Raw genomic sequence first — 144,179 nt, 5'->3', positions numbered from 1 at the left:
TATTTTACTTATCGTTTTTTTTCAGATAAGGAAATGAAATGTACTAAATGAAAGTACAAAGTCGATAAAATAAAAGCTTGCACATTTTGTTCCATTAAATATAACACACACTTAGCTGAACATTTATGATGACCTGCACCAAGTGGAAGAAGTTGATATCCTCAAAGATTGCAGTGACTTATTCAGAAATAATTGGTAAAATGTATGATGAGTTTAATAAACTGAAACAGTGGTATGTTATTCTTTGTGCTCTCACTTGTCTTTGATGATTTAGGGATAATCTTACTCATAGTAGTATATGAGCTCTGAAACTCATTTCTTGAAATAATTCATAAATAAAAGAAGTGTTGTTAACATATGGAAAATATTAGAGAGACTGTAAACGTTTCTTCTATGGACTAATGCCCACTTGGCTGCTATGATAAAGAAGCTATGTGGCTACTTAACAAGTAGATTGGCTAGACTGACTCTGGGGAACAATTCTAGCTCTACAAATCTTAAATAGACTATAGGTTAATCATTACCTTTTGAACCATTCCCCAAGTGAAATATTATATTTAGAATATTAGAGCATTTCTGATTTACACATCTGTGTCTTTCCACTTACTGTTGTCCCTGAAACATTTTCTTTCTTTATTCTTCACCCAGATTTTGCATCTTGAAAAGCCAGCACGTGTCATTTCTCAGATAAACCTTTACTAATCTGTTCTTTTTTTTTTTTTACTTCAATGCAAGTCCATACGTCCCCATGCCATCATCTGCGTAGTATATTTATTACACTAACAATTGTGGATCATTAGTCTGTGTCTTCTCATGGACTGTGTAGACATAAGAGTAGGACCTGATATGATCATGTTTTCCCAGTTCCTAGCACAATACTTGCTTTGCTAGATATCCTCACTAAAACAGTAAAGTAAAGCAAAACAGCATGGATTTTACAATTGAAAAACTTTGATTTCAGCCTCAGTTTAGCTCACATCTAGCTAACTTACTTTGGGGAGTCAATCAATCAATCAATCAATCTCTCAGATTTTTAGTTTTCTCAGTTTTTGGATGGTGGTAACAATATTTTTTGTTATACGCTTATTGAGATGTAAATGTGATATTAATGAAAGCTACCTTGTAAGCAGAAAAATCTCATATTAATATCACTATTGCTATTGTCCTACAGAAGTAAAAAGGTATCAGAACTTCTTGATCACATAATACCTGGCAAATGCTGACACCAAATGCCTGTATATTTTTAAAGATTCAAATCCTTCTACAAACATGTTTCCCAACTAAAACTATTTTATGAAACATAAAAGTATTAAGACTCCTTATGAACAATACTGAGGGACTGACTAGGGCATGTTTTGATGTTTGGAGTAGAGGTGTGGCATAAGAGTAGTTAATCTGCAACCAATGTCACTGAAGGGAGAACAGGAGACAGATAAGACATGAGTGTGTAATCTAATTTTATCAGTCTGTGGATGAGTAATTAGAAAATGCTCTTCTATAAACTTGTAAATAAAGGAATTCCTATTCAGAAGTCATAAATATCAATATCATGCTGTCTAAAAGCTAACATTTATAGAAAAAAAACTGGTTTTGATGGCTTCTCTTACTTTAAGTTGTAGATTAGAGCCAACCAGCAACTTTTGGAAGAGATAAATAAATTATGGTGTACAGATTTTCCTTTCCTTTGAAATAAAATTATTTTGTCAGCCTTCATTTATGTGTCAAGAATCCCTGCATAAAAGGCACTGGACAAGTATTCAGATGATCTGAACGGAACTCCCATGTAGAAGGAAAACGATGAAGAATGACATTTATTTTATTTATATAAAAAGCCAAGTCAGGACTGCTGCTTTGGGGTAGGGTGGAGAATTTCATAGCAGACCAACACTTCTAAGGAAACTAGTTAGAAAAATCAGATAAAATATGATTTTTAAAAATTTAATAACAAGTGTCAGAGAACCATAAAATTATGAGGACTACAGAGTAGGATGAAGAAAACTTTTAAACGAAAAGATATGTGGCACTTGGATGGCTCAGTTGGTTGAGCGTCCAGCTCTTGATTTAGGCTCAGGTCATGATCTCAGGGTCCTGAGATGGAGCCCAGTGCATTGGGCTCCAGGCTCAGTGAAGAGTCTGTTTGAGATTCTCTTTCTCCCTCTGCCCCTCCTTCCCCCCACCAAATATATAAATAAATCTTAAAAAATAAAATTAAATAAATAAATAAATAAATAAATAAATAAATAAATAAATAAATAGGTGAAGTCAGCTTTCAGCTCTCCTTGTAAACAGTATCTGATTCTGGGCATGGGCTGAGAGTCTGGGATCCCCCCAGGCTTGCAGTACTTCTGGGGTGCAGAATAAGCAGCAGTGATTGCCACAGTCCTGAAGGGTTTGAGTGACAGGGTCAGAGATGGGAATGTCTCAAACAATTGTCAACTTCTTCCTTAATACATTTCTGGAACCCGAAATCTGCATAGGATGAGAGACTGAAGAACTGAGCCCAAATCTCAGAAGCTGAGTGGAATTATCCACAGCCTCCTGTGACTTAGAAAATAAATACTTACTAGAGACAAGGAACTTAAAAACACGAGATGAAAATGGAAAACTCCCCCAGCAATGGTGAACTGACATAGAGGCAGGGTCCCCAGGTCTTTTTTCCTGGAGGCACTTGCAGATCTGGGAATGGCTACAATCTAAGAGCACCACTGCTGTCGACAGAGAAACCAGCAGAGCTTTTGTCACTTACTCAGAATCGGAGTGATAAAATTGGAAATTTCAGAGACTTTAAACACAGCTGGTCTCCTCCTCAAGACTATTGTCAAACTGTGATGTTGTGTGGGATGGGAAGTTAAAGACCTAGGCTGAAAACTCAAAATCAGAGCAGAAATTCCTGCAGTTTTTTCATTTTTGAAGACACAGAGGCTTGCAATGATCTCAGCTGGGAGCCTTCAAGGGCTATCCTGCACCCTAGGGACCAGTACAAAAAAGTTGAAAGTCTTAACGTAACTGTCACAGAGTGTGGGCATAGAGCGATCCTGATTTGATTAAAGTGATCAGTCTACCAACCACGTGGCAAAAAAGGTGGGGAGCCCTCCTAACCTGAATATATAACAATTCAAAGCACCTACATTTATGTTCCAAACAGGTGTCATTCAGTAAAAAATTACTAGGCATGTAAAGAGAGGTCCTATGTAATCATAAGGCCACACCCTAAAACACAACATAACTAGAAGCTCACCAGCAGGTGTCCAGATATCAGAGTTGGCAGACATATTCTTAAGAATGAATGTGATTAGGATGGCAAGAAAACAGAGGAAAAGAGGAAAAATGGAAAGAATGCAAAATTTTAACATGGAACTGGAATTTATATTACAAGGAAATCAAATGAATGTTATTGAACTAAAATATATAATGTTTGAATCAATGATTTTAACAGCAAATTATCTGTTCACAGGAAGAACAGTCAATAGAAAATATCCAAAACAGAGAGAAAAATGAGTTTATAAAAATAGAATAGAGTAAAAGAGATATACAGGCCATGATCAAAAAGTGTAACATATTTGTAACTGGAATTCAAAAAGGAGAGGAAAGAAAATAGAAATTAGGCATTTTTAAAAGAGATGACAGCTGAACATTTTCCTAAAATGATGAAAGACAATACCCACAGTTTTGGATAGCTCAAAGAAAACCAGATTAATAAACATACATATAGAAATATCTAGGCACATCATGGTCAAATTGCAGAAAACCAAAGAGAAAAAGAAAACTTAAAAGAAGTAGAGAAAAAGAGGCATAGAATCACCTGGCACTTTTCTACAGAACTTGTGGAAGTCAGAAGAAATTCTAATGATATCTTCAAAGTGCTAGCATACAAGTAACTGCTAACATAGAATTATATATCCAGCAAATATATTCTACAAAGATGAAGGTAAAAATAAAGACACATTCAGAATAAAACAGAGTGAATTCATTACCAGCAGTCCTATATTTTAAAAAAAATATGAAAGAGTTCTATAGGAAAAATTATTGATTCCAGTGAAATCATGCAAGTGAATGAAAGAATAAAAATCACTGGAAAGAGCAAATATGCAGATAAATGTGAAGGAATACTGACTTCAGAAAAGACTATCTGTAATGTCTTATGAATTTAAAAATATATGTGGAATTGAAATGTGTGAAGAAATAACCTGAAAGGCATGAGGGATAAATGGAGTTAAAGTGTTGTAAGTTCTACCATTAATGGAAAATGATAAAAGTAATATTTATGCTCTACTGTACTAATTCAGGAATGCCTACTACAGCATATGAAGTAACCACTAAAAGTAATAAATACAGTGAAAAATGAATAAATAGGGTAAAATTGAATAATAAAAATCACATTTGAAAAATAAAAGTATAAAAATGTAAAAAAGAAAAGAAAATGTGTGTCGAATAGAAAACAAAGAGGTCAATATAAGCACAACTAAACAATAATTAAATTAAATATTAAAAAGCATATTTAAATACATAAATCATAAAAATAATGAATGAAATAAGCAACGATATTCTGTGCAAATACTTAGTAAAAGAAAGCTGTTGTGGTTTTGTTACTATCAAACAAAACAGATTTTATGGTAAATATTGTTAAAAAATGGGTACATTTTATATGATAAAGGGGAAAAATCGTCAGAAAGATATAAACATGTTTAATCTGCATGTCTCAATCACATATCTTTCTAACACATAAAGCAAAACAAAAATTAACGTAAGTTAAAAGCAAAATAGACAGAGTACCTGGGTGGTCTGCCTTCAGCTCAGGTTGTGATCCCAGGGTCCTGAGATCGAGTTCCACGTAGCAGGGGAGACTCCCCCACAGGGAGCCTGCTTCTCCCTCTGCCTATGTCTGCCTCTCTCTGTGTATCTCTCATAAATAAATAAATAAAAACTTTTAAAAAATAAATGAAAGCAGAATAAACTAGCAGAATAGTGCTAGATGGAGACATTAGCAAACTTATTTCTATAGTTTATAGAACAATTAGAACCTAGTTAGGATAAAAAAGTTCTGAAAAATCCAATGAATATGCTATTCTGTCTGGTCTATATAGAGTATCCCACCCAATTACAGCAGACATCACATTATTCTCCAGTGCACAGAACGAATTTACTAAAATGATCATATACTGGGTCGTGAAGAAACTTTTAACAGACTTCAAAGAACTAGTATCATTGACAGTACCATGTTTGATCTCTAGTGGAATTAAGCCATAAATAAATTTAAAAGATAATTTGAAAATCTTCAACTTTTGGAAATTCAGGAATGCACTCCCAGGAATGTATGGGTCAAAGAAGAAATTACAACTGAAATTAGAGAGTATCCTGCATTGAATTACAGCAAAGCTACATTTTTTCTTATTTTTCTTTCTTTTTTTCTTTTTTTAAAAGTTTTTGTTTAAATTCTAGTAGTTAATATACAATGCAATTTTGATTTAAGGAGTAGAATGCAGTGATTCATCACTTACATACAATACCCAGTGCTCATCATAACAAGTGCCCTCGTTAATACCTACCACATATCTAGCCCATCTTTCCCACCCCTTCCATCAATCCTCAGTTTCTTCTCTATCTTTAAGAGTCTTATGGTTTGCCTCCCTCCTAGGCCTCAGCTAAAGTAGAACTCAGAAGCGAATATTCAGTTTTATGTGTAGATACTGACAAAGAAAGAAAGAAGGTAGCCAAAAACACCAGCAAAACTAAGTTAAATAAAATGGAATAAAATAATAAACAGTGGACAATAATAAAATATAGAAGAGATTCAATAGAGAGAAGCAACAAAGATGACAGTTGGTTCTTTTAAAAAACTTTCATTGATGGGGCACCTGGCTAGTTCAGTTGGTTAAGTGTCCAACTCATGGTTTCAGCTCAGGTCATGATCTTAGGGTTGTGAGATCAAGCCCCACCTAGGACTCCCCCCTCAACATGGAGTCTGCTTGAAGATTGTCTCCCTGTGTCCCTCCCCCAAAGCATGCATGCATCTCTTGGTCAAATAAATACCCTTAAAAAATTATCACTGATAGGGGGATCCCTGGGTGGCTCAGTGGTTTAGCGCCTACCTTTGACCTGGGGCATGGTCCTGGAGTCCCTGGATCAAATCCCACATTGATCCCTGCATAGAGCCTGCTTCTCCCTTTGTCTATGCCTCTGCCTCTCTCTCTCTCTCTCTCTCTCTGTGTGTCTCATAAATAAATAAAAAAAAACTTTTTAAAAAATTATCACTGATAAAAACCTAGAAAGAGTGATCCACAAAAAGGAAGGAAGAAGGGAAGAAACAAGAAAAGAAGAAAGGAGGATAGAAAGGGAGAGGAAACACAAATTGCCCACAGAAAGAATGAATGTCACTACATATCCTACACATATAAAAGTGACCAGGGAAAAATAAGAATAATTTTTTTGCTGAAAAAAATTGTACAGTTCGGACAAAATAGATCCTTCCTTAAGAAAAAATTTACTTAAGGTGCTTGGGCGGCTCAGTCAATGAAGTGTCTGACTCTTGATTTCAGCTCAAGTCATGATCTCAGGGTTGTGAGATCAAGCCCAACATCATGCTCCTCACTCAGCACAGTCTGCTTGAGATTTTATTCTTTCTCACTCTCTATCTGCCCCACCCCCTGCTCATTCTCCTCTCTGAAATATAAATAAATAAATAAGTAAATAAATAAATAAATAAATAAAATCTTTTTTAAAAAAAAGAAAAGAACTTACACAAACTGAAGCAGACAAAAAAATCTCTAGCATAGCATTTAGTAAAGAAATTAAATCTATTGCTAAATATAACTTACACATACAAAGCAAAAACAACCATAGCAAGAAAACCCCAAAACATAAACTTCACTAACAAATTTTTCCAAATATTTAAGGACAAAAAAAAAATAGCACCAACCTTACAAAATTCTTCCAAGGAATAGAAACAAAGGGAAAACTTTCCAATTCTTTTTATGAGGCCAATGAAATCTTGATCCCAAAACTTGCTAAGCAAAGGGAATTTTGAACAACTCTTTAGTTCAGTAAGTCTAGTAAAATACATATAAAAGATAATACATCTTGGCTAAACTAATATTACTCCAGAAATGAAGGAGTAAGCTAATATTTGAGAATCAATCTTTGTAATTCTCACAGGAGCAAGAAAGTGCGTAGTGAAGAAAGTAGGGAAAAATTGTATTATATTTTTCCTAGATGCAGAAAAATATTTGAGAAAATTCAACACCATTCATAGTAAAAGAAAAAAAAAAGCTCTCAGTAAATTGGAAATAGAAAAAACATTTCTTTATTCTAATAAATATGGATGACTTTCTCATTATATTGAGGTAAAGAAGCCAAACAAAAAATGCACACAGTAATTCTAGTTATATTAAAGTTCAGAACCAAGGGAAAGTAATCTGTGCTGTTTGAAGTCAGAGCAATGCTTACTCTTTGTCTTAGTCTGCTCAGGCTGTCATAACACATACTGTAAATTGGGTGGCTTAAACAACAACAATGTATTCTGTTCTGAAGGCTGGGAGGTCCAAGATCAAGACATCATCAAAGTGTGTCTCATCTGAAGGTTCTTCTCATGGTTTGTATGTGGCCACCATCTCACTGTGTGCTCACATGACCTCTTCTTTATGCATGTATGGGAAGAGAGAGCAAGCTCTCTGGTGTTTCTTCTTCTAAGGACACTAAGTGTGAGAGTCCCAACCCTCACGATCTCATTGAACCCTAATTACATCCCAAGGGCCTATCTCCAAATACCATCACATTGGAAGTTAAGCTTTCAATATGAATTTCAAATATGAATTCAATATGAATTTCAAATATGAATTTTGAGAAGACCCAAACATTCAGTCCAATAACATCATTCTCCTGAAGCAAGTAGTGACTAGGAGTATGCATAAGAGAGCTTCTGGAATGCTGACCAAGTTCTGATTCATGAACTGGCCACTAGTTACATGGAAGGATACACCATAAAACTACATCAGGTTATACACTTAAAATCTGTGCACATTGTGGTGTATATGCTATGTTTAAAAACAACTCACACATTTCTCAGAAAACTCTGTATGATGCCCTTCTTGTATATATTATAACTTCATGACTTCTTGCTTCTTTATAGATATAGGAAATATGCCAAGACAATCTACATCAGTTTTGATCATTTTCCATTCTAAGAAGGTTTGTTTTGCATTTCTGTTATCCAGCCTTGCGAATATGAAAGCCTCATTTGATCATGATTTATGAAAATTCAACACAAGCAATAAATCTATTTACAGATTACAATAAAAGAAAAACAAAAAAGAAGACTTAGTAGGAACTTTCTAAGTAGCTTCCCTGCAAAATATTGCGTCATTCCATTTATGCCCTGAATCCTGACAATGTTGCTCATATTATTATAGGGAAAGGTACTCTGGAGTCAGGCAATCTGAGCTTAAGTTCTGGCACTCCTCTGGTCCTGCTACCCCTGGAAAATTAGAAGTAGCCATTGCTTTCATTTTCCTTTCAGAGAGAAAGCCATGACTAATGTAAAATTGTCCTTGACCAGCTTTTATGAACATATGAGAGAGAGATAGAGGGGAAGCTGTATCTGGGGCTGCTAACCAACTATTTTTTTAAAACTGAACTCCCCATAGCAATGTGTTTGTCACTTTTATTTTCTCATAAAAGCATGAGCCAAAAGGTGAAGATAAAGACTAGGCCTTCATCTATAGAAGCTCTGGCCGTTGGTCTGGGGCTGTAGAAATTTGTCCTATTTTGTAGAGGCTGACTCATGCAATGTCAGAATGTTATTCTGTTTTATATTGTTCCATTTTTCAAACTGTTGTTTATAAGCTTTGTAACAAAGGCTGCTAAATAAATCTTCCTGATTGGAATTAAAACATAATACAAGAGAGGCGATTTTCTTTTTCTTAATGACTGTGGCCCATGAGTTTAAAATAACTTGGCCTATTAATCACTAATCAGATTTTCCAGATTGCCAAGTAAATATTTACCGTGGTATAAATCCTGTATAATTGTGCAGATCCCCATCATCCTTTGGGGAATATAAAATAATAAAACATTTTTAATATCTGCTTTAGTTCATTGCTTTAACTCTTGAATTGTTTATGATGGTCTACTGTGCTCTGTTTACAACTGTCTGAGTTTCTCACTAGTTGCTCAGCTTCTGCCTCAGTATTTGCCCCCATATTGGTCAAACATTTTTAAATGGTCCTAATATGCTTTCTACTGCCTGTGGTTCCTGCTATCTTCCTCCACCCCCAGCTCCAGGTCTACCATTTCAGAATACAGACATGAGGGCATCCCCGGTGGCGCAGTGGTTTAGTGCTGCCTGCAGCCCAGGGCGTGATCCTGGAGACCCTGGATCGAGTCCCATGTCAGGCTTTCTGTATGATGCCTGCTTCTCCCTCTGCCTGTGTCTCTGCATCTCTGCGTCTCTCTCTCTGTGTCTCTATGAATAAATAAATAAAAATCTTTAAAAAAAAAAAGAGAATACAGACATGATCATGTCACTCTTTTAGTTAAAATCCATCCATATTTCTTTGCTGATTTCAGGAGGAAATTCAAAGTCTCGTTTGTAATAGAAGAAACTTCATTGCTTGGCCTTTGACCAGTTACTTAACTGAATGAGTCTGGCAAATCCATTCTAATTTCTGCATCTTCTCTTTCTCCTTTGCAAAACTGGGATAATGTATTTCCTACCATAAAGTCCTGGTGAGGACTAAATGACATAAGGATGAGGGTAGTGGGGTAAGTGGGTGATGGGCATTAAGAGGAGCATGTGATATAATGAGCACTGGATATTATAGAAGACTGATAAATCACTGACTTCTACCTCTAAAAACAATAATACACTATATGTTAATTACTTGAATTTAAATTAAAAAAATAAAGGACCTAAGGTTTGACTTGGTGCCCAGCCTGGAATAAGTGAACAGATCACTGACTTTACTATTATTATTCTTACCTCCTAATTCCAATGTGTGTTTTCTTTAACACACCAAGCAATTAACACAATTCCCTGAGGACACTGACCAGGTGTCCCTCAGATTTAACTCAATCCTGACACTCTCTACCTGGAGATGGCATCAGGTTCCACAGATTAAGGCCTCAGTCCCACGAGGCTGCCCCCCTTCAGATGCCAATCACAAGCCAACTTATTACCTGTGCTTCTGACCAACCGACAATAAATCAAAGGTTTCTATGACTTTCTCTTTTGGTTCAACTAATATGCTAGAATGACTCACAGAACTCACAGGAAATCAGTTTCCTTACTAGATTACCAGTTTATTACCAAGGATATTAAAGGTGATAGCCCGGTGAAAAGTTACATAGGCCTAGGTCTGAGAGGGATAGGAGGGCAGGAGTTCCTGTGGGCCTAGGGTGCATCATACTCAAAACCTTGTCCTTTCAGGTTATTATTGAGCTTTCATTACATAGACATGACTCATTAAATCATTGGCCATTGGTGATTGATTAGGACCCTCTCTCCTCTCCAGAAGTCAGGGAAGGGGGCTAAAAATTCCAACCCTCTAATGACATGGTTGGCTGAGGACAACCAACCCCCATTCTCAGGTGCTTTCCAAACGCAGTCTCACTTAACATAACAAAAGGCAATTTTATCTCTAGCTCTCATGACAGGAAATTCCGAGGGTTCTTAGAAGCTTTGTTCAGGGACAACAGGGACAAAGACAATGTGAGTTTCCTATTATAAACGACAATATCACACCTGGCTAACTCCTTTGAGTTTTATCTGAAGGGATGATCTGCTCCAGGAACATTGTGCAAAGCCTGACTGTACTGCAGGTGTCTTTTATTTGACTTCTTTTGTCTTTTCTGCACCATTCCTGATGGGTCGGCAGTCTTCAATGAAACAAAGCATTAGCTTAGTTTAAAAGTCTGTGAATTTTTTTAAGTGGAATACTAGCATTATTGCCTTCTTTTTTGTGTGTTAGAGAAGTTAATTTTTTGGTTTGAACTCTCTGAATGTTGCATCCTTTACGCGCATAAAATATTTCAAGATGGTTCTCTTCTCCATTGCCTGACAGAGCCCTGCTCCCCTGTTACTCCTCTGGGGAAAAGACATTGACATCCTAAAATGGAGTCATCATTCTGTACAGTTACAAAGAGAGGGGTGAAAGCATGATCAGGTTTTGATTTTAATGGATGGATGTAAGCTGTTCCTCACTGTTGTAGCTGATAAGCTCTTTCCCATAGCTGCCAGGTGAAAATTTGAAATGGCCACAGCCCAGGTTGAGATGCACCTGAAGTTGTCCCTGAGTAATTCAACAATGACAAAATCTTCCATAGGGCCTAGAGCACCTGACATTTTTAAGTCACTGCTGCAAAGAAAGGCAAGTTTAATTACTGCAGATGAAATAAATCAGAAGGATCTCATTGGAAATGCAGGCATGCCAGACAGCCTTAGCTGCCGTCATCTCAGCCATCTGCCAATAAGGGTAATTTGCTTGAGCTTCTGAAGGAAGAGACTGCACAGTCTAAGGGGAAGCAAAAGCTAAAGACAGAGACTCTAAATGCTTGCATACTCTCCACCATTAAGAAAGCAGCTGAGAAAGTGCTGATAAGCTCATGGGGAAACATATTCAGTTATAGTACTTGGGTGTGCATTCTGATCCTCCTCATCTCCCTCACCCTTACAGCTTAGTTTTCAGCCACTGGAAACTTTAATTTTCACAGTGCCTAAATATGTTCATCATACCTTTGCACGAACTGCACAAACTATAGGTGATTGTATCCTCTACTTGGAATGCCCTTCCCCAACTTACTTGTCACCTCTGTAGTCTCTACTGGGCAGGATAAGGTCCTTCTGCTGCATTATATCATAATATATATTGGTCTCCTTACTGAACTATAAAGCAATTTAACACACGTTTACTTTTATTTTCATTCTTATATACCTGTACTTAACCATATCTAAATATTTGTTAGATCCTTGTATCTCTATATTTAGCACAGTGTAGAATGAGAACAAATATCAACAAAAATAACAGACTTTTGGAGTATCTGCCACTGGGGATGATTTTGACCACCTTCCATGCATTTTCTCATTTAATCCTCCCAATATCCAAATGACCTTGATATATTCATCACTGGAATTCTATAGAGAAGGTAAGTAATGCCCAGGAACTTAGGTGGCAAGTGCCATGTCACAGAGTTTGTAGGTGGCAGTGGTAGTTGGTAAACTCAAATCAAATTATTTCAGGACCGTAAAGCTTAACTGTTGAACATTCTGCTTGGCTGACATTAAATTGTGGTGTGTAGCTTGTTATAAAACTATATGGCTATAAATAGCACAATCATAAAAACTTTAATATTCTTTACAACAGTAGTAATCTTACCCCCGGCAATATAGCTGATGGGAATAATTTTATAGAGGAAAGAAGCCATATGATAAATAACAAAAATTCAACTCTGAATTTTTAAGACCTAATTGGCCTTATTGAACAATTCATAAATTGGGCAGCATTCCATCTAGCAAAGAGACAGGAAGTCCAAAGGAGCACAGACAGGGAAGGAGTTTTAAAGGCAGATGAACAAAGAAGGTGCCTGGGTGGCTCAGTTGGTTAAGCATCCAACTCTTGATTTCAGCTCAGGTCATGATCTCAGGGCAATGAGATTGAACCCCACGTGGAGCTCCACATTGGGTATGGAGCTTGCTTAAGATTCTCTTTCTCTCTCTCCTTCTGCTGCTCCCACCTCCCTCTCTTAAAAAAAAAAAAAAGAACAAAGAAGTCATAAATAAAAAGATTGTTTTGTTTTGGATGACAGGTAAAGAGTTCTTTGAGGAGTAAAGAGTTCTATTAGGGGATTACCTCATTTCCTTTAGAGAATGCAAAGGGCCTATGTGGACAGATTACCTTATCGGTGCTGACCAGAAAATTCTAGACTGAATAGTTAAGATTACATTCCAAGGGAAGATTGAAACTTCAATTAGGTTAAGTCTGTGCTCTTAGCACAGTGACTTCATTTTGGCCTTGTTATTTCTTTTTGACACACAATATGCATATATAAGAAAAATCTTGAATGTAAACATTCAAAACAAAGACAAGTAGATAAGGCTTGTGGGGTCAAAATTTATATTTCTTTATCTTAATATTGCTGAACATTGCTTTTTAAAGTTTTCTACAAATTTTTATATATTTATTTAGAAATTTTATTTTGGAAGAAACAGGGGCAAGATGGTGGAAGAGTAGGGTCCCCAAGTCACCTGTCCCCACCAAATTACCTAGATAACCTTCAAATCATCCTGAAAATCTACGAATTTGGCCTGAGATTTAAAGAGAGAACAGCTGGAATGCTACAGTGAGAAGAGTTCGCGCTTCTATCAAGTTAGGAAGACGGGGAAAAAATAAGAAAGAAACAAAAGGCCTCCAAGGGGGAGGGGCCCCGCGAGGAGCCGGGCTGAGGCCGGGGCGAGTGTCCCCAGGACAGGAGAGCCCCGTCCCGGAGAAGCAGGAGCTGCACCAACCTTCCCGGGCGGAAAGGGGCCCGCAGGGAGTTAGAGCAGGACCCAGGAAGGCGGGGATGCCCTCGGGCTTCTTGGGACACTAACAGACACCTGCGCCCCGGGAGAGTGCGCCGAGCTCCCTAAGGGCTGCAGCGCGCACGGCGGGGCCCGGAGCAGCTCGGAGGGGCTCGGGCGGCGGCTCCGCAGAGGGGGCTGCGGGGCGGGAGCGCGAATCCGACAGCGCAGGCCCCGGAGCACAGGGCACCGGGACACAGCCCAGGATCCGGCCTCCCCCGGGACAGGCAGAGGCCGGGAGGGCCCAGGACAGCAAGGACGCTCCGGCCCCGAGCTGAGCAGAACAGCGGGCCCGCCCCGGAGCCTCCAGGCCCTGCAGACCGAGAGCTCTGGAGTTACTGCAGGGGCTGACTCCAGGGCTCCAGAGCTGGCCCCGCAACTGTGGTTGTTCCTCCTGGGGCCTCACGGGGTAAACAACCCCCGCTGAGCCCTGCACCAGGCAGGGGCAGAGCAGCTCCCCCAAGAGCTAACACCTGAAAATCAGCACAACAGGCCCCTCCCCCAGAAGACCAGCTAGACAGACAGGGGAAAAACAAATTATTGACCAAGCAGCACTGGAAAGTTCCAGGGGAAGTCAAGGGACTTACAGCATACAGAATCAGAGGATACTCCTCCTTATTTTTTTTTTTCTTCTTTTTGATTTCTGTTTGCTTCCCCCACCCCCTTTTTTCCCCTTTCTTCTTTTTCTTTTTTTCTTTTCTTTCCTTCTTTCTCTTCTCTCTTTTTCTCCTTTTCCCAATACAACTTGTTTTTGACCATTCTGCACTGAGCAAAATGACTAGAAGGAAAACCTCACCTCAAAAGAAAGAATCAGAAACAGTCCTCTCTCCCACAGAGTTACAAAATTTGGATTATAATTCAGTGTCAGAAAGCCAATTCAGAAGCACTGTTATAAAGCTACTGGTGGCTCTAGAACAAAGCATAAAGGACTCGAGAGACTTTATGACTGCAGAATTTAGATCTAATCAGGCAGAAATTAAAAATCAATTGAATGAGATTCAACCCAAACTAGAGGTCCTAATGACGAGGGTTAACTAGGTGGAAGAATGAGTGGGTGACATAGAAGACAAGTTGATGGCAAAGAGGGAAACTGAAGAAAAAAGAGACACACAATTAAAATACCATGAGGAGGGGATCCCTGGGTGGCGGTGGCGCAGCAGTTTGGCGCCTGCCTTTGGCCCAGGGCGCAATCCTGGAGACCCGGGATCGAGTCCCACGTCAGGCTCCCAGTGCATGGAGCCTGCTTCTCCCTCTGCCTATGTCTCTGCCTCTCTCTCTCTGTGTGTGACTATCATAAATAAATAAAAATTTAAAAGACCATGAGGATAGATTAAGGGAAATAAATGACAGCCTGAGGAAGAAAAAAACCTACGTTTAATTGGGGTTCCAGAGGGTGCCGAAAGGGACAAAGGTCCAGAATATGTATTTGAACAAATCATAGCTGAAAACTTTCCTAATCTGGGAAGGGAAACAGACATTCAGATCCAGGAAATAGAGAGACCCCCCCCACCAAAATCAATAAAAACCATTCAACACCTCGACATTTAATAGTGAAGCTTGCAAATTCCAAAGATAAAGAGAAGATCCTTAAGGCAGCAAGAGACAAGAAATCCCTGACTTTTATGGGGAGGAGTATTAGGGTAACAGCAGAGACCTGGCAGGCCAGAAAGGGCTGGCAGGATATATTTAGGGTCCTAAATGAGAAAAACATGCAACCAAGAATACTTTATCTAGCAAGGCTCTCATTCAGAATGGAAGGAGAGATAAAGAGCTTCCAAGATAGGCAGGAACTGAAAGAATTTGTGACCTCCAAACCAGCTCTGCAAGAAATTTTAAGGGGGACTCTCAAAATTCCCCTTTAAGAAGAAGTCCAATGGAACAATCCACTAAAACAGGAACTGAATAGATACCATGATGACACTAAACTCATATCTTTCAATAGTAACTCTGAATGTGAATGGGTTTAATGACCCCATCAAAAGGCACAGGGTGTCAGACTGGATAAAAAAGCAGGACCCATCTATTTGCTGTCTACAAGAGACTCATTTTAGACAGAAGGACACCTACAACCTGAAAATAAAAGGCTGGAGAACCATTTACCATTCAAATGGTTCTCAAAAGAAAGCAGGGGTAGCCATCCTTATATCAGATAAACTAAAATTTATCCTGAAGACTGTAGTGAGAGATGAAGAGGGACACTATATCATACTTAAAGGATCTATCCAAGAAGAGGACTTAACAATCATCAATATATATGCCCCGAATATGGGAGCTGCCAAATATATCAATCAATTAGTGACCAAAATTAAGACGTACTTAGATAATAATACACTTATACTTGGTGACTTCAATCTAGCGCTTTCTACACTCAATAGGTCTTCTAAGCACAACATCTCCAAAGAAACGAGAGCTTTAAATGATACACTGGACCAGATGGATTTCACAAATATCTACAGAACTTTACATCCAAACTCAGCTGAATACATATTCTTCTCAAGTGCACATGGAACTTTCTCCAGAATAGACCACATACTGGGTCACAAATCAGGTCTGAACCGATACCAAAAGATTGGGATCGTCCCCTGCATATTCTCAGACCATAATGCCTTGAAATTAGAACTAAATCACAATAAGAAGTTTGGAAGGACTGCAAACACCTGCAGATTAAGGACCATCTTGCTAAAAGATGAAAGGGTCAACCAGGAAATTAAGGAAGAATTAAAAAGATTCATGGAAACTAATGAGAATGAAGATACAACCATTCAAAATCTTTGGGATACAGCAAAAGCAGTCCTGAGGGGGAAATACATCGCAATACAAGCATCCATCCAAAAGCTGGAAAGAACTCAAATACAAAAGCTAACCTTACTCCTAAAGGAGCTAGAGAAAAAACAGCAAATAGATCCTACACCCAGCAAAAGAAGAGAGTTAATAAAGATTTGAGCAGAACTCAACGAAATCAAGACCAGAAGAACTGTGGAACAGATCAACAAAACCAGGAGTGGGTTCTTTGAAAGAATTAATAAGATAGATAAACCATTAGCCAGCATTATTAAAAAGAAGAGAGAGAAGACTCAAATTAATAAAATCATGAATGAGAAAGGAGAGATCACTACCAACACCAAGGAAATACAAACGATTTTAAAAACATATTATGAACAGCTCTACGCCAATAAATTAGGCAATCTAGAAGAAATGGACGCATTCCTGGAAAGCCACAAACTACCAAAACTGGAACAGGAAGAAATAGAAAACCTGAACAGGCCAATAACCAGGGAGGAAATTGAAGCAGTCATCAAAAACCTCCCAAGACACAAAGTCCAGGGCCAGATGGCTTCCCAGGGGAATTCTATCCAACGTTTAAAGAAGAAACCATACCTATTCTACTAAAGCTCTTTGGAAAGATAGAAAGAGATGGAGTACTTCCAAACTCGTTCTATGAGGCCAGCATCACCTTAATTCCAAAACCAGACAAAGACCCCACCAAAAAGGAGAATTATAGACCAATATCCCTGATGAACATGGATGCAAAAATTCTCAACAGGATACTAGCCAATAGAATACAACAGTGCATTAAGAAAATTATTCACCATGACCAAATAGAATTTATTCCCGTGACACAAGGCTGGTTCAACACTCGTAAAACAATCAATGTGATTCATCATATCAGCAAGAGAAAAACCAAGAACCATATGATCCTCTCAATAGATGGAGAGAAAGCATTTGACAAAATACAGCATCCATTCCTGATCAAAACTCTTCAGAGTGTTTGGGGATAGAGGGAACATTCCTCAACATCTTAAAAGCCATCTATGAAAAACCCACAGCAAATATAATTCTCAATGGAGAAGCACTGGGAGCCTTTCCCCTAAGATCAGGAACAAGACAGGGATGTCCACTCTCACCACTGCTATTCAACATAGTACTAGAAGTCCTAGCCGCAGCAGTCAGACAACAAAAAGACATAAAAGGCATTCAAATTGGCAAAGAAGAAGTCAAGAAGTCAAACTCTCCCTCTTCGCCGATGACATGATATTCTACATAGAAAACCCAAAAGACTCCACCCCAAGATTGATAGAACTCATACAGCAATTTGAAAATGTGGCAGGATACAAAATAAAAGTCCAGAAGTCAGTGGCATTTCTATACACTATGAGATTGAAGAAAGAGAAATTAAAGAGTCTATCCCATTTACAATTGCACCCAAAAGCATAAGATACCTAGGAATAAACCTAACCAAAGAGGTAAAGGATCTATACCCTAAAAACTATAGAACACTTCTGAAAGAAATTGAGGAAGACACAAAGAGATGGAAAAATATTCCATGCTCATGGATTGGCAGAATTAATATTGTGAAAATGTCAATGTTACCCAGGGCAATTTACACGTTTAATGCAATCCCTATCAAAATAGCAAGGACTTTCTTCAGAGAGTTGGAACAAATTATTTTAAGATTTGCGTGGAATCAGAAAAGACCCTGAATAGGCAGGGGAATTTTAAAAAAAGAAAGCCATAGCTGGGGGCATCACAATGCCAGATTTCAGGTTGTACTACAAAGCTGTGGTTATCAAGACAGTGTGGTACTGGCACAAAAATAGACACATAGATCAATGGAACAGAATAGAGAACCCAGAAGTGGACCCTGAACTTTATGGTCAACTAATATTCAATAAAGGAGGAAAGACTATCCATTGGAAGAAAGACAGTCTCTTCAATAGATGATGCTGGGAAAATTGGACATCCACATGCAGAAGAATGAAACGAGACCACTCTCTTGCACCATACACAAAGATAAACTCAAAATGGATGAAAGATCTAAATGTGAGACAAGATTCCATCAAAATCCTAGAGGAGAACACAGGCAACACTCTTTTTGAACTTGGCCACAGTAACTTCTTGCAAGATACATCCACGAAGGCAAAAGAAACAAAAGCAAAAATGAACTATTGGGACTTCATCAAGATAAGAAGCTTTTGCACAGCAAAGGATACAGTCAACAAAACTAAAAGACAACCTACAGAATGGGAGAAGATATTTGCAAATGACATATCAGATAAAGGGCTAGTTTCCAAGATCTATAAAGAACTTATTAAACTCAACACCAAAGAAACAAACAATCCAATCATGAAATGGGCAAAAGACATGAAGAGAAATCTCACAGAGGAAGACATAGACATGGCCAACACGCACATGAGAAAATGCTCTGCAACACTTGCCATCAGGGAAATACAAATCAAAACCACAATGAGATCCCACCTCACACCAGTGAGAATGGGGAAAATTAACAAGGCAGGAAACCACAAATGTTGGAGAGGATGCGGAGAAAAGAGAACCCTCTTACACTGTTGGTGGGAATGTGAACTGGTGCAGCCACTCTGGAAAACTGTGTGGAGGTTCCTCAAAGAGTTAAAAATAGACCTGCCCTACTACCCAGCAATTGCACTGTTGGGGATTTACCCCAAAGATACAGATGCAATGAAATGCCAGGACACTTGCACCCTGATGTTTCTAGCAGCAATGTCCACAATAGCGAAACTGGAAGGAGCCTCGGTGTCCACCGAAAGATGAATGGATAAAGAAGATGTGGTTTATGTATACAATGGAATATTACTCAGCCATTAGAAATGACAAATACCCACCATTTGCTTCGACGTGGATGGAACTGGAGGGTATTATGCTGAGTGAAGAAAGTCAATAGGAGAAGGACAAACATTATATGGTCTCATTCATTTGGGGAATATAAATAATAGTGAAAGGGAATAGAAGGGAAGGGAGAAGAAATGGGTAGGAAATATCAGAAAGGGAGACAGAACATGAAGACTCCTAACTCTGGGAAACAAACTAGGGGTGGTGGAAGGGGAGGAGGGCGGGGGGTGGGGGTGAATGGGTGACAGGCACTGAGGGGGGCACTTGACGGGATGAGCACTGGGTGTTATTCTGTATGTTGCTAAATTGAACACCAATAAAAAATAAATTTATTATTAAAAAAAAGAAATTTTATTTTGATGTATATTAAATGTTCTACAAGACCAGGCTATATTTGCTACTTACTGAGGAATTTTTCCTTCCTAAATGAACTAAAGCATTTCATCTTCAAATCTGTGATAGGCTAATTGGAATTTTAGCCACAAAACAATATAATCATGATAGTAGCTAGTATTTGTTGTACTCTCAGTTATATACTATTTTAAGCTATTTATATATGTTAAACCAGTTTTCCACCAACCTACTATTATCCTCATCTTACAGATGAGAGACAGAGACACAGAAAGATTAATGAACTTGCCCACTTCAACAGAAATAAAAAGTAGTATGTATAAATCCAAATATCTTGCTCAAAGCTGTACTCTCACTTCCCTGATGGGCCTCTCTGAATTTTACTGGGTTACTCCACAGTTGTATGGGGTCTGTTTCTTAAGTATAATAATTTCGGCATTCAATTTTTACTCTACATATAGTGTAATAGATGTGGAGTCCAGAATTCAAGGTATTCCTCTAACTATATCTTAGACTTCCTTGGTAATCTTTTCCAAGCTTAAGTTTAAGTAACTCTAAAAGCACTCAGCAAGCATTTATTAAAGATTTCTTAATGTTCTCAATAATTGTGTCAGGGATCCCACAAACACCTCTGGTTCAACGATTTGTTAGGATTCACAGGACTCCGAGAACTGTCATACTCACGGCTAAGATTTATTACAAAGTGAATGATACTGATTAAAATAATCAAAGGGAAATAGTACAGAGGGCAGTGCCCAGGAGAAACCAGGAACAAAATTAAGTTGGTTCTCTCAGTCTCAACATAAAATAAAACCAAGATTGATTTAAAAAGTACTGAAAAAACTAAGGATTAAATAGTAGCAAATATTAAGTGACTATTATAATTTCTCAGTGTGCCACTATGGGAGAAGCTCTGCAAAAAAAATGATTGTTATGACCACGGGAAAAAAATAATCACCATTTTAGCAAATAAATGATAAATCAAATGAAAAACCATAAACTGGAGAAATCATTCTCAAATTATATGATAGGGAAAGATTCAATATTCTGGACATATGAAATCTTTTACAGATGAAGAATTTCAATGGTACAGTAAATGTGTTACATGTTGCAAGCTCTTAGAATAGTGTCTGTCTTAGAAATGTGTTATTTGTTGTAAGTTCTTAGAACATATGTTGTAAGCTCTTGGAATGTAGCAGGTGCTACCTTTTATTTTTTAAATAAAGGAATAGTGCACAGAAGTTTTGAGTAAGTAAATTAAATTCAGGGCAGTTGGTAAGAGCATGTGACTGTTGATCTCAGGGTTGTGAGTTCAACTCATATTGGGTAATCATTAGATTACTTTTAAAAAAAGAAAACTTTAAGGATTTCAAATAGAAAATCACTGTGTGAATGTGTTGAATCATCTAATTAATAAAAGCATAAAGTAAAACAGAAAGAACTTTAGCTTTTGTTTCTCAGAGGATCAGTGATTAAAATAATTGCTAATAGTCAACATAGCAATCAATCATCTCAGTTTTCAGGATTCTAAATTAGTACAACTTTTTAGAGAGAAGTTTGTTATATTTATTTATTTACTTATTTATTGTTATATTATTAAATCATATTAGGTCAATTGTACAAAAGTGTTCATCACAGCATTGTCTATAAAGTGCAAAACTGGAAATGAAAAACTAAATACCTCTAAGAGGGTATCAGTTAAATTACAGTACATCCATGCAAAGAACTATTATGCAGTATTTAAAATAATACCGTAAAGGTATTTTGTTGGCATAAAATTGAAAGTAATTATTAGCTATAAAAAGTTCACTAAATATAGATAATATTTTTACATAAAATATCTGTATCATATGTGTTTAGAATATAATTCTAGATATCTATAGACTAAATTTTTACTAATGGATATCTCTTTGTGTCCAGATTAGAGGAAATTATAGTTCCTTTTTATCATGATACACTTATGTATTGTCTGAAAATATTATCATAAAGAATTATTTTGTAACCATAAAATCTATAGGGTTATTTGTGTGTTCAAAATAAACAAAAACTTTCTGCCAGTTTTTCTACCTTCCTTCATGGTACCTAAATGATCAACAAAATTTAAGGAACAAAAATCATCATCAATGCTTTATTCAGAGATATGAGTCATCCATAGTCCATAAAAATTAAGGATCAATAATACAGACTACAAAAAAGGGCTGAGTCTAAAGGAAGACAAGGCTAACTGACATTATTCACTCCTGAGAATATTCTGTTAGCAATCCATAGAGCCCACAGCAGAAACTCACCATCAGTCTCTTACCTGGAGCCATCAAAGCTAGTGGTAAAGGTGGGTCACAGGGTTAACAGTGTACACACTTCTTGCCCTTATTAACTAAGGTAAATCACTTTTGTTTGAAAGCTGGCTGCCATGAGGTCACTTTGTTCATATAGTGTCTATAAATGGAAAGACAAGATAATAGAAGTTTTCTGGGTCACCCACCAAAAAACATGGATAAGACCTTGATATCTCTTATATCTTCCTCAATTTGGAGGAGCAAAAGTTAGTGAATTGAAGGCTTTGCAGAAGTCTGTAACAGTGTCAGTTGACTTCATATCACATCTATAAATACAAAGCACTTAAAAGCAGGTAACTAGAACCCTGCCAGTCATAGTGTGGGCTGTGGGGCAGCAATAAGAGCAGCAGAGCTCATTAGAAATGCGAGATCTCAGACTGTGAGAACTCCACTGAATTATAATCTGCCTTTTAACAAGGTCCTAGTGATTGAGGTGCATGTTAAAGTTTGAGAAACATTGCACAAGAAGTCCCTAAATTAAAGAATAGGAGTTAGGTAGCATCCAGGTAAGCTGAGAGAAGAACCAAGGAGTTCTTACGCACTCTCTATAGACACATCTGAATAGAGCTTTACTCATCTGGGAATAAGCAAACAAAAGCAAATATATATATATCAAAACAAGCACAACAGCAAAGTTGAAAGATTCTGCAATAATTCTGGCCTTTAATGAAAGAATATATTTTTGAGAACAACTGATGATTGAAAACAGGACATATAGCAAAATAAAATAAACGCATCTAAATAAATTCTAAAAAAAAATCTAAGAAATCAAAAAGAACAAATGAAGTTAATTATGAATTAAAATCATCAGATTCATGGTATGCCTGGGTGACTCAGTGGTTTAGCCTCTGCCTTCAGCTCAGGGCATGATCCTGGGGTCCCTGGATAAAGTCCCACATTGGGCTCCCTGCATGGAGCCTGCTTCTCCCTCTGCCTGTGTCTTTTCCTCCATCTCTCTCTCTCCCTCTCTTTCTCTCTCTCAAATAAATAAATAAATAAATAAATAAATAAATTATTTTTAAAAATAGCTCAAAAGCACACCTCAAGTATGTTTTGAAAATACTAATGGCCAGGGCCATTCCTGGATAGTTTAATTCAGTAAATTCCGATGGAACCATGAAATCCAGGTTTGCAACCAAACTCCAAACTGATTACTACCATTGGGTAAGCTTGGGAAACTAATTTAATTGCAAAGAGAAGGACAGCAAGCAACTAATATGTGCAGTAGATCTAAAACCCAAAATAGCAACACAGAGAAGTATAAAAAATAGAAAATAATTTATTCTACTTTTCATAGAAGACAGTTAATATTTTCTTAGTCCTCACACTACTTATTAAAGACATAAATTTCTAGTGTAGTTTTAAAACTTAGAGCTAACCACACATGAAATATAAAAATGGGCACAATAGAAGAACAAAACCAAATAAGAAAACTTAGCTCAAAGAGCAAAGAGGAAAAGCAAATGGAAAAGTAAAAAGGACCAAACATGAGTGATGGTAAAAATTTAATTAAGATCAGTATAGACTGATAACAAAAGCAGAAGTCAGCCCTGCTATCCAGTATGCTTTTCTAAAATAAGGTGAGATAAAATTATTATAAGTACAATGATAGAATATTTTAGACCAATAATGATTTACAAAATACTAAAGCAAAGTATATACAACATCAGTTAGCAGATAAAAGATTCCAGAGCCAAAGCTTTAAATGGAAAAAAGAAGAGTATTTGTAAATTAAGGAAATGACAAACTACCCAAAAAATGAAATATGGATTTTTGAAAAGAGTAATTAACTAGAGTAAACTTTTATAATTTATTTTAAAAAGAGATTGGGAAAAAATCTACAAAGTTATGAATAAAAATGTATATAACTAATAAAACAAAGGAATTTTTTTTTAATTTTTTTTAATTTTTATTTATTTATGATAGTCACACACAGAGAGAGAGAGAGAGGCAGAGACACAGGCAGAGGGAGAAGCAGGCTCCATGCACCGGGAGCCCGATGTGGGATTCGATCCCGGGTCTCCAGGATCGCGCCCTGGGCCAAAGGCAGGCGCCAAACCGCTGCGCCACTCAGGGATCCCCAAAACAAAGGAATTTTTAATAAATAGTCTAATATGTAGACCTCTCTGAAATAAAATAAATTTTATTTCATTTGAAATCTTGAAAGAAGAAATGTCCAATTGTCTCAGATCATTTTGTGACTCCAGCTGGCTTAAGAACAAGTAAAAGATATGGATTGACCATGGATATGGTAGAAATGGAATTTTAAAAATACATCTTAAAAGTGCTATAGTCCCAAGTAATAATTCTCAGTACATTTTTACTTTGCATTTCTAGGAAAATTGAATGTCCATAAGAAAAAAAGGTATGTCAGGTTATAGGAAAAAAGATGAAAAGTCTTATAATTCATTTAATAAAATTTGCATACTTCTAAAACCTATACCTTTTAATGATAAGGAGGGTGGGAAGGAGAGCAATCAAGTGAGAGAGAGAGAGAGAGAAACTTGCTTAAGAATATAGACTCTAAAATTCTAAACTAAATAATAAAAACTGGTTTTTGCACTATTAAAAGGCCAAGGATATATATGAGCATTACCAAAATATAGAAAAAGAAAAAGAAGGGAAGAAAGGAAGGGGCAGAAAATAATCATAAAAAACATGTTTGCCTTCCTTAGGAATCAAAAAATGCATATTAAAATATTTTAGGTTTTTTTTTTTGCCATCATGGCCATGATCATAATCATCATCATTATTAGTGGCAGTGAATACATGGGGAAATAAATATCTATTTACAACCTCAAGTTCTGATAGATTTTCTAAAAGTTTGGGAAGATACCTCTGACTAATTCTAATCAAAAACTTTATTCATAGTAAATCATCAAATATGGTCACAAAGACTTATGTGCAAGAGTATTCATTATATTTTTATTCATGATGGCAAAAATTGGAAACTATTTAATATATAATGCTTAAAGTTTATTTAAATATATGATAGTATATCCAGAATGTGGAATTTTGAGATCCTTCCTAAGGATTTGGTAAAATGATCTTGGTATACCATGAAATGAATAATGGTATATAGTAAGATACTAATGTTTTAAAATATAAACATTTAAAAATATTGTGCCAGGATAGCCACACAATATTGAAAAAGAACACAGTTGGAGGATTGACACTATCCAGCTACAAGATTTACTATAAACCTAGAGAATCAAGACAGTGTGATATTGGCAAAAGAATAAACAAATAGGTCAATGGAGCAAAATAAAGAGCCCAGAAATAGACCCATATAAATATACTCAATCTATTTTGACAAAGGAGCATAGGTAGGACAAAGAATGTTCAGCAAATGATAGCAGAACAACTGTACATCCACCTATAAAAGAATGAATCTAGATATAGAACTTACACTCTTCCCAAAAATTTATTCAGAATAAATGTTAGGGAAGGGGTGTAATAGTCATTCTGTGAGGCAGATAGAGAAGTGCTTAAAGACACAGGTAATAATAATGGCTATAAAAGTGCAAGAAAATTTAACTTAAAATGGAGCACAAATCTAACTGTAAAATGTAAAACTATAAAGTTCCTAGAATATAATATAGGAGAAAACCTAAATGACCTCTTATCTGTGGTTATTTTTTAGGTACAACACCAAAGACACAATCCATATAAGAAATAATAAGCTGGATTTAATTAAAATTAAGAACTTCCACTATGGTAAAGACAATGCCAAAACAATAAGAAAAGTCACAGAGTGGGAAGAAATATTTATAAGAAACACATCTGAAAAAGGACTATTATCCAAAATTTACAAAGAACTATTTAAACAATAAGAAAACAGCTCAATTTAAAAATTGGCCAAAGCTCTCAACAGGCAACTTTCAAAAGAAGATATACAAATGGAAAACAAGCATATGAGAAGATGTTCCACATTATATCTTGTTAGAGAAATGCAGATTAAAACAATAATGAGATACTACTACACATCTATCAGAATAGCCAAAATCTGGAATGCTGACAACACCAAATGCTAGGGAAGATGTGGATCATTAGGAACTCTTATTCACTGCTGATGTGAATGCAAAATGGTAAAGCCATCCTATAAAACAATTTGGTCCTTTCTTGTAAAACTAAACATACTCTACCATATGATCCAGCAATCACACTCCTTGGTTTTTACCCAAGAAATTGAAACTTATATCCACACAAAAACCTACACACGGATGTTCACAGCAGTTTTATTCATAATTGCCAAAACCCGGTGGCAACCAAGATGGTCTTCAGCCGGTAAATGGATAAAGGAACAAACCAGACAATGGAATATTATTCAGTACTAAGAAGAAACTAGGTATCAAGGATAAAAAGATGTGGAGTAACCTTAGATGCATGTTATTAAGTGAAACAAGTAGTCTATAAAGGCTACATACTCTGTGATTCCAACTATATGGCATTCAGGACAAAGTGAAATTGTGTCCATGGTAAAAAGATCAAGTGTTGTCAGGGGTTGGGAGGGAAGAGGAACGAATAGATAAAACACAGATTTTTTTAAGCCAGTGAAAATACTCTGTATGATGGATGCATGCCATTCACCAAAAAGGTATCCAAACCCATAGAATGAAGAACGCCAAGAAGGAACCCATTAGGGGTTATTAGTAAACTATGAATTTTGGGTGGTTATGATGTATCAAGATGGGCTCATCAATTTGAACAAATGTAGCACTCTGTTGTGGAATGTGGATAATAGGGGATGCTATATGTATGTGAGAGTAGGGCTTATAAGGGAAATCTCTCTACCTTTCAATTTTGCTATGAACTTAAACCTGTTCTAAAAAAGAGTTTTAAAAATATTGTGTATATGTGTTCTTATTTTTAAAAATATTGTGTATGTGCTTTTGTGTGTATATATTAGGTAAAGTAGATAGATGGTTAGGTAAATACATTTGCATATTGGAATTGATTTATGATAAATAATAGTCTATTGTATTAGCTGTATTTAAAATTGCAGATTGGGGATTTGAAGCATTTCCTTAACACAGATTTGTATTTTTCCCAATTTGCCCGAAGATCAGCTCATGATTAGGGGAAATAATGACATCTTTAGGTCAGAATAAATACTACGTGAAGTAAGTTTGAGGCTTTCTGAGTTTTGGAATTCTTCCTAAGGATCTAGAAATATCCAATTACATACACTATTTTAAGAAAGAATGTGATTCCATTATTTTGTAGTTCTGTGGATTGTGTTTCTTGTCTTATCAATTCAAGTCACACGCCTCTATAGTTCAGAAGAGGTTGATCAAAGGACTTGCTCTGTGGTCAACAAGGCTTTGGAGTGAGGTGCTGTATGCTCTCATTTTCAAAGAAGTCAGCATCCTTTCTTAACTAATTGTATCTGGTAAGCTCAAAATTTACTGTTGCTATTTTAGCTGTTCCAAGAAAAGCCATTAGAAGGTTTTAGCTAGAGTGTGTCTATGAATATTCATAGATAGTCAGCTTCTGTATTAGAAACCACACCCACATCTCTGCAGTATCTGCAGCATGAATAAGGGTTCTCATAGTGCAACATGAAAACTTGACACCAGGTTGCCTGCAGAATGCACATAAGGTCTGCTTTGCTGTATTGGCTGCTGTATTTTATAGAAAAGCCTTTTTGCTTTACCTTTTTGTATCATGGAAATGTTTTTAAGCGCCTTTTATCTGCTTTGCATGATTCGCCTAATCACAAAACCCTCATAAAATTAAAATTGTCATTTTCTAAAATCAGAGATTGATATGTAGCTTTAAAAAGAGTGCATATACTATTCTTGTACTATTTTGGGATGTACAATGAGGCAACATCTTGCATATATACATAGTAATGAATATAGAAAGGCAGTTAAATATATAGACAAATATGATGGTTCATGCTAAGCATCTCGATAAGGCTATCATTTTGAATTTGATCTATAAATATGGGGGCATATATAAGTGAGTTGATATATGAGTAAATATTAGTGACTTGCCTAAGATCACATAGCCAACTAGCTAAATCCATTAAAAGACATTCCATTCATATGCATCATTTATGTATGTCTATTCCCTGTAACCCAAAGGTCACCTGGAAGCTTCCTGTCTCTGTGGGAAGCAGGGAGCCCTCCATACAATTTTTTTTTTTTGTCAGTTCTTATGGTCCAGTCTCCCATGGCCTCCTCCATCTTGTACATTGTCTTTTAATTGCACTAAGTAAGCAAAGTAGAAATCAATAGATCTTTGAGAACTCACCCCTCCTCCCTCTCACCCCCTGGGGCGCCATGCGCCTGAAATCCACAGGCATAAAGACATCAGTGAACTGTGGATTTAGCTGAAGTTTTCATCTGAGGACAGGAATTTAAAGCTGAGCATAGAACTTCAAATCTCTTTGTGGCATATTTCTCTCCTAATGTTCCTGCCAGGGTGTCTCTGATCTCACTAAGCATCTTGCCTCTCTTTCTTGTTCTCTTTCCCCCTATTTTTCTTTAAAGAATTTCAGTTCTTCTCCTTTCAATTTGCAGAGTAATTCAACAAATTTACATATCCCAAATTTGCTTGTCCAAACCTATCAATGTGTTCTCAACATAAGGCTTTTCTCGTTGACATAATGCACATAAGAATAGTTGGGATTATATAATCTAAAACTTGGTTTAAAAAAATTTTATTGGACACACAATGCTTTTTCTTAAATATTAGTGCATCCAAGGTTACATTTTTGATGCCCCCCCCCCCCCCCCCGCCACGGTGCTCTTCCTATATACCCTTTCCTTCTCCAATGATTTCAAACACCCATTTCTGCTAACCATCTGCAAAATCCTGTCTCAACTTCTCCCTTCTCCTGTATGGCAGACCCACACACAAATCTGCATACCGGAGGTCTAGATATGAAAAGTCCCTCAAGCACTGAAGTTCAACACATTCAAAGTAAATCTCACTATATCCCACAAAACTCCTATTTCTTGTTGTGCTTCTTATATTTGTTAATACCACCACTAGTTTCACAATCACCAGAGCCAGAAATTTTGGAAGCCATTATCCAGTTCCACCTTTTCCTTATAATTGACACTGCATTACTAATGGAAATCTGTCTCCTCTAAAAGCTATAGTTTCCTTTCCAGACCCATTAGCCCACCTTGAGATCTTCATCATTTTTTTTTCCTCAACTCTGGAAACAACTAAATTAATTGACTTGCATTTGGTCTGTTCCAGTTCCAATCCCTACTCGTGCCAGAGGGATTTTTCTTAACTACAAATCTGACTCCCATTCTTCTCCCTTGCTCAAAGGTCAGGCCCAAGTACATGAAGTATTAAATATTAAAGTATAATGTCCTTCACAATCTGGCTCAAGGTGACTACCAGTCTCGCGTATTTCTACTCCCCTCCCGACTGCCAGGATTGGGTCCAGGCTCATGCTATGTTTCTCAGTGAGCCATCACATTTGATGTTTTGTTTCTGTACCTGTTTAAGTGTCATTGCTTTTGCTTTGAAAGATCTTCCCTCATCTTTTTTTTTTTAAACTGTCAAATGTTTACTCTTCCTTCAAGACCAAACCAAAAAATTCTTCCCCTGAGAAGCCCTACTTAACTCCTATTTTTTTCTCTCCTGCTTAGCATTAATTCCATTTCTACCCTTGTGTTTCACAGCATGTTCTTTATCACTTTATGAAAGCATATAGTTGTTTTACACTGTAATTATTAACTTAACACCTTGGTCTCCCTATTAGAGCGGAAACTCCCAAGTCAGGATGGAATCATATTCAAATTGGTTTAATATCTAAACCAGCCTCCAGCTGCCTCCAGCAAGGTCAGTGGATGCATATTGTCAAAATTCAATAATGGTTGATTCTTACTAAACTGTTGATATTTGTAGACAAAGGGACTTCAGATGGGTTTTAAGGGGATTTTTCTATGACAAAAGCTCTCTCCTTGACAAAACTTAGCCAGGTTCCTCTGAACAGGCCCTTGCCTTTTTTTTTTTCCCCACTAGAATTTGTCCTTGAGTTCTGTCCTTGGCCTGCCTACTTGACTTTTAGTAAAAATTCTGCTAAGCCAGTTTAGCAATAAGTTCCCTGTACTTGATATTAAGTCACTCATAGTATCTGATCAAATACCTTATACCCCATGTACAGTGTATAAGCTCTTGGCCTGCCTTCAACAGGAATCTTATTAAGTCAGCTTAGTGGGAATCTGACTGCCTCTCTCTCCTCTTAGTACTTGGTCATCCCCTGACCCCCTCGCTCTGCTCTTTGGCTAGAAGTCCCTATATGTCTCTTTTGTACTCACAATCGAGCCTGATCTCTCTCCCCTATTCCCATAGTCTGGACACCTAATACAAAAGTCCTGAATAAAATCTTCTTCTTCTTCTTCTTTTTTTTTAAGGTTTTATTTACTTATGAGAGAGAGAGAGAGAGAGAGAGAGAGAGAGAGAGGCAGAGACACAGGCAGAGGGAGAAGCAGACTCCATCCAGGGAGCCTGATGTAGGACTCGATCCCGGGTCTCCAGGATCAGGCCCTGGGCTGAGGGTGGCGCTAAACTGCTGAGCCACCCAGGCTGCCCCAAATCTTCTTTTTCTTTAACATATGCTACACCTAAAGTGACACTACCCTCTGCACATAAATGAGGATCTCTGAGAAGTATGTTGATCCTTCCAGACTGTTTTGTTTCTACATAACTGAGCTTAATTAAATATGTTCTTCTCAACCTATGTGATGGTTAACATGTGTCCAGAGAGTAACTTGCTCATATGTCAGAATTTGTGCATATTTAGGATAATAACATTTTAATAATCTCATCAGCACATATGTGTTCACACTTAAACATGTGAAGGACTGGTTTTATAAAGAATACAGAAGAATATGTACATCTAAATGATTATTGACCACTGGGATTCTCTAAATGAGATATAAATGCTAAGAAAATCACCCATGTCCAAGTAATTGTAAGCACTCATTGTATGCTGCTGTTTTCTCTTATTTCCCTAATCAATATAATGTCCTTAGCAGCTGCACTCTTATTCTAATAATTTTGACATTGACTGAATGCCAGAAGTCTCTTCTGGGAACATATAAATTATAATATTTTTAATTAATTTTATTTTTTTATTTTTTATTTTTATTATCTAATTTTATCTTAACATTTTAGAATTATACTTTGGTTTTCTTTATTAAAGAATATTAAAATACTCCATCCCCACTTCAAATCAGATATGAAAACAGCACCTTTCATAGCTACTTTGTTAAATATATTTTTAACACTTACGGCTAGATGCTGAGAATATAGGAGAAAAATTCAGACCAGGTTGTTGTCTTCATGGAGTTTATTTTATACTGCAAGTGAATGACAACAATAAATAAGGAAACATAAAGTCTACCAGATAGTGATAAGAAATATGGGGAAAAATACAGCAATTAAAAGAGATAGGATATAGAAGATGCTATTTCATATGGAATAGTCTGAGAAGGCTTCTCAAAAGGTAATCATAGAGAAAAATATCTGGAGAAACACACACCTACATACATTCAGAGAGAAAGAGAATGAGAGAGACAGAGAGAGAGAATTGGCTGGAGGGAAATCCCACATAGAGAAACCCCCAGTGCAAAGGCGAGGTGGGAGGGCTGAATGTATTCAAACAGCAGAAGGAGGCAATAGTAAGAAAAGAGGTAAGTAGACAGGTGATGGTTGGACAAGCTCATTGTAAAGCCTCTAGCTTTTATTTTCAGTGAGATGGGACCACTGAAGGGTTTGGAGTGGAATGACATCACTGAATTACTCTTTTAAAAGAATCCTCTAGGTTATTGTGTATAGACAATAGATTCTATGAGGGCAAAGGTATGAGCAGGAAGAGTAGTTAAGAGTTTCTTGTTAGGACTTGGGGAAGATGACCGCAATTTCAATTGCAGTTGTACCAAAAGAAGCAGTAACAGAGGGCTGAGGTGTTGATACATATTATGAATGTTGGTCTACAGGATTTGCTGATAGATTTATGACTGAGTGGAAAGAAAAAAGGAAACAAGGATGAGTCCTTGGTGTTTTGTCGGAGCAACACAAATAATGAGGTTACCATTAACTGCGATGGCAGTAGTGATAATTTTGGAAGGTGGGAATTGGGTTGTAAGGATATCAAGAGATCTGCCTTTAAATACACTATGTATAACTAGCACTATCTCCAAGAAAAGAATTTGTTGCATTTTTTCTTTCCAAGATAGCAAGGGCCTTAAAGCTGTAGGTGTGCCTATGGAGTGGGTTGTATGTCTGGATGTTTCGACCTTCTAATGTGAGGTAGGCTGTTTTCATCAAAGCCTAGTGCATTTGGAGAGGGAAGTTACATCTCCCAGTATCATGACAATCTATCTATATTTCACAGAGATAAGAGCAATATTTTAATTAATTAAGCCTCAAGGCAATTTGGCTTGGATAGACTTGCCCAAGGAAAGCCTGTGTCTTTCTCCCTAGCATTAAAGCAGATTGCTCTCTTAGCCTCTGGGCTTCTTCAACATATGGAAGTACCACTTCTAGCCAAGGGGCTTTCTGTGCTTGCTTGTAAAGGGTGCTAATTTTGCCTTAAAAAGAACTCATCAATGTTGTATTTCTTAAAATGACAGGCAACTCTGGAAGTTGAGATGCACATTGACATCTTTCAGAATGCTTGCATGTATGGCATGTAACTAGATGCCCTTGCACGCAAAATTCTATGAAATAGGTTGAACTACCACAATTATCACTGCTGGTTAACAAATCCAAAAGTTAGAAGAAGAAGAAAGAGAAGGAGGAGGAGGAGGAGGAGGAGGAGGAGGAGGAGGAGAAGGAGGAGGAGGAGGAGGAGGAGGAGAAGAAGAAGAAGAAGAAGAAGAAGAAGAAGAAGAAGAAGAAGAAGAAGAAGAAGAAGAAGAAGAACTGAATTCTAGGAGTAGTAAGTAGTAGCACAAAGTTGCAGTTGATTGCACCAGAGCCAGGATGAAGAACTACCTAAACTTCTAGTGCAATATTCTTTACACTGTAGAACACAGACATAGTCACTGAGTATTTAACTCTGTATTTATTCATCTCTTATGTGGCTTTTTTTTTGGAACCAGCAGCAAATCCTGCAGTCTACTTTATATATGAGTGTTACTGGGAAATAAGTCAGAGGAGGCTATTGGCAAGTTGAGGAGGGACCTGCTTTTATTGAGTGATCATAAAATATCTTACATAAGCAACTGGAGACTATCCAGTTCTTTCTGGTTGCAAAGGAACTTGTCCTCCAACTCCTGGAAACAGGAATTTTAGACTCAACCAATGAAGCCCAAGCAAATAGCATTACCTCATCAGAGGAGTGTTTCATTGGCTGTTCACTTTCCAAGTAGCTTCAGAATAGTTTCTGATACTTTAACCCTTGTGTTTATAAATCTGACATAGTACAGTGTTGGAGCTAACTCTTATACTAAAGACATTCTGTGAGATATAAAATATAGTTAAATTAAAGAAGCAAATGCCACTTATTTCCACTCAAAATGTAAAACAATACTAATGGTCAATTTGATTTAAAAAAAGAAATTGTAATTTCGTTTTTGCTGAATCATAATATCTCTATTTGCATGCTAGAAAAATATCAGTCCTTGTAAAAAAAAAGAGCAAAGAGAATCATAAGCTGATGCTCTGCTTATATGTGTTATGGCTTCTGAAATATCCAGTATTTTCCATGGATCTCCTCACCCATTTGTCTTTTTCAAATTGGGAGTTAGTGTTAGATTTAAGTGCTGGAGAGGAGAGTAGAAATATAAGTATGTGGAAGAAAATGATGAACACAGCTAAGGGATTGGAACAGCATTAAAGGGATCTATAGAGGATTCATATAGTTTCTCGTGAGCAGATACTTGTTCTTATTCTTATCTCTTTTCCTAATCTGAGCACTCTTCCTAATCCCATCACTCTTTTAGGCAAAAGTAAAATCTCAATTCTTCTATTTAATGCAGTTCCTGCTAGTCTGACCACACATTTTGACCCCTCACATTTGTTCTTCTGCTCTGTTCCATGACAGTTCTGGACTAGGACCTAGTATATTGTTACCTAACAATTATTTATATTGTCAATTAGATTGTAAATTCTATGAGGTCAAGATTTAGGAGTTACAGTGTTTTACACCTCCCTCAGGTCCTGGAACAATGTATATCTGAAGACTGGTTAATGTGGTGATGATTTGAGTCAGAACTTGAGAGTAAGAATCCAAAATTGACCATATGTCTTAATAGCTAACAGAATGAGGACAGTTCACTCCAGAAAAGAAGACCTGGATCATCTTCTTCTTCATTTTTTTGTTTTGTTGCAGTTCACAGGCCTATTTTCTCAGTCTTAAGGTTGCTGAAGGTGTAATGAGTTTAGAAAAGATCCAGATTTGACACCCAGCTCTGTCACTTTCTGTATTGTAATTTTGGATAAGCTATTTAAATACCATGAGCTTCCTTATCTGTAAAACTGGGAGAAACGGAGTGTAGTTCACAAAACAATTGTAGGGATTAAAGGAAGGTGCATAGATCCACCCACTTTACCATCTACTTTACCATCTTTCCTTTACTCTGGGTGAGATTTATTCATTCTGGATGGTGAGAAAGAAAATTTTGCACTTAACAGGAGCTTTCTGGGATCACCTCCTACTTTACTCATTCTTGCTCAGCTATGAGATGCTGAAGCTCTTAACTTGTGGCTGAACTTTCTTCTAAATCTCTAACCAATCCCTATAATCCCTATTAAGACAGAAAGAAGTACATTGTTGTCATCTGCTTGTGAATTAATGGATTTTAAATGGCAGTTGTTGTCATTGATCTGCTTTACCTCTGACGAACTTTGAGTATCTGAATGTCATGGGACTACAGCCTTCAGCTTTGCCTCTGAAACATAGACCTCTTTTTTCCAAATGGCTGTGTCTTGTCTTCCTGCTTAACAACTCAACTCCATGATGAGCTGGGAGTCTTAACTTCAGGTGTAGTTCACTTTATTAAGACCTTGACATTGTTATTGATGCTACCTTTCTTCTAGACTGAACTGTGCTATCTTCTCAAATTATGGGAACTTACATCATAAACCACAGACCTGGCTGAGATTCTGTGTTATCACTGCTCAGAACTATTTGTCTTGATCTTTTGGGGCATTACATTGGATTTCTGCGCAGCCAGTTAGCAGATAGATCCTTCATGATCAGTTAATTCATCACTTTTCACTTTTCCATCCATTATTCCACCCACTTTCTGAGAAAATTAACTTTATTTCACCTTTGCCTAAGTGCTAGGATGCAGAGTTAAATATACTAGAGTTAGTTCTACTGGTTTTGATCTGACCATGTCTCAGCTTCACTGCATACTGCACTTATCCCAACATGACTCATAGTTGAGACTGAATTATCCTTAAATGCTATCTTATACTGTTTATGGGAAAAGATAGTCAGATGGAAATGAAGAAAACATCGTTAACAGATCCAAATGCATTGAATAATTTGGAAAGTTCCTGAAATCTAATTCACCTCAAAGCAATGTCAAATGGTTTTTTCTAAGTAGAACCACTTACATTATAAACAAAGAGATAAACAAAATAATAGGCTAGAACAGAGAAATCTTTGGTACAGTTAAGTAACATACTGCACTTGCCTAGTGAGAGGCAGACCATTGACCAAAACAAATTTAATGCAGGACTCTATCTTCTATACACAATTGTTCTAGTTTTAATAGATGACTGATTTATTATAGTCTTAATAAAGTTAATGGAAGCAATCAAAATCTTTCCAAGTATTTCTTGCTTTTATTTTAAAAATCAATACCTTGCTTTCCATCAAATTACAATAAAGAATGAAGACAATATGTAGAGTTTACAGAGACTGCCAGGGGTGTCTATTTAAAATGACCTAATACAAGGACAAATACCCTAAAGTCTTGGTGACTCTTCAGTGCTCAACCCACTGGCAGCCAGACTTGTGTTCCCTGAGCCAACTTTAATAAGAGTGATAAATGGAAGATTCTCCTCTCTGGTTAGACTTGAGATTAAGTTATATGCTCTAGCCGACATTTCAGTGGTCCCATGGGGCCTCTTTTCTGCCACGTTGAACTTGGATCTTGTAGGTGGAAGTGAGTCCACACCACAGCCAGAAATTCAGCCTAGCCCATAGGACCTTAATTTGATTTCCATTTTAGAGATTCTCTGCCTGATTCATTGGCTCTCTGCAGAAATGTTTTCCTTTTTTCTTACATCCTACCTAGTCTCCATGTTTAGAATCCTATTGTTCTGTGTAGGTTGTCCATTCATTTATTTTTGTAACAAATATTCATTGAACAACTTCAATGTGCCAGCTAGGTACAGAGCTGGAACAGAGCAGGAATAAGGTGAGATTCCCCCTTCTTTCACGGAGTTTACAGTCTATTGAAGTGATAGATCTTTAATAAGGTGTTATTACTACAAGTGTAGTGATACTAGAAGGATAACTCCTATATCCTCTAGGGACTCGCTCTTGAATTCTGCTCAAAGAGGACATTTTCTAGAATCATAACAATTTACCTGGTTGACTAAAATCATGCAATCAGGGTTTCCTCCCTCTTTAGTCTCTACACACTTTTTCTTCCCTTCCTGAATCTGTTCCTCAACACTGACCACATTGAAACTCATCCGTGAAATCCATCTCCCTATTTCACTGTGCTTGCAGCTTCCTGGACATCTCTCCAGCTGACCTCTGTAGCAAGGTCAGTTACTTGCAAGAGGTCTCTGGTATTTGTCCCTTAAGCTACCATTGTGCTTTATTCTCCCTTAGTCCACATGGCAAAAGTCCCAGGATCCTCCCATCATCAGCCTATTAAGCTACAAAGATCTTCGCAAATATATTTTCACACAAACTTTGACTTGGAACTGATTTTCTCCATGGCTAACCCATGTGGAGGCCTACGATACAGTGCAATGTTTCTTTAAGGAAATGGATTCACCTGAAGTCCCCTACTCTATGACAACCTTCCTGAATGAGATATGCATCATTTTCTCATGCACAAAATGAAAATAATGAGTGTTGATTTGAGGCAAGTGTTGGTAAGTGATTATGTGTGGGAAAATGTTTCTGACTTCAATGCATCAAACACACTTGTCAAATATTTTTGTAGTTGCTTGCTAAGGGATGCCCTAGTGAGATGAAAGAAGTATTATGGTCATCGAGATTGGCTTGCTTATGTCCAAGAGAATAAAATTTGTTCTTCCTTGACTCAAAATTTTCTCTTCTATGAAATGAAGAAATTGAGTTGGATGCCTTTCCAGTATTAACATGGATTCTCTGATACTGTTGTGTTTTGTGGGTGCTTAAGTATTTCAGTATGAAAAAATAATAGACAAATCTACTATCAAATATTTATTATGCAAAGAGCAAGTAGAAAGAAGCACGTTGAGTGCTTGGGACATCCAGTGATTTCACATCTGCTCATGACTACTGAGGGACTTTTTTTCTAATTTGGAAGAGAAGCAGCATATATGGAAAAGTGTAACTGTCAGCACACAGTCAAATATTAAATAAGTGATACTACAGAGGGAGATTAAGGCCTCCAGTTAGGGAATGAGTAAGTCACAGGACTAAAAGGCAAACATGAGGAATATAGTCAATAATATTGTAATACGGTTGTAATGTGACAGAGGATAGCTACACTTGTGGCAAGTGCAGCATAAAGATATAAACTTGTCAAATCACTAAGCCATACACCTGAAACTCACATAATATGGTGTGTCAACTATAATCAAATATAAAAAGGATAAATAAGTAAATAATACTAGAAGTAAAGAATGGGAACAAATTCCCATTCCGAGAATCAGTGCTTTTATCACTTAATCCTCATAATAATTGTGCAGGATTTATTTTTGTATCCCTGTTTCACAAATGTAAGATATGACACTGAAATCACTTCCATAATTCAAGCAAACTAAAGCAGTGTGTAACAAACCACCCTCAAACTACTTTGTAACAGATATATAGGCTTTTCCACTAAGTCAAAGATTTTGGTAGTTCACAAACTATGGGTTCCTTACCACATAATCTACTACCCAGATGGGGAAGATGTGTGGTTACCCTACTTACCATGTTTTATCTAAGCAGTCATTAGAAAAGAAAAGGCTGTGGGAATAAGTTAGAGCAAGATTGAAGGCAAGTGTCCCATTCAACAGCTTGGTGGAAGAACCATCTCTCTGCTCCCCCACCATCTGCAGGTCTTTTTTCAGACCTCCAGCACTTGCATCTAATATTCTTTTGCTGCATATTGTTGATAGCCTCCACTGCTTTTTCTTACACAGACCCAGAAATTCTTTACTTTGAACTTGCAGTAAGTTAATATGGTAGTAATGAATTTGGGCTTACAGAATGGATCCCCAGATGAACCTGTAGTTTTCATATTTACCCTGGTACCTTACTTTTAGATAGCTGCCTTATACTTGTTACTTCAAACACAGGGGTGTTCAGGAGTCACCAACCAGCCCTAGGTTCGAACCTTCACTTCCTCGTTAGTGTGTGATATTTGGCAAGTTCCTTGACTTCTCTTTGCCTGAGTTTGCTCATCAGTAAAGAGGGGATGATGGTAGTGCCTATGGGATAGAACATTGTTTCCAAAAGTGTTAGCTACTTTTGGTATTAGTATCAGATAATTAAAATTATTGTTTCTTTCTACCGAGTATGGGATGGGATAAATAGCTTAATAAGCATGATTTCTGGACACCTGACAAAGAGAATTATTGGTACTGGAGTTGAGGTTATAGGTCTGAAATTCAGGTCATGGAGTGCTCAGTTCATCATGTGCATAAAAACTGGAGCAATGCTGACAGGGGCATTATAAACATCAAAATAAAGCGTTTTATATTCTGAAAAGTACTATATTAAAGCAAATGATTATAAGTTATAACTCAAAAGTGTTTTATTACAAAAGATTTAATAATTACTCTTAATAAAATGTGTATTGGCACTTGACAACATTCAAATATTTTTAAGTATAGCAATACTCACAGTTTTGTATCCCGTAATTTAACAGGTGAATGATTCACAGGATTAGATTAAGATCTTAAAAACAGATCAGTAACTATCAGTTTTCAGTGAGCTAAACTATACCTGAAATTTGCTTATGGGACAAAAGAGTTGTCAGGAGAGCAATCGGATACAATCGGCTCATCATCTCAAGCCTTTGAAGAAAACAGACTGCACCCTCTTAAATATGTGCTCCATATTCCAAAATTGAAATATATCATACCTTACGAAATACAGGAATGAAAGCATTACTAGGATTAAGGCGAGCTCTGTTTAGAAGAGACTTGTGGTGCATTGCAGAGAAATATGAGTAGCAACATTGAATCCAGTTATAGAAGTAGCTTCAGCTCCCATTTGCAACTTCGATCAAGCAGCTGAAGAAACAAAGAGAAGCAGAGTTGGGCAGCTGGCCAGAATCTGAACATCTGGGGCAATTTTTCAGGGAAAAAGTGACAAACCAGGTGAGAGAAAAAGACCTCTATGCTACTTTAAGTTCTAGAAAAATCAGATTAAATGCAGAAGTTCCCAATTGAAAAACCTGTTAAAGCAAACAACCAAAAAATGTAATTTTGTGTAAAATCAGTATTTTTAAAGGACATACTGAGATTAATATCCACTGCTCTTGAAAGACATGTGAGTCTTTTTGATCATCATTCCCAGGGTGTATGTGGGATCTACACGCTTGATGCCATAATGCCATTATCCTGCTTATTATTCCCAACAGGGAGGACAGTACCATTTTCCAGTTGGAGAAATGGATTGGGTTAGCAGCACCAAGCTCACCACTGGCCATTTTCAGGCTTGTTCTTTCTCGCTGGTAAACTCCACCATCATTCAAGTTTGTCAAGCAGAGAAATGTTATAAAATGCTTTTAAACTTAAGTGGTTGAAAGAGCTAATGGTTGCCTAGCAACGGAGCTTCCCGAAGTAAGCAATGCGACACACTGAAGAGGTCTCTAGAGAGGAGAGGAAACCTTGCTTCTAGCTGTAGCTTTCTCACCATATTAAGTGGGAAAAGCATTTCAGCACTAGGGGGAACTCACCTATAAAATGATGTGCTTGAACTAGATGAAAAGCAGAATTCCATTTGCCATTTTACCTGGGATTGGATGAACCATCAAGGTATTATTGTCTTAGCCTCTAAGACATGACACTTGGGTTTAAATCCTGATTTTATCATTGATTGCAACATCTTGGGTTATTCTCCAATTTTAGTATATGTGCTGCTGAAGCGAGCACTTGGGTTTTTCTCAAGCAAATTCCTAACTCACAGGCTTTGATTTAAGACACCACTCTGTCAATAAATGGTTCTTTTGCATAATTTGCTTATGGAGTGAATATTTCCGGAGGAAACAGTATGTCAGGCACTGTCCTTGTGCCAAAGGAGTAAACATGAGTAAATCACAAGCCGCCAGGAGCTTGTTGTCTTGCAGAGGGGGGATGAATTGCACATAAATATCTTTAAACATGGAGACATTCATGAAACTTGAAGTGGTGTTAGAGGTCACCTAGTAGAGTCTTTTATTTGGCTCCCAAAGCTCCCCTGAGACCTAGAAGGCTTTTATTTTAAGATTAGGTTTATACTGCCATGAGTCCTAGAAAATCTTATGTCTTTCCCATATTTTGACAAAAGAGAAAATTGAGCCTCAAATTAAATGACTTGCCCTAAATCACTCAGCTGGTAAGTGGCAAAAGTGGAATTTAAACTCGTTCTTTGGGGGCACCTGGGTAGCTCACCTGGGTTAAGCATCCACCTCAGCTCAGGTCATGAGCCCAGGATTCTGGGATCAAGCCCCACATCAGGGAGCCTGCTTCTCTCTCTCCCTCTGCCTGCCACCTCTCCCTGCTTGTGCGCGCTCTCTCTCTCTGTCAAATAAATAAATAAAATCTTAAAAAAATAATCTCTATGATTACACAGTTAATATTTTTATATAAATTAGGTCCTTGATATAAGCTAAAAATTGATAGATGAATGCAAGAGATATAAGAGTAAAGTGATGGTCTTTGAATGGAAGGAAGAGTTGCATGAGGAAGGAAATAGATATTTCCTACCCATTTCTTCTTGGGTAAGAAATATCTGAAAGGGAGACAGAACATGGAAGATTCCTAACTCTGGGAAATGAACTAGGGGTGGTGGAAGGGGAGGAGGGCGGGGGTTGGGGGTGACTGGGTGGCGGGCACAGAGGGGAGCACTTGACGGGATGAGCACTGGGTGTTATTCTGTATGTTGGCAAGTTGAACACCAATAAAAAATAAATTTATTATTACAAAACAAAAAACAAAACAAAAAAACTTTAAAAAAATAAAAAAATTAAAAAAAGGAAGGAAGGAAATAGAAAAAAAATTGTGGAAGAAGGGGCATTTAAATTGGACACTATAGGACACATAGACTTAGGTCTCTGAAAATGGTATGAAGGACTTCTTGGCAGAAGGGCTATTATGAGCAAAGGAAGCAAAATATGCATAGTGAGACCATACAGTTCAGGGGCTTTGATTTCCCTCAGCAGAAAATTGAGGGAGAGTTTTTTAAGCAAAAGAATGGCATCATTATGTGTATGGTCTTGAAGAAGATTTATGACAGCTATAAAATGCGTTTATAAAGACCAGTTAGGTGGCTGCTGCAATTGTCCAGGAAAAAGCATGAGGGTGTCGAGCAGAATGAGAATGGTCAGGACAGGTAGGAGAGAATGGACTCAAGTGATGGTAGAGACACAGAGCATGATATTGTGGGATGAGGTGAAGAAGTGTTCAAGTGATTGCATTGTATGGGATCTGGTTGACAGGAGGGTGGCAATGTTGGGGCTACAGCTATGGATCCTGGCACCATCTGCCTGTGGGAAAATATTACTAGAATGAAGGTGGATAAGTGGGCAAGGGAATGATCATGTAGTATTTATAAATCTGGAGTCTCCACAAGAAGTAGCAGGGACCTTAATCAAAGGGACCATGTTTTTGTGTTTTAATAAAACCTAGTTGCAATTTGGTATACATTCAGAAAAGTGCGCAGATATTAGGTGTGAAAATGTCTTTCCACAGAATGATTGTAGAACATTATCTACATCCCAAAAGACACTCACGTGTGCCCTGGGTCTTCATCTTCTCCCCAGACATCGCCATTATTCCTTCTTCGTTTTCCCTGATTTGCCCTTTATATAAAGACAACTATCTAATATATGTTCTCTTTTGTTTGGCTTCTTTTACTAAAAATTACGTCTGAAAATTCATCTATAATATTGCATGTAACTGTGAGTCACATTTTTCATTCTTGTGTACTATTCTATTGTATAAATATACCACAATTTATAAATTTATATATACAGTCTGTGGTTCAATGACTTGAAATTAAAAAGACATTCTTGTGCATATCATTCTTCCACATTCTTGACATTCTTATGCCTGTGTTCAGATGCATGTATGCCTGGGCAAAAACCTGGAAGTATTATTTCTGCCTCTTAAAATAAGCATGTACACACACACACACACAGGTTACATCTTTGATGTGCCGCCAAAGAGTTTTGCAGAGTGATTGTACCAATTTACAATCTCACCAGGAATGTATACGAGAGTTCTTCTCTACTCTTCGCCAGCATTTTATTTTTATAAGCCTTTTAATATTAGTCATTCTGGAGAGTAAGGAGTATTTCCTGGTGCCTTCAATTTGTGTTTCTCTAATGAAGAAGAAATGAAGTTGAACACCTTTGTGTATGTTTGTTGTCCTTTGGTCATTTGGTTATCTCTTTTGTGAATACCTGTTTAGCATTCTTGCTAATATTCTATTGAATGATCTCTTTTATACCTATTGATAAATAGGAATCCTTTGTATATTTATGAGGTAAACATTTATAAAGTTTACATTTTGCTTGTATCTTTTATGCTGCATCTTGTATTTTTGACATACTTAATGGTGTGTTTTAATGGCTAGAAATTGCTAATTTTATTTCCATTCACCTATCTTTTCCTTTATGATTAGTAGTTTCATGTGTGTATGTAGAAGACATCCTTTTCTACCTCAACACTATAAAGAGATTCCTGTACATTATTTTTTCTATTTCAAAATTAGGTCTACAAATCACTTACAGTTGATTTCTGTATATTGAGTGAGATAGGGGTGGTTATTCACCCTTTCCCAGGTAGGCATCAAAGAGCTCAGTAGCATTTCATGAGAGACTACCATTTTCTTGCTGCCCTAGCATGTGCCAGTATATGAGAGACTGTGGTTATGAGCTGTTTGTATTACTCTTTCTTTCTAGTCCTCTATATTTAAAGGTTGTCTTAATTACTATAGCTTAATAAAAAACTTAATGTCTAACACCATCTTAATTACTGTAGATTAACAAAATTTTTAATATAGGGAAGGGTAAATTCTCTAATCCTAGTCTTCTGCAAGTTTACCTGGGCCATTTCCAGCACTTCACATTTCCAGGTACAAAATAATTTTTAAAATAAGCTTGCTACTTTACAAACACACACACATTCAAGCATTTTGTATTGCATCAAATCTTTAGATCAGTTTAGAAAGAATGAAGATCCTTAAAATATTGAGTCTTCAAAACCATAAACACGATGTATCTCTTCATTTATCAAACTTTTTATCAGTTCCCTCAAAAATGGTGTATAGTTCTCTGTGTAGAGAGTTTTGCACATTTTGTTAGATGTAGTCTTAATTATGCAATTTTTGGCCGTATGGTTTTATTTTAATTTTCATTTCCCTGTCTATGGCCATACCACCTTGAACATGCCTGATCTCGTCTCATTTCCCAATGGTTATTGTTAATATAATGAGATACAATTTATATTTGCATATTGATGCAGTATCTTGTGGCTTTATTAAATTCACTTAAACTTGTAACAATATGTAGTCTTTATTATTTATTCAACAGTGAAAAGTCACATTATCAATGAAAATTACTGCCTTATCTCCATCTTCATGTTTTTTTTTCCTTTTACAAGCCTTCATGTATCAGCTAGGACATCTGATACAATTCGAATAGAAGTAGGAGTAGGGTGGATCCTTGTCTCATTTCTCATTTCAGAGGCAAAGCTTCATATTTTTAACCATTAAATATAAATTTTGCTGTAGCTGTTTTTAGGTACTTTAAATCAGATTAAGTAAGCATTCTTCTATTACTACTTTACTAAGAATTTTTGTCATAGGTAGATTTTACAACATTCTGTATATATCAAATGGTTGTATAATTTTTCTTCTTTAGTCTGTTAGTATGGTGATTTATATTGATTAAATTTTAATGCTAAACCAACCTTTTCTTTCTGGAATAAACCCAACTTGATTGTGATATATTGTCCTCTTTATACCTGAATTAATTTTATTTGAACCTATTTTGCTTTTGACTTTTTCAACCATATTCTTGATTGTCCTATAATTTCCCATTTGGAAATGTTCTTTTCCTGGTTTTGGCATCAGGGTCATTCTCACTTCATAAAATAAAATGGGGTAAGTCTTCATCTTTCTACTCACTGGAAGAATTAGAGTAGAATTGAAACAGTTAATTACTTAGCTATTTGGTAGAATTCATTGGCTTGGCAGCTGGACAAAGGGCTTACTTTGCAGGAACTTTTACATTTTTATGAAGTATAGCTTTGATATTTTAAGACATAAAATTATTTAAAATTTTCATTTCTTTTTGTATGGGATCATGTCCCCTTAATCTCTTATTCTTCTGTTTTTCAACGCTTGGCATATTGTAGTTGCTCGACTAATATGCACTGAATGAGTAAATGAACAAATGACTTAGAAGTGGATTGAGCATATGAATATATGAGAAAATATCTCCTAGAACCCATATGGTATATGTGCAAACATACATATACAGCTATACCTATGTATATATGTGTGCATGTGTAATTCTAATTTGTGTGTGTGTGTAATTCTAATTTTTAATGAAGCATGGCTACAAGAGGCCCCACTATGGGGCATGATAAAGCATCTTTAGCTTCTCAGTGAGGCAGAAGCAGAGTAAGTAGACATAGGCTGGGTAAGAACTAACAAACCCAAATGTCGTCCTAATCTCTGAGAACATAAATAAACTTTAATGAGATTATCCAACAAGCAACATTAAAATGAGATTATCCACAAACAACATTAATTATTTCTTGATCTGAGCTCTCATTTATACACAAGGGAGTCTGAGTTCATGGATGGTGCAGATATAGAGAACTTCTAGGTAACAGGTATATACATATTCAAACAAAATCAACAGCATATTTGCAGGTGGTCTCTTCAATGCAAATAAAATAGAAACCAAGAAATGAAGTACAGAAAACTGTTCTAGAGTAAATACCAATGTGGCTTCAATTGCAAATCAATTGATTCAGTTGAGCTTCAGCTGCAATTTCCTATGCCACCAGGAACTGGCATGGCAATCTGGAAATAGACACAGAAGCCCAGGTCAAGATCTGAAAACTGATGTTCAAGGTTAGTGCAAAAGTGCTGCTCAGTTGACAAACGGATGTGAATAATTACAGATAGAACAGCCCCTGGGCTTGGTGAAGTAAGACCAATTCTTGACCCTCTCTAAGGAAGGCAATCAGTTTCCTTCTTGACACCTTTGGTTTTATCTAATTTGGTTCAGAGCTGAGTCTTTACATAATAGATCAAGAGCTATAGCAAAACTTGGTGGCTATGGCAGGAATGGGCTCATAATCATGACATTGTAAAGTGTTAACAACCCTATGTGTTCAAGGAGGTCTAATTCTAAGTAGATTACCTGTCTTAGAGACAGAATTAGGAATTTTATTGCCTTCTTCCTTTGGAAACACTTTTCTTTTCTCAGTGGAATGTGAAATTAAGGAGGTTAAACTCTAAGTTATATGTAAGATATGGAATCAGAAATAGTACTTCCCCAGTGGGACTCTAATGAGTGTGCATGAGGAGGAAGTGTCAGCAAATTAATTGCAGTGGGTATACATGGGGAGGAAGTGCCAGCAAATTAACGGCCTCAAAAACAAAGCTTATAATAAACATCTTATGATTAGTGTATTCTGTTCAAAAAGGAAAGCAAACTGTAATATGAATTCAAACAAGGGAATTAGGTAGCATACCCGCCCACTAGTTCTCTTTCACAGTTATGAGAATATGCTTTTCATTTTCAAATTCCTGAGTTAATGAATAATGTGTTATATATATATATATATTTTTTTAAAATGACCTTATTTATTTATTTGAGAGAGAGAGAAAGAGAGAGAGAGAACGAACAAGGGGAGAGGCAGAGGCAGAGGGAGAAGGAGAGGGAGAAGTAGACTCCCTGCTGAGCAGGGAGCCCAACTAGGACCTGGGATAATGACCTGACCTGGAGGTAGATGCTTAACTGACTGAGCCAACCAGATGTCCGTAATGTGTTGTGTCTTATGAAAGAGCCTCCTTAAAAATGCTTTTTGTTTGTATTCTGGGCCATGAGAGCAACTTGGGGGATCTGGGGATGTGTCAAATATTTATTCCTGTTCTTTGATTATTAATCTTTGCCTTCAGTTTTCCCTGCTCTTCACTGGGCATTTCAGTATTCATAAATATATTTATTAAAATATTGTGGAAGAGAATAAAAATAGAGAATCATACAATTTATGAAGCTTTTTTTAATGTCGTAGTATTTGCTGCCATGTACTGATTTTTTCTATGTGCAGACTCTGTCTTAATTGCTCTTTATATTTTAACTCAATTATTACAATAACCCTATGGGGTGGATACTATTATTACATTTACATTTGAGGAAAATGCACAGATACGCGATGGCACCGGATCAAGTTAACATGTAAATGGTGTAGTTAAGGTTCAAACACAGGCTTTCTAGCCCAATCTATGCACTAAACCACCATCTATCCTGCCTCTTAAGGATGTCTGAGCGCTACAGGCAATAAGTAGATCAAATTCTAATTTATTTAATAAACCGAACTTTATTATCTCCTATGACACTGAACTGTGCTCTAGAAGTGGTAAGTACAAGCAAGACAAGCTGTTAGTAGGGTATAGGGATATATATACCACAAATTATACGTATGGAAAGGTACCCAAGTTCAGACTTTGGTTCTAAGATTACTCAGTGAGGAGCAGGTTCCGATTTTTCTAAGCGCTTTAGACTTAGTTGTTTAGACTTTAGTTGTAACCCAATAGATTTTAGCCACTATGTTTTCAGACCTGTTGGTAGAAGTCTTTATACCACTATTCCATTTCTTGTTTTGTTTTTGGCTCCTGATCTAAGTAGACTTTTGCAGTCTATTTCTCTAGCTGGAAAGAGCTTAGAAGGCAGACTCCCACATCCTAGTTCAACCTTATAGCACCTCCGTGTTGCTTAAATATACCAACTTTAAGTATTCAGTTCTGGGAACTAAGAGACTAGAGTCTCTGGAGAATTGGTGTTGCTAACCAGAGGCCCCTACGGTATAAACCAGACTAGCTTCTCTCCGGTGTGTGAATAAATTCACACAGCATAATCAATACAGCCAAAGGAAAAGGATGTGAAAGCAGTCAGTGTGTTGGCTGCTGCATTGTAAGCTCGTGTAACACAGTAACACCGTCTCCTGCTCTCCCACCCCAGTGGCTTTTTATTACCTTAGGAGGCTTAAGGCTGATGGCTATTATGTTGCATAGAATCATTGATATTGGGGCATCTGGGTGGCTCAGTGGTTGAGCATCTGCCTTTGGCTCAAGTCATGCATCAGGGGTCCTGGGATTGAGTCCCAAATCAGGCTCTCCACGTAAGAAGCCTGCTTCTCCCTCTGTCTATGTCTCTGCCTCTCTCTCTCTGTCTCTCATGAATAAATAAAAATAAAACATTTTAAAAAATAATCATTGAGATTACAGTGGCAATAATGAGACTTCCACAAAACACAAACATTTGTTCCTTTGATTCCCAGATCTATATTTGAAACATACTTCAATTTGCTTTTTAGCAGAGAGACCTGATATTTTAGAGATTAGTTCTCAATGGCCTTGGAAATTCTATATCAATTTTATACTTGAAACTGATGGCCTTATGAACCTAGGACATTGGCAAGACCCAGGAAACTTTAAACATAGTAATCCTTCCCTTCCTCTGAGGCCATGCAATGCCAGAGCCATCACTGCTTAGAGCCCCTGAGCTCTGCCTTTTTTTTTTTTAAGCACTGTGACTTGCAAAAAATTGCTCATAAAGATTTTCCTCATCCACCAAGCAATAAAAAAGGAGGCGAAACATTTGGGAAATGCAAAATGCTATATAAATTTAAGCACAGTTCTGTTCGTTCTAAACTCAGAACTATACACATGTGATTACCTTGCGTGAAAGCAAGGAATTGTTTGTTTAATTTAGAAGCAGAGTTAATGCATTCGATGAGTAAACTAGTACAGTGTTAAGAGCATGGATTTGGATTCAGAAGGATCAGAATTCATTTTCAGCTTTGCTATTTACTAAATATAAGATCTGGACAGATTATCTTTCAGAGCTCAGTTTTCTAATCTACATAATAAAGATAATCACACACACACACACACACACACACACACACACACACACACACACACAGATTCACACCCCTCAGGGATTCAGGGATTTGTGAAGGCTGAATGCAATAACATTGGCAAAGTGTCTAGCAGGATTTCCATCGCAGTTTTCCTCAAGTTTTAAACGCTAAATCATTAGAGTGGGGCAGTGCTTAGTATAAGACACAGGCTAACAAGAGGTATATCCCAGCAAAGTTGTCACAAAGGAAGAGGAAACCCTATTAATGTCATTCTTTCTCATCCTAGCCCTCCACTTGGAATAAAAATACATGTGGTCCCAGAGTAGTGCGGAATGACTAGATGGAACTCTTTTTGACACTGCTCCATAATGGACCACTGTAAGTTCATGCATAACGAGAAAATTATATTAGAGAAGATACCAAGCAAACATGGTGCAGTGGAAGCAATGCTGGATAAGCTCCAGGGGCCCAGGGATCTGGTTTCATCTGCTTGCTAGCTAGTACATCACCGAGCCTCTGGGGGTGTCACTTTCCTCCCCGAAAAAAATGAGGGAAATGGCCTGATAACCTTCATAGCCTTGAACCACTCTTTGAATGTGTGAAATGAAGTTCCTTCATGAAAAAGATTTTCTGCAGCTCAGCAAATAGGTCAGCTGCTAAAGAAGAGCTCTGAGCTTTCAGAGTGGGCAAGAAACCTGTCTCTTATCATTTCCTGAATGCGAATTTAGCTTAAGCAGCCCCCAGAGCACTCACATCAGCAAGGCAGGGGGCTCTGTCCCTGAGGAGTAAAGTGCACATGACCCTCTTCCAGATGAGAATGTTCCCCGTAGATTGCAGTATCAAGTTTCTGGCCTTTTTATTAATAGAGTTGTTCTAGACCTTGAGGATTTTTACAACAAAGTCATCTGTATTCAATAGGTATTTCATGTGGGATGTTTTTATGAAATAACCACACATTTTGAACAATCTGTTGGGTATTAAGATATCGCAATACATTTTTGCACTCTCCCAACACCCTGTGAATCCAAATGTATTATTAGCAAATGCCTTCCTTGGCATTTCAGCCTCCTCCACGGTAACGAAGTTCTTCTAGGCAGGGGCCTGTGATTGCTTTTCTCATTATGCGTGGAACATGGCTTGGGCCCTCAGCTGTTTATTCAGTCAATATGATAATGAATCAGTGGTCACAAAGATACTGTGAAATACTGATTTGTGAGTTAAATTAGCGGACATTCAGTTCAATGGCAATCTACTAAGAGATTTAAATTTAGAAAGAAGTCCTACACAGACCCTCTCCAATGCAGGTAAGTAATTTTCACCTCTATGAACGTGAACATCCTTGACAGAATCACAGAGTGGAACAAGGTGAGTCTAAAACTAAGTTCCAGTTCTAAATTCAATGTTTCTCTTTTACATATATATTAGAATTTTTGATAATACCACAGTTGTACTTGGAAACTACACAGATTTAAAGGATACTGAAAACTCTAACATGACTCCCCAGTGCTCAGGTAAATTTCAAGTACCTTACACCTGGCATTCAAATCTTTCACAACATACAATTTATCACTTCAACATGATACATTTTCCATTACTTTCAACATATAATATTCAATATATAAACAATATTAGAGGTCCCAATGCAAGGGTCCATTCCCTACTTTTTAAAAAACACCTTGAGTAGAGGATTGCAACTTTATTTTTCTTTTAGTTATTATTAACACCTTGCATATAGGAGTTGCTAACATATATAAAAATACAAAATGATAAATAACATAAAATCTTATTTTCTTTCAAACATACACAAATGAAGGAAAAGAAAGAAAGAAAGAAAGAAAGAAAGAAGAAAGAAAGAAAGAAAAAGGAAGAAAGAAAGAAAACCACATGAAAGTGTCAGGAAATAAATAAGAAATGGGTCTCCTTTAACTTGACACTTGATTTAGATCAGAGAGAGAGAGAGAGAGAGAGAGAGAGGACTGATTGCAAGCAGGCAGAAACTTAGCTCTGTATCATACTTGTTGAAAATTCTTGGAAGAAAACTCAGATCTATCAGATCTATCATGTTGAGCATATATTCAAACATTCAAACAATATTTCTGCACAGTCATGCCAGGTGAGTAGCATATGAAAGGCACTGATTATTGAAGATGGAGTGGCCTACTTTAAAACCTTCTGCTGTTTGATCCTGAACAAACCACCTAACACCCTTGGGCTTAATAGAACTGTTATTAAATAGGGGAATGCAAAGAATATAGCACAGAGCTTGACCTCTTTTAAATGTTCAAAAGTAGATTAATTTCTTCCCCTCTACTAATTTTATATTTCTATGAGATAAAAAGAAAAAAAGTCATATGCAGACCATTCAGATGACCAAAAAGCTTGAACCACTTTATAACCTGTGATCTGATTAGAGTCTGTGCCAAATGGACTTTGTTTGCAGCCAATTCTGGATATTTTCATCTCTTTGCCCTTTTCTACATTAGCGGTTCTTTTAGACTGCAAATCAAGCGATGTGTTGTAATAGATGGAGCATGAGCCTGAAGAATTATTATGGACTCATTTTTCAAGAAATGGAAATTAAAGGAATTTTCTAGCGTGGCAACTGCATCTGCATGAGTTTCTGGACACTTTGATAGCTTTGCAGTTTCCAAGTGCAGAATTGTGTTAAAGGCCTATTTATCTGTCATGTCTCTTCTGCTGAACAAAGATTTAGGAAAACACCATAACTCTCCATAAGATCCCCTAACTAAAGATTTCATTATTTCCACATGAGTCACCCTGAAAAAATTAGCTTGGCTTCTACTGGTTTCTACATCTTCCTGGAAGTTTATTACGGTTTTTCTTAGGTTAGCATCATCACAGCTCCAAAATCCAGTTAAATTAATTGAAATTGCTAAAACAGAATTTCTCTCATGGTCTAGCCATGTTTAGTTTATAACCCCAATGTTTTCCTATTGCTGGCTACATCTAATTTAACTATTTCTACTTAGTTTTTTAAGTTCTTCCATCCAGTGGCTTCATCTACCCATTCAACCTCATCTTGCTTTGCTCCCAGCACATGACGCCCAGGATCTATTAATATTGCACCTTGTTAACCTTATGTAAATGTTACCTTTCTGTGAAACATACTCTAAGCTCCTTAATGTATCCCCATTTTTTTCCTCTATCAAGGTCAAATTGGTCTCACCTTGTTCATAAAAACTTTTCTGATCAGTCCAACCTTTGTAATTCTGAGTTTCTTACCCTGCCCACACACCTTCCACCTCCTGCAAACACACTCATTTTTGTGATTGGAGCTGAGAATGTTCTGCTTGAATAAATTAGAGCCCTCTAAACCAAGCCTTCTCTTCTTATGTCCCCCAGTCCAGCCACATGTCTTTGTATTCTTTCTTTCTTTCTTTCTTTCTTTCTTTCTTTCTTTCTTTCTTTCTTTCTTTCTTCTTTTCTTCTTTCTTTCTTTCTTTCTTTCTTTCTTTCTTTCTTTCTTTCTTTCTTTTTCTTTCTTCTTTCCTCTCTCTCTCTCTCTCTCCTAGGATTGTAGGGAAATGAGTTTCCTGAGATGTGGTGTAACTGTTTGACTTAATTGGGTACAAACTGACCTGCTTTAGGGTCTGTTGTAGTTGCTTTTGGTAAAGGGGGAGGGGAGGATGAATATTCTCCCTACTTCTGCCAGAAAGGAGCAAGCATGCACCTGAGCAGACAAACGTGTGAGGCTGAAACCACCTCTGTGGTTTGTGGACCTCATGTAAAAAACCTCTTTGAAACCTCCCAGAAGTAACTGGAGGGCATTTTGAGGTGAGGGTAATATCTTCAAGCTTATGGGGAGCATAGAGAGGCTCACTAGTGCTCAAGAACATACCACTACCAGTTACCTGGGTGGCTCAGCATTTGAGCATCTGTCTGCTTTCAGCTGGGGACATGATCCTGGTCCAGGGATCCAGTCCTTCATTGGGCTCCCTGGGGTGAGCCTACCTCTCCCTCTGCCTATCTCTTTATATCTCTCTCTATGTCATAAATAAATAAATAAATAAATAAATAAATAAATAAATAAAATCTTTTAAAAAGATACCAGTACTAGGTGTCAGAGAGCCCAGAAGTCCAATCAGGTGGTGTTTCTGCAGAGCTACAGCCAGGGTGACTTGACTTTCTGCTTCTAATCAAAGTCACAGTACAGAGAGACTTGGGATATTTGGTTTATATAACACTTCCTATTCTGTGCCCTATCATCCATATTTGAATGACATATACTTTTGTATTATTTACTGGTAGATATTTTCACAATCTAAACAGAAGGATAAGAACTATTTTTTCCACATTTGTCATATATATTTATTACTATTTTCAAGGGCTGGGCCCACAGCAGGTCCCAATTATATATTTGCTGATGGCTTAACAGCTTTGAAAGTGAGACTTTGATAAAATCAGCTGATGATAGACAGATAGAGATAGATAGATAGATAGATAGGTAGATAGATAGATAAATAGATAAAAGCAACTGGCTGGTTCTGGCTATCTTAACTACATAAACTTTCTAGTGAATGACACATAAAGATGCAAATGAGTGTCTGTAAATGAGTTGCTGTAAACTGCTTTTTCTGTATCTCTAATCCCAAGTGTTCACATGTACACTTAACAGGGGAAGAAAAGCTATTACATTTTCTACGTCTCGTGTATATTGTGGCTGGTAAGGACAAAGGATGTTAGGATATCACGAACAGGACTTAGTGAGAATGATTTTGGTACTCTCTATGGAAAGTTAATTAAAGAGAACTATCATCCAAAGCTAGAGTCAATGCTTTGCCATATGAATAAATCAGATCAACTACTGTGCTCTACAAATGACTGTACTATGTAGCTCATTGTTATGGCAGGGGAATTGGCTATTCTCATTTAAAATAAAATAATGAGACAGGCAAAACATTTTACACCAACTGGACGTAAAAACCTCCCTATTTAGTCTACTTAGTGTCCTTTCAAGGTTTTTTGCTTGTCTTTTTTTAGCTAGGACTTCTTGCTCATGCTATTCATTACAGAAGCCACACTGAAGTATTTTCATCCTAAGTGCTTCTTCTCCAATAACATGCAGGGTAGAACTCAGAGTAGTTGTCTGCTTAGGAGAAAGTGGACAGTGGAGGTGAAAATGCACAGACCTTACCTTTTGTGTTAGCAGAGAATGAGGATGTGATGCCTCTGTTATGGGAGAAAATTTGTTCTGGTTCTGACTGTTCTAGGACCTCAGACAGTCATTTGCTAAGCTGAGAATGGAGTCGGCAAATCAGGCACCACCCATTTTTCTATCCAAAAACCACATTATTTCCTTTTAAATTACAAAAAGTAATCTCCATTGGTTTTAGCTAGTAAATTATGCAAAATAATAAAGAGGAATTTAATAATCACCTTGCCTCCTTTATTTCCTCTTCCCCACACTAATTAATTTTTTTATTTATTTATTTTAGAGAGAGAGAGGGAGAGACAGAAGGAGAGGGAGAGAGCGAGTCTCCAGCAGATTCCCTGCTGAGCATGGACCCCCCGCTTCCTCCATCCTGCCAATGGGTCTGGATCTTGTGACCCTGAGTTTATGTCCTGAACTGAAATCAGGAGCTAGATGCTCAGCCAACTGAACCACCCAGACTCTCCCATAATAATTAATGTTTAGAGCCTGAAAGGTAGTCTTTCTCGAGGCCCTTCAGGTTCAAACCCCTATATGCGCACACATGGGGTAGTTCACTCTGTGCTCCTAATCTATTTAAAGTTAGTACTTGCAACTTAACATGGGATTTTTTTCTTCACATATCAATCTTAATTCTCAAACTGGATAAGTGCCTTGAGAGCAAGGATGATTTAAAATATTTTCTGTGCTTCCTATCAAATATATTTCTACTTCCCAAACCCACCCACTTAGCACCAAAATGCATCGCTGACCCCATCTTGGCCTTTCCAACCATATTCTGGTTACCATTAGGAATGTTGAAATTTCCATGGTTATCATTGGCTTTATGAAAAACAAACTAAGAAACTAAAACAAAATGTGTATTTCTTCTATTTCTAATACCTTGCCAAAATGCAAATGCCCTGAGGAACAACTTTGTACCTCTACTAACCAAGGGAAAAAATATTAAATACCTAACATACGCACAGGAAAAAAAATTGAGGTGTGAAAAAGGGAAGGATTTTAACCACATGAATGCAGATATTAACATTGTTAGCTTACTGGATTTAAAATTTTTCCTGGGCACTTGGGTGGCTCAGTGGTTGAGTATCTGCCTTTGGCTCAGGTTGTGATTTTGGGATCCTGGGATTGAGTCTCACATCAGGATCCCTTAAGGGAGCCTGCTTCTCCCTCTGCCTATGTCTCTGCCTTTCTCTGTGTGTCTCTCATGAATAAATAAATCTTTTTTAAAAATTAAGAAAAGTAAAATTTTCATCATGATATGGCTATTCCTCTTCTAAAAATTTTTCATCGTGATATGGCTATTCATTCCTCTTCTAAATTCCTCATCGTGTGAGACAATTCCTCACATCTTGTCTTCTATATGCATATATTCTCTGAATCCACTAATAAAAATATTCTTAGTGATAAGAAGAAAATTGCACTGTCATCTTCAAAACACAGATTTTAATCATGACCACATCTAATTAAAATAGCAAATCACTTTTAAAAATCCACGTGTTATTCCTGAAGTCTTGATTAGAAACAATAGTTTCTAATAGTTTCTATATTAACAGTGCTCCTGAAAGGAAAGAGGTAAGCAAGCCCATTACCTAGACGAAGCAAGCCCTCAGTGCTGGACTTCTTAGTTGAAAACGGGTTGCTTGGTCAAGTCAGCGAGGTTTCCAGTGATGCTGTCATACAGTGATGCTGCTTTAGCACAGCAGCAAATCAGGGTTTTATCTTGATCACTTTCAGACTCGTATTCTCATCTATTTCATTGATTTGAGTGGCTCACAGAGTCTGTGCACTGAATTTCAAAATCAGAGAATAAGGGCATGTGGGCATCTCAGTCAGTTAAGCTTCTGACTCTGGGTTTCCTCTCAGGTCATGATTTCAGGCTCATGAGGTGGAGCCCCATAAGGAGCCCAGTGTCAGGCTCTACGCTCAGTGGGGCACCTGCTTGAAGATTTTCTCCTTCTGCCTTTCCTTCCACTTGTGTGCTATCTCTCTCAAATAAGTAAATGTTTGGAGAATAAAGAACTGTTTACATTTGTGTGTGTGTGTGTGTGTGTGTGTGCATGTGTATTTGCTTAGTTTTTGAGTCCTCCCTTCACATGGTCATCTGATGTTCTTTTACATCCAATCCTCTTTGATGGGTGAACTCTCAAATGCCAATGTATGGAGAATTCATATAGGCCTAGTAGTGGAACAAGGGCTCCCATTTCTGGAGTTATTCTAGACCACCTCCTATTCCCCTCATTCCAGGCAATTCTCCCCCAAATAACTGCAGTCTTCAATTCCAGTTGATTTCAAAAGGTAGGCTCTCAGTGCTTCCTCTATCACAGGGTAAAGGACCTGCTTTTCTCATATCTTTTTGGATCAGCCTCAATTTTGTCTCTCAGTTGCAATTTTACATTGTCCTTAGCACCATGTTAGGATGATGAGGGGGCTGTCTTGCTGCTTGGTGAATCAACCCTGGAATGCACTGCTACAGCCTGCCTGTCTGAGCTCTCTGCTAGGGGAAAACCAACTTGAAATAATGGGGAAAAATTACAGTGAAGATCAGAAAAATTGCCTCTCTAGGCATATCAATCAGAAAATAAAGATATTAAATTTTCATCAAAATTGTCTAGGTAACATTCATTTATATGAACCAGAATTCTAATTTCTTGATTAGATCACTGCATCTCATGATGGACGGTTGCATAACTGCATAAATTTTTTTTCATAAAAATATAGTTTCAAATATCAAATAATATTTAAAGATGTCTAATGAAAGACAGGAGCCTCTGCCCCATACTTTCTTATTCTTGGTTTCCATTTGCTATATATTAAACTTTTAATTCTGGAGGTTATTTTCATTCTCAGCTACCTTCATATTTCTAAATAAGTTACACTTCCATTTGTACGTCAGTTTTAGGAATTCTTTTTAAAAATATTTATTTATTTATTTATTTATTTATTTATTTATTTATTTATTTGAGACACACACACAGAGAGAGAGACATAGGCAGAGGGAGAAGCAGGCTCCCTGCAGGAGCCTGATGTGGGACTCAATCCTGGAACTTTAGGATAATGCCCTGGGTTGAAGGCAGATGCTAAACTGCTGAGCCACCCAAGCATCCCAGTTTTAGGAATTCTGCTGTCTTCTGACTAATAGAGGTAATGATTCATGTCTCTTTTACCTGCTTTCTCTCACCGTCTCTGTTTCCTAATCTTTCCAAAAAGTTACAGGACGATTGTTATATTGACCACCACAGTATATGTGAGTCCATTTCTTTCTGTATCCTTCTCCAATCCCCAACCCCGCCATGGAATTAAAATAGCTTCATTTAAAATGTTTGTCTTAAACTCTACAGGACAAGGTTTTTGACCTTGGAACTACTGACATTTTGGTCTTAGAATTCTTTGATGGGGCCGCCTGGATGGTTCAGCAGTTGAGCATCTCTCTGCCTTTGGCCCAGGGCATGATCCTGGAGTCCCAGGATCAAGTCCCACGTCGGGCTCCATGCATGGAGCCTGCTTCTCCCTCTGCCTGTGTCTCTGCCTCTCTCTGTTTCTCATGAATGAATAAATAAAATATTTTAAAAAAAGCATTCTTTTATGGAATTGTGAAGAGCAGGAGGGCTATCCTGTGCATTGTAAGATGGTTAGCTGCATCACTGGCCTCATCCTACTTGATACCAGCAGCACCCCCATCTCATTGCAACAACCAAGAATGTCTTTGGACATTGTCAAATGTCTCATCAAGAAAAAAAAATCACTGCTCCAGAAGAATTAGAAACCACATCTCAAAATGATAAAGATACCTTGTTCTCAACCAGGTCCTCTTTCCTCTTAGAGACATTTCTTCTAGAGCTGTTCGTGATCTTGCTGCAATCTGTCAGCTGCTCCATGGGGCTCCCTAGCACAGCAGTCATCCTGGGACTTCCTTTCACCCACCTCTGGAAATTCCCTTTACTTTTCCACTATGTTGACTTATCTGTTTACTAAATCTTTTGTCTCCTTTACTCCATTATTCTCTAAAATTTTGAAGTACATCCTCTGCTACCTGCCTGGAAGTGAACAACAAGGAAAATTTGGAGAACTTGTGCAAATGTCTATTCTATGTTCATCTTGATCATTCAAGCTTGGCTGAGTTTAGACTTCCAAGTTTGAAAAACATCTTCCCTCAACATGTGAAGAAGATCTTGATCATGTTTTCTTCTAACGTCCTGCACTGCACTGAGAAATATCATGCCTCCTTGATTCTCCCATCATTCTTGATAGCTTTTATTTTTTCTTGGGAGGTTTTGGATTCTTCCCTTTACACCTGAGGATTTGAAACTTCACCCTAACTTCTAAGATGGGGACTTCACATCTGAGCAGTCACATCCTCTAGTTTTGCTCCCCCTCCCATTTTTTTTCCTTCCCATCTCCTTTCTCCCCCTGCTGGGAAATACTTAGCCATAATTTTATGAATAATGTCCCTTGATTCTCTCACCTACTGGAGGACAAGGGCAAGATAGAGGTTACATCTTTTCACTTCCTCCTACATCCTCAAACTATTCTTTCACCACCACCGCCCCCCCCCGCAATCCTATCTCATTATGCTGCATTCTGGGTAATTTCTTTAGAACTGTCATAAAGCTCATGAATCTTCACTTTGGTTATATGCAATATGCTACTGAAACAACCATTGTATTTTTATTTTTAATTACATTATGTATATATTTAAATCTACAGGTTATTTTTGTTTCTTATTTCTATTGTTTCCTGGTCTTTTAACTCTTTAAATACATGTATCTGTTTTAAATTCCGAATCTGTTAATTTCGACATTGATTATATTGGAAATTTCAATCTGCTATATTTTTCTACTGTTTCTTGCTCCTGATCACCTAATTCCAATTCTGTTTTACAGTTTTCTAAAATGTCACATCCCGTTCATTGGACCCTAATTGTGAGATAAAAAATTGAGTTTGCCATTAAAGTGGCTTTTCTGTAGCTGACATCTTTGAATTCACATTTCACATTGTTTCTGGACTCCGAAATTTTCTTTTTTTTAATTTTTTTTTAAATTTTTATTTATTTATGATAGTCACAGAGAGAGAGAGAGGCAGAGAAACAGGCAGAGGGAGAAGCAGGCTCCATGCACCGGGAGCCCGATGTGGGATTCGATCCCGGGTCTCCAGGATCGTGCCCTGGGCCAAAGGCAGGTGCCAAACCACTGCGCCACCCAGGGATCCCTGGACTCTGAAATTTTCCTTTGCTCTCTTATCAATGCAGCGATGAATCAGGAAGGAAAAAAAAGTTTTCCAAAACTATATTTCTTTAGTTTTCTAATGCACCAGATTGGCAGAAGGGGAGTTGCAATTCTATGTCATTCTTTTATATCTAACCAAGAATGAACTTGGAGTCACAGAGGCTAGATTCATCCTCTCACCTGCAGCATCCACTAAAACATAAAGCATAAAATGTATGAAACAACAGTTTTCAAGACACAAGATGTCAAACAATGAAGGATTGTTGAAAAACTAGAAGCAAAAAAGCTGTACTATGTGGTTTCCAAACTTATTGCCTTGAGAATCTTCAGGCTGCACCACAACAGAAGGGGAGCCTGGCAAAGGTGAGGAGATAGAGTGATGGTAGGGCTACTGCATAGCAGAAAGTAACAGAGAGAGCAGGGGTACACAGAAATGGAACTCTGCAGATCTAAAGTTCCCCTAGGGTACCTAACAGGGTCAGCAGGTAAATGACAGGAAACTAGCTAAGGTTGTATTAGCTTGCTGGGCTGCTGTCCAAAATACCACAGACTGAATGACTTGAAAAACAGAAATTTATTTTCTCACAGGTCTGGAGTCTAGAAGCCCAATATTCAGGTGTCATCAGGGTTAGTTTCCTCTGAGCCCTCTCTCTCCTCTTGTAGATGACCACCTCCTCCTGCTCTCTTCACAAGGTCTTCCCTTTGTGCCTCTTTGGGTCCTCATCTCCTCTTTTCCCATTGTATTGGATTAAAAACCATGCTAATGACTTCATTTTCACTAAATTGCTACTTTAGAAGGCTTATCTCTAAATATAGTCAAATTCTACAGCACTGTAGATTAGTGCTTCAATATATGAATTTAGGGGAGGAGTTCAGCCTATAACAGTCCACCTTCTGGCCCCCCCAAATTCAAGTTCTTCTTTCATACAGAACACATTTATTCCATTTCAACAGCCCCAAATGTCTTAACTCATTCCCACATATACTCTAAATTCAAAATTTCATTTAAATATCATCTATATCGGGTGTGGGTGAAGCTCAAGGTATGATTCATCCTGAAACAAAATTCCTCTCCAGCTGTGAATCTTTGTAACCAGATACATTAACTGCTCTCCAAATACAATGGTAGGACAGGCATAAGATAGACGTTCCAACTCTAAAAGGGATAAATTAGAAAAAAAGAAAAGGATGATGGGTTCCAAGCAAGTCTGAAACCTAGCAGAGAAAATTCCATAAGATGTTAAGGTTTAGGAATAATTCTTTTTTGGCTTTGGGCCTTCCTGGTTAGTAGCCCTGCCCACTAAGTGTGGTGGCCCCACTCCTTTGACTCAGGCCTTGGCCTTCTGGCCCTTGGTGAAACGACTGTCCCTGCTGACCTCTGAGCCATCTTCAGGGTCGTTCTTCCCTTCTCTTGAAGAATAACCTATTGGCCCATTCTAGAGAATCCTCTTCAGCATTTCTGAAGGTACAACCCAGGCTTATTCCTGGCTTCTGCTCAGATGGCTGGTTGGATCCATAAGTCATACATCAGTAATCTTTTAGCAAATCATTGTGTAGTCACGTTCTTGGTGTTCTCTCTGGAATATGCTTTCTCAGTTTGCAATATGGGTGGGCTCAGAATTTTCCAAATCTTCAAGTTCTGTTTCCCTTAGGTTTAGTAATTGCTTCTTCAATTTGTCTCTCTCTTCTTGATTTTACTATTAGCAGCAAAGAGAAACTGGATGCATCCTTCAACACTTTGTGTAGGAATATCATCAGCTAAATCACCAAGTTCATCCCTTGCAAATTTTACCTTTCATAAAGCACTAGGACACAATTAGGCCAAGTTCTACAACTTTATAACAAGAATTGCCTTTCATCTAGTTTCCAATCACATGTTCATCATTTTCCTCTGAGACCTCATCAGAAGCCCTGCCTACATTTGTCCTTCTAACAACATCCTGTTGGGTGATGATATGTGTGTCCTTTTTCCACAGCTCTCCTCTTCTTTCTCAGCCTTTACCAGAATCATCTTTAATGGTCATATTTCTGCCAAGAGTCTCTTGAAGGCAATCTATGCCTCTTCTAACATGCACCTCAAGACTCAGCCTCTCCCCATTGTCCAGTTTCAAAACTACTACCACATTTGTAGGTTTTTGTAACAGCAGCATCCCACTTCCTGGCATGAACATCTGTATTACTTTCCTTGAACTGCAATAACGCAACAGAAATGTATTTCTTCCCAATTCTGGAGGCTTGCAGTACAAGATCATTGTGGGGACATGACTCAGCCCATAACACAAGACAAAGAGAATATTACTGGGTACGCTTATGAGGCTGGGAATAGTGCCTACTCCCATTAGCTCCATCAGATACCTTATAATTCACAGAGCATCTGGTACAGTACTTTGTATTGCTCAGGAGTGAGCCATCAGTACCCCAAGGCTAAACACTGCTCTGAGCCTGCATAACAATCTTAAAACCAACACCTAAAAGGATCATATTGTCTCCAAATAATTAACAGCTTTTCAGAACAAAGTTCAAGAGTATGTATGAGAATACAAAAAATATCCAGTACAATAAGGGTGGCATTCACCGTGAGTGGCATCTAATCAACAGTGACTAGGCATTAAAGAAGCAGGAGAATACGACCCTTATGAGTAGGAAACTCAGTGAAAACCAAACCAGAACCAACACAGATTTTTAAAGAACCAGACAAGGTCATTGTAACAGTTACTAAATGTCATATAGCCAAAGATTTAAGTGGAGACATGGAATATACAAAAGGCATTGAATGTTTTCATCGTTTCAAGACAGAGACAAGGATGATTTTGTTGAATAGAAATGGTTTAAAGAATCATTCAAGGAGAATGCCTCTTATCCCTTGAAGGGCTTTTACTGGGGCTCAGAATAAGTTGTGTCTTGAGCTCAGCAGGGAGAGTCACAGAATCTGTGGACTTTGAGGGAGAATTCTGATGCAGCAATGTGTCTCAGGATGGGCGGGGACCAGGTGCTGCATGAGCAGACAGGGGACTCGGTTGTCCTACTGCCAGAATTACTGACATCTTTGTTTTTTCCACTAGTCACCTAACTTTATTGAGTTTTCTTTTCATTACCTAAAAAAAGTGTAGCATTTCTTTTAAATCTAAGCCACTATTCGATGAGCCCAGTTTATTATTCTACCCTGTGCTACTGGTCCTGGATTCTGCTATAGGCAGTCAGCTTCTAGCATAATAAATTGAGTAAATTGAATAGTTTTAAGTAATTTCCTTTTTTAAGATTTATTTATCTATTTAAGAGAGAAAGAGAGAGAGAGAGAGATAAAGAGAAAGCTTGTTAGCAGGGGGAAGGGCAGAGAGAGAGAGAATCCTCAAGCAGACTCCCATTGAGCACAGAGCCTGATGCCGGGGCTTGATCCCAGGACTCTGAGATCATGACCTGAGTTGAAATCAAGAGTCAGATGCTCAACCGACTGAGCCACTCAGGTGTCCTCAAATCACTTAATTTTTTTGGAGTCATTTTTCTCAGTTTGTTCTTATTATCATATTAATTCACTATATGATATATAAGAGTCTATTACAATGCCTCAGACTTAACTCATTATCACCCCCAGGGTAACCTGGTTCTCCTACTTACATTCTTTTTGGGGGCTTCATATACACCTCATCCCTGGTCGCTCACTCAGTTAGAAAGAATCTATATGAAGCCAGCCTCTTCTCTCTTTTTCTACCATCCTTACTGTCTATGAATTTTGGTGTCTTCTAATCTGGATATCCCACTCATTTCTCTTTAATCTACCTATCATAATTATGACTATCTTTGTCCCCCTCAAATACAAGTTTGAGCATGCCCCTCTCATTTAAATCCCTTAAATAATTCCCACTGCCTTTAAGATGAACACAGCATAGTATATCCTAGGGAGCCTACCTTCAACCCGCCCTCATATCATGCATTGCTGTATGCCTTATAATTCTAACTACTCATTACAAATGGATCCATCAAACTCTGGCGTGCATAGACTCGCTGATTCACCCTGGAATGCTAATTCTCTGCTTGGCAAACCTGTATAGTTGTTAAGTTATTGATAAAAAATTGCCTTTCTGAAGGATTCTCCAGTCTACCAAATAGTATAAGCCTCTTTTTTCTTCCCTGGTTGGACGCATCTGCCCCCTCCTCCACCTTCCTCTTTTGTGCTTTCATCATGTTGTTTTAGGATCATCCATTTAGAAGCCTATGTGCTTTCCCATGAAGCTTTCTACATCATATATCTTCATGTACCTAGAACAGTACCTCAAATATAGCAAATGTGCAGTGAGCACATGTTGAGTGATGGAGTACATGAATAATGAAACAAGCAGAGCCTAAAATGTATCAGTTCTTATTTATTAATTATTTTGTTCTTTTTATGCCATTTTTCCTGTCTGAAATCTATAAGGACTATTGGTCTCTGTTACTAGTTTTTGTTTGCTTTTAGAAGAGTCACTGAGGATCCCAGTGAAGAAGATTATAGCCTTATCTGGAAATGATGTTGTGTGGATGTGCCATTTTATCATGTTTCTTTCTGAGTGTTCTCTCACTTGAAAATGCAAGTGAGTGGTATGACACTGGATTGGGCTATGTCTGATTAATAATTTCTGAAGGTGGCATATTAAGTGGCACAGTGTCCAGCTGGTGCTATTTTCAGCATAGAAACCTGTTATACTATGAGGCAGCATGAACAAGATGGAATGAATTGATATATTTCTCTCCTGGATTGGTTGGCAGTGCCTCAACACTGAAGTATCAAATTTGCTCAATGTGCTATTTGGGAGATTGTTTCTTCCTTTCCTCCACCAGCCTAAAGACTACAGTAGAAAATGATATATTAAACTATGTCCTTCTTCAGAGAGAGCATCAAACACATTTCCAAGAAGATCAAATTAATATCCAACTACTTTCCCTGGTGGACTTGAAGAGGCATGTCCCTGAGCCAGATCTTCAGTTTTCTACTTTTTTATTTTTAAGTTTCTCATTCTATGGGTAATGAGCATTAACTTTTACAACCAGAGGTTGATGCTGATAATATGAGAGAAAGGAATAGTTTAAAAGTGGAAAGGGAATGACTTTAAATGCCAGAGGATTTATCTAAAAAGACTTTGTATTTTTCTATCCAGTGAATCCTCTTTTGAGTCCTGTTGGAATGACAGTAGACCTTTGGACATTTTCTTCCCTCTAATCATCACTATGAAAATCTGGAGAAGATAGGAAAATTAAATTGATACCTTGCTCTTTATGATGAAAATCCAGGCCTGCCCACTGCATTTTTGTTGGCCAGCCCCTTTCTAGATCAAAGTTGCCTTTCCTAGACATAAACTACTCAGTCATTCATTCAATGGCCACCTGTGATGTCACTGTCCCACTGGTAGGTGATAGGTCAATTTTGAAACTGGCATGAGTTCCGACTATGGGTTTGGTCTGAGGTTTACGTTCAGATTTCTGCTTTACCATTTACAACTGTATGTCTGGGCACCTCTTCTCCTTAGTTTCCTTGTCTGTAAAATAATACTTTTTCACAGAGCTTTGCAGTGGGCATCAGATGAGAAATATGTAAAGGACCAGCAGGTGCCTAGAGTCTGATGTAGCACAAGACTCTCTCTTTTCCTATGTGTTAAAGGTGATCACATATCTGATGCAGTGTTCATTTTATTAAAGCAAGGAAAAAGCCTTCATCAGAGGGCACTGCCTCTGCATTGATTCTTGCCATCCCTTGATCCACCAGCTGCGGTCCAGAGTCAGTATTTCTGTTGGTTTTCTTCCCCTGCACGCGGACACTGGGGGCAGCAGCAGACAGCTGTCCCAGGCATGCTAAACTGAACTAAAACATTAACCAGGTTGAGAAAGATCTTCTATAACCAGAAACAGTAAAACACAGAAAACCTCCCAGGATCACAATCACCTCCTTGGGAGTGGCCAGGAGGACGGTAAAAGGTGCTAGTCTTGGATGTCTCCCCAAATACAGTTCTACCACAGACAACACTGAAGCCAGGGTCTGCTAAATTGGGAGGTGCCTGGCTTCCCCTGCTGTGTAAATCCATGCATCATCATTTCTGTGGCTGCACCGGTTGGGAAGACTGTGGATGGAAAATGGGGATGGGAGTGAGATATCTTAGTTGCCCTTACAAGACTATAAATGTTGGAGGGGCTTGTGCTGTTTCCCTAACAAAATTATCTTGCACCAAACAGCATGGTGGTGATTGAAAGCATACTCTCTGGAGCTAGGATTCCTGGGTGGATGTCCTGGCTATACTCTTGCTTCAGCTCTCATTCCTTTAGGCAAATCATTTTATTTTTGACCTCAGTTTTCTCAAAGCATAAAATGATGATGATAATAATAGTAGTTAGCTTCTAGAGTTATTTTAAGTCAAATAAAATAATGTGTATGAATTGCTTAGAATGATGCCTGACAAATAATAGTCTGTACTCTGTAAATGCTATATTTGCTCTCTTTGCAGCAAGTCACTGACACCCTTGAGCAAAAAAGCGTTGGCTTTTGGACTGCTCTTAGTCAAGCTCTAAGACAGCTATGGTACGCTTGCTTTTCAGCTAGCACTCCAATGATCCTATGAAGGTTGCCTTTTTCCATATCTTTTGTTCCTGGAGACCCCTGAGGCTTAAGGTTGTATGTATCTTCTTTTCTTAGCAAATCAATATCCATTACGTAGAGCTCACAATTACAGCTTTTCCTGGAGGAAAAATATTAATGGATTCTGTCAAGACCATGAGACAGCCACTTCCCTACGTAATGGCTCTTGAGTTCCCTAAAAGCCTGTGCTTCCGTTAGAAAGTGATAAGGAAGCTTCCAATAAGCTCAGGAGTCTACTCAATATTTCCCACTTCCTCGGTGGTGATTAGTAGGGGGACATCCGTTGCCATGCGCCGCCCACCACTAAGTCCTGTAAGTCACATGGGCAGAGGCGCTTCCTGACATTTAGGACCCATTACCAGTCCCTGGGGACAAGGGGAGCCCTTCAGGCTTCCATGGCAGCAGCGGCTAATTTACAGACATTCAAAAAACTAAATAAATGAATGAATGGATCACATATAAGGGAAGGGAGAAGAAATGTGTGGGAGATATCAGAAAGGGACACAGAACATAAAGACTTCTAACTCTGGGAAATGAACTAGGGGTGGTGGAAGGGGAGGAGGGCGGGGGGTGGGGGTGAATGGGTGACGGGCACGGAGGGGGACACTTGACGGGATGAGCACTGGGTGTTATTCTGTATGTTGGTAAATTGAACACCAATAAAAATTAATTTATTAAAAAAAAGAATGAAAAAAAATTAAAAAAAAATAAAAAAAACAAAACAAAGCAAAAAACAAAAAACAGGAGCGCCTGGGTGGCTCAGTGGTTGAGCATCTGTCTTTGGCTCAGGTCCTGACCCCAGGGTCCTGGGATCAAGTTCCCCGTTTCTGCTTCTGCCTATGTCTTTGCCTCTGTGTCTCTTACAAACAAAACAAAACAAAACAAAACAAAAATTAAAAACCAAAACCAAAAGCAGGTCCCCAAAGTTTTCAGGAAATTGGGTTTTGGGGGACTATTGACAGGTTAACATGGTAACAATTAGACTTCAGAACTAGCAGCAGAGGTGCCTGGGTGGCTCAGTGGTTGAGCATCTGCCTTTGGCTCAGGTCTTGATCCTGAGGTCCTGGGATCGAGCCTGCATCAGGCTCCGCAAGGAGCTCACTTCTCCCTCTGTTTATGTCCCTGCCTCTCTCTGTGTCGCTCATGAACAAATAAATAAAATCTTAAAACAAAAACAAAAACAAAAACAAAAACTGGCAGCAAAGCTGCAAGCTCAGGCTGTAAGCCCAGCTCCCCCTTAGTTCAGAGGCTCCATCTCTCTGTTTCTACCTCAACCCCCAACCCTGGAGAGAAAAAAAAAAGTGTCATCTGGCCAAATTCCCCCAGAGTTACAGCTCTGATAACCAGGAGCAGAGTCTAACAAACTTCTTAGTAAGTTTAAGTAAGGATTTTGCAGGTCTCCTGTGCGAAATCTTTGAGCAGGTGTCCAGCGCGGGGGGGGGGGGGGGGATTCCGCTTGCTGTGTGGCCACCTAGTGGCCGTTGTAGGAACTTCATCGATGGGTTGCGGGGCGCTGACTGCCCTGCTGCACGTTTATGCACGGATAGGGAATGAACACCGATTTTTTTTTTTGAATATTCTAGCCCATGCAAGCGCGTTTTTTAAAATTCTATAATTGGGCAGCACAGATGCCTTAAGAAAAAAGCAGCGTGGCTGTGCGGAGCTGGTTGGTATTTAGAATAACGGATGCTATATGGGGAATGCTGGTCAGGTTTGGTTTGGTTTTGGATTGCCATCACTGCATTCCTGGCAGACTGATGTAAACATATATTTGAGATTCCTTCGCACAGAAGTATTTAGATAATATATTGTAACGGATGTGAATATGAATTCTGATTTATTTATTTTATTTTTTAAAGATATTTATTTATTTATTTATTTATTTACTTATTTACTTATTTATTTATTTATGAGACACACACACACACACACAGAGGCAGAGACACAGGCGGAGGGAGAAGCAGGCTCCATGCAGGGAGCCTGATGTGGGACTGGATCCCGGGACTCTAGGATCATGCCCTAGGCCAAAGGCAGATGCCAAACCACTGAGCCACCCAGGGATCCCCCTGATTTATTTTTCTAAGTGTTTCTTAAAGGGACCTGTCCAAAAGTAAGCCGCGGAATCTATTGTCCACCCTCCGCCCCATGAGATGTACAGCTACTGATATCTCTGCTCAGGTTTTCTTATTTTTGTATTTATATTGTATCCCTATGGGTTGCACTGTGTCTGCACCACTCAGTGGTCAGTGATTTGGGCAGAAGTTTTGGCCAAACTCTGTGAACTAGTAAAGTTTTGGCCATCATCTGTGGGTGGATTGGAGAACATAATCGAAGGTTAGTCTGCTTTCACTTCTCTGTTGGATTTTCCTTTTGGTGGTGCTCCCTAGGGTCCTCACCCCCACACCATTCTTTTCTCCAGTCAGCCAGGGGTTTGTGGAGAGCTCCTCATACTTGCTATGCTGCTCTCATTCCCAGGTGCCCCCATCCCCTTTCTGGCTGGTCCTCTCCTTGCCCTTGCTGCAACCACCATCTCAGTCTAGCATCTCAGTCCTAATTGCCTTTTAGGTAGAGTCACTATTGCTGGTAAATCATCTGAGTTCTTGTTTCCCAATCCAAACCAGCCCACTGTCATTAAGAAAATGTAAATATAAAATTAGATAAAAGGTCTTAGAAGGGGCAGTACATGTGATAGACTCTGAAGCTCAAGCCTCATTTAGCTTCCAGATAAATCCACCTTCGTCCAGTGACCCAGCTGAGAGAGTAACTCACTAGCTATAAACAACATCCCAGAGTGTAACACGTTCAGTATTAATTTAGGCAGGTTCCAGCATCAGGAAGGGTTCTCTATCTGTATATGGGGTGGGGCAGTGAGAAGTTCACAGGGCTAAGGAGGAAGATGGAGGTTCTTAGACGGTAGGTCGGCCAGGTCTGTCCATTCACAACAGGAATTCTGTCGGCAACTGTTCATTCAAGGGGGAAGACTCAAACTCTCAGAGGTGACAAGAGCCAGAAATATTAGGGCTATGAAATCATAATTGGCTCCATAACCAGAGACAGCCCTGGGCCTACAAGGAACCACCAGTATGGAGAAGCCATAAAGATGCTTCCTAATCCACAGATGGTGTTGGAAGGAGAAGATCTCTAAGATGTAGCATCTGAAGAAAGAGCAGGTCAAGTCTCTAGGGGCTCAGGTAAGTAATAGGGGCAAGCATGGAGAATTCACCTTAAAATAAAAAAGGAACTTAACTGTCAGAAGGCTTCTGGGGGTTATCTGAAGAACAGGGGAGAAGATTGGAAGTCTAGAGTTATTATCTAGGTGGGAAGCAATAAAGCAGGAGGGCTCAGGTGGTACCACACAGAATTGGAGAGAGAGAAGGAATTTGGAAAAAAAATCAAATCAGTTTCCTGAATTTGGAACCCAAGGCAAAGGGACAGTGAGTCGTTTGGATGAAATATGAGAATGATAGGAAAAATAATGAATGAATCAAGAAGGTGAGCCTTTTATAGGGGGAATAATGTATCACCAAAATACATATTGTTCATCAACGTGTGTGTTATTCAAGCAGATACAAATATGTGACTCTCCCTTCGTTTTAGACATTGGAAGACTGTTGTTTGCTTTATTGAGGCCTGTATATGTGATGCAGAATTTCTTTTTTTCACCAATTTGCATAAAACATTTCAATTAGCATCTTTTGCTTTCAGTATGCAGTCATCAATATTCTGTCTTAAATGGATTGTTTTTAAAGATTTTATTTATTTATTCATGAGAGAGAGAGAGAGAGAGAGAGAGGCAGAGACATAGGCAGAGGGAGAACCAGGCTCCATGCAGGGAGCCCAATGCAGGACATCACGCCCTGGGCCGAAGGCAGGCACTAAACCACTGAGCTACCCAGAGATCCCCTAAATGGATGTTTTTTTTTTTTTATGGATGGTTTTAATTAGAAAAACAAATGTTTATTAAAAGCTCAATGGGGCGCCTGAGTGGATCAGTCTGTTAAGCATCCAATTCTTGATTTTGACTCAGGTCATGATATCAGGGATATGAGATTGAGCCCTACATTGGGCTCCATGCTGGGCATAAAATCTGCTTGAGATTCTCTCTCTCCCTCTCCCTCTGCCCCTCCCTGTTTATGCATGCACTTGCTCTCTCTCTCCCTCATAAATAAATAAATAAATAAATAAATAAATAAATAAATAAATAAATTCTTGCTAGGTATAAAGTGCTGAGTCCCTGCTGTCTTTTGCTGATCTCACTTGTCCTCCCATCAACCAGTCAACGTAGCAAGAAGAGTTTCATCAGGAACAACCAGCTTTCTTCCTTGATTTGCAGCCTTTATTTATTGAATCAGAAAATTCTCATTTCGCACTTGAAAACTTCATTTTAGTAAATGAAACAATTGCAAATAGCTTTAACAGGCAACAAAAAGAAAATAAAGAACACAAGAGAAGATGGTGGGAAACATTGGCATAAAAAACAGCTGAAATCATTCTTGGGACAGCCCCACACACCATCATCAGGAAGGAGTAGAGCTGGCACAAAAATTACACAGTAAGTGCTTGAATCTCTGCATTATAAAGATCTCATAAGCACCTCATGGGAGTTGTATTTCTTCTCTGCTGAAACTAATTTTCTGAAATTCTTATAACCCCCTGACTTCTGTCAGCTTCACAAGGAATTCTAAAAATTTAGCAGTTTAGAATTAGATTCTAGGGAATTTAACCAGGAGCACTTCATGTCCTCCTTTGCTGCCATCACAATTTTAAGAACTACTCTGTAGTTAAGATGACTATTCTTCTGCCTCCTTCACTGATAGGACATAAGCCATACAGCTATCTACCTTTTAATTATTTAGTGGAATCAGATGACTTCCTGCACTGAATTTCTTGGCATTTCTGCAGGAGACAATTTCTTTTAAACCAGAATTAGTGGTAATCGTGTCAGATTGCAATTAGGTTAAGTAGTTTTATGCTCCCAATGTTTTGCTTCTTAGACTCAGGGGTGTAATTTAACATCCTCAAGGTTTTGAGTCTTTTTAAAGCAACTAGATTGACATTTTTAAGGAAAACACTAAAGCAAGGAGACTATTTTTGTTTTAGGCTAAAAAGCATTGAAAAGCTAAGAATTTTTTTGTACTATATGTCTACAATACAGGTTGTAAATTCTGTATGTAAATAATTACAGAAAGAAGTTGTTCCTCATCAACATTTTTTGTCCAGATAAAGAAATTTTGAAAAACTGCCAGAAGCTTGTGTAGCAAATATCTAGGGAAGGTTGTGAAGATCTTTCCGCCAGAATCCTCAACCTAGCCTTGCACAGCCATTTTGGATATCCAATTTCAAGTTCTAAATAAAAACAGATGGTTAAAAAGAAGTTATTTCCCCTAAAGTCTATAAGCATGTTATGTTTCAGTTACTCATTTTTATCTGCTAATTACTGTAACTTTTCTGGATTCTGTTGTACTACATTTATTCACATTTTCCCAAGTCTCCTTAGCCATGGCTAATTAAGCAGTCATTATAAAATGAACAAGCCTATCAAAAGAAAGAAAATAATTTTATTTTTCATTACAGAAAGCTAAACATTTTGCTTGCAATAGGGAGCATTTCTCTCCACTCTTCAGTATGAGACAGGTCCATCGTTATGGAGTGGAAGGACCATTAGAAATATCATCCTTTCCCCGTCCCAACAGAGGAAGTGTACTGGGGAAGTTTCCTTATAAGAATGTTTTGTGGGGGAAAGCTTCATATTAACCAGTACATTGTAGAGACTCAACAGAAATCAAAGAATGGATGAATGAACTGAAATGTAGCCGAACAATGCTCTTTTGTCCCCCTTTGACAAAAATCACAATTTCTTGATAAATTTTCTAACATAGCCATAGCAATTCAAAAATGAAATCATCCCTCAGATATAGTCAGTTATTGATGGGGTAAGTGAAACTTTGATGAAACTATCATGAAATAACTGTTCGTGAGGAATGTACTTTCTCTGTAATTACCTATGCTATTACATTCTTTAGAATCCTTCATTAAAACCCATAAGTGCATATATGCTGGGCAAAAAAAAAGTTTGAGAAAGAAGTCTTGTTTTTGTTATGTCTAACATGTGTTGAGACTCTGACACTGTCAAATTCTAGCTTGCTTCTGCAATCAGGTCAGAAATTCTTGAAATATGCTCTGCTGAAATATCTGTTAGAAATGTTAGCATATCAGATAAAATAATTTCAACCATCCTATTCTTCTGATAAAGAGAGAAAGTCCCTACTTCTATCAATGAGGAGGCAAAGAACACAAAGGATGCTAACGTTTAAGAAGTTAAAAAGTGGAGGGGTACCATCCGTCACAGGAACTTACCATTTTGGCACTTTGATTGGGATCGGCGATTCCTCTTGGATCTTTATTTGCAGGTTTCTATAATAAATAAATTTTACTGTGTCAGGAACTGCATCAGATATCATGTATAGACACACATGAGCGCATACAAGTGCAGACCATCTCTTCTTGATTCATTAAAAATCTAAGAAAGTTTGTAAGTTGCTATGGGAGGGGCTGGGGTGAGGGACAGGGGATGCTTCTGGTCAGTGAAGTTTTATCAGAAACCAGTGTTCCTCATAAACGTTGTGATGGATCTCTCCAACAGTGTACTTAGTAAGAGATTTCCAAACACTTTTCAAGTGCCAGAGTTTTCACCAAGAAAACATTTCTTTCGAAATTCCAGTAAAAACAATTTATAAAAACGGACTGTACTGATTGAGTGGGGACTGGGGAGAAATGCTCATTCAATTCCACCCCAACCATACAGCACAATCTGAGATCCTTCTGTGTGACAGGAAAATTCTGCAGAATCACAGACTGAAATCTATCTTACTCATAAGCCATTAATAAAGAAAGTATAATGAGAATTGTTGATTTGAAAAAAATACATAGTTGAGAATCTTGGTGGTTTTAGTGCCCATCTCTGAATAATTGTTCTACCAGAGACCTTGAGGCTACAGATGCAGATACAGAGACTCTAGCAGTTCAGAAGATCCTAGAGATCCTGTAATAACTTTTTTTGACTCGGTCTCTAAGGCAATGCATGCAAATTTGGCTAATGTGTTTCTCTTTCATTAATATTGATCAGGGAATACATTCCAGTCAGTGGAAAGCCCTCAGGCTGATAAGGTCCTGCTGGAAGCCATCACTGGGTTTTGACTCCTGAAAATCAGGGTTGGGGGTAGGGTATGGCTAGTGAGGCATTCATCTCAAAAGCACCATTTGAGGGGCACAAACAAACTCAGTAATTGTGAAAAATAATGTGTTAAAAATCTGTTTTTAAAAAATCTAATCTAATTCCCAAGAGTTCATGATGAACACAATGTCAGTATTTTACCTAAAGGTAGTATCTGACTGTGCATGAATGACCAAGCATGACTTCTCGTGCTCTTCTCAAACGAATCCCAGCCCTGATGATAAGTGGGACCTGTCCTATTTCTACCTCAAATCAGAGAGCTATGTTATTTTATTGGACTTATTCAAGGAACCAGCAAACGGTTAAGTGGCACCAAATTATTATTGAAATGGCCACGGATTAGTACAACTAACAGAAAAGAAGTAAGGGACCATACCAGTGTGATGTAGTGTGGACTTGAAAAACTGGTGGGAAGCCTCTCCAAGGACTCTGCAGTTCTTTGCTAGTGAAAAGAAAGACTGTTAACCTTCAATTTGTATTCAAACAAATGTGACTGTTTCCTAAGTGTACTATATATATTTTCTAGCTATCTCTGGAATACAACCTAGTAAATGGGAACAATATTCTTCCCTAGGCTATTCTCTTATAATGAAGGAGTCACAATCATACACTCGAGATGAGTGGGAGTTTCTTTACATGTGATGATGAGAATCACACAAGTCTTTCAGCCTCCAAATCTTAACTGAATTGTCCAAATGTCCGAAATCCCTCTTTTTGAACCTTGAAGATCTTTGAGGACCTCCAAAACTTACTGTTGTAATACAGAGATGTCTGGATGAGGTTATCCTCTTTAAAGTGTTTTCTGTTAGCCCTCTGTGGACATTTGTACCACTAGAAAACATGATCCAGGGGAAACAGGACCTACCTAGGAGAGGTACTGAATGCCAGAGGAAAAAAATAACTAAGCATCATTAATGTAACAGGGAAAGGACATCAAGAGACTTTTCCCAAACTATAATTTTGCTGAAAACTGGCCTTTGATGGGTAACTAATGTGTCAAACAAACACCAGCTAAATAACTGCTATTTATAAAAATTTATAATGAATAATACTCAAAGCCTAAATGAGAGATTTGACACCATGAGCTCTCCTGTATAATCTGTGTTTATAACATATTATGGTACATATACCATTAATAGTGAATTTAACTTATACATATATCTAACAAATATTTATTAAGCTCCTCTTCTTTATTCTCTCATTTAACTACAATGCCAAAGCATTTAAGGAACTTGCATTCTAGAAATGAAACAAATATGCCCCAAACTCTATGCGATCCTCTGGTTGACTTCCGTGAATTTTCATCATTGATCACATACTCAGGCTCCTTTCAGCTGACTCTCTTCTCTGGGAACACAACTGTTTTTCTTATTAATTCATAAAACATGTTAACACATATTAAGTGCTACATATAACAAACACTGTGATAAGTACATTTACATAGTTTCTTGTTTAAATCTCAAGGCAAATATACAAGATTGATATTAGCATCATGTTGTTCATATCACAAAATCTGAGTGTAAGCATAAAAAATTACCACACAATATTTTCCATCCATTCCAGTGGACAATTAAAACTTGCTTTTATAATCTTGGGGTCATCACTGGTATAATAAAAAGTATAAATAATAAAAATAGTAAACCATCATACAACCAGAGAAAGATTAACTAACCATCCTTAAATAGTCGATTGAATTTCAGTGGAAGCATTTCTGGTATACTGTCATATACATATTTCTGGGGATTAAGTGGGACCATGTTCTGTAATATTGTGAAGTAACAAACACAGGGGTTATGAGACATGTAGAGTTGGGGCAAAGCATTCAAAACCTGTGGATCTGTGTTACCAGATCACCACTAACAACAAAAAAAACCTAATTTAAAAATACTAGCATTATCATATTTTCATCAACATATGCATCTGATAATGGTCAGCTAATATTTAACCTCTGAATTTAAGGCCTATTTTCCCTCCTTCAAGACAGTCCTCTTGGGAAATTTCATCAGTATTGTCTTATCAATAATGCTTTCTTCACTGGTTAATTCTTTTTAAGGGAATGACTTTGTAGCTTAATTTGGACATTTACAGTTTTTTTCCATGAACTGAAGGCGCTGGAAATCATAGCTGTTATTAAATGCAGTAAACAAGCTGCTAATTGTAGGGACTTAACCAAGATTGTTGGTTTTTCCTTTAGGTTTTCGTATATCGCTAAAGCTGTTATTTCAATTGGCTTTTTCCTTTAGTGTAAATTATACCCAAAAAATGCATGAGTACTAAATGTAAAGAAAGGATGGATTTTCACAAACAAGCAATGGAAGTTGCTAAAAGTTGCACAAAATCAAAAAATAAAACTTTATTTCCTCCTTTGAAGATTCTTTCTTCCCTTCACTACCTGGTTTTCTAATACTGTAGATGAGCTTTGCCAGTTCTTAAACTTGATATAAATTCAGTCATACCGTGTGCTTTGGGATTTGGCATCTTCTTAACAGTGTGAGGTTTATTCATGTGGTAGGTATCAGTAGTTCATTTATTACTGTTTTTCTCTGTAATGGTCCACTGTATAAATATATAGCAATTTGTTCATCCATTTTAATGTTATTGGATATTTTTTATTGTTTTCACTTTTTGCAAATAATGCTATTGGCACATAACTGTAAATGTTTTTCCATGTACATGTACAGATTTCTGTTGGGTGTATTCATATGACAGGAAATGCTGGGTCATAAAGTTTATGCATGATTAGTTTTTTTAATTTAATTTTATTTATTTATGATAGGCACACAGTGAGAGAGAGAGAGAGGCAGAGACACAGGCAGAGGGAGAAGCAGACTCCATGCACCGGGAGCCCGACGTGGGATTCGATCCAGGGTCTCCAGGATCGCGCCCTGGGCCAAAGGCAGGCGCTAAACCACTGCGCCACCCAGGGATCCCGCATGATTAGTTTTAATACTTAGCACCAATTTTCCCCATAGTTATACTGTTTAAACTCTTGTTAGCTTTGTATGAGAGTTTTCCTTGTCCATATCCTCACAAGTACTTAGTATTGTCCTTTATTTTGAATCATTTCATAGGAAAATACAATACAGACAAAACACACAAAAAACTGGTTCATGGCTTATTGACCAATTTTAGGTAAATATCCTTGTAATCACTCCCTTGGCTATGCAATAAAACTTTGCCACTTCAAGTTTCCTATCACTATTTTCACCTACCACCTCCCTCTAAATTAGTCACATTCCTGATTTAAAATAATGACCTCACTCTTGCATGTCATTTTACTTTTACCCCCAAACATTTACCTCTCAAGACTATAATTTAGTTTGTACATTTTTTAACTTTAAATTTTTTACTAGGAAAAATACATATATTTCTGTGTATATTGCAGTTTGAATTAATTTTGTTTATGGTTTGAGGACTGAATCAAAGCGAGTCTTTGTACATATGGATACTTTACTCTCCTGTGAAGTCACCTTTGTAATTCCCGACAGTCATGCTGTCTCTCTTATTTTTTTCTGCTCAGTCTGCCTGGAAGTTTATAAGATTTATTAATTACTAGAAAACAACTTTTGCTTTCATTGTTTTCTTATGAGTTTGTTTGTTTTTTATTTTGTTGGTGCCCAGTACTTACTGTTTTCCTAACTTGCATGGAGTTTTATTTGCTTTTCTTTTTTCTTCTTCTTTTTTTTTCTTAAAATGAAAGCTAATATCATTGATATGACACTTTTTTTCTTTTCTAGCATAAGCATTTAGTGCTATAAACTTCTTTAATTACTGATTTCACTACTTCCCACAGATTTTGGTATGTTTTGTTCCATTTTCCTTTAGTTTAAAGTATTTTCTATCCCCCCTTTTGATTTCTTTTTAAAGATTTTATATTTTCATTCATGAGAGACACACAGAGAGAGAAAGAAAGAATGAGGCAGAGACGCAGGCAGAGGAAGAAGCAGGCTCCATGCAGGGAGCCTGACATGGGACTCGATCCCGGGTCTCCAGGATCAGGCCCTGGGCAGAAGGCGGCACTAAACCACTGAGCCACCCGGGGCCGCCCTGATTTTTTATTTGACCCAAGTGCTCCTTAGAATTTCTTATCTAACTTTCAAATAGGGATTTTCCAAATATATTTCTGTTAATTATTTTTAATACAATTTTACTTTGAGAACATATTTTGTAGGACTAATTCTTTTAAGTTTGTTAAGACTTCTTTTACATCCAGGGTGCCTGGGTGACTTGGTGAGTTGGGTATCTGCCTTCATTCAGGTCATGATCTCAGAGCTCCCTGCTCAGTAGGGAATCTGCTTCTCCCTCTTCCTCTGCCCCTCTTACCTGCTCATGCTCTCCCTCTTAAAAAATAAGTAGAATCTTTTTTTTTTATAAAAAAGCTTGTTTTATGTCCCAAAATAGAGTTTATGTTTGTAAACTTTTCCAATAGTGCACAAATATTCGTTAAATATTTAATGAATATATACTACTTTGAAATAGTGTCTTGGTTTGCTCATGTCTTGCCATCCTTTCCTTTCCCACATGTGGATTGTAAGCTTCATTGCTGTGGAATCATGTTAAACAGTTCTTTTGCGTCTCCCATGTCTTAGGGCTAGTTCCACTTCAAAACATATACAACTACTTTTTAAATAAATTAACTATTGCAAATGACATTTCCTTACATGGAGGGGATGAATATTAGGTAAAATTGGCTCAGCCCTTGTCTGCTGGTCATCACCAAAGTATCCTTTATTCTCCACTCCCAGTGAGTCTCTAGGTGGGCTGTCAAGAAGGAAATGGAATATTAACATAAGCTGTAGGATAAGTCTGTGGTTAATATTTAATCACTTAGGTGATTTCTAAAAGATTGATACTCAGGTTACAGGCTCTAATGATTAAATCTTAGGTAGGAACTAAAATTAGCATTCTTTTAAAAAATCTCTGATTCCCATGTGTAGCAAAGTTTGGGAACCACTGGAATAGGCATTTGGAGATGAGAACATAAATATCTAAAAGTTAAATTTACTGTTACTCTTACTTTGTCCTCAGTAAGGGGCTTATACTTCACCCCCATGGAGTATCATCTATGGTGATAAAGCGTATATATTCTCAGTAATGGTTACATTTCAACACATAGAAAAAACATACCTTTGAATTTGTTTCAGCTTAATGCATTTTTGGTAATGAATTAATAATATGACAACCCCAACACCAAAAATAACCAGGACAAGCACAACAGCCAGGATGGATATATCTGCAACATTAAAAAGTATAATAAGCTTTAGCCAGGACATCAACTTTAGGACAGTGGAATATTAACTAGGGCTGTTATAATCCAGTTTCTCCCTTCCTTAAATGACTTTAATTCCCCCTTCCTCCATTTTTAAAAAAATATAAAGTAAAAGACCCAAACATTTTAGAAATTATCATTGTGTTAATCACTGGCACTCTACCCAAGAGTCCACTATGTTTAAGAACTACAATCAGCAGGAAATGTTTTGACTCCATTATTAATTGACTCTAGGAAAGGTCTTGTTGTGTTATGGATTCTTAGAAGACCTAATCCAAATTTAACTAGAAGAAGATATGTTAATTCTAAAAGGCAATTGTTGTAAATTCAAGTTTGGGTATTTAAATATGCAAAATAATTAAAATACCATGCAAGGATCCCTGGGTGGCGCAGCGGTTTGGTGCCTGCCTTTGGCCCAGGGCGCGATCCTGGAGACCCGGGATCGAATCCCACATCAGGCTCCCGGTTCATGGAACCTGCTTCTCCCTCTGCCTATGTCTCTGCCTCTCTCTCTCTCTCTCCCTGTGACTATCATAAATAAATAAAAATTAAAAAAAATAAAATACCATGCAAATCTATGCAGAAATACAACATACGTCTATTAGACTTCGGAAATAAGGCAAAAATGTTTAGGCTTTTGATATATGCAAGATATTATATTTCTAGGATGCTCACTGGTAACATTTAAGTTTTCTCCCCAGTCCACATGCTCCTGTTCTTCCTTACACTGGCACTGAAGGTCATGGCCATCCACCTGGAAAAGCAGTCAGTCATATAATTTTATCAGATTATGTGTGTGTTTTGCACCTCACTTTGCTTAGTTCTACATCACACACACACACATACACACACACACACACACTTTTACTGATTAGTTAACTAAACTGCATACCAGAATAAAACTTTAAAAAACATAAGCAAACAAAATTACAAGAAGCAACTGCTTTTGAAGATGGCCTTTGGACAAGAGAATAATTCTAATAAATTAAAAACCAGAGGAACAAGATGGTTTGACTTATCTTTCTAGAAGGCATCAATCTATTAAAGGAACAAGCCTGCTAGAGTTACACATATATCTAGACTGCAGGCTCTAGCTGGGCTTAGTAGTAATGAAATAATATTAACATGAGAAAAAGTGGTGGCATAATGTTTAGTTCATCAAAAAGTGTGTAACGATTAAGAATAATGCATTCTTTCTGTATTTAAATCTCAGCTTTTCCTTCACATAACATCACAGACTTATTCTCCACATATAAAAGTAGGTATAGAAATAGTACTCACCTTTTAAGCCTCTTCTAAAGCTTTTAAAATGAATGTATATGTAAAGTACTTGAAAGAGTACCTGATATATATACAACTTTATATAAGTCTTATTGATTAATTGGGTTAAGGGGAGATATCATCCACAAATGCAAACTACTAGGTACTGCTAGTACTCGGTAGTGTTAATTGAAATTATATAAGTGTGTGTGTGTATATATATGTATATACATATGTATGTATATTTACATATGTATATACAATTATATATGTGTGTATATATGTAAAGACATATACACATACATATATGCATACACATATACATACATATTATATAATTTTTTGTTGATTTGTCAAAAACTTAGGTTAATGTTGACATTGGCATAATTTAACTATAAGTGACACTATGATAGATACAACTTTAAACATTAGGTTTAAACTTTATATGTACTAAGTTACTGGGTTTCTAGATTACCAGTCCACTAATAAAATATATATTTGCAATACTGGCAATATCTATGTATAATACTGGTTTGGATATTTAGATTAGTTTTATGGATGATCCACGAAAAATGGATCCCAAATGTAGATTTAAAAAATCACCACATACACACACACACACACACACACACACACAAACACACACACGCATACACTCCATGCTCAGGAATGAAGTCCTTTGTAAATAAATGACTGGCAAGACATTAATTTAAAAAGTAGTCCAATCTTACAGCATTTTCATTGCATTGAGAAGAGCAATTGGTTGAATTGTAGACCTTTTCAAGTTTCATACATTCACCATTGCTGCAAACCTGGAAATGAAGTTACCGATATGAATTAATAACTTGTTCTTAGAATGTACATGATTTTCGTATTGAAAAAAAAATCACATGTAGAATATTCTGTAGAAGAAAGAATCCTCCATAAATGTTTGATAGATATTTGAAACAAAGATAGTGTACATTTATTGTTATATACAAAATCCTTAAAATATCTATATCCTTACTAATTCTTCAAATGTTAATTTATCAAATATTTTATAATCATAAATGAAATAATTTCTTTTTATTACTTGCATCACGTGTTCTGATTTGGTAACGATCTTTGCTTGCTATATCACAGTTACTGATTAGGCACTTGTTATTGTCGTGTCAATTAATCTTATTTATGCTTATTAACTTTAAAAATTTGCTTGTTATATTTTGTACATTTTAAAACCAAAATATTGTTGTTTTTGTTGCTTATAATTATTACCTGGCTTATCTTCACACATTTAATTTTTACCTGTCATTTTTATTTTTACCCATTTCTTTTAAAAAGCATGTATCAGGAAATATTCTTTCAACTCTATTGGGGTATATCTTCCCACCTCTCTTGGCCTGTAAGACTTTTGCTGAGAATTTTATTGATAGTCTTATGGTCATTCCCTTAGATATGATGAGTTGCTTTTCTCTTGTTTTTAAAATTCTCTTTTTGTCTTTGGCTTTTGACAATTTGGCCATAATGTATCTCTGGATAATCTTCAGATTGGTCTTGCTTGTGTTTTTTTGAGCTTTCTGAATCTAAATGTCCATATCCTTCCCAATATTTGGCAAATTTTCAACCATTATTATTAAAAATAATCTTTATTCCTCTTTATTTCTCTCTCTTCTCCTTCTGGGACTCACATAATGCATATATTCATTTTTTGTCTTTAGTATCATATAAAGGCTTTCTTCACTAGTTTTCATTCTTTTCTCTTTTGTTCTTCCAACCTGCTAATTTCAAATGACCTATCTTTGACTTTGCTGATTTTTTCTTCTGAGTGATCCAGTCTGCCATTGGAGCTGTGGCTGGACCAAGATCTGCAGGTCTCCCTCCAGGGATATAGATAAGTCTGGTGGGTTCCTAGCAGATGTTGTTGGTAACAGTACCAAAGCCAAATGGGGTTATAGCCAAGTAGCAGGAGACATGGGTATTTATGGGGTCTGTAGCCAGGATTATGGTCAACAAGCTTATCACCCAGCAATGGGCCTCCTTCCTCAAAATGGACTCCATCAGTGTTTTGCAAGATACTACCTGGTTTCAAAGCTCCTACAAAGGTGCTTTTTCCATGGCTGGCTACTAACTTATTACTGCTGTGTGGAGATACAACTGGGACACCTCTTATTCCACCATTTTGCTGATGTCATCCCCTGAAAAATCCTTTCAGTCCACCAATTCAAAGCTTACTTTAACATTTTAAATAGGGAAATTTTAATCTACTTATATTCATTGTGATAAGTGATATGTTTAATTTTACTCCTTTCATTTTAGTATATTATTTTAAATGTTAGACATTTTAGCTTTTTTATCTTTATTACTTTTTCTGCAATTATTTGAAAGCCATATGTTTTGTTTTCTAAACATTGATTCATTTTGCATTAAAACATTTAAATCTTAATCATTCTATCATTGTCAATACCAAATAAGCATTAACTCTTCCTTATGTAAGCTAAGACATTTGTCACATTTTTATTCTTTATTTTTCTTTATATATGTGTTTGAGAAAATTGAAATTTGAGATTTGTATAGACTGTCATTCACTATTCAATGTTTTATAATCTTATAATAAACATATTAATAATAAATAACTAGAATTTATTCAAAATTAATATAGACTTTCTGGCTTGCAACTATTTCCTTAATATTCTCTCTACTCATTTAACTTTTTAGTTTAATTCATTTCTCAGCTGGCTAGAGCACTTTCTTGACTACATTCTTTTCAGAAATAAATGCTATCTAATTTACTGTAGTTTTTTTATAGTCATAAGGTGTGTGAGGACGTCATCCTATTTCTTTCTATATGAATAATAACTTGGCTGCAAGTATGGTTTTAGGATTCCAATACTTCTATTCCCCAAAGCTCCACAGATTTTGCTGTAATATCTTCTGGCATTTCTTTTTGGAGATAAATGTAATAACGGCCTGATAATTGTTGTTGTTGTTGTTGTTGTTGTTGTTGAAAAGTGCCGCTTGCCTTCTTTAGTGCTTACATGACATTTTCTTTACTGTTGACTGTATGCTGTGAGGATGATTCTAAATGCTCACCTCCTTCTATGAATTTTTTCTGGTACTGAGTTTTTATTTTATACATTCTTCAGCTCAGCGTTTTTTTTGTTATTAATCTTCAATCGTACTTTTACTTATGTTTTCTTTATCTGGGATTCCTATTAAAACAGTATTAGATTTCTTAGGACTATTTTTCCTGCTTTTAATCATTTTCTTCTTTAGAATTCCTTTATTTCATCCTTGTGTGTTAAGAATTTTAATTTCTAATGTACTATTTTTTTGTGTTATCCATTTCATGGTTTACTGCTCAAATTACATATAAATCAGTAGTTATGATTTATTTTGTAATTTGAAGGCAGTGCTTGTTTTCAAATAATACCATTTTTATAGATTTAATATCCATTTAAATCTGATTAAAATATAAATTTAACTTTTTTTCTAGAGGATTTCTCTCTTTTCTTATGTATATGTGTTTCATAGGGGAAGATCATCTATGAGTCCTCAGATTAATCTCCATTGTTCACACTGTTGAATTCTTTTATGTCTGTTGCTATTTGTCTTCTTTCTAATCCTTATAGAATGGATTTTCCTATATACATGATCAATGAACACTGGAAAACACTGTGTAAATCTATGTAAATATCTTTCCACATACTTCAGGTTCAACTAAAGGGAAACATTGAAATGTTCCTTTTTTGATTTTGCCATATTTATATGTATATAAATGTTTATATATAAAGAGAAAACTATAGAGACAGGTTTGCGGCAATTCTTTTGTGCCAGTGAAGACTAGTATTCTCTCTTCCCTTCCCCTTCTCCTCTACTCTTCTTCCTTTTCCACTGTATTATTTTCCTTATCTATGCTGCAAGTTCTATAAAGAAAAAAAACATCTGGGAGCAATGGGATATGTTTGCCCTCATTTCTTATGCCAAATTAAAATTGACCCAGAAAGAAAAAATATTAAGAGAAACTAGAATGTTTTATTCATTTTAATTTACTCATATATAAAAATACAATCTCAATGTAAAAATGAGATGAAAAGTCTATGATTAGTATCTTTGTGATACCTCTATAAACTGACATTTGCTATCATAAATTCCATCATTGTGAAATAGTTCAATAACTGGCACCATTATGATTTGTATGCTTTTTTTTTAAAGATTTTATTTACTTATTCATGAAAGACACAAAGAGAGAGATAGAGAGAGAGGCGGAGACACAGGCAGAGAGAGAAGCAGGTTCCATGCAGGGAGTCATGGGTCTTGATCCTGGGTCTCCAGGATCACTCCCTATGCTGAAGGAGGTGCTAAACCACTGAGACATGAGGGCTGCCCTGATTTATACACTTTTATACTAAGACTTCTCCTGAAACAATAGGCCCTCTATGTGGCGGCATATGGTCACAACAGACTTATAAGATCAAGATGCAGTAATAGCTTCCATATAAATTCCTTTGCTTAATCTCTGCCACTCTTAATGGGTTCTATGAAGGGTAAGTCATACTTTTGCTTAGTATTTCTGGATGATTTTTCTTCCCCGATGTGAATAGAAAATTGTTTGATATTTTCTCTAACCTAATGCCTCATACACTCTATCATTGAAAGTCATTGAACTCTCTAGTATGTGACTGGTACACATACGTAAAATTTTACAAATATACATTCCTCACAATTTTGATATTTAATTATTTTAATGGGGAATTGTAATACTTAAAAATATGGATTTGAAATATAATCTCCATTAAATTATTAAATTCTAATTCCTTCCTTTACATTCTGGATTTTTTTCAATTCATTTCTCTATCACATTATATGAATGATACTATGTAATGTTTGTGGGTGGTGGTATGGGAGAAGAGAAGCTATATCACAGACAGTAACTATAGTATGTTGAAATAACTGATTTTTAAAAAGTATTATGTTTTCTATATATTCCTGTGTTTATAAGCCTTGGTGAGTTGGCTGTTGTTTTTAGGATGCATCTAAAGTTTCCACCTTGGAATGATAAACCTCTTCTGATCTGGCCTTACTCTAGCTGCTCAGCTTCATATTCTGACATTTCACCCAAAGCTCCAGTAACATTGAAATTGTCAGTTACATGACTATGCTATACATTTGCACCTTTGCATATTATGTAGGTATTTCTTTCTAAAAAGCATTTTCTCATTTTGTCTGCATTGAAAAATGTTCATAATGTCAAAGTTGAAATATCACTTGTGTTGTCCAAGTAAAGTCAATCACCTCTTCTTTTGGACTCAAATGTGCATTGGTCACACCACTATCAAAGCACTTGTATTAGATTGTAATATATAATTCAATCTATGAAATTCTCAAGTACACTCAACTTTATATCATTTGTGTCTAGCATGGCCACTGGCACCATAGCATGTGCCCAGTAAATAGGAATGAATGAATAAAATAAATGAAGAACATATGGCTACTTCACAGTCAAATTAATTCAAAAAATTATGTCTATAATTTCACTAGATATCTACTCTAAGATACTAATTAGCACACTAATAACATTTGCATATCATTTTCTATAACAGAGATTAGACAAAATGAATATTTATTATAGTGTTATTACTACTTTGCTCAATTAAAATAAAAAGTTACCCATTTGTTTCTGCTTTTCCATATAGAGGCCCTCAGGAACCAATTAGAAAAAAAATTTTTAAAGTGGCTGAACCAAGAAGTTTTCATAAAACAGAGGGCTTTCATCTTACCATTCCATCTCCACATTTTGTTCCAGGAGCAACCAGGCCCAAATCTTTAGAATTGTGGTATAAAATAAAAGTTTTGCACTCTGCTGTGACATTCTGCTTTGAAATCTTCTTAAGGTGATTGATTTTTTCTTTCCCAAGTAGGGATGAATGCTGCCCTCTACTGCAGTGTATCTTTCCACATTTGACATCTCTGAAGGAAAGGAAGAATATTCTGTCTTGGGACCAGGAAATAGAACTTTATAGACATGAGGCTGGCAGTATAGTGGTGTGGCCTGGTCACTTTTCTCTAGACCCAGGCTAGACCCAGGCTCATCAGTGGGTTGCAAAAGCACCAAGAGAGGCAGGATGAAAGGTTAGACAAAGTCCTGACTTTGGGACCTGTGATGAGTAGGTGAAGATGTAAAATAATTGTATTTCTTTGGAGTTCTGTGATTCTCACAAATCCATATTAGCTCGAGTTTACAGAAGAATATTTCCTATTAGTAATTTGAGTTTGTATAACTTTCATCAATACGTTAAGATTTCTCTCTTATTCTTTCTTGCACAGAGCACATCAGTTAATTCTCACACACAAAAAAACCCTATGCATTTGCTATTACTATAATACCCATTTTATAGATTAGGCAAAAATTGGAAGCTAGAGGAAGTTAAGTGACTGCCGAGTTTCACCTCATATATATAGGAGCAAAGTTGAACTTGACCAAAGTTTTCTTTGTTGTTTTCAGTCCAATCCCTGTTTTATGACACAGTAAAAAACCTTTCTGAGTATAGCAAACCTGGAAGAATGACACAGCTAATGCTTTTTAAAATCAGATCTAGCTTCCACTTCTCTCCTTCCTTCCAATTTCAAGTTCTACTTTTCTTTCCTGTTATGGCTTCACTTATTTCCTTCTTTCTGTTTCTTTTCCCCCATCCCACTGTATCTTCTTATTGTTTTTTTGGCTTCTCTTCCTCCCTTTCTTTCCTAAGAAATTTATCTTTTTCTTATCTTTTCTCCTTGTTCTCCATGACCTTCAGCTCATAGTATGTAAATACCAGTTACACAGACAGGGATGTGTGCTCATTCCCTCACCCCCTGTCTTCCTAATCTCCTCAGTAAAAAGAGGTTAGCAGCTGTCAGAACAAGAGCAATTTTGATTTTGCAAAAACACTCTTAAAAAGCACTTACTTCTCTTCACAGGGAATTAAGCTGTTTTCCTTGTTTTTGCAGTATCCAAATCTATTTCCTTTTTTATTCATCTCATAGCAGAGATCAGAACTGTCTTTCACCTCTAGGATGCAAAATGGAATAATTAAAGTAGAACAATAAAAACTTGAATGTTATAAATAATAAAATATCTTATTTTTCTAATGTAATTGAAATTTCAGTATTAAGAATTGGTAAGGCAGAATGGGAAAAATAAATCACTCTAAAGCTATCCTATTGCATCAGGAGGATATTTTAGGGAGAAGTATGGATATAAAAAAGTAACAAACATACCTTAACCCACATACTGAGCTAGTTAATGTTAGAGGTAATATCAACTAATATTAAAGGTAATATCCAAAGAAATTCTAGGTAAGATCTGGGAAGAATATCACAAATGGCATTATCTTCAATCTTGTCCCTAAATTTTTACAGGATAATAATAGCTATTATGTTTATCAGCTGTTCACTGGAGTGAATACTCTCTCACCATTATCAAAGAATTCAGAGCACTGATCATCCCGGGTGGGACATTTCCCCATGAAGCAGTAGCCTTTTGCATTCTTGCAAGGAAATCCATTTACTTGGAATTTGTCCTGAGGACATGCAGTAGAGTGACCAGTACACACTTCAGGAAAATCACATTCATCTTTTGCTGGTCTGCATATGGACCCTGATTTTTTCATCTGTTGAAAAAAAGACTAATAAATCTTGGACACATTAGGTATGTTAAGTTTCAGTAAGTAGGGGAAAGTTTGACCCACTTAATTTATCTAAAAATAAAGGTTTTAGGTTTGGATCATGACTTTCATCTCTATTCCACTGAGAATTATTATCATTTGTAAATACATTTGGTTTTTATGTAATTTCAGGAATGACACGATGGTGTTTTTGAGAATCTGTATTAGAACAACATTGGGCAGAGTTGGAACAGACATAAAATGGAGAAATGAGCAAGTGTTTTGTTCATTTTGCTCCAGTACATACCATCCCCAGCACACATACAACTGGGAGCCCCTACCTATCTATAATGAGGAAACTCCACTCCCAAGAAATCAGATCTCTCCATATGAACTGGAAAAATACTCTGACTCATTCCTGGAGGAAAGTGCATTATTCAGCCTCTCAATATGCATTTGATTGTAATGAGTCCTAGAAAGATTTGAAAATGAATAAGACATGCTTCCTTTCCTTTGTGAGTTTACAGTACAGTGAGTTGAAAGAGATGTCATTAAAACTTTGGACAGAGTCATTTGGATTCTTGATTGCCTTACCCAGGAATATATTTCCATGTACTAGCCACTCTCACTTTCCAATTCCAGTATGATCCTTTTCCCTTCTAGTTCACTGTTGTTGGAATGCCACCCCTCCCTACCACCACATCTGAGCTGAGGTTAAATAAGTTGGTAATGATTTATAAAGGAACAAGAATAATGTTGATCATATAGCTCTATTCCTAAAAGACCAAGTGATACCTACATGCTTCTTTACTTTCCTGACCATGGGATTGCCCAGGACTGAAGTCAGAACATCTCAGAAGAGGTTTTATTTGAGACAAGCAAGCCTAACCCTGATCTGGGATTAATAGGGTAGGGTCGTTCAATGGATGGCCAATTCTGTGGTCCTATGTACACTTAAACTGAAAATGGAGAACCCATTCCTAGCAAAGGTCCTTACCTGACAAGATTCACAGCATTCTCCTTCTGCACAAGTAAATCCTGGCTTCAACACACATTTGTTTGCATCACAGCAAGGATTGGTACACTCCTGGAAATAATAAAAAAGATAAAATTGTTTTGTAGTTAAGGTCCTGTTTAATAAGTTGTTCTGTGTAATTTATTATTACTTGTCTTTCAGAGAGAGAGGGGGAGAATCTCAAGCAGACTCCCCACTGAGCATGGAGCCCAATGTGAGGCTTAATCCCAAGACCCTGAGATCATGACTTGAGTCAAAATCAAGAATTGGAGTCTTAACTGATTGAGCCACCCAGGTGCCTCCATTTTCTTCCCAATTGGCTGTTTAGTACTCCGTGCTAATGACTTTTCGTCAGCAGTATACAATGTCCAAAGTTTCTGACCTTCCGTTTTCCTGATGATTTCCATTCTTTGAAAGGATCTTGCTACTTCTCAATTCTAAAAGTTTTTTTTTTATTTTTTTTAAATTTATTTATGATAGTCACAGAGAGAGAGAGAGAGAGAGAGAGAGAGGCAGAGACACAGGCAGAGGGAGAAGCAGGCTCCGTGCACCAGGAGCCCGATGTGGGATTCGATCCCGGGTCTCCAGGATCGCGCCCTGGGCCAAAGGCAGGGGCCAAACCGCTGCGCCACCCAGGGATCCCTCAATTCTAAAAGTTTAATAATAGAACTTCTGAAGATCTAATTTCACATTTTCCTCAAGATTTTAAGTATTTCAAGTGGAACTTTGTTGTTGTTTTTAATAAATCATTAAATAATTAGCAGGAAGGATGCTTAGGCCCTATCTACTCTAAAAAATTAAAATAGCAAAAGAAATTGTCTGCATCCTGTATTGTAAGGTACTTCATGTGTTGGAATCAAACTGTATAACCATTCTAAAGAATGTGCATAGGCAAAAGCATCATTTTCCAAATTTAAGAGCCTCTTTACATTTAATCTGAGACATTTGAAAACTAGTTGTTGCAACTTCTTTACATGTCACTGTCCCCACTCTGATCGTATAGTCTCTGATTCCACTAGGCTATTAGACTTATTTTGAATTAGTGTCTAAGTGTACATACTACAAATGTCTTCTTCAGACCAGCAGTATCAACATAACCTTGCAGATTGTTAGTAATGAAGGATCTCACCCTCACTTCAGGCCTACAGAATCAGAACCCATGTTTTAAAAATGCCCCCAAGTGATATATATATATATATATATATATATCATAATTTGAGAAGTGACTAAGATCCATACCTATATGATAGGCTCTTAAGAGAAATAGCTTCTATGTTGGAGAAAAGCAGATTAAGAATTACTCTAAAATTTGTCTTAAAGCCATGTTCTAAATGTTCCAGAGACCAAGGCTGTAATAAATATGTGGAAGGTTAGAAGGGTTCTTCTCGGTTAAGACAGTTTTCTAATGACATGAACTGTCCAACTGGGATATAGACCAGCCTTATAAGGCCCCAAGTAAAGCTCAATTGCCTGACTGTGGAGAACATATTCCTATTATGCATGAGATCAGACTTAATGGCACCTACAGGCCTTTCTTACAAGAAGAACCAATTACCATATAAACCAGGCAAATGTGGTACTGTGGATCTCCAGTAAGATCATTATACACAGTTCATGACTTGGTAAGATGCCTTGTAATGAGGCCACACCAGGGACTCATTTCAAAATGAGACAAAAAACACATTCTTTAAAACTTTACAAGGAATATCATGGTTGATTAATGGCTACCTCCTTGCCTACATTCAAGCTAAGCATAAACTTTGTAATTTAAAGATATTATTTGCAAATACCTGAATGGGGCCACAATCACACTCTTCTCCTTCATCCAACTTCTTGTTTCCGCAATATGGGTAATCACTTAACTTATCAGAAAATGGAATATTGAACATGCATGTGGGATTATAATTCTTCAGGTGTTGCAGGTACTGAATTCTGTTGCATTTACTGAATTTTATTGCAGGAATGCTAGATTTAGATGAGTTAAAAATAAAGATTAATTTTATCAATACACAGTGGTGGACCAGCTATGAAACTTTTATGAAGAATTTAGAAAGGATAAATATAAATGAATAACTCTAAAAGTCCATTTACTTCTCCTACTTTGCTTTACTGTTATAGGAGAGTAGCAACTGGGCTTTTGTTATAGAAAATGTCTTATTGAAACAGCCAACTCATGATATTCTGGTAAACATACTCTGACTATATATCCTCCAGAAAGTCCTTCCAAAGCCCACAGTTCAGACTGAATGTGCCTGCTGCTCCTAGATCACTTTTTATTTGTTTCTCTTGACATAACCTATATATTTGTTTATCGTTTATACAACATTACAAGCTTCTCAATGCAGGGACTATATTTTTTTTAAAAAATAAGCACAAATTAATATAGTGCCTAGCACAAACTAGTTCTCTATAAACATTTGTTGAAATAAATCATTTATTTAGGATTTTCTTACACATCATAGGAATGCACTATACTTCTCAAAAGTTTAAAGATTAATAGGACTAAAATTCATCTCCCTTCTGTCTTCCTTTTGCTTTGACTCCCTTGCCATTATCGACACAGATGGACTTTTAGAGTCTTAAATACATTACTTTGGAATGGTGGGGCCCTGAAAAATACTGCTAATTATGTAGATAATGCTATCAATTTAAATATCAGTTACTTAGTTCTTACTCTACACCAGTCACTGTGCTTGGGTGTTTTCATTATTTCATTTAATCAATATGGAGAAGTACTGATCATCATCATAAACACTTTTCTTATATGCAATGTACTGTGTATTCTCTGTGAGGGAGTTAAAAAATGTGTAAAGTTTAGGACCTCGCTGCAGGTAATTCACAGCACGATGGGGAGATATAGGACATTCATTTGTTCTGTAACTATTTATAGAGTACCTAGTATGTATCTGGGACTTTTCTAGATAGTGTGATAAAACAGTGAAAAAAAGAAAACAAAACCCTCTGACCTCATGAAATTTATATTTTGTTGGAGGAATAAAATAATAAGTAAGCTAAGTAGGTAAAGCATAGACTAAAGCATATCACTTTAGATAATAATTAATATCAAGAATGGAAAAAAAAACAAAACAAAAAAGGAAAGGATGGATAATGACATAGTATGTATTTGAGGAGACAGTATCGAAAAATTGGATCCGGTGGTTGGAGAAGGTTTGGCTGAGAACAACATTTGAGTAAAGATTTTAAGGAAGAAAGAAATTAGAGTTTATTTATTTTTTTAAAAAAGATTTATTTATTTATTTATTCAGAGAGAGCGAAGACAGAGGCAGAGACACAGGCAGAGGGAGAAGCAGGCTCCATGCAGGAAGTCAGATGTGGGACTCGATCCTGAGTCTCCAGGATCACACCCCGGGCTGCAGGCGGCGCTAAACCGCTGCGCCACCGGGGCTGCCCAGAAATTAGGGTTTATAGCAAAGATGATAAAACAAGGCACATGGAGTGTATTTTTCTCCTAAGTGCCTTAGTATGATTTACTAGTTAATCACTGTATACTTTTGCAATATGCTCAGATGGAATTTTAGAATTTCTTTCATCATGTCACTAGGACAGATACTATGAACTGATAAGATTTAGCCCCCAAAGGGAAATAGCCTATCATGGCTGGTTTTGTAATAGACTTCATGGAATATATTAGTAAAATTTTCACATAGTAACAATATATAACCACAATATGGAGTTTTAATCAAGAGGCATGCCCAAAATATTTAAATGTCTTCTCTACATTGTTTGAGCCTTACCTTCCACCACGATCCATCACACATCTCTCAAAATTACAGGTACATGGGTAATCATCATGCTTCATCCCAAAGTTATGCCCCAGCTGATGTGCAATTCTGCTTGCAACTACATTTAGGTCAGGTAAAAGATCCTGAGGCCAAGAAAAAATGTACGTTAGAAATCTCTATAAGATAATATACTTTAGTATATAGTGTTTTGAACTATTGGTTGAGACCTGGTTTCTAGCTTCTGATTAACTAGAACTTATTTGAGAGACCATCGACTTCATCACATTCCTGTCCTGCCCTAAGTTCTTTTAATTATATAGTGAGATTGGGTAAATGATCTTTTGAGGGTCTCTAACTCTCACATTTTGAAATTCTTTTTTGTGGCATAGTAATAGTCGTTGTTGGATTTCTATAAACTCATTCTTACAAACAGCTAAAAATTATAACTAATGTCCTACACAATACACTAAACATTATTGATTTGCCTTTTATATACTAGATATTCAAAGAGGGTAAAAATAAAAAATATGTGAGGTTCATATTTTTAGAGTACAGTCTCATATTGCACAGTAGTGGTATGTGATGATGAACAACACTGGTTTACCTTCATTGTTTATCTATACCTTTTATAAGACATTTATTTTCCTCTTTAATAAAGGAAACATAGCAGTATCATTGTGATATATCTTGGTGGGAATATATGACAAAATGAACATGTTTCCTTTCTCTTCCTCCTCCTCCTCCTCCTCCACCTCCTCCTCCTCCTCCTTTTCTTCTTCTTTTCTTCTTCTTCTTCTTCTTCTTCTTCTTCTTCTTCTTCTTCTTCTTCTTCTTCTTCTTCTTTCTTCTTCATTGGCTCCATGCCCAGGCAGAGCCCAACACAAGGCTTGAACTCATGATACTGAGATCAAGACCTGAGCTGAGATCAAGAGTTGGATGCTGAACTGACTGAACCACAAAGGTACACCTGGTCCCTTTCAATAGGACACAGAAAATTTATAAAACTTAAATTCAAACTTTGTGATTAAGTTTAATAACAAATAAAACACAGCCTACCTTAACAACACTGGAGGAATAATAGGGTAGACATATGCCCTCTGAAAAAGAAGTTCCTTGTGCATGTGTGTAGAGCCACTTCCCACTATAAAAAAAGATGCAAATTAAAAAAAAAAAGATGCAAATACACTCTTCAGTCTGAGGCAGTAGTTTAATTAACACAAAGATTGAATTGCAATGAATCTTCATAATGCTAGTGACTTTGCACATTAGAATGTCTTTTTTCCCCTGAAGTTCTAGAATTCAGGATGATCTTGTTATTAAGTTCATTTAAAGCTTGTGGCATATTAGAGGTATTGAATAAATCAGTACAATCTAAAGTTGAAATCCCGAAAAAATAGAACTTAAAAAAATAATGTGAGAGTCCAATTTTACATGGCTTACTCTACACTCAGCTTTAGATAAAACCACTTAAAAGGCCAAAAAATTAAGTTAAAAGTGTTTGGAAGGAAAAAATACAACATAGTAACTAGTCTCAATACTGAGATTAATTACTTAGCTATAGCTGAAAAGTTTTAAAAAATTTTAATCAGCCATAGAAACTCATAGAGCATTAGGTAACCATAATCAAACATTTAAAAGAGTTGTCATGTGAACTATCCTTGGATTACCTAAAAAGACAGATATAGATGTGTATACTAAGGGAGTCCAGACTTGATACACTTTCGAGAACATTTAGAATTGAACCACGTTAAAGAGCCATCATGAACTGGAAAACCACACTTGAAATATAAGTAAGAAGATTCAAATATGAGAAAGGTGGTCAGACTAGATGAACCCTTTTAATCTTTAACTCTTTTGATCAAGAAGATACACTTTTAGTCTCAGTGTTTGGCTACGTATCTTGGAGGAATTTAAAATGTCTGTCTTCTTAGATGCTAGAAATCTTGGAATAGAATACTGTGTATAGAGATGAAGCATCAGTGTAACGCAATCTGGATTCTGATTTTGCTCATGGTTACTTAAAACAAAAATCACACCATGATAATGCCATATATATTATTTCATCACTCATCTATGTGAATATAGATAAGAGGACATACAAGAAACTCAACACATAAGAAATCCCAAATATGATGTCCAATTAGACATTTAGGGGAACTTTCCTCATTTTCCTATTTGCAGACATACTATTGTTGTAAGAAGCTACTGCTCAGAATGAAGCATTCATGAAAGTAAAAAGTTTTCTGCTTACAGCCATGTATTATTTCTACACTAATTTATTAAGTATTTTAAAACTCATGTCCAAGAAATAGACAAAGAGGATAATCTTGCCCAAAATGAAGGTTATTATGATATTTTACTTTAATTTCTATAGTTTTAGAGCATACTAGTAAATGAATATCTGAGTCTCAGGTAAAACTACCCCCCTGGATATATATGCTGTGGGCCATCCCAGATATGAAAATCAGAAATGATATGACTTTGGAGGTGTGGTTCACTCTCATCAGTCTGCCAAAGAGCTGGAGCTGACCTCCAACTACAGGTTTTAGAAGGCTCACAGCTCTGAGTTCAAATTGAAAGTTAACATTTAAATAATGATAAGAAGCACGTTGTAGGCTGTAGGAGAAACACTGCAATTATAGGAAGATGAAGTAGGTAAAGTGGGTACCATTGTTATATAGTAGCTTTAAGGGCACTAGAAGAAATGCTAAAAAACTCCATTGCTCCAAAGCTGTGCTTTCATATTTTAATTAGGATAATAGGACTATGGTTAATGCAAGGTAAAAGTCAATTCAGCTCCACAATTATTTATCATCTCCTTATAGACTGAGTAGTATGGTTGTTTTGAATTACAAAAATGATTTTAAAATGCCCCCCCCCTTTTTAAGAATGACTTAATATTGTTGATAAATCCAAACCCTTGTTTACTTAGGAATATTAAAGCTGTGGAAGAGATGCTCTTGAAATGCTTTTCATTGGATAAGGACACTTCGTTGATGGAAAATGTCCAGAGAATGAAGTGCTTTCTCCGAAATGCAGGTTTTGGTGGAGTATTGGAATGGCATAGTGCAGAAGAATAAAAGGAGTTAGTGTTGGATGCTGACAAATAAATCAATTATAAAAGTATATTGCTTACCTAATGACATTTTCAACCCTCCCCAGAAATGTAAATGTGTTATGTTTACTTTCTAGTATTAATCAGTATTAGAAAGAAAGACTATTAAAAAGTTCATTTGGAAATTTTATATATAGTAGGATATAACATTTTGTGACTGTGTACTGTGCAAAAGTCAATTGTTTTAAAAAGTATGTTGTTGCTCATTCGTTTTATTTTCTTTTTTTCTAATCCACCTAGAGTATGCATAAAAATAGAGCACTTACATACCTGAGTAATAGAACATGATCAAAATTATTCCTCTTTTTAAGGATTATTTCTTGCCAAGTTGAAAAACGCAATAAGGTATTTTCTATATTTGAATCTATGTGTACTTTATCTTCATTTGTCCATATTTCAAGTCCAACCAATGTCACATGAATGTCCAAAATTTTATAAATCTATTCAAAGGAGAAATTAATTTTCACAGAGTCAATTTGTAGAAGGATAGTTCATCAATACTATATTCTTCTACAATAAAAAAGTAATAATTTTAACATGTGAAGTACTATACCAAAAAGTGTAGGCCTTATTTTACAAATGGTTATATTGAAACAGAACGTAGAGTAAATTGCTCAGAATACTGAGTGAATTGCCATGACCAACAAAGAAACTTAACTAAAAAAAAGAAAAATATGGTTCCTCTTGGATATCATAAACCTTACAGTTACTGGGCTCAAGATGTGTCCAATAAATAATTTAGTAAAACTCTGAGATTATAACTGACCTGAAGATGTGAGTTTACTAAGAGTGGCACACAGAGGAATGAATGTTCTTTATCTATCTCTCTATTTAAGACATTAGCTAGTTCTATGCCAAATTAGAACTGATACTGCTTTTAAAAAGCAATAGCTTAGCTGTCATATTTTGTTTGATTTTTGGAGCTACTTTGTTGTCTGTGAAATCTTCTTGGAGACTGCTCAAAACAGGTGCAAATGGCTATAGCTCATAGCCTTCTCACCCCATTCCCATTTGCTTTTGTAAACACTAAGTTGGTAGATCCTCTGATGCCAGCACAAAGAAGACAGAATTGAGGCAACTATTAAGAGGATTTTTAGACCAAAAAAATGTTACATCAATTTTATATTTCATAATAGCCAGTACAAAGTAGGCTGGAAGAATGAATGAAGAACTATGAACATTGAGTTAAGAGTAGAAATGAAGAGGTCACTCACTCAGTATTAGTAGAGGATGCAAGCAGTTATTAAGAAGTGTGATACATCATGGGTATAGCAACACTGTGTTAAGTATCTAATTTTCTTAACCTGCATAATATGAATATATTGAATTCTACCTGTCAACATAGTCCAACAAAGTCATTTCATAAGCATGAGAACTAGGCCTCCTTTAAACTCTCATGAAGTTAGACCTTTAGTCAAATCATGATCTCAAATCCATACTGGAACCTATAATGTCTATTCCTTTTGACCCTGACTTTACTGTGGAATAAACCTTATAAGTGAGGTCCCACAGAAAGAATTTCTTTTAACCTTGCTCACTGGAGTCTCTACAACTCATGAGTGGGCTTTAGGTCCATAAAACTGGGGAAAGTACAAATGGTAACAAAATTTGTCATCTGTCATCCTATGAATGTACTCTCTTCTAATGAGAAATTATCCTATAAAATAAAATCCTGCTGCATCTATAGAATGCTTGGATGGGTTTGGAGATACCTATTCAGGAAATTGTAAAGAGTTGATTCGTTCTTCATAATAAAGAAAAAACTTTGAAATTTCCTCTTTTTTTTCAAATATTTTATTTATTTATTCAAGAGAGACACACAGAGAGGCAGAGACACAGGCAGAGAGAGAAGCAGGCTCCCCACAGGAAGCCTGATATAGGACTTGATCCTGGGATCCCAGGATCATGCCTTGAGCCAAAGGCAGATGCTCAAGCACTGAGCCACCCAGGCACCCCAAACTTTGAAATTTCTAAGATAAAAAGGTAAAGGCAATATGAAAGTAAATGAGAGAGGATGCAGTAAAATAATGAGTATGTGGAGGATAAAGGACCAGTATGACTTCCCAATCTAAACTGGAAATCTTTAGTAAAAGTTCAGTAATATGCACCCAGTTTTGTATGTATGTTTACTTTGCCAATGGGAACCCAAATAGAAAGACTGAGTCTTATATTTAGATCAGTGTTAGGGTGGTAATAAAGACTATTGCAAAATATAAGAAACAGAACAAGAGGAGTTTGAGCTGAGAGGCAGAGGAGCAGAGCTGATCAACCCCAGAGCAAAATCAGTACCAGGCATGAGCCCTTCCACTATACACACACACAGGGGGATTAATTCACACACAAAGCCAAGAGTAGCTCCTGGGATTTCCTGACTGAAGATTGGGAAATTGAGAGTAGCCTAGGCAAGACAACTGAGACATAGTCCCACTCACCATGGGGAGTCTTCTCATTGGATCTGACCAGAAGAGACAGTGACATTCCTGAAAGGTGTGTGAATGGTTTGAGAAAGAAGTGGATAGGTGGAGCTGACTACTTTCAGAAAAAAGCCAATACAGATATTCCTTGATTTTTGAGTTTGTTTTATGACATTTTGCTTTCACAAAAGACCTACATTAGAATTTGTTTTCACTGAAGAAAAGAAATCTGAAGAAAATTTTTGCTTTCATGAGAAAGGGCAAAAAGGAAAAATAATGCTCAGTGTTTCTTTTGTGGTGAGTCACTATAGAGGCAGCACATACCCTAGGTAGGTGGAATTGCCAAGCTCTTTCTCCAGGAACCACGCTCAGAATCACAGTATCAAGCTGCCATAGATTTGAACTGTGTCTTTGAGCACCAGTGCTTTATATCAATTTATTTTGCGCATTTGTTAGCAAGATGTTACCTAAGGTACCAGAAAAGCCTAAAAGAGGTTGTTTTTTGGCTCAAAGACATTCCCATATAAATTAATAGTAATTGTTTCTTTGATTTGTGCTATTTTGGCCTATGAAAGTTTTCTCCTAATATCTGAAAGTAGAGCATTCCTGTTAAATCTTTCATAGGAATGCTCTACCTTCAGATATTAGGAGAAACCTATACCAAGTGTGGAAGCTTCCTGAGTTATACACAGGCAGGGGAATTAATTTTTAGCCAAGGCAAGGGTAGTTTCTAGCCCCTTCTAACTGGAGAGCCTCTTTGGGAAATTGAGAGTTGTCTGGAGTCGCTACCCAGGCAAGGAGAATGAGACATAGTCCACCCATGGTGAAGAGAGCCTTTTTGTTCCAACTGACTGAAGTTTGGTAAAACACATGAAAGCTGTGCATCCCAGAAAACTCCAGAAAGGCACAAGAGAAAGGCAGACATAGCCTATAGTTTGCAGAGCAAAGCCAGTGGCCCTGTTTGGCTGCGGCTTTTGGAGTGCAGTTTAGCTTAAGTTAAGACAACAAAGATATAGTCCAGCTTTAAAGCTGCTTTTTCTATTGCACCAGGACAGGGAATCTAATTCATAGTCCTGGTCATCACTGAATATAGTTTTCAGTATGTCCCAGCAGGCAGCCTAACCAGAGCACATGGGAAGGTGTGTAATCCGTTCAACAGCCTTATATGTAGGTGACACTTGGACAGATAGCACAGGCCTTGGCTTCCTCTATAGAATAAAACTGATGTCCTTCTCTGATCAGGGAATTCTGTGCACATTGTGCACATTCTGAGCTGTTTTGTGCCCCCAAACAGTGAGTTGTGTAGGCACTGGGCCTTATCCAGGGAAAGTAATTCACAGTTCCATGTATTACTGAATATAGTACTCACTTTCTGGTCTAGTAAGCCTGACTAGAAAATACAGGCAACTGGGGAGCCCATCCTGCATCCTCACTTGGCAAGGGAACCAAGCTTGCAGGGCTATACAACGGTTCTTAGCCAGTGGCATAACTTGCTTCTCCATCCTCAGAGATGAAACTGTTATATCCAAAAATAGACCAGAGTAGAAGCATAGTCTTCTCAAAGACATTATCTGCAGACACACACAGAAACCCAAACAGAGCTGACTGGTAAAGAACTATCTCTGCCAAAGAAAATCTATACATCTGGAAGAATCTCCCAGTTATTTGAATGTACAGATACCAATGTAAAGAATCAAACATCATTAAAAATCAGGTAAATAGTGTAAAATGTAAAGAGGATAAAAAAAACATAAAGTATAAGTTGTTATCAGTATAAATTAGGATGTGATAAGTTTGATATTTTATGTAAACCTCATGATAACCTCAAGGGAAAACTTTCTGATAATTAGATGCATACAATAAAGAAGTCAAAGCATACCAATTACCAATATCAAAGACATCAAAATACAGAAAAGGACAGTAGGATAAGAAATAGGGAAGAATGGATCTACAAAACTAAGAAAACAATTAACAAAATGGCAATAGCAAGTCCCTACCTATCAATAATTACTATAAATGTGAATAAATTTAATTTCCCAGTCAAAAGATATAGGGTGGCTGAATGTATAAAAAAGCAAAATCCAACAATATACAGCATACAAAAGACATGTTAGACCTAAAGACACACATACACTGAAAATGAAGGAATGGAAAAAGACATTTCAAGCAAATAATACCGCCCCCCCCCAAAAAAAGCAAGGGTAACTATACATATATCAAAGTAGATTTTAAACTAAAAATGGTAAAAAGAGACAAAGATCACTACATGATGATAAAGGTGTCAATATATCAAGAAGACATAATTGTAAGTATTTATGTGCGCAATATTGGAAAATCTAAATATAAAAACAAAAACTAAAAGAACTGAAGGGAGAAATTTTAAAAAATGTTTTAATACTCCACACTGAACAATGGATAGATCATCCAGACAGAGAATCAATAAGCAAACAGTGCATTTGTACAATACTCTAGTCCTAACTAACAGATATATACAGAACATTCTATCTAACAATAGCAGAATACATATTCTTATGTGCACATATTTTTTAGAATAGATCATATGTTAGGTTTTAAAACAATTCTTAGCAAATTCAAAAATCATTAAAAAATCATACCAAGTATCTTTTCTGAACATAATGGTATAGAACTAGAAACCAATAATAAGAGGAAAACTAGAAACATGTAAACTAAACAACACTCTCCTGAACAATTAATGGATCAAAGAAGAAATTAAAGGGGAAATAAAAGAGCTTCTTAAGACAATGAAAATGGAACACAACGTGAAGAACTTATGGGATATAGCAAAAACAGTTCAAGAGGAAAGAAAGTTCATAACCATAAATGCCTACATTAAGAAATAAGAAACATCTGAGGTAAACAACATAACTCTACACCTTGAAGAATTATATTAACAGCAACAACAGAAACAGAGTCCTAACATAGCCAAAGAAAGGAAATAATAAAGATTATAGGAGAAATAAATGTAGAGAACAGAAAAACATTGTAAAAGATTAGCTAAACTAAGAGTTGATTCTTTAAAAAGATGAAGAAAATGGACACACACTAACCAGACTAAGGAAAAAGAAAAGGGACTAAGATCAACAAAATTATAAATGAAAAAGGAGATTACAATGGATACCACCAATATTTAAAAGATAAGAGGCTGCTATGCACAACTATATGACAAAAAACTGGATGCCTAGAAGAAATGCAAATATTCTTGGTACTATATGATGTACCAAGATCAAATCAGTAGAAATAGAAACTCTGAATAGACCAATTACTAGTAAGGAGATTGAATCAGTAATCAACAATATTCTAATGAAGAAAAGTCCAGGACCAGATAGCTTTACTAGTGAATTATATCAAACATTTAAAGAATTAATATCATTCTCAAACTTTTCCAAAACAATCAAAGAGAAGGAAACACTCCCAAACTCATTGCACAAGATTAGCATTAGCCTGATACCCAAATCAGAAAAGGATATTATCAGAAAAGAATACTGCAGGCTAATACCTCTGATGAGTATAAATGCAACAGTTCTCAATAAAATACTGCCAAACTGAATTCAGCAACACATTAAAAGAATCATTCACATGATCAAGTGAAATTTATCCCTGAGATGTGAGGATCATTCAACATAAGTAAACCAATGAATGTGATACACTAATAGAATCAAAGAAATGAATCATAAGAATCATATCTCAGCTTGGCAGATTAATTTCTTTTGTTATTTAAAAAAACTTTTAACAAATTAGGCATAGAAGGAACATATCTCAACATAATCAAGGCCATTTATGACAAACCCATCTCTAATATCATGCTCAGTGGTAACAGGCTGAAAACTTTTCCTCTAAAATCAAGAAAGGGGAACCTGTGTGGCTCAGTTGGTTAAGAATCCAACTCTTGATTTTGGCTCAGGTCATGATCTCGGAGTCATGAAATCAAGCCTTGTTTCAGGCTTCACACTGGACATGGATCCTACTTAAGTTTCTCTCTCTCTCTCTCTCCCTCTCTTTCAATCTCTCTCTCCCCCTCTGCCCACTCCCTGACTTTCATGTTCTCTCTCTCTTTCTCTCTCTCTCTCTCTCGAAGAAGAAGAAGAAGAAGAAGAAGAAGAAGAAGAAGAAGAAAAAAAAGGAAGGAAAGAAAGAAAGAACAAAAGTGTCCACTCTTACCATCCTTATTCAATATAGTACTAGATGTCCTACCTAGAGCAATCAGACAAGAAAAAGAGATTAAAAGTATCAGAATTAGTAAGAAAGGAGAAAGGAGTAAACCTGTCTCTATTTGCAGCCATGATTTTATATATAGAAAATCCTAAAGACAACCAAAAATGATTAGATGTAATCAATGGATGCGTAAATTTGCAGGATACAAAATTAACATGCAAACATTTGGTAGCATTTATATACAAAAAAAAAGAAATTTCTGAAAAAGAAGCAAAGAAATTGATCCCATATCCATGAACATCAAAAACAATAAAATTTGGGCAGCCCGGGTGGCTCAGCGGTTTAGCGCCGCCTTGGGCCCAGGGCTGATCTTGGAGACCCGGGATGGAGTCCCCCGTTGGGTTCCCTGCATGGGGCCTGCTTCTCCCTCTGCCTGTGTCTCTGCTTGTGTCTCTACCTCTGTGTGTGTGTGTGTGTGTCTCTCATTAATAAATAAATAAAATCTAAAAAAAAAACAATAAAATTTTAGGAATAAATTTAACTACGGAAGTGAAAGATGGCTATACTGAAAATGAGAGGTTGATAAAAGAAATCAAAGAAGACACAAATAAATGCAAAAATATCCCCTGTTCATAGACTGGAAGAATTAATATTATAAAAATATCAATACTACTGAAAGCATTTATATACTCAATGCAATCCCTATCAAGATTCCAATGACATTTTTTAAAGAAGTAGAAAAAATACTACTGAAGTTTATATGGAACACAAAACACTTCAAATAGCCGAAGAAATCCTGAGAAAGACAAATAAAGCAGGAGCATCACACTTCCTGATCTTAAGTTATAAATCTACAGTCATCAAAACAATATGGTACTGGCATATAAACATACAAATAGTTTAATGGAACATTATCAAGAGCCCAGAAATAAATCCAAGCAAACAGTCAACTAATATTTTTTTAAAGATTCATTTATTTTAAGAAATTCATTTATTTATGAGAGAGAAAGAGTCGAGGGGAGGGGCAGAGGGAGAAGGAAAGAGGAAGTGGACTCCCCACTGAGCACAGAGACATGTGGGGCTTGATCCCAAGGCATGGAGATGGTGATCTAAGCTGAAGCCAAGAGTCAGAAGTTCAACTGACTGAGCCACCCAGGCACTCCTAAGGTCAACTAATCTTTGACAAGGAAGTCAAGAATACTCAATGGACAAAGCACAATCTCTTTAATAAATGGCACTGTGACAGTTGGGTATTCACATATAAAAGAATGAAACTGGATTCTTAACTTATACCACTCACAGAAATTAACTCAAATGGATGAAAACATAAATTGAGTTTTACCATGATAATTATGGAAGAAAACAGAAATAAAGCTCCTTGACATGGGTCTGAGTAATGATTATTGAGATATGATGCCTAAAGCACAAGCAAGAAATAAGAAATAAACAAGTGGGACTGCATCAAACTAAAAGGCTTCCGCACAGCAAAGGAAACTAGTAAAAGAGTGAAAAGACAAATTATGGAATGTGGAAAAATATTTACAAGCCATATATCTGATAAGGGGTTAATATCCAACACATATAAACAACTTAGCTACCTAGTAGCAAAAGAAAAAAAATTCTAATTCAAAAATGGGCAAAGTACCTGAATAGACATTCCTTCAAAAGAATACATGAAAGGTCAACAAGTGCATGGAAAGATTTTCAACATCTCTGGTCACTAGGATAATGTAAATTAAAATCACAATGACATAACATCTCATGCTTCTTAGAATGGCCATCATCAAAAAGACAAGAAAGAACAAATGCTGGTATGGATGTAGTGAAAAAAAAAAAAGAACCCTTGAGCACTGTTGGTGAGATTGTAAATTGATATAGCCATTATGGAAAACAGCATGGAAGATCCTCAAAAAATTTAAAAATTGAACTATTATATGATCCACAATTTCACATGTATATTGATATATTCCTACTACAGTAGGTTCAGCTAACAAATCAAAGGAATATATCAAAGGAAACAAAAGCACCAATTCAAAAAGATATCTGCACCCCTATGTTTATGCCAGGATTATTAAATAGTCAAAACATGAAACTGTCTAAGTGTTCAATAATGGATGAATGGAAGAATTTATATTAGCCATATAAAATGAAATATTATTCAACCATAAAAAAACAAGGATATCCTACCATTTTTTATAACATAGATTATCCTGGAGGATATTATGTTAAGTGAAATAAATCATACAGAGAAAGACAAACACTATATGATCTCACTTATATATGGAATGAAAAAAATTCTTAGGAAAAGTGATCAGACTTGTGGTTACCACAGGTGGGGTATGGAGAGAAGGGGAAATTAGAGGAAGGTGGTCAAAAGGTACAAACTTCCAGTGATAAGTAAGTACTAGAAATGTACAATATGATGACTACAGCTAACCCCACTAAATGATAGATAGGAAAGTTGTTAAGAGTAGATACTTAGAGGTCTTATCGCAAGGAGATTATTTTTCCTTTATTCTCTTATTTTTTCTTTTCTTTTCACTAGACATATATGAGAAGATGGATGTTAGCTGAACCTACTGTGATAATCATTTCACAGTTTATGCTAAACCATTGGTGCTGTATGCCTTATAAACAGTGCATGTCCATTATTTCTCAAATAAAACTGGAAAAATGCTTTAGCAGCCTCTATGGTTAGGAGAAAAGATGGTTACAAAAACTAAAAGCATTATCAGAAAAATAAGATCAGACCCAAGTCACAAATAAACTTACAAAAGCCCTTATCAATCAATCAATAAAAAGAAACAGGTGAAACACTATTCCATTCCACATTGCTTCTACCTTTTAGAAAAATATGAGGAGGATTTTTAATTTCCATAGACATAGTTTTAAAGTTCAGAGAAGTTCTACTTCTGGCTAAGATGTATAAAGTTGGAAAGCATGTTGCTTCTACCCTGACAAAAAGAAAAAGCCAGAGAATCTACAACGTCATATCATATCAGACCGTAAGTTAATTGAGGTAACAGCGCAAATGAGTAGCCCAAAATCTAAGGGAAGATTTCCTCCTTTGGGGACAGATAGTACTAGAGCATCTCCCAGTGGCAGAGCATGATAAAAAGAGATGCTGAGCCAAGAATAATTGTAAAGAATTGCTAAAGGGCATGTGTGGGATAAAATGAGAGTATAGGACCTTCTGAAAATATAGACACAAGGAATTTCACACCTATGCTCAGACTCTTCATGAGCCTCCTCTGGATGCGCATGAAACCGTGGAGGGTGGAGTAAGAGACTGGAAATAACCTCCTCTTGTGTATAGGCCTGGAGGATGGGAGAAGCTCTTGCTTTGGGAACATCTTTAAACCCACCAGATTCTTGCTCTCCAGAAAGAAACAAAAGCATTAAACTGCTGTATGACTTTCAGCAAATATTTTTTTTTTCTGTTCTAATCTTATTTCTTCTTTCCCTGTGCTGTGGGCTTAGTTTGTTCTTTTTGTAGTTACTTAAGGTATAACATTGTTGTTTATTTGATTTTTTTTTAAATTTTTATTTATTTATGATAGTCACACACGCACAGAGAGAGAGAGGCAGAGACACAGGCAGAGGGAGAAGCAGGCTCCATGCACCGGGAGCCTGATGTGGGATTCGATCCCGGGTCTCCAGGACCGCGCCCTGGGCCAAAGGCAAGCGCTAAACCACTGCGCCACCCAGGGATCCCCGATATTTTCTTTTTAATTACTGTATGTATGCATTTACATCTATAGACTTTCCTCTTGGAACTGCTTTTACTGGATCCCATAAGTTTTGGTATGTTTTGCTTCCATTTTTGTTAGTATCAAGATATATTTTTATTTTACCTTTCTTTTATTCTTTGATCCATTTATTGTTCAGGGGTGTGTTCTTTAATTTCTACATATTTATAAATTTTCCAGTAATCTTGTCATCATACTTGATATAATTTCTGTCTTTTTGAATTTGTTCAAAGATTTGCTTTGTGGCCCACTGTATAATATATACTATGAAATATTCCATCTGATCTTGAGAAGAAATGGTGTATTCTGTTTCTCTTGGATGGAATGTTCTGTATATACCTGTTGGCTTCATTTGGCCTATAGTGTTGTTCAAAACCACTCTTTATTGATTATCTGTCTGGATGACATATCCATTGTTGAGAGTGGGGCTTTTTCTTTTATGCTCCCAGAACTCAAGTGAAAACTGATTGTTGCTGAAAGAAGGGGAAAGAAAAACAGCCTTCTACCCCTGGAGGAGAAGCAGGAAGGAGGAAACCTAAGGGCAGAACATTCAATGTCTCCTACCAATGAAGGAAGAGCACAAACAGAATAATTTACCCAAAGACCCATGGACAGAGCTTTTATAAGACAGGATAGATCAGGGCAATAAAATGTCCCAGTCCCATAACTAGGGTAGTAATTACTGAGTGGCCAACAAGAATAGATTACTATTGAAGAAGAGATAAGAATGTAAGTGGAGACAATTGAGCACTGGTCCTTGATAAAGGCCTGAAGTTGAGGGCAAACAGAAACAATCTCTCCAACAATGCTAGGGCAGTGATTTTAAATGCATTAGTGGATTTGATTTATGTACAATAAATATTCAAGTCTTTATACAGAGCTTTATAAATTTTGTGATTAGTAATCAATATTTGAAAACGTCTTAAATATTAAATGTCATTTACTTAGAAGACCAAAACGTCAGTGCTGGTTAATTTATTGCTGTGTATTTTTCAGTGGATTTTGGCTAATTATTCCACATGGTAAAAAATTTATGTTTTGGGCTATCTCAATACCAAGGTTACCACAAAACAAGCAGCCACCTATCTTAAAATCTTCTTCCATTTGCATTTTTAGCTTGATTCAAGCTGTAGCAGATCTTACCATGTTGACAAAATTGACCATTCCCCAAATTCTGTTCCTCAGCTTACTGAGAGGAGAACTATTCCTGCGATACTGGAAATAAAACATCAGTTCAACATTCATTAATAATAGGAGATAAATAAAAACTCAACAAAATACTTCTCTCAATATGAGACATTTTCAAGAAAAAAATTATTGGCATTCTTTCTGGTCAGGTAAAAATGGGCAATTTATGCAGAATTATATTTTTGACATAAAATAACTACATCAAGCAGTTTCTAAGGACATGGTTCAGCTTAAGGTTTTCTTCATAACCTTATCCCCCTTTCATATTACAATATATTACAGTACATTGATTTATTAAACTTACTGATAAGTGTCCTTTAGAGTCCATATTTATCATGGTGGTGAAACAAAACTTGTTAAAGCTCCATAGAAACCATTGCAAATAAACCAGAAACTTTTATCAGCCCCTCTATGTCCATGTCGTCACAAATTAAGGAATGTAAACAAGCACCATCCTAGAGCCAGAGATGTGATGGAGAAGTGCAGGAAATTGTGGCTCCCCCTTCTATTTAGGGAAAGCCTGAGAGGATGAAGTAGACTTTCCTTCTGTAGACTATTCTGCTTTTTTTTTTCCTTTCTACAAATGGAATTTACATTTGTGCCATGAGGACCTTCTTCTTAGCATTATCAACTTAGCCTGATAAATTATACTTTATAATGACAAAAGTATCCCATAGGGATAAACGCAAATGATCAAACTTGTTTCATAATAAAAATTAAAAGAAGCATGGCTTTTCTGAATCCCGTAAGTATCCTTAGTTACTATTCCATTGCTCTCCTGTTATCTCACGTACCTAAATACCTCAAAGATATAACTTTAGACTCTCTTCACTTCTCATCTCTCATTCTTTCCACAACCTACTACTATTCATTGGTTCAACTGCCTCTATTCCATTAAAACTACTTGACAGGAACATAAATGTCCTCCTAGTTATCCAATCCATTTGAACACCTTTTCCTCATCTTCCTGGTCATCTTGTTTACCTTTAATATTGACCATTTTCTCTTTCAAGAAATTTCTTAACACCTTGGTTGCTAATACCCCTATTACTTCTAGTGTTTTATTGTGCAGAGTTTCCTTTTTTCCACCACCCCCCTTAAATTCTGGATGGCAAATATAGTTTCACACCAGAATTCTTGGTGACCAATTGGTAGTGCTTGCCTAAAATACACATTTGAGAGATTATGAGCCTATCTTAGAGGTCATAGGGATAGGGTACTTTAATCACTGATTTCCATCCATGGGCTAAGGGAAAGAAAGTGATATGGGGTCTTTGCATTCTTACTGACAAGCTTTCATTATATAGCTAGTCTTCCCCAGTATAAAGACACATGTGTTCTGCTTATTCTTTCAACTTGCTAGGTCTGGGTGTATACATCCATATCCTTACTCTACTTAGCCGCTTAAAATTCAACACACTGTCTTCAAGATATGTAAATACATTGAAATATTTCCCAAAAGTTGTCTTTTGTTTTCTATTCTATCTTACGAGAATACACTAACATTGTTCTAGTGTTGCCCTTTATACTCAGCTAACATACATGTATGCATGTGTGCATATATTACTCAGATAACTATAAATATTTATAATACTCAGAATCTAGCATATTAACTATTCATTAAATGAAAATGGATGATTTTCTATAGGAACTACTCCAAAAACTAACCTCCTTAATATCTAAAGACAATATTAAGGCAGCAAATGTGATAGGTAATGCATGTATAAGTCCAGTTTAATGCCCCTAAAGTCATATCAAGCAAACTTTTACCTGGTAAATATTAAATTTAACAAATTGTTCTTACTTCTTACTAATAAATTATTATTAAGAAAGCATATTTTAGCACTCTTTAAAAGTGAGTTAATATGTTCTCATAAACATGTTAATGTAAGCCTAAATAGCACTTAAATTTTATCAATTTCCTTTTTAAAAAAATAAGTAGCTGTAGTTTCTGCTTTTCAAAAAAAAATGCAACGATTTTGTGTCTTCCTTTTAAATTAATATAGATCTCATTTATTTTGTCTTATCGTGATGGCTAAAATTTTCAGTTAATCTATCAAAAGAAAATATATTGACAATGAAAACAAATGTATCTTATTCTCACTTTTGGAGAAAAAAATTCCAACATTTCATTATTAAGTTTAATATATATATACAGGATAGAATGATTTTGGTAAATATTCTCTATTTTTTTCCATTCTTACTTGCTCAGAGTTTTATTGAGAATATTTGGGATGATTGGTTTACTAAAATAAACCATTGCCATGTAATTTTTTTTTTTGTATATGTTCAGGATTGGGTTTGAAAATATTTTTAGGATTTTTGTAGTTGTGTTTGTAAGTGAAATTGGCTTATAATTTTAATTTCTTATTTGGAGTTGTTATCAAAGTCATCATAAATTGTCACAGTAAATCCCCTCAAGAAATCAATCTTCTAGATGTCTATATCCTTATATATTTCCCTCCTACATCAATTCTAGGCTTGGCTGTATGGCTTCCTTTGGCTATTGAGACATTAATAAATGTACAAGCAGAAGCTTGAAAAGCTCTTATACATTGAAGCCTTGCGTCTTTCTTGATATTTGGATGCCCATTTGTGATGTGAGAAGCACAGTCTAGCCCACTGCATATGTAGCCAACTGAAACCCAATACTACATACCAGGCAAGTGTCTGAGGCCATTTTTACACCAGCCAGTTAGCGCAGTGCAACTAGATTACTACAGTTACATAAGTAGACCACACTAAGTTTGGGGTAGTTTGTTACACAGTGGTAAACAACTACTATGAAGATTATAATAACTTTATAACATGTGTGAAGAATTTTTCCTCTTTTCCTATTCTTCAGAGCAGTTTGTAAAAGATAGGATTATCTTATAGGAAATTTGGTAAAATTTGTGTTTAAATGCATGTGGGTCTAGTGTTTATTTGTTGATAGACTTGGGCTAGTTTAGTTTTTAAAATTTTTTAAAACCTTTTCAGAGTTTCCTATTTCTTCTCACATCATCTTGTGGTAGTATTTTACTGCATGCATCCATTCATAAATGTATTGGCATAAGTTGTACATATATTTTCTAATGTATAACCTTTACTGTATTCATAGTTATGCTTTCTTTTTATTTATAATTATATTTGTAGTTCCATTTTCTCTTTTTTTGAAGGTGCCATTTATTTTTAAAATTTTTTCAAGATTTTATTAAATTCAAGTTAGTTCTCATATAGCGTAGTATTAGTTTCAGGGGTAGAATTTAGTGATTCTAAACAACACTCCGTGACTTCTATTTTTTTTCTTAATAAATATTGTCAGAGATTTCTCTATTTCAGAAATGTCTTCAAGGAATGAGCATTTGGCTTTGTTGATCTACCATTTATTTCTTTTTGGTTTGTGCCCATTGTTAAAACTATTTTCTTTATATTTTTTGGATTCATTTTTAACTTTTCCAGTTAGACTCCTAGTTCATTAAATTTTTCTTTCTCTTTTTTCTTTCTTTTTAATAAAAATGTTTAAGTCTATAAATATCCTTCAAAATACTGCTACTCTATCTGCATCTAAATAATTTTTTCCATACCAATCTTTTATTTCTGCTGTTCTAAGTTTTTCATAATTTCAGATTTGATTTCTTTATTCAATTAATATTTGACAGTGTATTTTGCTTTAGATTCCAAACCAATGATATTTTATTGGTTTAGTAACAATTTTTGTTACAACTTCCACTTTGGTTATGCTTTTTAAAAAGGTGTTCTTTATTATATGCCTATTCCTTTCTATTTATTTTTACTTCCTTTGTGGACAAATACCAGTTTAATTTTTGAAAGTATTTTATCTGCACTTGAAAAGAGTATATATATATATACATATATATATAGTCTATTTTGTGGATGCAGGATGCTCCACCAACTGATTAGATTAAAACTATATTTATGGGCTCAAATCTTTTTTATTTTATTTTTTTTGAATTTTTCCTACTTGATCTAAAATTTCCTGAGAGAGGGGAAGAAAAACCCCAGATTCTCCTTGTAACTGTTATTTTTTGTTTTAATATCATTTCCTACTCTATTGTTAAGTGTATAATCTCAAATATCAGTGGATAATTTTCAGTTCTTGGAGAGCTTATTCTACTTTCTATTATGTTGGTTGACACTTCCTCATGTGATTAGTTTTATCTTGGATTATGAACCTGTCTTTATAGGACACTTTTGACTTGAGCTTTGATAGTTTATCAAGTTTCTAATCACCTTTATGTTGAAAGCTTTGCTTAGCATTTCTGTATCTAAAGAAATATATATCATGTTTCACATCATTTCATGACACAAGTTTCGGATTTCTGCTTTCTCATGCTTAATATGTTCCCTACCCATTGTTATAGACAGACAGAACATTTTCTCTTTGCAGTTTCATTGGAAAGGGATTATCCAGTTCCCTTTTCAGAGATGCAGCAGCTCTTTATGGCTCTGGGAATTATGCAATATGTTCTATATATTACATGTCACCAAGCCTTTGAATTTTACGTACTGCTCTGACAGAGATTCTCTTCTCATTTTTAGGACTTGGAGATTTCCTGTATTTTCTTCTGAACTAAACTATAGGTTGCACACTTATTTTCAAATTTGTATACTTTGTTCATCATTTCCATATGTTCATAATAGGGAGGAAAATTCTCTTTTGACTTAGTCCACTATGCTGCCAAAGGACCTTATCACCTCTTACATAATTCTGTTTGGGGAAGCTAAAAACAAGATTGAGCCAAAAATGGAATTCTGATTAAAATACTTTTTTCTCCTTTTTTTTTTGTTTAGAGTCACAGCTATGTTTTATAAGCATGAATGAAGAGCAAATGTTCATCTGAAAACTTACCACATTATTATCAGCGACAATGAACAGTTCAACATACTTTTCTTTATGAATCCTCTGGAAATTTATGAAAAATTTAATAAAGTATGGTTAATGTTCCTCATTTTAATGTTTTAAGTTAGTTTTCCTGGTAAGAAATGTTAATATTATTGATACAGGAAGGTAAGGTACAGGAGTATAATTAATAATTCCAGGAATTTATCAAATAAAACCCAATATATTATTAATACATATGACCCTGTACATCAGATTTTTAAAAACCTGAAACAACATTCTATATTTGAATACCCTTCCTTTCTTTCTTTAGCCTTTCAGGTGAAATAAAAATTATATTTATTGCAGCATTATTTACAATAGCTAAGATAAGAAAGCAACCTAAGTGTCTGTCAATAGATGGAAGGACATAGAAAATGTGGTATACACACACATACAAATATTATGCAGGCATAAAAAGGATGGAATGTTGCCATTTGCAGCAGTATGAATGGATCTAGAGGGTATTATGCTAAGTGAAATAAGTCAGACTGAGAAAGACTGCTAGTATATGATTTCACACTTATGTGGGATCTAAAATTCAAAACAAATGAGTAAACAAACAAATGAAAACTAGAATCAGGCCTATAACTACAGAGAACAAACTGATGGTTGCCGGAGGGAAGCAGGGAAGAGTAGCAATGGGCAAAACAGATGAAAGGGAATGGGAGACATAGACTTTCAGTTATGGAATAAATAAGTCATTGAATAAAAGGCACAGCATAGGAAATATAGTCAATGATATTGTAGCATTGTATGGTGACAGATGGTAGCTACACTCACTGCGAGTGCAGCATGATGTATGGAGATGTTGGAGATGTTGAATCACTATGTTGTATACCTGAGATTAATGTAACATTGTGTGTTAGTTTATACTCTAAACAAATAAATAGAAGGGTTATAAATAAGAATAATGAATACAATTTTTAATGCTTAGTTTTATTTCATTTATATAGTAAATGCCTACTAGGTAGCTCCTATAAAAAGGATTTATCAATAGTGAAGAGCAAAGCATAGGACTGACCAGCTAATAGGACTGACTGTATTCCTTCTACTTTTCTCCTACTTCCCAATTTCCTACTGTGCAGTAGCCTGAATTCCAAGAAATGTATAAAAGTTGCTAATTATAGATCTTTTATTTTATAAATCACCAACACCAGAAAATTCTGGTTTTAGCTCTCAGTGTTATGCCTTGAGGTGCATGCGTACCCTCTAAGTAAAACCGGAAGCATATCGTACAAAGATCTAAGTGATTTGTTTGTGTGAACTAAGTATGTATTTTAATTGTTAGTTGATTGAATCAATCAGAAACATTTGTTAGGCATCTAGTAAGTTTCTGACACTATCTGGACCAAGAATATTTGAAGAAGAGGGGTACTTATAGATCTTAAAGGCTAACACTGAGTGGAGATTTGAGGTGATTAGAAATAGTACAGGAAAGCCTAAGACACAGAGGGCTCTGATTGTGCAATTATCCCACCAGAAATTGAAGTTGCTATTACTCTTAATTGTGCTTAATAATTCATAATTAGAGCATTTGGACTGATGAGAGGGGGAGACCCTGACTTATCATGAACACACCCCCCAAAAACAAAAATGTCAGTGAAGATGTGGGAAGACAGTATTTAGGAGAGGTTTCCTGACATTGCAAATTTCATCCTTTCCAAACATTTATTGTCTTAATGCCATAAATCTATATGTATGGTTGTAAATATTCCCCATTCTTAAAATTGATGGGACAAACTGAGATTTACTGTAGGGAATGAACATTTTCTATGTTGATTTAAAAAAAGTTTGATTTACATTTTAGATTTTAAACAATGAAGATTCAAACTCAGGTAGCATATATACTTCATTAGTTCAGCTCATATCTCTGTTTTGAAATCAAAAAGCAAATGAGACATTTTCCTGGCAGTAAGATGATTTAAAGATAAAGCACTTACTTCTATTTTGAGGTCTTCCATGATTTTAATATCATCCTTTGGATCATTTTTCCTTGTAAAATTGAGTTCTGTACAAGAATAATTGGCAGCATACTGCATTTTTGGATTATATCTGAACACCAAATGTTGTCCCTCATCTGAATATTTCACTGGTTCAATGAGGTACCTTTGGTCATATACCCTGAAGAATCCCCTATGGAAAATGGGAATGTGATGTACATTCAAGATCTAGTCCATTTTACTTCTATATTTCTCACAATATTCTTCCTTTCCATTTTATCAACTTTGTCTATTTAAGAATGGAAACTATAAGACCGAAGTCTCATGAGCATGTAATCAGGTACTGGGAATGATAAAAAAGATGAGGTTATTGTGGCCTTTGAATTAATAACTTTCGTAAGAATGAACTCATATAAATTTTCATAAATTTGACAGTTCGATCTCTACTTTGAAATATCAGAGTTCTAGCAAACATTTTGTGAATTTTTTATGTCCATCATACATTAATTGTAGAGTAAATACATGAAAGTAAAATACTATTATCCAGAAATTTTGTCATCAAAGGTATTCTTATTCTGAATATATTGGGATCTACTCAAGTGAAGTACTCATTCATGTATGAGTACTTCACACATAAAGGCAGAAATTTCTTATTCTTCTACCCTCTACCTCCTTCCTTTCTTACCCTTAAGACCAAGATCTACAGAGAACTGAAATAGGCTTTACTTCTAACTTTAATTTCTAAGGACTCTAAACTCCCGATAATTAAAATGGTGTGAAATGTTGTGTGGTAGGAAATTACAGGACTAGAAGTTAGGAAGCCTGGTTTTTGGATTGAGTTCTATCACCGGTAAGACTGAATGCTCAGAGGCAAATCTCTGATTTCAGTGTCTGTAACATGAGAGGACAGGCTAGATGATTTCCAGCAGTCTTACAACTTGAATCCCTTGATCGTATACTGAAAAACTTGTCTTGCTTAAAGCTGTACATTAGACATCTTTTTCTCAAAAATGAACATAAACGATGGGCCAGAATGTATACTTATGCTGAAAATACACAGTAGTTTTTTCCCATTAATTTTTCTATTTAAAGAGTTGTTAGAAAGATGAGAAGGAAATGTCTCTGAAAATCCATTATGAAAATTTATAAATAAAATAGATACTTGTCCAATACCTCAGACCATTACATGTGCTGATACTGGCAGCAGAATCAAATTCATGTATGATGGATCCTTGGTAAAAACAGTGATCCTAAAATAGATGAAGAGGCTATCGAATAAATATATATATATTTATATTACATAAATTATAATATATACATATTTTGTGTTTATAATATACCAACATTTCATTCTCACAAATTGTACACATATTCATGTATTCATTCATTGTCTTCTGTCATTTGGAAAATTTGAAATTCCTTTAGAATCCTTTTAATCACATGATTACATTGTGTTAAGCAGTATATGGATTCTTCCCTCTCAAATTTAGCAGTTTATTAGTTGATGAATCCAGCCTTAGAAATGTGACCGTTTCCTTATAAATATTTTTTTATTAAACCCATCCTAAAATTCCTACCAAACTACCCTTATGTTATTATTATAGTTTTCCTACAGTTGCCTATGAAATATGCCAATGTTTTTGATGATTGCTAAAATTAGATCTTACTCTCCAACCAGGTCCCCTCAAGTCTCCTACTGTTGTGCTTCAGTCAAGTTAGTATCCTTGTCATTCCCTACTTGATGCTCTGCCTACAGTGGTTCTGTCAGGTAATCACGTTTTCCATTATATCCATCTCTTCAACTCCTGCCTATGTGTGGCCCTTCCCATGGGATCTCAGACCCTCACAGGCCAACAACCATCCTTTGCATAAAAGAATGTTGAACATCAGACTGTTATACTCCTTTTGTGTCCTGCCCTACGTACCCTTCCTCCAGACTTAATACCATTTTGAGTATATAGAAGTCGGTTTAGTAAAGAAAAATACATTAACAGTCATTGATTTGTTAATAATCAGCTTCCTTTTAGAGTTTGGAGGGTCATGTTTTCTATTCTAGGATAACTCAGTGACAAAATTCAATCAATATTCATTCCTGACATAATATTTTCTTTTTTTTTCCTGACATAATATTTTCTGAAGCTGCTTATAAAGTTAGATTGGGTTTCAAAATCACATGAGGAAATTTCAGAAAAGAGACATGGGAAGGTTCCATAAGATACCGTGGTGGAAGGATAGCTGGTGATCTTCTCTCCTTTTGTGGAGTAGTAAGTTTCACTGTAATTTAAGCCTAGGAACTCCCTGGAAAAGAGGGCAGAGAGGTAGTGAGATTTACTCATTCTATAAAGTCACCCAATAAAACCAGTTATGGAGAGACAAGTCTCTAGACTGCTTTCAAATCTCAGTAAGTTTCTTTCATGCTAAAAACACGTAAGCAAAATCAGTCCTGTTCAGATGAAAAAAACCTTCTACCTGGACTTCATGGTATGGTAAACACTTGAAGAAACTGAAAAAGATTCTGGTAGTTTTAGCCAAGGCAACAACTTGAGAAGAACCTAGAGAAAATGTTACCTAAGTAAAAATAATATATAAATATATTTTATACAAAATATATTTGACATATGTCATATATACATACACTATACATATTTTATTTTTTTTAAGATTTTATTTGTTTATTCATGAGAGACACAGAGAGAGGCAGATACACAGGCAGAGGGAAAAGCAGGCCCCACCAGGTAGCCGGATGTGAGCCTCCATCCCGGGTCTCCAAGATCACTTCCTGGGCTGAAGGTGGCGCTAAACTGCTGAGTCACCCGGGCTGCCCCACTATACCTATTTTAAAATACATTAACCCAACAGCTATATATTTAGATAAAAGCAATATGTACTAATAATAGTAAATTTAGAAAACATGAAAAAGTACCAATGAAATTGTCCTGAATTCTCACCATAGAGAAATACCTCTGTTAATATTTTCATGTAATTCTTCACAGTTTTTTCTCTGCACAAGTAAAGGGCATTATGAGTGATTGTAGAGTAACCAGCGCTCTCCCACATCTCCTGTATCAAACCCATGGGTATCCTCACACTGAAAATTATATGTCAACTCCCTTGGCCAACTCCCTTGGCCACCTCCCTTGCCCTTGTTGCCTTCACCATCTGGGGCAGTCTGGGGCCCCCCAACAGCCTTTGACCTGCTGAAAAGCATCTGGCTGGTAGCCACACCACCCACTCCGCAGCCCTGGGGGATTGGGCCACAAATGCCCCTGCCTCAGCCACCATCACCCTTACGGCCTGGAACCTCTGCCCTGGACTGGAGTCCCAGCCCTCATGCCCCACTGCCCAGCCTCTCCTGGGTAGTGGCCCACAGCACAGCCCAGAGGCCTGGTCTTTTCCACCCATGAGACTGTACTGAGGCGGCTGGACAGGAGACAGGAAACCAGCACTCCTAATCACCTCAATAAAGTAACTTCTACAAAAAAAAAAAAAATCTGAAATTTTATCCTGAAAAACAGACCTTTGAAACTCACGACAGAAACATTAGTTTTTAAAGTCAAGACTTTTGGAATACATGAACTAGGGTTTATGTTTCCAAATTATAAAAAAGCTCAGGGCAGTCTTCCTATAAATAGGAGATCAACAATAGTAAAAAAAGAAGCCAGGCTACAACACTGACCAAGTAAAAAGCCTGGTGGAAGGGAATGGATGGAAGAAATATGATGATGGAATGTGACTGTGTTATCTGGAGTAAATGTGACTGCACACAGAGATAACACAGAAACAGGGATGTCGGCATCAAAGACTTCCTGATGTGCCTCAAAACTATTCCTAGAATCAGGAAAAGGATAGGCATAGAGTTATCCCCCCCCCCCCCAGAATGTCAACTTTTCATTCAATGGCACACTAGAAGTTGCTTGAAAAGAAGTTTGTTTATAGTTCCGCAATCTGGTGAGATTTCTGACGACAGCCAATAGGCTGCTTATTTCCTATTTAGTAAGAAGACCCTGTACTGTGCTCTGAAATTCACTTAGTTCTGTCTGAATTACCCCATGTGGATATAACAATTCCATTTTAACATTCATGAGTCCGCAAGAAGAAAAGTGTAATATTGACTCTATTGGACATGAAATGGTGATAGAGTAGAGAAAGCCCTAGTATCAGTACCATTACTTGGGTTTGACGGAATGGAATGAGCTCAAAATCACTTTTGAGAGGTAAAACATATACTGTGTTATATGAACAAGAAAAACAGACAGTTATGTAGTTATAAATGCATAAACATGTTCATTATTAAAATTGACATCATTCTCTGTACATAGCTGTTTATCCAAGCCTTCCTTTAATTATCTCATAAATATGCATTTAACAACAGATTTTTATAAAACAAGATTAAGGAAATATTTAACCTGAATTAAAAATATCCACCTGTACCTTCTTACTTGTCTTTCCTCAGAGAGCTGGCATAACAATGAGAATTTGCTCTAATAGAGCAGAATTGGTAGATTTCTCTTCATGCCCACATTCCATGAACATAGCTTGACTCATCCTTGGTAAGTCCTAAATAGGTAGGATTATGTGTTCTCTGCATGTAGCCAGGATGTGCATTTAAACTTAGGGACTGAATCAGTAGGGATCACTCTCTTTTCCCCCCAAATTATATTGAAAAACGTCATTTTCTTATAAAACAACAGATCTTATTTTTTTTTCAATTCATGAATACAAAGTACGACTCACTCATTTTGAAATAATCACAGACTCACAGGTAGTTACAGAGATAGCATAGCAGAGTCTGGTGTCTGTGTACACTTCATTCAGTCGTATCTTACACGACTATAGTACAATAACAAAACCAGATATGTACACTAGTACAATACATGTGTGTGCATTCCTGTGTTATTTTATCATATATGTGGATTTCTGTTATACCCCTGCAATCAAGATACAGAACTATCCCACCAGAAAAATCTCCCTCATTGCTATCTCTTTATAATCCCTGACTTCCCGAACAACACCCTTAATTCTTAACAATAATTCAAAACAACCAATCTGTTTCCCAGCCTTATAATTTTGTCATTTTGATAATGTTTTATCAGTGGAATCATATGGTATATGACCTTTGGTATATGACATACGGTTTGCCTTCTTTTGCCTTCTTTTCCCCATTCAGCATAATGCCCTAATGATCCACGGGAGTTGTTCCATTTCATGCTGGGTAGTATTCCATACTATGGATTTACTACAGTTTGCTTAACCATTCACTTGTTGAGGAGCTATGAGTTGCTTCTAGTTTAAGGACATCATGAATAAATCTGTAAACATTTGTGTACAGCTATCTGTGTGAATGTAGGTTTTTACTTTTCTGAGATAATACCCGGAAGTACAATTGCTTTACCTTGTGGAGGTTGCGCATTTGGTTTTATAAAAATTGGCAGATTGTTTTCCCAGAGTGCTATATCATTTTTGTATTCACATCAGCAATGCTTTAATGATCCAGTTTCTTTATATCCCTTGCCAGCCTTTGGTGATATAATTATTTTTTAGTTTCAGCCATTTTGATTGAATGTACTATTTCATTGCATTTCTTGAACGATTAATGGTGCCATACACCTTTTCAGTGCTTACTTGTCATCTATATATTCTCTTTGGTGATATGTCTCTTCATATCTTTTGCCTATTTTCCAATTGAATTGTTTACTTTATTATGGTTGAGTTTTGAGAACCCTTTATTTTCCAAATACTAGTCCCTTTTTGGTTGTGGTTTGCAAATGTTTGCTCCCAATCTGCAGCTTGTCTTTCATCCTCATAGCAAGACTTTTGTAGAGTAAGCACTCTCATTTTCAATGAAGTCCAATTTATCAACTTTAGTTTTTATTATTTATGTCAAATTATCTGGTGTCAAGTCTAAGAATTTTTTGCCTTAGCCCTAAATCTTGAAGATATTATCTTGTTTTATCTAAAAGTATTATAGTTTTGCATTCTATGTTGAAACCCAAGATCTATTTTGAATTAATTTTTGTATAAAATTGGCATAAGCTTTGGGATTCAGGTTGAGGTTTTTGTTTTTTGTGATTTTGTTTTTGTTTTTTTTGTTTTGTTTTGTTTTGTTTGTTTTGCTATGGATATACTATAGTTTCAGCACCATTTGGTGAAGAGACTATACTTTCTCCATTGATTTGCTTTACAAACTTTGGCAAAAATCAGTTGGCTCTACTTGTGTGGAAATGTTTCCAAGTTTTCTATTTGATTCCACTGATCTATGTCCCTATTCCCCTAATAGTATGACTCTATATCTATATACATCTTGAAGTGGTTACTCCTGTTTTTTTTTTCCATATTTCTTTTAACTACTCTAGTTCCTTTGTCTTTCCCTATAAATTTTGGAATAATCTTTAAAAAATCTTACAGTAATTTTGATAAGAATTGTGATAACCCTATATATCAATTGGAGAATCAACATCTTTACCATGTTGAGTCTTCTAGTATATGAACACAAAATAAGGTCCCATCTATTTATATCTTTTTGATAATTTTCATCAGAATTTTATAGTTTTCAGTGAACAAGCTTTGTATATATTCCTCATATTTGCAACTTTTTCATTTATTTTTGAATAATTGCAAGTGGTGTTGTATTTTAAACTTCAGTTTCCACATATTCATTGCGACCGTACAGAAATACGATTGATTTTTTATGATGAAATATTTTGTGACTTTGCTGAGCCCATTTATTCCTTCTAGGAGGTGTTTTTGTTTGTTTGCTTATTTGTATGCTAGCTTAGTTTGTTAGATTTCATAGAATTTTCTATGCAAACCATTATTGTATCATCTGCAAATAAGGGCTTTTTTCTTCGTCTACCTTTCCAATCTATATGTCTTTCATTTCCTTTTCTTCCTGAGTTGTGCTAACTAGATCTTCTGGGAATATGTTGAATGGCTGTGGTGAGAGTGCATATATTTGCCTGGTTCCAGATTTTAGGAGGAAAACATTCAGTCTTTTACCAGAGTAAGTCAAGGCCTTACCAAATATCCATTTGGCTATGGTATATAATTCTTGTTCATTGTTGAATTCTATTTGCTAGCATTCACAATGGATATTTGCCTGTAGTTCAATTTCGTTTATATTATCTTTGTCTAGTTTAGGTATCAGAGTAGTGTTGGTTTCATAGAATGAAAGGGAAGTTTTCCCTCTTTATTTTGTGGAAGACATGGTATAAACAACATTTTTTTTCTTTTTTAAAGATTTTATTTATTCATGACTGACACTGAGAGAGAGAGAGAGTCAGAAACACAGGCAGAGGGAGAAGCAGGCTCCACGCAGGGTGCCTGACATGGGACTCGATCCTGCGTCTTCAGGATCACACCTCCGGCTGAAGGTGGCGCTAAACCGCTGGGCCACCGGGGCTGCCCTAAACAGCATTTTTCATTCACTCTGTCATTCTCTTTTAATTGGAGTATTTGGACCATTTAGATTTGAAGTAATTGTTAAAATATTAAGACTTAAGTCTGATATTTTATTTTTTTTCCTGTTTCTTCTTTTTTTTTAATTTTATTTTTATTTTTTTATTTTATTTTTTTAATAAATTAATTTTTATTGGTGTTCAATTTACCAACATACAGAATAACACCCAGTGCTCATGTTTCTTCTTTTTTCATGTTTTAGTTTCCTTTTCTTTCCTTCTTGTGGGTTGCTTAAATATATTTTCAAATTCTATTTTGATTTATGTATAGCGCTTTTCAGCATACATCTCTAAATAGATTTCTTAGTGGTTGCTCTAGGTTTATGTATGTATGTATGTGAATACATGGTGAAACTTGGAATGGGGGCGGCCGGGTGGCTCAGCGGTTTAGCGCAGCCTTCGGCCCAGGGCGTGATCCTGGAGTCCCGAGATCGAGTCCCACATCGGGATTCCTGCGTGGAACCTGCTTCTCCCTCTGCCTGTGTCCCTGCCTCTCTCTCTCTCTCTCTCTCTCTCTCTCTCTCTGTCTTTCATGAATAAATAAATAAAATCTTAAAAAAAAAAGAAACTTGGAATGGGATTGTTTAAGCTTATCCTGTTTTGAGTTTGTTCAGCTTCTTAAACCTGTAGGTGTTGGTATTTTCCTTGTCAAATTTGAGAATTTTCAGTATCAAAATATTCATTTGAATATTTTTTCAGCTCCATACTTTCTCCTTTCCTGGGTGTCTGATGGCACCAATTTTACATCTTTTGTTTTATTCACACATATTCCTGAGAGTATTTTTTTCCCAGGAAATTTTGTTATTCAGATTATATAATTTCTATTATTCTAACTGCACTGATTATTTCTACTCTCCTATTCTGATCTTAAGCCTATCTATTGAGGGTTTTATTTTTCACTTTTCAGGTCCAAAGTTTTCTTTAGATTCTTATTTATACCTTTTATTTTCTTTTTTTCTGAGATTTTTCTATTCATTTCCTGACACATTCTATTTTTTTCATTTGTTTCAAGCATGTTTGTAATTTTTCACTGAAGCATTTTTATGATAGCTGCTTTAAAATTTTGTCAAATAACTCAAACATCTGTCTCATTTTGGTGTTGGCAGCTACTAATTTTTTTGTTCTTTTAGATTGAAATATTTCTGGCTTTTGGTTTGATAAGCAATTTGCAATTAAAACTTGGATATTATGATGTTATAACCTCCTGGATCTTGTGTTTTAGTAGATCTCCTCTGATACTATTTTAGTACAAGTAGGAATGGAAATCCAAGGGTCTCTACTTGTCCTACATGAGTTCCTTGCTATTACTTGGCAAGAGTCAAAGTGCATTTCTGCTGAAATAATTCTCAGTTAGAAGGGAGGGATGTTTCATCTATGCTTTTCATGTGGCTTCCACTGACATGGTGAGGGGTGTTCTTGCTAGTTCTCTACTAGGCCTCTTCTCACATTAACCCAGCAGGAAAGGTGCTAGATGGGCATGGAATCCAGGCTCTACAATAATCCTCACACTACAGCGAGGAGAATGGGGCTTCATTACCACTAGACCAGAATGAAAGTCTTGGCTCTCCATTTAGCTATCTCTGTTTCTCTAAACAGGAGAAGAGAGGGTGTTGGGGTGTCTTTTTATAGCCAGACAAGGGTGGAAGCTTAGTTTCTTGGTACTGCTTTTTCTGGCTGGGATGGGAGTGGGGACACTATTCTCTGTGTGTATGTGATGTTTGCTAGAGTAGAACAGTTATTGTCTAAAAATTTTGTTTTTCTAAGCTATTTCTTTCTTTCTTAGCCCTTTGGCTAAATAGAGCATGATTTTTGTGGGTTTTTGGTTTAGTTATTTGTTTGTTTTTTGTATGTGCTCATGGATATTTCCAGGTTGCTGATTTCTCCAGTATCTAGTCTGGAAAATATGAAGCCAAAAGGCAACCTGAGAAACACACCACGGTGTCTGTCATTCCTTGGATAACAGTCTCTAGCTGGTCTAACTTTCTCTTCACATCTGTCAGTCTTCTTATATTTGCTTTATATATGTAGTGCCCAGAAGTTTTAATTGTACTTAGTGGAAGGAATAGAGAAAAATATGTCTGTTCCATTTCTCTGGAAGTAAAAATTCATAGCTTCATTCTTTTATAAATTAAAACATCAATTTTAAGAAATGTTATAGAACTTTTTTTTATCATTTTAACATACTTTTTAACATTTGGAATTCTGTACTGTAATATGATATAATATCATAATACTGTGCTCATAGACAACCACAAGTTATGCTTATTGTTGTTTTAACCTCAAAACAGGGATGCCTGGGAGGTGCAGCAGTTTAGCATCCACTTTCGGCCCAGGGAATGATCCTGGAGTCCCGGAATTGAGTCCCACAATGGGCTCCTTGCATGGAGCCTGCTTCTCCCTCTGCCTTTGTCTCTGTCTCTCTCTCTCTCTGTCTCTCTCTGTGTCTCTCATGAATAAATAATAAAATCTTTTTTTAAATTATTTATTTATGATAGTCACACAGAGAGAGAAAGAGAGGCAGAGACACAGGCAGAGGGAGAAGCAGGCTCCATGCACCAGGAACCCGACGTGGGATTCGATCCCGGGTCTCCAGGATCATGCCCTAGGCCAAAGGCAGGCGCCAAACCGCCGCGCCACCCAGGGATCCCTAAATAATAAAATCTTAAAAAAAACCTCAAAACACATACATATTACATAATCATAACACATTTATCATCACATAATATTTTTGCCATTAGTAGAATCCATTCAATCTAAAGTCTCTCCAAGATGATGAATAGACACCAATGTTTACTCAAATCAAAAACTGACACATAATATATGTTTAAAAAATACTCAAATAGCCATAATAAATGATTTAGAACTGAAAAATCATAAAGGCACAGCTTTAAAAATGCTGTTTTATCATGGTATTCCTGATCTAAGAATGACTTAACATTTTATTAACTACTTGGATGATTTAGAAGTAAACATACTAAAGGATTTTAGTAAATTAGAAAGTAATAGTTTTTATAACCCACAGAGGTCAAGATATCTCAGAAATAGATACATAGATAAATAATAAACTATTTGTAAAGTTCTTGAACCTACCATTTTTTTTCTTTTAGCTCTTTGAACTACCCCTGGTCACGTTTTGTTCCCACTACTGACATGAGAAACTTACAAGACTTCAAAAACCAGTTCAAAATACATTTACTATACTCCAGGTAAACTTTGAAATTCTTTCGTATATGTGTATTTCATACCTCCAAAAATCTCCATTTTCATGTTTACTAGATTCTCATTCTATATTATAGAGGTCAGCAAAGTTTTTCTGTAAACATCAAAATGATAAACATTTTGGGCTATGTGGGCCAGATATGATCTTTGTTACATGTTCTTTGCTTAGTTGTTTTATTTTGTTTTCGTTCCAAATATTTTAAACTTTAAAAATTATTCTTATTTTGAGGGTCATACATAGAGCGTAGTAGACCTAGCTTGGTCCACCAGCTTTTATTTGCCTTGCCCTAACATGCTTGAGGTTGCCTGTGAACTATTTTAAAAAGGGACTGATTTACTTTTACTTGTATCTTTTTTTTAATGCCAATACTGTATTTTACATATTGATGTGTTCAATAAACAAGTGCTACTAAGAATAAAATAACTGAATTGAAATTTGAGCTGCTACCCAAAAGACAGAGTTTGCAGTTTGAATTTAACAAAGTTAATTCCTTGATAAAATAAAAGTATCAAACCTCTTCAGAGGGACAACAGAATCTAGTCTCTACCACATTTCATTCAAATTGTTCAGTACACAATCTAAATTTACTAGACATATGAAAAAACAGGAAAATTCTAACTCTTCAAGAAATAAGACAATCAATAAAGATCTACTTTGAGACAATCCAGAGGTTGAAATTATAGATGATGACTAAAGTAGATATTATAACTATTTTCAACAAAGTAAAAGAAAATATACTTGAAATGCATGAAAAGATGTGAAATGTCAGCACAAAAATATGGAAGTTACTTTTTAAAAAGCAAATTAAAAAATTTATAATTGAAAATATCATGAATAAAAGGTTTCACTGTATGGGCAAGAATAGAATTGATAAAGGAAAGAGGTAATAAACTTGATGATAGATCAGTAGAAATTATCTAAAGAAAAGAAAGAAAAAAAGAACAGAGCTTTGGGGACATGTAAGATAATATTAAAAGGACTAAAATACTGATAATTTGACTGCTAGGAAAAAGAGAAAAAGTATGGAGGAAAGAAATGGTAATGACTGAAATTTTATCCAGTTTGGAGGAAGACATAAATTATAATTTAAAGAAGTCTAGTAAAACACAGGCAAGATAAATATGAAGAAAATTACACCTGTACATATCATTGTCAAATTGAGGAATATTGGCAACTAGGACAAATCTTGAAAACACTAAGAGAACAACATAATGTATACAGGGGAACAGAAATTCAAATTGCCACTAACATCTCATTGGAAACTATAGGGGTCAGAGGAAAGAACAATGTCAACATTGTTTTGCCAAAAGAAATAAAAATTCTGTCAATCCATAATTTTATATACAGCAAAAAATAACCTTCAAAAATGAAGAAAAAGAAAAGACCATTTCAGATAAAAGAAAACCAAGATAAATTTCTCCCAGCAGATCTGTACTACAAAAATGGGCAAAGAAAGTCCTTCAGGTCAAAGGAATTGGTAGCAGAAGGAAAATTGAATCTCTAAGAATAGAAGGATAGGAAAAGATAAATGATACAATAAATTAAAACAATATATATTTTTATTGAATGTCTTTAAGATGTATATGACCATTTAAAGCCAAAATTATAGCCATGCATTATGGAGTAAATTATGTATATAGATGTATATATACAACAAGTTAACATAAAAGAATCGTGGTTTTAAATGGACTTATATGATGAGGAAACTTTTACATTTTACATAAAATGACACAGTATTAACTGTAAATAAATATTATAATCTCTAAAACAAAAGCTTAAACCTAAAGCAGAGAGATACTGCTAAAAAGCTAATAGATAAATGGAAAGCCAGTAGGTAAAGTAAAAAAAAAAAAAAAAAAAAAGCAAATAACCCAAATATCTAGAGAAAGCAAGGAAAGAAGACCAGATAAACAAACAAAATAAACAGGAATCAAATATTAAATACAACATATCATTCATAACATTAAATGTTAACGGATTAAACATTACAATTAGAAATCAGATTGTCTGAATTCATTAAAAAGCAGGACCTAACTTCTTGCCAACTTACAAGAGATCCATCTTAAATGAAAAGATACAGAAATGTGAAAGAAAATGGATGAAAATAGTACACTGTGCAAACATATGAAAGCATTGATATCAGGTAAAATACACTTCCTGGCCAGAGGGATTTTCTGTAATGACACAATGATAAAAAAGAATCAATTCACCAACAAATACCAAGGAATCATAATGAAGAAATTAAAGGCATTAGAATTGCTCAGCTGACACAAGGTGTAACGTGCTTTGGTAAATTCTTCCCTGCTCTTAGTTTATTCTCCAAAAGAACTCGGTTTGATATCTATTTTAAGTAACTTAGCATTCTAAAAACCATGTTTTTCAAATTTCCTCTATTTCACTGACTCACAAAGAAGTAATGTATTAACTCTCTCCCTAGAGTGAGTATACAGAGTTCAAAGGGCTCTAAGTACCCTAAATAGAAGGTAACTCAGGAACCGAAAGGCAGTGTCTGTAATTGCTAAGATGTTGAAATTATATTAGGGTTTATATTAGGAAAGTAGGAATTCAGTCTATATGTAGGTAACAATGACTTGAGGAATTCACTTCACTGGCAGTTTCTACAAAGACTGGGATACTACAGACTGATAAATCTATAAGGTATTGAATTATAATTGAACTTACCTTGACCTTAAAAGGTGAAGTATTAAAGTTTTTCTAGTGAGTCTTAGTTCATACAGCAATTCTTCTTCATAAGTTTCCTGCAAAACAGTACCCACCGTGTGACTTGAATGTGTATTCCTTTAACGTGTTTTGGGGCAGGGAGTGGAGGGGGTGTGGGGAAAAATTAAACTTAATCCATCTACCCAGGAGTCCAGCAATCCCGCCAGGTAAAACGATAAACATGGATTAGGCTGAATTTATGAGATACAATATACATGGGGGATTTTGCTTGTAAGTTATTTTTTAAATTATTTTTAAAAAGATTTTTATTTATTTATTCATGAGAGACACAGAGAGAAAGAGAGGCAGAGACACAGGCAGAGGGAGAAGCAGGCTCCATGCAGGGAGCCTGATGTGGGACTGGATCCTGGACTGTGGGATCACCACCCGAGCCAAAGGCAGACACTCAACCACTGAGTCACCGAGGTGTCCCTTAATTAAATGTTTGATGGGCATTTTTTCTAGTTATAAAATGAAATGAAAATATGTATATTTTCTTCCTATCCAGAGATAACAAGTTGTTGTATGTTCTTACAGTTCTGCACCCACCCATAGAGCTTTTGTTTATGTATGTTTAACAGTTTGGGTTATACTCTTTTATAGGCTACTTTCTCACATAAAAACTAATCATGACTATGACCATTTTCCCTAGTCCAATAAATGTTCTTTTATAGTATGTATTTTATGACTGAAAGTCACGATGTGAATTTATTTAACTTCTATCTGGATCAGAAATTTGATTTGGAGTATTCACTAAAGTTAGACATCATTTCTTTGACAGCAACGTGAAAAAAATGTTTGATAATGCCATAAGATAACACTGAAGAAAGGAAGCACAAAATTAGAATTTCTTTTTTTTTAAATTAGAATTTCATTAGAAATGTATAGTAGTTCTTGTTTTCTTGCCTTAAATATTAACAGCGAAATGATAACTTGCTGTGACAAACTTTTCTTTAATGATCATTGTTCACAGTCATATTTTTCTTGTTTAGTTTATTTTGTTATTTGTATATGAATTCCTAATTTATGCCCTTTGGGTATCTTTGTGGTATTTTATTTCTTTGTGATCATAAGAATTATTTATAATTTAAGGATTGACAGTTACTGGTTATTTATCTAGCACATTTCTTTAGTTTATTGTTCACCCATGTATTCAATTTCAGGCACAGTGATAATATGGAATATACAATGATACACACTGCCCTTATGGAAGCCACAACTTGGCAAAGAAGAAAATCAAGCAAATGTAATTGAGTATTATAAGCATCATAATAGGAGAAATGCAGTGACTGTGTGAGGGAGGAGTCAGGAGAAAACAGAGAATGCAAAGGCCCTGAGATAGGAAGGAGCTTGACATGTTTGAGAAACCCAGAAAAGTTCAAGGTGGTTGGAGAATCAAGTGTAAGTTGAATAAATATGAGAAATGAAAAAGTAGAAAGGAGCCAAATTATATACAGACTAATTAGTCACTTAAGAAGATTTGGACTTTATTCGAAGAAAAAAGTTTAGACAAAAAAATGCAGAAGGAGGTATGGTATTTTAGATGGCTTACTTATTACAGATAATGGATTAGCAAAAATCACAACTCTAAGCAGGAAAACCATTTATTTTTTGCTTGTTTGTTTTAAATTTAAATTCAGTTAATACACACATAGTGCATTATTAGTTTCAGAGGTAGAGTTCAGTGATTCATCAGTCTTATATAATACTCAGGCCTCATTACATCAAGTGCCTTCCTTAATGCCCATCACCCTGTTATACCATCCCCTCACCCCCTGCCCCTCTTGTGACCCTCAGTTTGTTCCCTTCCATAAGAGGTAAGAACCTCTTATGGTTTGTCTCCTTCTCTGATTTTGTCTTATTTTGGTAGGAAAAGTATTTAAAGGCTGTTGATGGAATACAGCTCACTTGGGCAGGGGAGTGGCAGCAGGGATAAGGGAGAGTAGATAATTTCAAAGGATATCTACATGCTAGAATGCATAAGATTTAGTGATTTTTTTTTTTGATGGGAGAGGCAAAAGAGAGGAGTGAAGAATTCTCTCAAGGAGTGCATGAGAAGTCAGTCAGTCAAGCATCCTACTCTTGACTTCATCTCAAATTGTGATCTCATGAGATGGAGCTCCATGTCTGGCTCCACACTGAGCAGGGAGCCTACTTAGGATTCTCTTTCACTCTCTCCTTCTGCCTCCCACCTCTCTCTCTCAAAGAAAATAAAAAATAAAAATAAAAATTCCCTCAGGCTTCTGGTTTGTTTAAACCATACTATTGAAAGGAGGGTCTTCTGAAGAGGGGCAGCATTGAGGGAGGGAGAGGGGAGTTTAATGCTTTTGAATGTGAAGTGTGCATTTGGGTATTATTTTGACTGCAAGTTTAACATAAAATTAGGACTTCTTTATAAACATGTAATTCACACACAGTGAGCAGGCAAGAACCTAGATGCTTATTCAGATAAGAAGGGTTGAATCCTATTTATAATGTGATAAACTACATGTGCAAGTGTGTATGAGTAACAGTGGTATAGTGGGACTTTGTAAAATTTGAATGTGTGATTATGGGTTTAATATTAGCTGATATTCAGACATTATTGTTAATACTGTCAAATGTGACATTCTTATTAATTTTGTCATTAATATTGTTTTTATATTAATAAACAATTTTAAATTTTGTTTATAATTTTTATTATTTTATTTAGTTTTACAACTTTTTTATTTTGTTTTAGAATCATTTTAGATTTAGAGAAAAGTTGGGAAGATAATACAGAGAATTTCCATGTACCTCACAATTCAGCATTCCATATTATCAACATCTTACATCACTATGGCATACTTGTCACAACTCATGAACCAAGATTGACATTATCAATTAAATAATTGACAAATCAATTAAATCAATAAACTTATCCAGATTTCCTTAGTTTCTGTCTTATGTCCTTTCACTGTCTTAGGATACCATCCAGGACACCATATTACATTTAGTTGTCATGCCTCCTTAGGTTCTTCTACACTATGACAGTTTCTTGGGCTTTTCTTATTTTGGGGGGGGGGGGCTTTTCTTATTTTTTAACAACATTGACAGTTTTGAGGAGTACTGATCAAGCATTTTATAGGTTGCATCTCAATTAAGATTTTTCTGATATTTTTCTCACTCCTAGCCTGGAATTGTGAAGATTTGGGAGAAAACAACAAAATAAAGTGCCATTTTCATCACATCATATTTAGAGTACATACTATCAACATGACTTATTACTGATAATGGTTACCGATTACTGTGATCACTTGGCTGAGGTAGCATTTTTCCATCTTTCTTCACTGTTTCCCCCTTCCATATTCTACTCTTTGGAAGTCACTATGCACAGGCCATGCTTAAAGGGTGAGGAGTTATGCTCCACCTCCTGGGAAGGGGAGTGTCTATGTCAATATTTTAATTATTGTATAGGAGATTTATCTATTTTCCCCCATTTATTTATTTATTCAAGTATTCACTTATACCAGTATGAGTTCAAAGATATTAATTTATACTTTGCTATGGCCCAGAACTATGTTATTATTCTTTTTTTGCTCAAATTGTCCATTCTTTGGCTATTGGGAGGTCCTTCACTTGGCTCCCTATGTTCTTTTGACATAATCCCATCAATGCAAGTTTGGTTTGTTTGTTTGTTTGTTTGAGAATTTCCTTAATTCTGGTAGTATAAGATGTTCCAAACTCATCCTGCATATTTCCTGACCCCATCCGGGCTCATCTTGTATATTCATAATGGGACTTGATTTGCACAATGGTGGCAGAGGGCTGATTTTGCCCTCTTAGACGAGTACCAAACTTCAACCAATAAAAGTTCTTTTATTTTTTAATTGAAGTATAGTTGACATGTAATGTTATATTAATAAAAGTTTTAAGAAGGTGATAAAAGAATTGGAGATCAAGAGAAAACATTATTTGTAAGGAGATTATTACAGAAAAATGGTTAGACATTATCTCCAAATGGCAGCAGATAAAAAGTTGCTTTTTCAGTATCTTAAGCCATGGGAAAGACATCTCAGTGGGATCATTTGGAAAGCTGAAATATGTCTTGCTTATGACTGAGGTACCTAACAAATGAGAGCCTGGAAGGCTGGCTCTTCTAATGATGGAGGGAAGAAAAATAGTTGCATTGGGAAAAGTTTGCCCTCAAGGAGTATTGGGGCAAAGTGAGAGTCATTATTCTCCATGGACCAAGTTAGAAAGCTCAGGCCCACAGTGCAAGTGCCTGGTAATAAATATCTAAGAACAGTCATTGAATGTCTTTTATAGTAATGGGAATTGAAAATTACCTTATTTTGAAGCCTTTTTCCTATTATGTGCATTACATATTGTCTGCATAAACATTTGTTTCTTTTGAAAATAAAATTTTAAATGTTTATATTTTAACAACTGAATAAACACTGTTCTAAGCAACAGACCACATGTGTTCCCATGAAAGTTGTCCACCTTTGCTGCAGAGTCTGTAAGGCAAGTGAACCTGCATATTATATCACTGGGAAAGCAAAATGCTCAGAAATTACATTCCATAGGCACCAGCTCAGAACAAATGAAGTTGCCTTAAATCAGCCCGGAAACTTGTTAGTGGAAATCCTCAAACAATCTGGAAAACTGTACATGGCACCTCTAAAATCCAAATTTTACTCCATTTTGTTTTGTAATCCAACACAAATTTGCTTCCTCCCCAACTCCGGCCCCCTCAAGTGCACGCTGTAGACTGAGTGGGAGTTCTCAGAAAAATCGAAACTCCTCTCTTTTTCACTTCTGATTAATCAGAGGTTGCTTTCTACATACCCTATGAAAGCAATAAATCATATTTATTAAGTCAAAACATGTACCTGTATGTCATAATCATGAATGTGCCAAACTTCTCGCTTCTGCATCAGAGGAAGCTTTTTAGGGTAAACCACTTCTTGACCTTTGACTCCAATGATTACCTTTTCTAAAAGGAAATGTTTAAGGGAGAAAATACAATCTGGCATTGACACCCATGCACAGGGACTAGATAACAATCATTTTCATAAAGTTCACTTGCTCTCAATTAGCAGCCATGTACAACATCACTTTGAAGTATCACTCCCACTTAATAGGTAAGGAAATTGAGACTGATAGTTTCCAAATTAGGCAAATATAAGCAAAATTGGAAAACAGCCTTCCCCTCCTCCCCATTAGGTCTTTTAGCTTCTTTCGTCTTCCCATTTTGCTTTGCAGCTACCACCTTCGTCATCTTAATCTCCTCCTGTCTCTGGATTTTGCACCTGTCAAACCTGCATTGTAAAATTACCAATTTTATCTCCCAGGGACACTTGCATTTGAAATCTTAACTCTCCTAGCTAAATGCAAATACAAAGCTTTCCCTTGTTAAAAGGGCGTAGGTACTCTTGAATCAGTGCTTTCCTGAGGTGAGCCTTGCTTATCTCACTGAAGAGTGATGTAGAGGAAAGACCATAGGATGCTACAATCTGCTATTATTTGAATCAAAGTCTTATGAGTTTATTGGCCATAAATGCTATTTCTATTCTTTCTGATCTGTAGATATTATTCTCAATTTCTTTTTTTTCTTAGATTTTATTTATTTATTCATGAGAGATACAGAGAAAGAAGCAGAGACATAGGCAGAAGGAGAAGTAGGCTCCCTGTGGGGAAACCTGATGTGGGACTCGATCCTAGGACTCTGGGATCATGACCTGAGACGAAGGCATATGTTCAACCCCTGAGCCTCCCAGGTGCCCCTCTCAATTTCTTTATAAAATAGAGATAATAAGATTGCACACATGCTAATGTACACGAAAGTAGCTAATGGCTAGCACAGTGTCTCTACACTGCAGATATTCAGAAACACCCACTCCTTCCTCCTTCTCACTGTAAATCAGAGTATGTAAAAGCACTGAAGTATTTCATAAAAGCATAGAATCTCAATATTAGACATAACTAGTCCGAGTCCTATACTATGTTCTCAGCAAAATCATCAATGAATATTATTTTATTATTTACAGTTTAAACTTTGTGACTAAAGAGACATTACCTTATAGCCTAGTAAGAAAACCGTGATAAAAAGGTTAAGACATACCTTTAATCTGAGAAATGAGTATAATCATGAAAAGCAAACTCCTGAGAAACATTCTGAATGATTCTGATGGAAGAAGGGGCACAGATGCTTGAGAAAAGATGTGTGCAGCTCTCTGCCCTTGTTTCCACAGCAGGGTTGAAGAGCCCAGATAGATAAGTAGTTTTGATCAAGTACAAGGAAATGTTCCTTGCTTGTGTTGCAACATTTGTGAGGTGCTTGAGGCTAAAACCTGGAGGGTGGACATCATGTACTAATTAAAGGCACCACTGAGGTGCTGTGGTGGAGTTGGGCTGGGCAGAGATCCCTACTTCATGCCTGATATAAATAGAATTCTAGATGTACTAAAAATTCAAAAGTGAAAAAAAAATCATATATGTCTTAGAAAAAAATTTGAAGAATGTTTATGGAAGCTTTGGTTGGAGAAAATGCATGTGAAGAATGCCACATGTAGAAATTATAAAGGAAAATTTTATAAAAACTAGATAGAAGTATTGAGAAGTTATTTTTTTTAACTAAATAAAAGCCTATGCCATGGGGCATGGGTATAATGGCCTTTCAAAATCTGTAAAAAGACAAGATACTCATCCACAATCCACATTCTACCCCTACTTGCCACCCCCACCCTGATAAAAGACCTCAGAGTCCTGAGGCAAGGGAAAATAACTAGATTCCCCCTGCCCAATTTTATTGAGATCTAACTGACATACCACACTGTGTAAGTTTAAGTTGGGTACATATTCTTTTACTCAACCTTTGGGTTTTGGAGTCCCTCAAGGCATTAGCCTATTTCCTCTTTTCCTCTAACTGTATGCTTGTTCCAAAGCCATCTCATCTTCAGTTATGGTTTAAGTATAATCAGCTATGCCTCACATTTTTACTTCCAGCCACCTGCATGATAGACCTTTACAGCCAACTCTCTATTCAACATCTTCATTGAGACAGCTCAAAGTCCCTGCAAACTAAGAAGATTCAAAACTTGTTCTCTGCTTTCATTAATGATGTTAATATTTATTCCACATTGCAAATCTGAAACCCAGTAGTCATCATTGGTATCTCTCATAATCAACCCATCACTAAGTATGCTTATTTTACCTTCTAAAAAATATTCAAACCTCTTTTCTCCAGCTTTTCTGCCTCCTTTTAAGTCCAGGTTCTTATAGACTGTTTTTGGCTACACTCTGACAAGTATGATCTTTTCAGATACAAATCTGATCATGTCATGTGCCTGTTGAAAATGCTTCAATACTTTGTCATTGTCATTGGTGTTAGGATTAAAATTTAAAATTTCAAAAGGTAAATTACCTGGTACTTTTTAATTCTGTGGCTTTGATCAAAGTATGAAATATTTCTGTACTTCTGTTTTCTCATCTATAAAATGCACTTTGGGCATAATAACATGTATCTCATAGGCAGAGTACGAGTGTTAAATGAATCTGTGCTAAAAGGCAATCTTACATTCCATGGTTCATTCACTATCCAATTCTCTTAGTTGACTATTTCATAGTCTCTCTTCTCTCCTCAAATCTCAAATCTCCTTTAATTTACTCTTAATGATTACCATGCTTTCCACTTCATTGAGAAACAAAGAAACTACCAGAAGAAAGAAATCTTACTTTCTCCCATTATCACATCTTCCACAGTATCACATTATCAAGATGTGTGCCAATATAGACTAGCTCTCTCCAGTTTTTATGGATGGACTGCCCATGCCTGTAATGTCTACACACCATTAATATATCGGATTCCATTCCTTCTTCCACCTCCAATGTCATCACTCTGGCAATTGTTCTCTTTTGCTACGCTATCATCTGAACTGTATATTTGCAAACATGCTATCATTTTTGTCCATCTTTTAAAAACGTACTTCTCCTTTTACTTCATTGTCCCCTACACTCAGCTACTGTCCAATTCTTGATTACTTTTTTAAAGATTTTATTTATTTATTCATGAGAGACACAGAGAGAGACAGAGACATAGGCAGAGGGAGAAGCAGGTTCCCTGTGGGGAGCCCAATGTGGGACTTGATCCCAGGACCCCGGGATCACGACCTGAGCCAAAGGCAGACTCTCAACCACTGAGCCACCCAGGTGTCCCCTCATTCTTGACTTCTTTTTATAGCACATACTGTTTATCTGCAGTTCCTCTCTCCCCACTTGCTCTTGAAACTGCTTTAATCTCACTTTTTATCCTTCACTCAACAAAACACTTCTCATCAATGCTACTGATGAGCCGCACCTTGCTAAATCCAGTGGTCTATTCTCATCCCTTCTAACTTGACCTTTTAGCTGCATTTAACACAATTGATCACTTCTACCTTTTGAAGAGTTTAGCTCATGGTATACCATGGATCGACTCTGCTTATTCACAGCTTCTTCTTAAGTTGCTCTCGTTGGATTCCTTTTCTCTTTCCAATATTTAAATATTCCAGATTCCCAGGGCTCAACTCTTAGCACTTTTCTCTATATATAGTCACTAATAAATAAGTTCTCATCTAATCTCATGGTTTTAAATATCATCTGTGACATGATGGCTGCCAAGTTCACTTATCTAATCCAACCATCTCTGAATTTCAGACTCATAGAAACAACTCTCCTCTCAACATCTTCACTAGAATATTTAATAGATATCTCAAATACAAGTAGAAGGCTAGATTTCTGATCTTCCTTTTCAAACCTGGTATTTCCAGTCTTTCCTATCAAAGATATTACAACCCCATTTTTTCAGTTACTCAGGAGTCATCTTTGATTCCTCTTTTTTCCCCTTTTTGCATCTTATTGATCAACAAATCCAGCTGTCTATTTTCAGAAGAGTCAAGATATCAAGAATCTGACCACTTCCGGGATCCCTGGGTGGCGCAGCGGTTTGGCGCCTGCCTTTGGCCCAGGGCGCGATCCTGGAGACCCGGGATCGAATCCCCCGTCGGGCTCCCAGTGCATGGAGCCTGCTTCTCCCTCTGCCTGTGTCTCTGCCTCTCTTTCTCTCTCTCTCTGTGTGACTATCATAAATTTAAAAAAAAATTTAAAAAAAAAGAATCTGACCACTTCCAACCACATATACTGCTGCTTTGCTGATCCAACATGTCATCATCTCTAGCCTACTTTATTAAAATAGCCTCTTAATTGACCTTGATGGTTTTCTCTTAGTCCCATAGTGTGTTGTCTACACAACATCCAAAATGATCTCATTAATACACATCACATTATGTGATTCTTCTGTTGAAATCTTTTCAGGGGCTTGCCATCTCAAAATAGTACCTGAAGACCTGTGATGGCCTCTAGGATCTACATAATCTAGTTTGATGTTCTCTGGCTTCATATTTTCTACTCTCCTCTCACTCAGATCCTGCCTCTATGTGTCCTTGCTTTTTACTGAACATGCTAAGCATGTTCTGCTTTGCTTGTAGTTTGTTCCTTCTTTCAGCCACATGTCTCCCTTCCTCTCTGCCTTCTGGTCCCTACTCAAATATCATCATGTTAATAAGGTCTCCAAAAACTCTAGGCAAAGCAGACATTCTCACTTCTGCCCTGGTACTTATGTTGCCCTTTGTTGCCTTGTGTTATATGTCATCTGTAATGCTAGTTATTAATTAATTAATTCATTCATTTATCTATATTTCAATTGCCTGCCTCTCTTCCTTAAACTGTATCCTCTATAAGGATTTTTGGCAGTTCTATTTATTGCTGTGTCTTCAGAGCCTAGAACAATAGATTGCTGAATGATTTTTATTAAATGGATATATTAATACATTTAAGAAGTTGGACAATATCTGGTAATAGTAAGCACCTAATAAAACTACATTATAATTATTGTAACTTTTATTTATGAGGAGGTTATAGTAGAGTAAATAAGAGTATGCGTTCAGATTCAGACAACCTGAGTTCAGTTCTTACTGAACTTACAATTTCTACCTGCAAACCTTGGATGGTAACTTAATTCTCAGTGCCTCAGTTTTCTCATTTCCCAAAAATGAGACTAAACTCATAACAGTTGTAGTGAGAATTAAAAGAGATAATTTATCTAAGTCACCTAAAAGCAGTGCCTGTTGCATATTAAAAGCTGAGTAAGTATTGATTTTTTAAGAACTAAATAAGTCTTGATTTTTGTTTTTATTACTTTTTCTGTAACAGTTTCATCCACTTTCATCTACCTTTTTTTCTCTGCACTTCAAGGTCTTTGGCTTCCCCTCTTTGCTGCAACATGCCATACTTTCTTTCATCAAAAACCTTTAGGACATACATGGTTGTCCCCTTGGAGTCCTCTCCTATCTTCTTTGTAGCCACATCAATTCCTCATTCTTCAGTTTTCAGTTCAAGGGTCTCTCTCTCTCTCTCTCTCTGAAAAGCTTTCCCTAATCCCAGAATCTAGACCATGTTTCATTCTGAAACAAGATACTCTTTTTTTTCCCTGAAAACTTGTGTTAGTTTATCACACACTTATTGGTTCAATTATTTGATTATCTGTTTCCTCCAGCAGACTATAATCTCCAGAAAGCAAAGATTCTGCTTGTTTTTGCTAAGTCTGGTACCACAAACATAGCAGTGTCTTGCATATAGTCACTGCATTTAATAAATTGGTTAGATGCAAAAAATAACTTGCAAAATGATTATTGCCTAGTTACAACCTCATGTGTTTCCAGAAATTTTGAACATAATTGAATGAACATTAATCCAAATGATCATTTACTGGTAGAATTTCTGACACTCTTTCAGGGCTATAGCAAGAGAGAGTTGAAGACTGATGAGTGTCCTCGGGGTATTTGATCCATTACCAAACCAAACAAATATTCATCCACACATCAAATGGAATTCACTAGCTTTATTCATTGTGACAGTTGAAAAGAGCATTTGAAATTGGGTGACAGGAACTATATTGAACTTGCATTTGTTACAGTCAAAATTATGGGGAAAAGAATAAACAATTTTTAAATTCCAATTGTGCAATCTCAATTATTCATAGTGTCATAGTAAATGATAAAGGTTTGAGGCCTTGTTCTGATGTCTTTGTGCATTAGCTACAGCTAGGCTAACTTTCTAGCATATCTAAAATACTACAGATACAGCATTACCTATGGTTAACCCAGGTGAAACAACCAAGCACTTTCAAGGAAGAAAAATTTTTATTATTTACTCAAGTCACATAATCAATAAATGGAAAGCAGAAATTAAAAGAAAATTTCTGCCTAACTATGTTCTTTCTATTATATACTGGGCCCATTTTTTGAGACGAAAAAAGCTTTATTCTTTCTTATAATCATACTATAATCAATCTTTCAAGTTTGGAGAATGTTATACTCAATTCCAAACTCTACCAAGTGGCTAACATGGTACAGTGGAATATTATGATATAACTGATAGCATAGTGCAATATTATGATATAACGTTGTAATGATATAATGTATGATAGTCTATCTGTTATTCACACTCCCAAGTCAGACTTCTGTTTAAATTGACATGATCACTAAAGTGTAAGAAACTGTCTTTCAAAAAACAATGAACCCTGGAACATATTTCAATATCAAAGGGACTCTGTGGAGTCCAAATGGTCAGACAAAAGCAGATTTTAAGAAAGATTAGACGTGTATGAGAATGTTCTGTTCTGTTCTTATTTCTTTGCTACAAATTAGTGAAGCTACGACTCATAGGAGGTTCTCTAATCTACTCTCATTGTGGTTTCCACGAGAGCTTTTGAGGCTGTAGATTCTTGTATTCATTCCTTATCACCTCTAGGATCAGCTCTTATAAAAAATAGTCTTGGAGGCCCCCAGCTTTGTGCACATCTTGCCCACTTTCTACTGTTGACCTCCTCACAATCCAGATACTCTTCAGGCTTGCCCTTCTGAGCTGCTTCTCTCTTTTCCTCAAGGTTGTTCTCATTATCCTTCTAGCTAGCAATTTGGAAAGCAATCCCCCAGACCCTCTTAAAAACTTAAAGGAAGGTATTCAGTGATGGACACTCCAGAAAGGATGACAGATGATGCACAATGTATTCTAAATCAGCAATGAGAAGCTGCCCACTCTGTAGACACCAAATGCTTGTTCTGTACCACCTTTGTGAAGAGAAAGATGAAAAAAGGGGCAATAAATCCAAATGAAGGAAGAGAATAAGGTGAATAAAAAAATATCTAAATTATGATAGAAATGGGAAAAGCTTCACATAGAAATATTGGAATAAAAATGAGCATTTTCTAACTTTAAAAGAAATATTATTATCAAGTACCCCAAAACAATAATAATCAAAGGAAACTTGTAATTCTCTTTGTAGAAGCTAATTTCAGCCTATTAATTGTGTTTTAAGTGCATCAAAAGAACAGTAGATTCAAAATCAGGAGCTCTATGTTCTCCTGTCACTAATTCTACTATCTTAGGCAATCACTTATTTTCTGGGCCCCACTGCCTAATCTAGAAATTGAAGTAGTTAGATTGTTTGAACTCTAAGATTTTTTTTTAACATCAGAATTCTATTTCCATGTTTACTAATTTTTCTTTCCTTTTCTAAGACTTTCTTCTTAAGTAGGAATTTTGATTTGGCAGAATAATGGCAAATTTGGGATTTTCTATCACTGTCATATTTTTTTTATTTCTAATTACAGATTTATCAATTAACATGAATAGCAAACGTGATAAATGCAACAAGAGCCATAACAAATTGCCCAGCTTTGCCACCCAAAGGGACTAGGTTATTCCTGGGGAATGGCAGACCCAGGGTGAAGAGAGTTTCTAGTCATTTACTCCTTTATTCTGATAATCACATTACTTAGCCAGTTACATTGAACAAATTACCTAATATTCCCAGAGTTTTGGTATCCTTATGATAAACTAAAGATGAGAGAGTTTTTATACAAGATTGCTATGTAGATTGAGATAATTAACTATACATAATTTATATAATTTAATTTTATTGAAGGGTTGACATTTTTCTCACCTTCAACTTAACTCTGTTTCATAACAGCTATAAGAAACACACTAAATTTAGCAAGGCCACAATGGTTTAAAGAACATAAACTTAAAAGCTAAATGGTTACAGGATATAAAACGAAATGCAATATAATTAGATTTTCTCCTGTTGGATAGGCAGGCCCAAGACAACAGCACTCATGACTCTGTAAGTCCCATATTCTTACACAGCTATGTCACTCCTTCTCCTCACTCCTCAATAAGTGGTAATGCTCTTCATCTTTAAACAAGTGATAGTCTCTTGATCTCACACGCCCATCCAGCAGCTTCAATATTTTTTGATCCCTTTGCAACAAAATGATCTCAAAAATTTACCTATAATCACTGTCTCTAGTTCTTTCTTTGAGCTACTCTAATCTGGATCAAAAGACAACATCTTTTATCTCCACTATGTTGAAATTACTCATCAATATCACCAATGACTTCCAGATTTTAAATTCAATCATTCAGTCTGTCTTAATTTTCACTTCTTGGTCATGTTTGGCTTGTTATTTGCTCGCTCTTTCTTTCTTTCTTTCTTTCTTTCTTTCTTTCTTTCTTCTTTCTTTCTTTTTTGACACACATTCTTTACTTGACTTCTAGCCTTGAGTTTTTTCCTTTTAAAAAGGGAAAAAACTTTCTGCACTTATTTCTTTCCGCACTCATTTCTCCTCACACCCCAGACCTTTTAAACATTGGACAGTCCTAGGGCTCACTCTTTGAACTTACTCTCTTTTCTGTCTACACTTATTCTCTTGGAGATCTCAACAAATCACATGTCTGAAAAACTCTTGCTATGATGTTGATTACAAGTTCATATGTTCCAGAAATATTTCCTTATCTTCAATTGTCTATTTGGCATCCCCATTTTGATGTCTAGTGGGCATCACGAATTTAATTTATACCAAAACAAAACTCCTGATCTACATCCCCAAAAGTGTTCTTTCAAATATCTTGCTCATCTCAGGAAATAACAATATTTTAGATCACCATAGCCACTCAAGCCAAAGACCGTGGTGTCACCGGAGGCACCTCTCTTTCTCTTGCACTCCATATACAATCTGTCAGGACATCCTGTTGGCTTTCCTTCAGTGTGTAGTCAGAATATAACCTCTTCTCATCTCTTCTACTGATACCACTCTGAGTAAATCCACAATCATCTCCCTTTCACACAGATGACTGCCACAACCTCCTGATCAGTGGTATCACTATTTCTATCCCTACCTCTCTTTCATAGTTTGTTTTCAGAAGTAGTTGGAAATCTTTTTAAAGTGGAATGAATAGAGATGCCTGGGTGGCTCAGTGGTTGAGCATCTGCCTTCAGCTCAGGACGTGATCCCAGGGTTCTGGTATCAAGTCTCACATCGGGCTTCCTGCAGGGAGCCTGCTTCTCCCTCTGCCTATGTCTCTGCCTCCCTCTGTGTGTCTCTCATGAATAAAATAAATAAAATCTTTAAATAAATAAATAAATAAATAAATAAATAAATAAATAAATAAATAAAATGGAAGCAATGGCATGTCGTTCTTCTGTGTAAAATCCTCCAATGGTTTACCATCTAAGTGAGTAGAAGCTAAATTCCTTGAAGTGCTCTTAAAGTCTTCACATGATCTGGTGCCTCGATACCCTCAGACCTTATCATTTACTCCTCTCCCTGGCTCTCTTCAGGTATTCTGTTTTCTTGCTCTACCCAGAATCAATATGACAACATGTCATCATTTCAGGGCTCTGTCCTTCATTTTCTGTTAGTTCTTTCCTCAAATATACCTTTTCAGCAAGTCTTTCTTTGCCTGCTCTATTTTAAATACACACCCTTTATACATCTAAGCTCTCCATATCTGCCTTCCCACTTGGTCATTGAAGACTCAGCACCTGGCCTGTGAAAAATTTTAATTATGTACTTGTTTTTCATATCTCTACCTGTACTGGAATGTAATACTTTTGGTCAGTGCTATATTTCAAGGTCTAGAATTGTATCTCACAATATATATTTTTAGGATAAGTTTATTTAAAGATACTGTCCCTAAAGTTTATATTTTCTTTTCAAGAAACTGAGTATTACCAGTGAATGACTGAGACTCTGTCCCCTTCTCCCTTCCTGATGGGGATTTCCCAGTAGCATGGATGGCCAAATATAAAGAGACCTAAGTTGTCACACCCAGACTCTCTGTAAAATATTTTTAGACTATCAGCTAAAGAAGACTAGGGACTTCGCTTTTAGCCAACAGGTCATTTGGTTGGTTGGCCTGCTCAGGTCTTGCTGCCCTTGCTCCTTTTATCAGCACACCTGCTGAGCTCTCCTTTCATCTTCCTACAGGTTCAGCTGAACCGTCTTTTTCAGGGTTGACTGAACAGAACTCAGTATACTTATCAGTCTTTGTGGCTTAATCATATTCTTTATTCCAGGCCACCCTTCATCTCTGATATGACAAATACGATAAGTCACTTTGGGGTGAGGGGCCATCTCCTTCCCACCTTTCCTGAATCCACAAATCTTAGCACTACAATCTTCATAATACTTCTGTTACCCACCACAGCACACACTGCTTCTTCTTTTCTCTGATTCCTAACACTGTCTACTTCTGCCCTAGAGTCTGCAGGTAGGTGTACGAGTACCTTTGAGAGAATTTTGTTTCTTTCCCCTGATTGTTTTCATAAATTAAATGTAGTGAAGCCTGAGGTATTTAGCTAGTTTGTCTAGACCTAATAAAGTGATATATCTGCTTGTCCTCTGCCTGTTAATGCTTTCAAAATTTGCAGTCAGGAATTATTAGAAAATTTTCATTTTATCTTCTGAAATATATGTAAGCCCTTTGAAGACAGAGACCATGGCTAATATACATGTGTCCCCCTGAGGAGTCTAACAATTCTAGACCTTGCATGTTGTTGGCACTCAGTAAATAGTAGTTTAAGAAGCTGATTAATTTATCATAACTTTATTGCTGCACTCAATTCATAGACTAGATGATAAATATAGATTTGCTGTGACTGAAAACAAATTCTACAACTCTTATTTTCCTGAAAATCAAGTTTCTCTGGATCTCTGTATAGCTAATCCAAGGCTGGCTAAAAGCTCCGGACTCACGTGTGACCAAAAGCTTCAGGCACCATCAAATACTAGGAGTTGAGGTTACATCAGTATTTCTAATAGCTTGGGTATCCATCATGCCTTTGTGATAGCATCTCTACAGTCTGTCCATTCAAATTCTGTAGATTGTTTTCACCCACAATTGTACCTTCCAGCACAGTTTGATCACTGCCTGTACCAGCAGTACTCCATTAATCATGAGGAAGAGGCTCAGTACGGCCTTCAAACCTGTGCCAGAAACCCCCCACATCCAGGTTGTCTTCTCATAAAAGAAAGTTAAGGGGGGAAATGTTGGCACCCAAATATCCGTTAACTCAGAACAAAGAATCGTGATTCAGGCTTGAAATAAACCCTACTATCTCATGATGAAATAAAACTTATACCCTGAGCTCTTATTCTGTTGGGTACTTGCTCATTCAGTTTTGACAATATGTGGTAGTTATTTAGCCATTATGCAAGTGAAATAACTGAATCTCAAGAGAGAAATTTACCTGCTCAGAAATAACCAGTATGACTGGTGGAGCTTTGTATAAGCCCAATTGTCCTAGGCTATTAATTCATGAGGTTCCCACTACTCCATTCTACTCCTTACTTCTTGAGTATCAGAGAAATCCTGTATAAGTGATAGTCACACACAGAAGAATGTTTTAATTTCTCAAAGTAACCAATGTCTGCACAAAGTTTGAAATTAGAAAATTCATTCCCTTTCAAATTTAAATTTCAACCACAAGTCCTGTAAAGTATTTGGGACCTTTGTCTTCCACTGTGCTTTGTGGGTGTTCCTGCTGCCTGTTTGTGCCCCTGGTTAGAAACAGAAATAAAAATTCAAGAGTTTTTAATTTTTCTTTCTTTGAAGTTTCTTCTTTTAAGAATCATATTCATTTATCCATAATTGTTAAATAGGATTCACAAGAAAACTATTTCCTCTGACTCTCTCTTTCTCTCCCTCTGAAGTCAGGAAGGATGCTTTTGTTGTGCTGCGTTGTCTTGCTCTCTTTTGTTTGTTGTTATGGTTTGAGACTCTCTCAACTTTGCTTCTACCATTTCCTTTACTAAACTTACTCTGTTGCTTCACCTTAGTAACACATATTTGTAGTGATTGTAGTACTTATTTAAACAAGGCCAAAGAATATTAGTGAGATATTAATAGAATGCTGAAATGTAATCTCTAGTAGAATATTGCTATGAATTGAAATAAAATTGTTTAAAAACAGTTTAGTGATGCGCAGATGGCTCAGTGGTAGAGCATCTCCCTTTGGTTCAGGTCATAATCCTAGGATCTGGGATGGAGTCCCACAATGGGCTCCCATAGGGAGTGTTCTTCTCCCTCTGCCTATCTCTATGTCTCTGTGTGTCTCTAATGAATACATTAAAATATTTAATAAAAATACATACATACATACATACACACATACATACAGTTTAGATGAAGTCGACTCACATCTGAAACCCTGACAGATTCCTGAAACTGGGTCATCAGTGGAGATACGTTTAAGAATGGGCCAGATTAAATGGGATTGGGAAGGTGAACTGTGCCATGAGATGAATCTATCCAGTAGGTTAGAGATGGATTGGGAAGAGGTCTATTTGCCAGAGTAAGAAGATGCTAATTTATGCTGAAGGTAATAGTTGGAAAATTTTTAAACGCGGAAATAATATTGTTAGTCCTAGTTTTTGAATGATAAAGATATTTAGGATGATTAGAGTGGAGAAAGGAGAAAATAGTTTTGTTTGTACCA

The 144,179-nt window shown here is 36.3% G+C and overlaps 1 protein-coding gene across 1 annotated transcript; it reads right to left on the bottom strand.

The window, feature by feature from the left end:
* Positions 1-64,390: 64,390 nt before the first annotated feature.
* ADAM7 (ADAM metallopeptidase domain 7) lies at positions 64,391-134,261 on the bottom strand. Its single transcript, XM_055345808.1, has 23 exons — positions 134,150-134,261; positions 132,423-132,485; positions 131,191-131,294; positions 126,299-126,375; positions 115,162-115,240; positions 114,116-114,192; positions 112,943-113,135; positions 110,970-111,023; positions 106,073-106,144; positions 94,864-95,033; positions 92,535-92,619; positions 91,491-91,621; positions 89,526-89,700; positions 87,718-87,807; positions 86,531-86,726; positions 86,023-86,125; positions 84,855-85,044; positions 79,830-79,910; positions 78,514-78,592; positions 77,697-77,802; positions 77,231-77,330; positions 71,693-71,749; positions 64,391-64,567 (listed from the first exon to the last, which is right to left on the bottom strand). The coding sequence occupies exons 1-23, from the start codon at positions 134,259-134,261 to the stop codon at positions 64,391-64,393; spliced, it is 2,571 nt and encodes an 856-aa protein (XP_055201783.1).
* Positions 134,262-144,179: the final 9,918 nt, after the last annotated feature.

Source organism: Nyctereutes procyonoides, unplaced genomic scaffold (genome assembly GCF_905146905.1).
Source record: "Nyctereutes procyonoides isolate TBG_1078 unplaced genomic scaffold, NYPRO_anot_genome, whole genome shotgun sequence".
NCBI classification, from domain to species: domain Eukaryota; kingdom Metazoa; phylum Chordata; class Mammalia; order Carnivora; family Canidae; genus Nyctereutes; species Nyctereutes procyonoides.
Note: the sequence above shows the minus strand (reverse complement) of the source record. Positions and strands in the feature narration are given on the sequence as shown.

Bases quoted from the DNA above. Each gene is read 5' to 3' on its own strand.
- ADAM7 (XM_055345808.1), bottom strand. From the start codon at position 134,261: ATGATAGCATGTTTGCAAATATACAGTTCAGATGATAGCGTAGCAAAA. The intron at 114,193-115,161 runs GTATCTTATGGA...CATCTATTTTAG, and splicing joins CCAGCTATCCTTCCACCACG to GATCACTGTTTTTACCAAGG. The intron at 113,136-114,115 runs GTATTGGACAAG...CATTTTCCATAG, and splicing joins AGCACATGTAATGGTCTGAG to GGGATTCTTCAGGGTATATG.